Source organism: Stomoxys calcitrans, chromosome 5 (assembly GCF_963082655.1).
Source record: "Stomoxys calcitrans chromosome 5, idStoCalc2.1, whole genome shotgun sequence".
Classification (NCBI taxonomy): Eukaryota; Metazoa; Arthropoda; class Insecta; order Diptera; family Muscidae; genus Stomoxys; species Stomoxys calcitrans.
Genome location: NC_081556.1, coordinates 37,611,776 through 37,755,954, shown reverse-complemented (window position 1 = coordinate 37,755,954; position 144,179 = coordinate 37,611,776). Strand labels below are relative to the sequence as shown.

The 144,179-nt window shown below is 38.0% G+C and overlaps 4 protein-coding genes across 5 annotated transcripts; 2 read left to right on the top strand and 2 right to left on the bottom strand.

Annotated features, from left to right (window-relative positions):
• Window positions 1-57,832: 57,832 nt before the first annotated feature.
• On the bottom strand, window positions 57,833-65,953 carry LOC106082150 (dynein regulatory complex protein 1 homolog). The gene is made up of 8 exons (XM_013244497.2): window positions 65,733-65,953; window positions 65,507-65,670; window positions 64,599-65,437; window positions 61,617-61,776; window positions 60,183-60,403; window positions 59,948-60,121; window positions 58,882-59,009; window positions 57,833-58,171 (listed from the first exon to the last, which is right to left on the bottom strand). The coding sequence occupies exons 1-8, from the start codon at window positions 65,918-65,920 to the stop codon at window positions 57,934-57,936; spliced, it is 2,112 nt and encodes a 703-aa protein (XP_013099951.2). The 5' UTR covers window positions 65,921-65,953; the 3' UTR covers window positions 57,833-57,933.
• Window positions 65,954-68,437: 2,484 nt separating this feature from the next.
• LOC106082145 (enoyl-CoA hydratase, mitochondrial) lies at window positions 68,438-74,634 on the top strand. The gene is made up of 4 exons (XM_059369440.1): window positions 68,438-68,532; window positions 68,607-68,732; window positions 71,574-72,292; window positions 74,356-74,634. Exons 2-4 carry the CDS (start codon window positions 68,636-68,638, stop codon window positions 74,419-74,421), a joined length of 882 nt encoding a protein of 293 aa, XP_059225423.1. The 5' UTR covers window positions 68,438-68,532; window positions 68,607-68,635; the 3' UTR covers window positions 74,422-74,634.
• Window positions 74,635-75,048: 414 nt separating this feature from the next.
• Window positions 75,049-118,340, top strand: LOC106082147 (synaptogyrin). 2 transcript variants are annotated; one of them, XM_059369442.1, is made up of 6 exons: window positions 75,049-75,186; window positions 75,646-76,224; window positions 111,636-111,867; window positions 111,941-112,080; window positions 117,326-117,500; window positions 117,783-118,340. In XM_059369442.1, exons 2-6 carry the CDS (start codon window positions 76,096-76,098, stop codon window positions 117,824-117,826), a joined length of 720 nt encoding a protein of 239 aa, XP_059225425.1. In that variant the 5' UTR covers window positions 75,049-75,186; window positions 75,646-76,095; the 3' UTR covers window positions 117,827-118,340. The 2 variants fall into 2 exon arrangements, with proteins under 2 accessions (XP_059225425.1, XP_059225424.1); XM_059369441.1 differs by having other exon boundaries at window positions 75,049-76,224.
• An 8,581-nt stretch (window positions 118,341-126,921) lies between these two features.
• Window positions 126,922-139,178, bottom strand: LOC106082151 (procathepsin L). Its single transcript, XM_013244498.2, has 3 exons — window positions 139,111-139,178; window positions 127,715-128,071; window positions 126,922-127,645 (listed from the first exon to the last, which is right to left on the bottom strand). The coding sequence occupies exons 2-3, from the start codon at window positions 128,050-128,052 to the stop codon at window positions 126,934-126,936; spliced, it is 1,050 nt and encodes a 349-aa protein (XP_013099952.1). The 5' UTR covers window positions 128,053-128,071; window positions 139,111-139,178; the 3' UTR covers window positions 126,922-126,933.
• Window positions 139,179-144,179: the final 5,001 nt, after the last annotated feature.

Here is a 144,179-nt window from a genome sequence, read left to right as displayed (position 1 = left end):
CCTTGTTCGTTCGTGTACTTTATTATGATGAAAATGTTGAATTTACTGAATAAACTGACAGTGACATTTCGATGATTAGTGTAGAGTGCGTTCACAAATTAAATTCGAAGTTGTCAAGTCTCTATTGCAAAACCCTTAATTTTGATAGACATTGACAATTGCGATTGTCGTTGACATCATAAAAATAGGGTGCTATGCTATATTGACAGACATGGACGTCAAAATCCTACACTAGTTAATGTTCTCTTGTTAACAATTTAGGGAATTACGATCAGGCATTTTGTCTGGATGGACAATGTCAGCCATACTACATACCGGCAGTAAGTTTCTCCATAGGCCTAATGAACTTTCTTCGATTTTGGGGTTGACAGGCGTTGTTGTAAATGTGCTACAATCCTGTGTGGGGTCCTTTGGCCAATCTGCCACACATTTTTGCCGATAAAGTAAACATTTATCAAAATTAAACGTTGTTTTGAAGAAATAAATCCATGACGTGGTGCAAACATGCTATCAATGTTACCCTGTAAGACAAAGCAAACCGAAATTGTCGCTCAGAATATGTCAATGCATTTCTTATGGCAACGAAATTTGGTTTGAGGTGCATACCGCCCTTTATATAGTTCTAGGAAATTGCCTTTCATTCTTTTTTCCATAAGGTATCATTTCTGCACAACGTATTTCTAGAAATACGTTACTATGCTTTGTTGACAGGCGTTGACGTCGTCATCCAACATCGCAAAACTAGCTCAGAGTTCTCTTGTTTACATTTTAGGGAACTAAAGACGCCAGAAAATTTATTTGGATAGACATTGTCAATCACTGATGTCGCCGTTCTACATACCGGAATGCTGTATTTCCATAGCTCTTTTGAACTTTTTTCATTTTATGGTGACGGGAGTTGAAAATATAGTTGATCATCTTTTATTCAAAATACTTTGACAGTCATAGAAGTCGTCGTACCAAATACTGTTATGAAGCGTTTGTAAAGGCCTTGAGAAACTTTCTTCCCTTTATTGTTAACAGGCGTTTGCGTTGCCTTTGTATGCTCCAGAAAAAACACAGCTAGCATTAAAATGTTCACAATTTGGCCAAGTTTACAGCATTTTCAGAAATTTTTCTTTTGAAAATCGTGACGTAGATGCGTTCTGTACCAATAAAACGTAATTCTGAGAGGCCTTTTAGTTTTACCCTATTCTAAGTTGGCGGCGGCATCAAACGTTCCATTTGATATTCTCAATTTATCGAACTTTGTAGTATTTTCAGACAGACATTAAAGTGGGAGTATCTTACTTTAGGTTGGATCATAGCGGCCATCTAAATTCAGACTCACTTGAGCATTTTTTTTCCAACGATTGTGATGCCACAGTCATACCTTAATGCCGTCGAGTTTTTCTAGAAACTAAACCCCCAATATAACTTTTACCATTTTCAAGCATTTGCATATCTGTAAGCCAAATTCATTCATTCATTTCTGCAATTTTATAGTTTTTAAATGAGAATAAATCGAATCTCTTTTGATTAAGTCCACATCTGCTCACTTGCTGCCTCGCTCGATGTCAGCGTACGACGTGTAATTCTCGAGAGATTATCTTTCATTCTACTTTCCTAAAACATAGTTGTGTCATTTATTGTTCAAAAATTTTAGAGCATTTAAAAAAAATTCATTTTGACAGTCATGGACGTCGTCGTTCCATATACTGTTATGAGGCATTTATAGAGGCCTTCAGAGAATTTTTCCAAACAATATTGGCGTTCTACTTTCCAGAAAAAGCAAAGTTCGTTTTCTATTGTACTAAATTTGGACATTTATTGTTCGAAAGAGTATTTCTCACAAGTTCTATTTTGACAGTCATTGACGTTGATGTATCACATACCGTTATGACGCATTTATAAAGGCCTTGAGAGACTTTCTACCAAGAAATATTCATTTACAGGTAGTGGCAGTTGCCCATCAACAAAATATAGAGTGCACTACCTGTCAAAATCAGTGATTAGTGCAACCCTGATTTCGTGTATGGTACTAATTCGCTCCATTTTTTGTTGTTTGAGTGTGTTATGGTTCTTAGTTATAATACAACCAAAACTCGTTGGCAGATAGTGCACTTCGGGGCAAAAGAATGTAATCAGTTGTTTACGGTACACTACCTGGTAGTTATGTCATGCTTTCTACCCTAAAATATTGACAGGCGTTTGCGTTGGCTTTGTATGATCCAGAAAAAACAAAATTAGCATTCAAATGTTTGCAATTTGGCAAAGTTTAGAGCATTTTTAGAAAAGTTTTTTTTTCTTCAAAGTCATGACGAAAGATCTCTCCATACCAGTAAAACGCATTTCCTAGAAGTTTTTTTAGTTTCCCCCATTCTAAGTGGACGACAGCATCTAACGTTTCATTTGATTTTATTTATTTATCGAACTTAATGGTTTTTTTAGATATTCTATTTTGACAGACATTGAAGTAGGAGTAACCTACTTTGGGTAGGGTCATAGCGGCCATCTAAATTAAGACTCACCTAAGCATGTTTTTCCCCGATTGTGATACCACAGTCCTACTTTAATGCCGTCGAGTTCTTCTAGAAACTTAAACACCTTTGCTACAATGTAACTATCATCCACTTTCAAGCATTTGCATATCTGTAAGCCAATTTCATTCAAACATTTCTGCAATTTTATAGCTTTTAAATGAAAATAAATCGAATCTCTTTTGATTAAGTCCACACCTGCTCGCTTGCTGCCTGGCAGTCTACTTGCTTGCACAAAACAACTTATTTAGTTAGATTAAACAAAAAGATAAACTCCATGATATCCATCAATTTGATAAACGGAACGAATCTGAAGCAAATGGTTTAATTTTTTTTTTTTTTTTTTTTGAAAATTAAAAAAAACTAAAAAGCTAGCAACGACCCCAAAAATGAATGAATTGAAAAATAGAAACTGGTCAAGGCAAACACAGAAAAATAAACAAACAAAAGCAGCTAGGTGTAAAAAATATTGCCTTAGGTGAAATCAAGATTGGAATTAAAAATTAGTAGACATGAAAAATTGGGTTTTATACTATTTTTGAGTAGGAGTGGATTTTCAAGACAAACCAACTCCCTCCCCAAATAAAAGGTGGCCATAAAAAATCAAAGACAATAACATCATCATGCATATACATGTAACATAAAATTTATAGAAATTATTTTACTATAAAAATTAAGTTTATCATTGGGTTTTCAAGCTTCTCCTTGCATTAAACAAACTTGGCAACGATCTATTTAGAGTTCATTATGAAATTGTTGGTTCGGCATTAATAGAAAACAAACAAAAAAAAAAAAAAATCAACACAAAATTAAAAATCAATAGAAAACAACAGTTCAATTAAATTTATCATATAAGTACTATGGGAATTTTTTTTATATAAATAGTATATATGAATAAATATTAAAAAAAATACAAAAAACTCAAAAAAAGAAAAATTAAAAATAAAAAAATGAAAAACAATTCGCACATTAAACACCACTTCCAGTTGTTACATTTTTTATGAGATTCAAAAAAAAAGTAAACAAAATCAATTACATTATTTAACAAAATGGTATAGAATACAAAATTATTTAATCAAATCTACAAAAAAAAAATGCCAGAAACATAACGAAGAAAAAAAAACAAAACATACGGAAAAAATAGCTATCAATGTAAAAAGAAAGTAATCAAATGGATTTTTATCAAAAAACTAACGAAGCTACATTTATATAATAGAAAGAAATACCAAAATACTATAAATAGCGAGAAAAAAAAATAAAAACAAATTCCTATTAATTTGTATAATTAATTCTAAAACAAGAGAAAAAAACACAAAATACTAGATAACAAAGTAAACCAGTAGTAAACTATAAAAAAAATTAAAATTAAAGGTATTAAAAAAAACGAAAATGGAGTAGAACGCAAAGAAACAGACAGACATATACATAGCCAGTTGTATAGATATTAATTAAAAAAGAAAAAAAAAACACCAAAAGCTAAATCTATTACAACATACACAACAAACGAGCTAAACATTTTGTAATTTGTAAAAAAGAAAAATGCAAACAAATTTCCAAAATTTTCGAAAAACCAGACCCTCAAACTGAAGACATTGCAATGATAAGACATATCGATTTTGTTATCGACACACATTTCTTATGGAACGTTTACACTTACATATTTATGCTAGGTTGACAGACGTCAAAGTCGATATGCAACGCTCCAGTTGGTATTCCGTTGTTCATATATCGAAAAAGTATTGCTGTGTTTTATTTATGTTTTATCAATTGTATGTCAGATGTTCTGGATAGAATATCAGTCGAAAGTTGTACTGGTATCGATATCATGCGATAAAAGATGTTAAAAACGATTAATAGTGGTGCAAAGTACTAAAGTAAAACACAGCAATTATGTTAACAAAAAGAATGACGCTTTCAGTTTGACTTAACGCCTGTCAGAAAACCAGTTCCAGAAAACCACAGTTTGTGCTCTATTGCTCCTAACTATTCGAGAATTTCCCGTAATTCTATTTGCAGAGACTCTGACATTTGACAACCCTAGTGTGGGCTTACTCAATACCGATGCGATTTATTTTGAGAGTTCAAGTGAAACTAACTTCGGTTAAATTGACAGGCTTGAACGTCGGCCTACTACACACCCGAAAACTCAATTGGTATTCTTTTGTTCACTATTCCGCGCACTCTAATGCATTTAAGCAATTTTTGGATAAACAGGTCATCTCCATATGCATTGAAGTTAAAGCACTTAACCAAACCAACCCTCAGCAGCAGACCATGAGGTTCTAGAAGTAGGTTAGGTTGAAAAGAGGATGAAGATACAAGATATATTCATTTACGGGTAGAGGCAGTTGCACAACAACAAAATGTTGAATGAATTAGCTGTCAAAATCAGTGATTAGTGCAACTCTGAAATGAAGTATGTTACTAGTTCGCGCCATTTTTAGTTGTTTGTGTGTGCATGATTTATAACTATAATACACACACACACAAAGAAAACTCGTTAACAGATAGTGTACTTCGCAAGAAAAAATTGTACTCAGCTGTTTACGGTACACTATCTGGTAACTATGTCATGGTGCAGATATAAATCCGCCCATGCCACTTTGGACATACAACTAAGCCAATAATCGGCTTGTTGTGCGCTACTTACAAAATTCTTGTTTTCCATACCACTATCCTAAATTGGCTCATGTCTGGTATTATGTCCCCACCTAAGTACCGGTTTCTTTTAGCCGCGAAAGCCGGCCATGACATAGGAAATGCTCCAACGTCACATCATCTTCCACACATGCTATCACAGATTTTGCATAAGTAAGCTCGTGGTTCTATGTGTCTCGTTATGACACCAAAAGCTGTACTGACCTCCTTCTTACTTCCTTTGAGTAATAGCCTCGTCCTCTCACGATCCGGATGACCCTATAGGATTTTCGTCGTCCTACCGACCGTTTCGCCGTTCCATAGTGTTATATGACCGTTTGTCGCCCAAGCCCTTATATCGGGCTACGTGGACCCGAAAGGCTTCGAATTAACCAAATTTATCGACGCCAGTTCTCTGGCCTTCACTGCAAAATCGTCTGCCCTTTCATTCCCCCTTAGATTAGGTAAAGTTAAAGTGGCAGCCATCAGACTCACTCATTGTGATACCACAGGAAAAGAAGAAGGAACATGCCTTCTAGTTCCTACCGTTGAACGATCCAGATGTCTTTAAAAAGGCCAATAACTTGCGAATGCTTACATCCGCTAAATCAGACAGGTTCTCAAAGAAATGCGAACCTAAAGTGAAACTCCTTCTAATTGCTAGTGCGGGACACACACATAGAAGGTGTTCTATAGTCTCTTCTTCTTCGATGTCCTCAAAGCTTCTGCAAAAGTCGTTGCTGGCAACCTTCAGTCTGTCAGGTTGATTTCTGATTATACAGTGATCTGCGACAGTCGAGGGCGGTTTTTGTGTTCCGAAATACGTTCTCCAGGGATTTAATGGCTGCCTGGCTGTCTAAGAAGATATTTATGCCAATTGTCGTTATGACATCATATCAAAGCGATTGAACCACTTCCTTAATTGCGAGGATCTCCGCTTGATAAACACAACAGTGATTGGGTAACCTTTTCGATATGACCAGTTCTAGATCTTTAGGGTACACCCCAGAGTCCACCTGGTCGTTTAGTTTGGAACTATCCGTATAGAATTCTATGTAACTTCTGTTACCAGGGATATCATAGTTCCAATCTTTTATATCAGGAATAGTGATACATTACTTTTTTATCATTCCCCCTTACTCCGTTATGGCCGGGCACCCCAACGATGCGGATTGTTCGCTCCGTTAGTTTACTAATTCAGTCAGCTAGTTTTGTCACGCCTGTTTCCCTTTTTACTACCGATAAGTTGGCAATATTGCAGACGCATCTCTAGTTGACAATTTTCGCTCAGCTGATTGATACAACGAAGGAGCGGCGAGTAAAGTGAATAAAGTGACCAATATGTTCTTACTGAGCTGAAATGAGACAATGTGAGTTGGTGAACGAGAAAGACCGACTAATGCCAACTAATTTAGTTATTTAATTGAGCTAGTTTTTTAGCGAACTGCCAGGATGCACTTAACAAGGTTGTGCCAAGCGATCAGCTGACATATGGTGCAATCCATTATCTTGCCATAAAGCTGATCGACGTTTTGCCAATATACTCAAAGAAATTTGTGTGCGTGTGTGTATACGTGTGCCTACATGAGCAGAGAATATGCGAGAAAGAAGATAACAACAAAGAGAATGCAAAAAAATCTGACAATTTAATACCGTCAAACGTGGCCGGCTGTAAACAGCTGTTCGCGTGAGACCACCTTTATAAATCCGCCTTGATTTGTCATATTAAATTTTTCGTACTATTGCTATTTTTGATATTTCATATGACATGTCTGATCGTGTAATGGCACCTTTAACAAGATTACGCAGAGCAATCAGCCGACATTCAATTTTGTTAAATTTTCTTCATTAGCTAGTCAATCATGCTATTATTTACGTTTTTCTTAATTGTTTGTAATGTGCGTTTGTTTACATTCAATTTTAAATTGAATTAATTATAATAATGTACATACGAAATTGAACTATTTCAATTTTGTCAGAGAAAACAATTTTCACTGACATTTGTTAACATTCACAATAGGCAGATTTTGACAATCCTAATGATGTTCATGGGGCCTATTCACTTTATGTTTTGTTATACAAACTTTTTTAAAAATTACTAATTACAAATTTCGTAGGATTCACTGAATGAGGTTAAGCCAAACGATTAGGCGACGCACATTTTTTTAATTTTTGGCATTACTTGACAGGATATCAACTTATTCTCTTTTGGAATTCATTCTTTGTTTAGGTTTTCTCCTATCTGATGTCATTTTCAATTGATAGATTTGACGTCCTTAATGATGCTCATGGGGCCTATCCACTTTATGTTTTCGCAAGTGACCTAACCTTCCATTGCGGATCGGATATTAATTGCGCCCTCTAGTGGCTCAAGAAATCAAGTTGCAAGATTGGTTTATATGGCAGCTATATCAGGTTATAGACCAATTTGAGCCCTACTTGGCACAGCTGTTGGATGTCTTAAAATAACATTAAACGGAATTTTAGCTAAATAGTGCTAAAATTGCGGCTTCCAGGGGCTCAATAAGTCAAATCGGGAAATCGGTTAATATGAGAGCTATATCAGGTTATAAACCAATTTGAACCGTTACGATTTCCAACAGTTGTGCCAAGTGTTGGAAATCGCAACAAAACAATACGAGCAAAATTCCAGCCAAATCGGACAAAATTGGGCCTATCCACTTTATCGCAAATGACCTAAATTTCCATTAGTGAAACCAGCAATTTCCAAATATCTTCTTTAAAAAAAATGTTTTCCTCTTTCTTTCCTTTGAAAGCATTTAAAACGAATCATTGCAACTCAAAAGGGTTAAATTAATTAAATGACAACAACAAATTATATAGAAAAAAAAGTAAATAAAATTAGTGCCTTTCGAAGAAAACATCTTAAATGACAAATTGTATTATGTATTAATAGAAAAACAAAACCTATAACAACAACAGCAATTCGCAATGAATTACACAAAATTTAAACAAAAAAAAATACATTTATAGCAAAATAGTAAATAGTAAGAAAATATATAAAATTTTGAGAAAAAAGCCAATTAAAGTAAAGGATAAGATTTTGAAATGGCCACCAACAAAACGAAAACCCCATATAAACTATAATGGTGAAGAGTAATCCCCTTCATTTTCTCTCAGAAACCCACTAAAGGTAGGACTAGTAAAACAACAATGTGCTATTACAACTATTACCACTTACTACTACTACTACTATGACAATTATGCAGCAGTTCAAGAAGTTTAGTGATACACATACAAACAACAAAACCAGAACTCTCATGCTCCCTTTATTCTACAACTGACAACTCTCTCACTAGCATTATAAGGCAGAGAAAAAGAGAGAGTGAGAGAGAGAGAGAAAGCTAACGAAATATAAAGCTGTTATCAAGTAAGCAGAGCTGGGACTTAACACCAGCCTAGGCAGCATTTTAGATAACGGTTTCTCGATAAACAAAAAAAAAACCGATAACGATTAACAATCTTTGAATTACAAGGGTGCTTTACACTTACAGATTTACCTTTAAAGAGTTTATTTGATTTTATTTTGTTATATAAAAATAATTTACAATAATTTGAATAATTTTCAAGTAAATGTGAAAAAGCGCCCTAAAACCAAAAAACTATAACAAACAAATATATATTAAATACTAATTTTTCTTTTGTAAATTCAATTTCCTTTTTTAATATATTCTGTTAATTATGTAATTTGCTACTTACTTGAAATTTTGAAAACAAATAAACTAAAAATCCATTATCTTTATAAAACTACTTAAATGTATAATTATAATTTTTATAACTAAAGTTAAGTTTTTTTTTCTGTAGATAAATTTGCTTATGAATTATGTTTGTATGTATGTATGTATTATTATCATAACTATTATTTATTTGTTTTAGTTTTAACTTGATATAAGCCGATTCATTATAGTCTTGTGTTTAACATACTCAACGAGTATGTTTAACATGCCTACTCCCCTACTGTCCCACTTTTTTATATATGCATATAAATATGAAAAATAAATAAACAAAAAAAGAATTTATAATAAATTGTGCTTAAACAACTTTAATTTTTAATAAACATAACAAAACAATTGTATTTATTTAATTTTTTTTCTTAATGTATAGTAGCTGCGATAGATAAGCCACAACAACAACAACTACTACTTAAATAAAACTAGACTTTATGTCCTTGAATTCTCATTACCAACAAACAAAAAAAAAAAAGACTTGTTTTTTTTTGGTTCCCCAACCAATTCTGGTTTTTGTTTTTCAAGTTTCTTTTTGTTTTTGTGACAAAAAAAAACCAAAAATCTGTTATAATTATTAAAAAAAAAAAAAAAAAAATGCCTTTTGTCTCTAAAGCCTCTACTTTTCCTCTCTAACATCCTCTGGCCCAAAAATGTATTAAAAAACAAAAACTAAAAAAAAAAATAATAACCACAACTATCTATAATTAATGATTAATTACTATTTCTATTACTTATAACAAACACAACAACAACTGGTTTTGATTGAACTTTAACCTAACTATGATTATTATTATTATTATGCCAATACACACACTCTCACACACACAGTATTAAATGATTAATGAAATAAACAACAACAGAAAACAAATCTAAATATTTAACAAAAAAAAAACAAAAAACAAAAACAAAGAAAACCAACAAAAACCGACAACTTTGATTCGTTTAGGAAATTTTTGCAATTGATGATGAATAAAACAAAAACCAAACAAACAGCAATAATAACAATACTAATAATCTTAACTGAAAAAGCCAATAACAATGTATTATAAACAAATGAATGAAAACAAAAAAAAAAACCAAAAACATCAAATAAAACAAAGCGAAATAAATTAAAACTTAACATAATTAACAAAATGTAATCCTCTAAGTCCTATAATAACAATTAAAAAATAACAATAATAATAAAAAAAAAACAATAACTAAAACCAACCTACTTAAGAATGAGAATTTAAAAACAAGAAAAAACACTAAAAACAAAAAAAAAAATAATTAAATAATTTCCTATTCAAACGTCTCAAATCAAATTTAAACCGCAAACAAACAAAATGAGATTTAAAACACAAAAAAAAAAACAAAGAGAAAAACAAAACAAAATAGTTTAAAATTAATAAACTGAATGATGGATGAGAAAAGAAAAATAATCTTAAAAATTCAAAAATAAATGCAATATTTAAACAGAATATAAAAACAAAATACAAACTGGAATTATTATTAATTACTGGATGCTATAGCAAATGGTAAGGTAAGTTAAAACAAATAAAAGAGTGCTAAGTTCGGCCAGGCCGAATCTTATATCTTATATAAGAATTGCGCCCTCTAGAGGCGTAAGAAGTCAAAGTCAAAGATCGGTTTACATGGCAGCTAAATCAGGTTATGGACCGATTTGAACTATACTTAGCATAGCTATTGAAAGTCATTACAAAACATTTCATGTACAATTTCAGCCAAATCTGATCAAAAAAAAAGTGCGCCCTCTAGTGGCTCAAGAAGTCAACAGCCATGATAAGTTTATGTGGAAGCTATATCTGGTTATAGACCGATTGAAACAATACTTAGCACAGGTATTGGAAATTATAACTAAACACTTCGCGCGAAATTTCAGCCAAATCGAAAGAGAATTGCGCCCTCTAGTGGCTCAAGAAGTCAAAATTCAAGATAGGTTTATATGACAGCTATATCAGGTTATAGACCGATTGTAACCATACTAAGAACAGTTGTTGGAAGTCATAACAAAACACTTCATGCACAATTTCAGCCAAATCGGATAAGAATTGCGCCCTCTAGTGGCTCAAGAAATAAAAATCTCTGATCGGTTTATATGGCAGTTATATCTGGTTATAGACCGATTGAAACCATACATAGTAAAGTTGTTGGAAGTCATAACAAAACACGTCATGCAAAATTTCAGCCAAATCGGATAAGAATTGCGCCTCCTGTGGCTCAAGAAGTCAACATCCAAGATCGGTTTATATGGCAGCTATATCAGGTTATGGACAGATTTATACTATACTTAGCACAGTTGTTGAAAGTTATAACAAAACACGTCATGCAAAATTTCAGCCAAATCGGATAAGAATTGCGCCCTCTATTGGCTCAAGAAGTCAAAATCCAATATCGGTTTACATGGCAGCTATATCAGGCTATGGACCGATTTGAACTTTACTTGGCATAGCTATTGAAATTCAGACCTTGTCAGATATCGAAATCGTCTTATTAAGGAAACGTGGTGCGTTAAATTGGCCCATCTTCGTATTCCTCGTGAACAGGCATATTTCAGTCTTCTCTGGGTTAACATGGAGACCTCTGGGTCTAGCCCAGTCATATGCCATATGCAGGACCCTTTCGGCCCCTCTGCATAGCTAGTTCGGCTCCTTACCGCTTAGAAGTATTATAACATCTTCTGCGTAGCAGACGGTTTCAAATCCTTCCTCAGCCAGGCTTCGTAATAGGTCATTTATGGTGATCACCCATAGGAGCAGCTATAAAATGCCCCCTCCTATGGCGTGCCTTGTGCCCCTTTCTCCCATATATTAAAGCCATGGTACACACAATTTATCCACCTGTTCCTTAGCATATGGTTTATCCAGTCTCTAAGGACCCTGTATTGGTCTAAGGATTGAATCAATGTTTCGGTCCATACAATGTCAAAAGCCCTCTCGATGTCAATGCATACCACCAGGGTGTATTGAAAGGACGTAAGGCTTATAGGCTGGTAGGCCTTTGGTGTCGGCTAACTTGCCTTGCCGGGCTTGGGTATAAACATCACCCTTGCCTCCTGCCAGGCTTTCGGAGTATATGCAAGAGCTAGGCACGCTGTAAAAATATTGGCCAGATGAGGCGCCAGATAGTCGGTCTGCTTTTTGAAGCTCTTCATGGCTTCCTCGATCATAAATTCCGTTATGGTAAGTCTTCGATCAACGTCATTATTTCAAGATTCCGGTGTCTCCGTGAGACCCGTCGTATACTTCTCTACATAGAGTGCGGACAATCCAGGCGCAGATCCGCAAATCATGGTCCTTTTTACCGTTTGCGTGGGTCCATTTTTATACCCTCCACCATAGGATGGGGGGTATACTAATTTCGTCATTCTGTTTGCAACTACTCGAAATATTCGTCTGAGACACCATAAAGTACATATATTCTCGATCGTCGCGACATTTTATGTCGATCTAGCCATGTCCATCCGTCCGTCTGTCTGTCGAAAGCACGCTAACTTCCGAAAGAGTAAAGTTAGCCGCTTGAAATTTTGCACAAATACTTCTTATTAGTGTAGGTCAGTTGGTATTGTAAATGGGCCATATCGGTCCATGTTTTGATATAGCTGCCATATAAACCGATCTTGGGTCTTGACTTCTTGAGCCTCTAGAGGGCGCAATTCTTATCCGATTTGGCTGAAATTTTGCATTACTTTTTTTATTCTCACTTCCAACAACTGTGTCAAAAAAGGTTTAAATCGGTTCATAGCCTGCTATAGCTGCCATATAAACCGATCTGGGATCTTGACTTCTTGAGCCCCTAGAGGTCGCAATTATTATCCGATTTGCCTGAAATTTTGTACGACGCATCCTCTCATGACCATCAACATACGTGTTTATTATGGTCTGAATCGGTCTATAGCCCGCTATAGCTCCCATATGAATCGATCTCTCTATTTCACTTCTTGAGCCACCAAGGGGCGCAATTCTTATTCGAATTGGCTGACATTTTACACAGGTTTCCAATATATAATTAAATTGTGGTCCAAACCGGACCATCGCTATCCAAACCAGATATCGCTCTAATAGCAGAGCAAATCTTTTCTTATATCCTTTTTTGCCTACGATGAGATGCCTTGGAAGAACTCGACAAATGCGTTCCACGGTGGAGGGTATATAAGATTCGGCCCGGCCGAACTTGGCACGCTTTTACTTGTTAATATTCATTTTTTTCTCAGAGTGATTCTTATAGTTCTCCGGGGGCGAGTGTGGTTCAGCGCCCCAAGCGCATAGGTTTTGTGGGATCGCACATGTATACCTCAATGTTGCGAGCCTCTGGCTTCAAGATCCGACGCTCGCCTCCTGCCGCCCCTGACCGTGGAACAGACGCTGATGTGGCGAATGTTTAGCATCAAATAAATCAGACCAGTTCTCCAAGAAATGAGAACCTAAAGTGGAACTCCTTCTGACTGACAATGCGGTCTCTTCTTCCCCGACGTCCTCAAAGCTTCAGCAAAAGTCGTTACTTGCAACCATACTTTTTGGGGTTTTGGCTCACTTTTCCACTCCTCCATGCCACTATTCAAAGTCTTTCTATTGTTGATTATTTTCACTTTATTAACCGTGGTACATTGTAAGAATTTTGATGTTAGTATGTGAAATTTTTTCCAGAGGTGGTACACAGTACGAATTTTGACGTTAGTATGTGAAATTTTTTCCAGAGGTGGTACCCATGCAGAACAATGGTCCCTCGTCTAGTGCAGCCTAGCACTGCCACTCCATCAATTGAGGTCTCAGTATCAGACAATATGCTATGGCATCACAGCTTTTGGGCCTTTGGAGTACATTTAGAGTCTTCTCCTTAACTTTTGATCTGCAGCTCCAATGAAAATGGACGCAGACTATCAACAATTTGTCAAAATGTCCTTTCTGTGGGGGAAAAAAAATTATTCTACATTTAGGAGATTTTCTTCCGCATTTTTCACAAAACGGAAAAACAAATCTTTGGTCTTGATTTCCATTTCTTCTACAGTTATTTACTTTTCTCCAACGGCTAGAATGGCCTCAACTTACCTTGGACAAGTGTAAATGAAAGGCATCCATATATGAATATGAAGATTTGGGACCTGCAAGAATGCGTTCATAATGTGCTTTACCTAAGAACTATCAATGCCATGGCATTCCAAAATGACTCTGGGAAAGAGAATTTGCGTTGCCTGCACTGCCTTAGTCATAAGTTGGCATTTTGAGTGGTCAAAAGCGGAATTTCTTTTTTTTTTTATTTCTGTATCTTGAATGGTATGGGAAGTTCAGCCTATTATCATTTGCATGCCTCCAAGCTGAACCTCTGTCCATGTCTCGTCGTATGGTCTTGTGGACAAACGATGACAAAACATTTGGCTGGTCCTTGTTTTTGGGGACAACAAGACTTTTGTTTTCTGTTTTATTTTTATACCCACCACCGAAGGATGGGGGTATATTCATTTTGTCATTCCGTTTGGAACACATCGAAATATCCATTTCCGACCCTATAAAGTATATATATTCTTGATCAGCGTAAAAATCTAAGACGATCTAGACATGTCCGTCCGTCTGTCCGTCTGTCTGTTGAAATCACGCTACAGTCTTTAAAAATAGAGATATTGAGCTGAAATTTTGTACAGATTCTTTTTTTGTCCATAAGCAGGTTAAGTTCGAAGATGGGCTATATCGGACTATATCTTGATATAGCCCCCATATAGACCGATCCGCCGATTTAGGGCCTTAGGCCCATAAAAGCCACATTTATTATCCGATTTTGCTGAAATTTGGGGCAGTAAGTTGTGTTAGGCCCTTCAACATCCTTCGTCAATTTGGCTCAGATCGGTTCAGATTTGAATATAGCTGCCATATAGACCGATCCTCCGATTTAGGGTCTAAGGCCCATAAAAGCCACATTTACTATGCGATTAAGGCCTTTCGACTTCCTTCGTTAATTTCACCGAGATCGGTTCAGATTTGGATATAGCTGCCATATAGACCGATCCCCCGGTTTTGGGTCCTAGGCCCACAAAAGCCACATTTATTGTCCGATTTTGATGAAATTCCGGACAGTGAATTGTGTAAAGCCCATCGACATCCTTTGTCAATTTGGCTCAGATCGGTTCAGTTTTGGATATAGCTGCCATATAGACCGATCCTCCGATTTATGGTGTTAGGCCCATAAAAGCCACACTTATTGTCCAATTTTGCTGAAATTTGGGACAGTGAATTGTGTTAGGCCCTTCGACATCTTTCTTCAATTTGGTCCAGATCGGTTCAGATTTGGATATAGCTGCCATATAGACCGATTTCTTGATTTATGGTTTTGGACCCATAAAATGCTCATTTATTGTCCGATGTCGCTGAAATTTGAGACAGTGAGTTTAGTTAGGCTTTTCGACGTCCTTCTTCAACTTTGCCCAGATCGGTCCAGATTTGAATATAGCTGCCATATAGACCGATCTCTCTATTTAAGGTTTTGGGACAATAAAAGAGGCATTTATTGTCCGATTTCTCCGAAATTTGGGACATTGCTTTGTGTTAGGCTCTTCGACATTTTTATGCAACTTGGCCCAAATCGGTCCAGATTTGGATATAGCTGCCATGTAGACCGATATCTCGATTTAAAGTCTTGACCCCATAAAAGGCGTATTTATAATCCGATTTCACTGAAATTTGACACAGTAACTTATGTTAGGCTTTTCGACATCCGTGTCGTATATAGTTCAGATCGGTTTATTTTTAGATATAGCTAGTGTACTTATTAGTATATGGTCCAAATCGGAACTTATTTTGATATACAATAACTGATATGTGACATAAGGTATGAAATTTTCACCAAATTTTGATGAAAGATGGTTTACATATATACCTGAGGTGGTGGGTATCCAAAGTTCGGCCCGGCCGAACTTAACGCCTTTTTACTTGTTTTCTTTGATTTTTGCTGTTGTGGTGTTTTTAGGCGGCATATTTGAAAAGAACATCATAGCATCATCACATCCTTACATCGTGTTGCAGCCGCACTCTGATCACTTGGATGTGTGACTGACTGACTGACTGAGTGGCCCTTGAATTGAGTTCGAGACTTTGTCGGCTGTGGTCATGGCCTCGAAGAATGAGTCTGCGAATAATTATTTCCTGTTAAATCGAAGCCTGTTTCGTGGCTAAAAATAAATGTTACCACACTAATGGCACCTGCTACTTGTGAAAACAGCAGAAGCGGAATCACAAGAAAGTGAAACAAAGAAATGAAACAAAATTAATAAAAATTAAGAGCAGAAACTTACGGAGAGGGGTGTTCACTAAGTTAACATTAATGGTAAGGCCTGGAGTCTAATCAAGCATTTTGCGGAGTTCTTTCAAAGCATGAAATTTTGGTCGAAATAGAAATGAAATTTTGACAAAATTTCTTAAAGAAATGAAGATTTGACCATTTCACCGTGGTTCGAAATCGGGAACTAACAGGGACTCAACCATGGAACCATTACCAAATTTATAAAGATTCTGGAGACTAGGATAGGCAATGAACCTAATACGAAAACATCAGGCAGTGCAGTGAGAGGAAAGTCCATGCAGCCTAATGAGCAGGGAGCGGGCGATGAGATCATCCACCACCCCAAGAAGCCCATTTACTGGAGGACCAGATAAACCTTAACCGCAGCGAGGCAGCTTCACACGCTCTGAAGGAGAAAATCAGCAAGGGCAACATTGATATTGCCTTAATTCAGGGGGCATGGACGACCCGGAACAAAGTTTCTGGACTATGCCATATCAATTACCAATCATTCTATGCTAACTCTGGTACTCATCCGAGGACCCAGAGTTGTCAACGTCGGATGCAACAGTGGTGAGACAGGGAGACGGTGGAGCATACCTGGCATCACTTTATCTGCCTTTCGACTCTTCGACACCGCCACCACCGTCGGAGCTGCAACCGCTGGTGAGGAAAGCAAAACAGGCAGGAAACGAGGTGCTAATAAGGTGCAATGCGAACTCTCACCAGGGGCCAAGCCCTGGCAGAGTTCTTGAATACTAACGACCTAATAACACTTAATATTGGTAACACCGCTACCTTTGTAAATAGGATTAGGGAGGAGGTATTAGATGTGACGATATGTCACAAAAATCTGATCGATGAGGTTCAGGATTTGAGGGTCTCCATGGAACACTCTTTCTCTGACCATCGCTACATTAGGTTGAAAACAGCACGGCCAGCGCCAAATCCGATAAGCTTCCGGAATAAGTTGAAGACCAACTGGACAAAATTCGGAAGACTGCTCAGAAGAAGATATGGGCAAGATAATTTAGATTGTCCAAGCATAGAGAGATTTACGAGAATGTCATCAGGATTACAACTGCACTAGTGGAGTCTTTCGAAGATAGATGTCCCCTTCGAGAAAGGAAATCAGCCCAAGAAAAACCTTGGATGATCGGGGAGATTCGCAATATTGGGAAAGAGGTCCGTAGACTTTATAACAGAGCATGTCATAAAAAGAGGAGGTATATTGGGATACACGGCTTAAGGAATACAATAAGATAACCAGAGCGGCAAAACGTGCCTTCTGGAAGCTTTGCTGCGACCAGGTCGATAGCGTTGATAACGCCGCCGAAATAAAAAAGTTTCTCTCCAAACCCCATGTCCAAACTGAAACGTTAGTAGACGACATGGGATTGAGAGCAGAGACAATGGAGGACATGTTAAGGCTTTAGAGGAAAACGAATTTTCCGCAGGATACGACGGGACTCACGGAGACACCGGAATCTTGGAATAATGAGGTTGATCCAAGGCTTATCATAACGGAATTTTTATCAAGGAAGCCTTGAGGAGCTTCAAACCACTAAAGTCACCCGGACCTGATGGAATATTTCCGGTGTTACTACCGAAGGAGGCGGACTATCTGGCCCCCTATCTGGCCAGTATTTTCACAGCGTGCCTAGGACTTGCATATACTCCGAAAGCCTGGCAGGAGGCAAGGGTGGTGTTTATACCCAAGCCCGGCAAGGCAAGCTAGGCGACACCAAAGGCCTAAAGACCCATAAGCCTTACGTCCTTTCTACTCAAAACCATGGAACGTATTGTGGACAACATGATAAAGAGTAGGACATCCAGTGAACTGCTCAAATACAAACAGCATGCCTATGTCAAGGGAAGGAATTTATGTCAAGGAAGCCTTGATGAGGGTCAAACCATTTAAGTCACCCGGACCTGATGGAATATTTCCGGTGTTACTACCAAAGAAGGCGGACTATCTGGCGCCTCGTCTGGCCAAAATTTGCACAGCATGCCTAGGACTCGCATATACTCCGAAAGCCTGGCAGAAGGCAAGGGTGGTGTTTATACCCAAGCCCGGCAAGGCAAGCTAGGCGACACCAAAGGCCTACAGACCCATAAGCCTTACGTCCTTTCAACTCAAAACCGTGGAACGTATTGTGGACACCATGATAAAGAGTAGGACATCCAGCGAACTGCTCAAATACAAACAGCATGCCTATGTCAAGGAAAGGAATTTATGTCAAGGAAACCTTGAGGAGGGTCAAACCATTTAGGTCACCCGGACCTGATGGAATATTTCCGGTGTTACTGCCGAAGGAGGCGGACTATCTGACCCCCTATCTGGCCAGTACTTTCACAGCGTCCCTAGGGCTTGCATATAATCCGAAAGCCTGGCAGGAGGCAAGGGTGGTAAACGGGCCGTAGGCTCGAAATGGGGCCTGAAGCCTAGGATAGTCCACTGGCTCTATAGGAGCGTGATTAGACCAATACTAACTTACGCCTCAGAAGTTTGATGGACTGCTATGGAGAAAAAGTGGTACATAAGGACCATACAACAGGTTCGGAGAACATGTTGTCTTGGCAAAGGCGGAACGATGAGGACCATGCCCACTAGGGAATGGAGCCTATTCTAGATATCCGACCCATTGACATACAGATCAAGTGTGGAGCAGCCACTGCTGCTATGAGACTTAAGGTGATGGGAGCAGCTCTTACCATCCCGGTATAATCGAGGCGACGATAAGAAACCTGGAAGGAAGGGAAGAGGTTTCCGATCGGATACCTGAAATGAACCTTGAGGTCGAGTGCGAGGCACTGCTGCCAGCGGCACACTCTTGTATTGACGGAACCCTAGTATTGCCATCTCGAAGATTTTGTTACACGGATGAAACAAAGCAAGAGCGCAGAGTGGGCCTGGGAATGCGTTAAGTGGTGTGGTGCTAATGCTAGGACGTCGAGTGTGAACATCTTTACGGACAGTAAAATTGCCATAAAGGCAATAACTACCAGGACGGTAAGGTCACGAACAGTCTTGCAGTGTAAGAAGCAAATAAACGCCTTCTCTGAGAATGACAAAATCCGCATCGTTTGGGTGCCGGGCCATAACGGATTAAAGGGGAAATGAAAGGGCAAACGATTTGGCGGTGAAGGCCAGAGGACTGCCGTCATTCAAACTTGGTTAACCCGAAGCCTTTCGGGTCAACGCAGTCCGAGTTAAGGGACTGGGCGATGAATGCGCATGCAACATTGTGGAACAGCGAAACGGTCGATAGGACGGCGAAAATCCTATTGGGGGGATTCAGATCGTGAGCAGACGAGGCTATTACTGAAAGGAAGTATGAAGGAAGCCAGTATAGCTACAGGTAGCATAACGGGACACATTGGACTAAGAGCTTACTTATGTAAAATTGGCGCGGCAAGTGATAGCATGTGTAAGGCGTGCGGGGAAGATGATGAGACGTTATAGCATTTCCATTGCCATTGCCCAGCTTTCGCATCTAACAGATACCGGCACTAAGGTGGTGGGGAAACAATACCAGATATGAACCATCTTAGGAGAGGGGTATTGAAAACAATTAAGGATTTTGTAAATAGCACGGAATTGCTAACTTAAAATTTTCTTTTTCGAGGTTACTTTATAGTTTTTAGAGTGCACAACAAGCCGATTACTGGCTTAGGTGTATGTCTATAGTGGCATGGTGCGGATTAATATCTGCACCCTCTTTTCAACCTAACCTAATCGGACATCATGAGAACATCAGGCTGAAATAAAGAATGGAGCATATCTAACATCCAAACTTGAATGAACCTCCGAGCGACTTCATGGACCAAAAAAGATCATACAGATTCAGATAACGGTATTTATATTGTTCTACTGTTAGCCAAGCGATATACATATACCAAATTCGCCACAGGCATTGAGTGGCCTAAGAAGTACAAGTCGTTGTTCAATTTTATAGAACAAATATTGGTATTTTTGCTAGCTATATCCAAATAAAGACCGATCTGAACCACGACACGGGTGTCGAAAAGCCTTACATAAGTAACTGTGTGAAATTTCAGCGAAATCGGATTATAAATGCGTATTTTATGTGGCCAAGGCTTTAAATCGAGAGATCGGTCTATATGGCAGCTATATCCAAATCTTAACCGATCTGTGCCAAATTGCAGAAAGATGTCGAGGGGCCTAACACAACTCACTATCCCAAATTTGGGTGTCATTGGACAATGTATGCGCCGTTTATGGGCCCAAAACCTTCAATCGAGAGAACGGTCTATATGGCAGCTATATCCAAATCTGGACCGATCTGGGCCATATTGCAGAAGTATATCGAGGGGCTTACATAACTCACTGTCCCGAATTTCGGCGACATCGGACAATAAGTGCGTTTTTATGGACCCAAAACGATATATCGGTCTATATGGCAGCTATATCCAAATCTTAACCGATCTGAGCCAAATTGCAGAAAGATGTCGAGTGGCCTAACACAACTCACTATCCCAAATTTGGGTGACGTTGGACAATAAATGCGCCTTTTATGGGGGCAAGACCTTAAATCGAGAGCAGCTATATTCAAATCTGGACCCATTTTGGCCAAATTAAGGAGAGATATCGAAGGGCCTAACGCAACTCACTGTCCCAAATTTCAGTAAAATCGGATAATAAATGTGGCTTTTATGGGCCTAAGACGCTAAATCGGCGGATCGGTCTATAGATATAGTCTGATATAGCCCATCTTCGAACTCGACCTGCTTATGGACAAAAAAGAAGCTGTGCAAAGCTTCAGCCATAATAAACACGTTTGTTGATGGTCATGAGAGGATCCGTCGTACAAAATTTCAGGCATATCGGATAATAATTGCGACCTCTAGGGGTCAAGAAGTCAAGATCCCAGATCGGTTTATATGGCAGCTATATCAGGTTATGAACCGATTTGAACCTTATTTGACACAGTTGTTGAAAGTAAGAATAAAATACGTCATGCATTCAAATTTCAGCCAAATCGGATAGGAATTGGGACTTCTAGAAGCTCAAAAGTCAAATCCCCAGATCTGTTTATATGCCAGCTATATCAGGTTATGGACCGATACTTGGCACAGTTGTTGAATATCATAACGAAATACTTCGCGCAAAAATTCATTCAAATCGGATAAGAATTGTGCCCTCTAGAGGCTCAAGAATTCAAGACCCAAGATCGGTTTATATGACAGCTATATCAGGTTATAGACCGATTTTAACCATGCTTGGCATATTTGTTGGATGTCATAACAAAACACGTCGTGCAAAATTTCATTCCAATCGGATAAGAATTGGGCACTATACAGGCTCAAGAAGTTAAGACCCAAGATCGGTTTATATGGCAGCTATATCAGGTTATGGACCGATTTGAACCATACTTGTCACAGTTGTTGGATATCATAACAAAACATGTCGTGCAAAATTCCATTCCAATCGGATAAGAATTGCGCCCTCTAGAGGCTCAAGAATTTAAGACCCAAGATCGGTTTAAATGACAGCTGTATAAAAACATGGACGGATATGTCCCATTTACAATCCCAACCGACCTACACTAATTAGAAGTATTTGTGCAAAATTTCAAGCGGATAGCTTTACTCGTTCGAAAATAAAACGACTTAAATGTCATGACAATCAAGGATACCTTATGGGGTATTCGAGGAGTATATCGGGGAGTTACAAACAGAATGACGAAATTAGTATACCCCCATTCTATAGTGGAGGGTATAAAAACCAGATCTAGGAGATTGGTAACGAGATTCGTTCGGAATTTGTTGGGGTCGGGTGCCTCGGAGGCCGCCAAAAACCCGCCCAAAACCAGCCAAAAGGATATATAGACCAATAACGACAATATAGAGCTCAAGCGAATGGTGCTTGAGAGAAAAAAACCAATTTGATATCCAATTGCAGCAGGCCTATACCTTCTGTTTTTACTGACCATGGCAATATGGGAGGAAATTAATTGATTTTCAGGAAATTGATACTCACATTCGGAACAAAGACCTAGTGGTCCACCACACAAACATTTAACGATCATGCCAATATGGGGCTCATATAAAATGTATTTGAAAGTAGAGCATGAAGCTTAAATTGACTTTAAGCGCCAAGTGTCTGGGTGGCCACCCCACCCACGAAATACCCCCTAAATCAGAAATATTTACCAATACGGTTATATAGGACTCAAAAGAAGCATTTGGGAGTAGAGTAAAATTTTTCCCAGGTGCACACTTCTCACACATCAATGAAAGCTTTCCGATTCAAGTTTAAACTCAATTATAAGGGACCTTTTTTTATAGCCGAGTCCGAACGGCGTGCCGTAGTGCTACACCTCTTTGGGGAGAATTTTTTACACGTCCATCCATGGCAAATGTCGCCAGCATTAAAAGGGCATTCAAACGCAGGCGTTCAGCGCCATAGGCGGACATAGGCTACAGTGGCACGAATTCGATATCTACATTCAGGGCGAAGTGTCCCCACCCTAAAAAGATATTTGAGAGTTAAAGAAGGCAGCGGAACGGCCTCGGTTCGGCTAGTGTTTAATAGAAAAAAATATTTGTGAAACTTTTTATCGAAAAAAAAAATATAAAATTTATTATACAAACTATTAATATTTTTTTTTCCATAAAAAATAAATTGCTTCTAAAAAAAAATTTTAAAGAATGTTTACTAATTTTTTTATAAAAACATTATTTCAATTTTTTTTAAATACAATATAGTTTTTAAATCATTTTTTTTTTTTTTTGTAAAAAATTTTTATTTATTTTAAATTATAAAATGTCTCGTTTTTGTATAAAATAATATTTTAATTATTAAAAAAGGTCATATTATATATAATATAATATAATTTTGTATATAATTTTTTTTTATAATTTATAATTTTTTTATAATTATAATTTATTTTTTTTTTTAATGTCTGGATTTTGTATAAACTATTATTTTAATTATTATTTTATTAATTTTTTTATTATTTTATAAAATTTTTTTAATGAAGAAAATTTTCATAAATTTTTTTATTATTATACTTTTATATTATATTAAATGTTAAGTTTTGTTGTTTGACTAAATTTCCCTCAAAAAAAGAGAACAATATTTTCCATAAACGTTTGACCACATAGGCATCTTATTCTGTTTTAAGCTCAATAGAAACTCCATGCGCTAAGCACTTGAAAATTAAATCGATTTGATCAAAAACCATTTGTCCACATTTTAATACTCCATTTGTCCCCATTCAAATCCAATTAAATGCTCTGCCAATGTCAACCTTTATTATGACCATAGGAAATGTATTCAGACCTCCCCATTTGGGGACACCTAGGTAGAGCACGGCCCTATTGAAGATATGATGGTGCATAATCGAAGGCAATGCCATTTCATTTCATATTTAATTATAATAAGCAGAGAATCGAGTCCCTTGCACGTTAACTCTTTTTTATGTGATTGGGGTTTGAGTTTTTTTTTTTTTTTTGTTTTTTGCATGGCCTTCCTAATGGAGAGCAGCAGTTCTACCGTCATTTAAAGAAGATATTAACAATAATTGATAATTGACTACATTGTAGTAGGTTGGAAGGGGAAATGGGGGGAAAAGTGGATACGAGAGTGTTGAAGAGCTTACAAAGAGGCAAAGAGTTTGCTGCAATATGGAGCAAAAACAAAATATCATGACTACTGTGGTAAATGCTTAATAAAGTTCCTAGAATATGAACGATAAACACGTACGTGTCGATCTCACTGCTGGTGGCATGGCATGAATCAATGGTCACATTCCCAGAAATTTACATTAAGGTGAGTCATTAGAGGACCCTGGGCATAAGATATTCAAGATATTTTTGGCTAAAAGTTATTGTAAGTGAAAAAAATTATAAAAATAATGTTAAAACTACAATCTGCTCTTAACTACCTTTCATTGGAGTCTCATATTGTCCTGATAGGGCTACATGCCCGCCAGGGTGGGGCGCTCCCCTCTCATTGGATGCAAAAATGCAAATTTTTCCCATGAACATTCCACTAAGGAACAGGGGGCAAACTTCTCACATATCAATGTGTGCAGTCCGATTCAAGTTTAAGCTCAATGATAAGGGGCCTCCTTTTTATAGCCGAGTCCGAACGGCGTGTCGTAGTGCGCCACCTCTTGGAGAGAAGTTTTACATGGCATATTAACTCACAAATGTTGCCAGCATTAGAAGGGGAAAACCAACGCTGAAATTTGTTTTTCTGATGGTCACGCCAGGATTCGAACCCAGGCGTTCAGCATCATAGGCGGACATGCTAACCTCTGCGCTAAGGTGGCCTCTGCTCATTGGATGCTAAATAACTTATATGTGTTTCTTTTTCATCTGTTCAACTCTCTGTCCATTACTGATCTTTTCTCTGTTCAATACTGATCCTTGTTTACCCCTAATAATCCTTGAAAAAAACATTTATAAATTTTTAACAGTTAAACAGAACTTCACAGATATTAAGGTGAGCCATGAGTGTGAATTGTTTAAATTTTGGGTAAAAGCCGAAGGTAGTGAAAAAAGGTAAAAAATATTACCCTACTTGTATTTTGTTGTCATATGCCTTTCTGGAAAGTCTTATATTGTCCTGATGGGACTACATGCCCGCCAAAATGGGGCGCTCCCCTTTGACTGGCGCTCCCGCTGACTAAATACTAAAATTATTTTTCCTTTTCACCTTTAGCAATCCCTCTCTAAAGACCTCTTTTTATCTCAGTGACCCCCTCTTATGTCCACATAAACACTCAAACCTAAATGGAGCAACAGCAGCTTCATGTTGTCAGAAATGATTGTCGCCCAAGGCGTATAATACAGAAAATATGACATTAAAATACAAAATATTAAGAATTCATACATAAATGTCACAATATCGATGAACGAAAACAGGCGACAAGAGGCAAGGAGATCAGCTTGCCGTTTACCAGTAGCTCCTACAGCACTTCATACGTTGAGCATGAGTGCTGTAAGAGTATGATGATGATGCTGATGGCAGTGGTGATGGCGACTACAGCAATGAAGATGAAGTTATGGACCTCAGGTTCGACCTACTCCATAGCTATGAATGATATATGAATTCGTTTGTTCAGGTATTTTCCATTTTGCTGCTGCTGCTGCTACAAACTCTCTACCTCCTTACTGATGCAGAGCAGAAGGTTGAAGTTTTCGTATATAAAATAAATGTCCGGCATTTAAGGGCTTTTAAAAGGGCACCACCACTTAAGATAATGATTTACAGCCTTAATTCACGCAAATTGTAAAAAAAAGTGAACAGAAATTGCATTTATACCCACACCACAGGCAATGGAAAAGGGTATGAAAAGGGCTGGAGGAGGGGGCTTCGATATAACTCAACCTCGGTTATACTCTGCCGAAACCTAAAAATGTCACAAGGATGTCTTCCATCTTCTATGGACACTACTAAACGCCAGTATATAATGTCTTTTTTATGCTTCTGCAAGCCTATAGACAAAAGGTGGTCAAAAGAAAAAAAATATATATGGGGTGTTCCATAACATATTGAATTTGTGTAAAGAAAATTTTCAAACTGATAGATAGACATCGGATAAATGTATAGAGCTGGAAAAGTAATGGTTCAAAAACTGCATACAACTGACAGACGCACAAATAGGCGAGTTAACAGACAGATGGACATACAGACAGAAATACAACATACAAAGGGACATACGGATACACAGATAGAAGGATACATAGACAGACGAGCAAACAGACAGGCGGAAATAGGATAATCGGACAGATAGACGGGCATACAAACAGACGGATGTACAGGCAGCTGGACTGACGGACATACAGACAGACGAACATATTTGGCGGACGGGCGTACAGACGGACGGAGTTACAGATAAACAGACATACAATGCAAATGCAAATTTTTCCCATGAACATTCCACTAAGGAACAGGAGCAAATTCTCACATATCAATGAATGCAGTTCAATTCAAGTTTAAGCTCGAGTCCGAACGGCGTGCCGCAGTGCGACCACTCTTTTGGAGAGAATTTTTACATGGCAAAGTAACTCACAAATGTTGCCAGCATTAGGGGGGAAACCACCGCTGAAAATTTGTTCTGATGGTCTCGCTAAGATTTGAAGCCAGTCGTTCAGCGTCAAAGGCGGACATGCTTAACTCTGCGCCACGGTGGCCTGCAACGTACACACCGACAGAGGAATATTCAGATATACAGACAGGCGGCTGTACAGCCAGACGGATGTACAGACAAACGGACATATAGACAGAAGGACCTATAAAGAGGCAAAGGTATGTATGAATACATACAGACAGACGGACAGACATACTGACAGACGGACAAACAGACAGCCGGCTATGCAGAATGCGGACATACACATGGACGAACATACAGACAGAAGAAGCATATATGGCAGACGGACATACGGGCAGTAGGACAAAAACAGAGCGATATACAGATAGACAGATGTCCAGATGGACGGACATTTAGCCAGGCGAACATACAGATAGAGGTATATACAAGCCGGCGGACATACAAACAGACGAACATGCAGTCATGTAGGAAGTCGGTCCTACGGAAATAGGAAGATGCATATAGACCGACATAAAGATAAACGGGCGTGCTGATAGACGAACCAACGGATATACCGAGAGGCTGACTTATAGACAAATGGACATAAAAACAGACGATCATACAGAAAAACAATCAGACAGACAGAGGAACATATGTGGCAGACGAGCATACACCTAGACACAATTAAAGACAGTAGGAGTTACAGTCAGACGGACATACAGATAGGCGGGTATATAGACAGACGAACATACAGACATGCAGACAGGCGGACATACAGGAAAACAAATATGCAGATAGAATATCGTACAGATGGACGGTGATATAGACAGACAGACGAATATATTGGTAGACGGACATACAGACAGATGAACATATGTGGGAGCCGGATAGACAAATAGACGCACCAACAAACAGACGAAACGCCAGACAGGCGGACTAATAGATAAAACGATAGATTGGCATACAAATAGGCGGACATTCAGACGGACGGACTTATACACAGACAGACATACAGACAGACCGATGTTCATACAGACAGACGGACACACCGAAAACCGGCATTCAGATAAACAAACCGACGGAGAAACAGAAGAAGATATGCAGAAGGTCATATAAACAGACGGTCACGCAGAAACGGCAGACGGGAAGTGCAGACAAACGGATATACATATAGACGGACATACAGATAGACGGACATACAGACAGTCAAACATCTACGGTAGACGGACATACAGCCAAACAGTCAGAAAAACAGAAGGACAAGCTGACAGAGGACAGACAGATGCTCATAAAAGCAGTAGGACTCAGTTAGACAGACATACAGGGTGGCTGATGAATATTGCTACAATGATGAATATTGCTACATTTTTTTTTCGGTGTATGGAATACATTTTTCTTTTATTCATGTTAAATTAAATTATTAAATTAATTATTAAATTATTATTAATTAAATTAATTAATTAATTAATTAAATTAATTAAATTAATTATTAAATTATTATTATTAAATAGAAAAAAAGTTATTACATTTTTTTTTTGGTAGCGGCTTTCATCAGCCACCCTGTACAGGTAGACAGATATGCAGATAGAATGACATTCAGACGGGCGGACATATAGACTGGCGGGCACTTAGATAGACAGACATACAGAAAAACGGAATAGGCTGATAAACGGATAGACGGATATACAAAAAGGCGGACATACATATAGGCGAACATATAGACAGTCGAACATCTACGGCAGACGGAAATACAGCCAGTCACATAGAAATACAGACGGACAAACAGACAGAGGACAGACAGATGCTCATACAGGCAGTAGGACTCAGTTAGACGGACATACAGGTAGACAGATATGCCGATAGAATGACATTCAGACGGGCGGACATATAGACTGGCGGACACTTAGATAGACGGACATACATATAGGCGGACATACGGGCAGACGGACATACAGAAAAACGGAATAGGCTGATAAACGGACAGACGGATATACATATAGGCGAACATACAGACAATCGAACATCTATGGCAGACGGACATACAGCCGAACAGTCAGACACATAGAAAAACAGACGGACAGACAGATGCTCATACAGGCAGTAGGACTCAGTTAAATGGACATACAGGTAGACAGATCTGCAGATAGAATGACATACATACGGGCCATATAGACGGATATAGGCAGTATGACGAATACAAAGATAGACGGACATACATATAGGCAGACATAGGGGCAGACCAACATATATGGCAGACGGACATACAGAAATACGGAATAGGCGAATATACAGACAGAACGATATACAAATGACGGGCATACAAAAGACGGACATGCAGACAGACGAACATCTACGGTATACGGACATACTCATACAGGCAATAGGACTCAGTTAGACGGACATCTAGGTAGACAGACTAGGATGCAGATAGAATGACAACCAGCCGGGCGGACATATAGACTGGCGAGCACTTAGATAGATGGACATACATATAGGCGGACATACGCACAGACGAACATATATGGCAGACGGATATACAGAAATACGGAATAGGCGAATATACATACGGGCGAACATCTACGGCTGATGGACATACAGCCAAACAGTCGGACAGATAGAAAGACAGGCGAATAAACAGACAGATGCTCTTACAGGCAATACGATTCAGACGGGCATACAAGTAGACATATATCCAGATACATTGACATACAGACGAGCTGACATATAGACTGGCGGACACTAGATAGACGGACAGACGAACACATATGGCAAATGGACGTACAGCAAGACGGACATACATTACGGTCAATATACAGACAGACGAACATGTATGGACATAGACCGATAGACAGACAGAGGATAAATAGACAGACGGCCATAGACGCGGTAGGACACAAGCCGTAGTGCACAGGCTGACGGACGTACAAATAGAAAGATATGTAGAAAGAATAACATACAGACATACGGACACATAGACTGGCGGACATACAGTTATACTGACATACTAATAAGCATGCTAAAAGACATATGAATATATGTGCAGACGGACCTACAGAAAGAAGGATATATATATAGACGGACAGACGAACAGACGAACATACATGTATGGCAGGCGGACATATAGACAGACGGACATGTAGATATATGAACATACAGACAGAAGAACATAAATGTATGGCAGACGGACATATAGATAGGTGGGCATATAGACGCGGACATATGGATTAGCGGACATACAGATAGATAAAGAAACAGACGGACTGACATACAGACAGAGGAACATACATGAATGAGAGACGGATATACGGACAGATATATAGACTGGCGGACATATAAATAGACGGAGATACAGACAGGTTGGCTTACAGACATACAAAAAGACCGACGCACTAACAGGGGGATATACTGGCTGACGGATGTACAGATAGAAAGACATCCAGAAGGATATCCAGAAGGACATCCAGAAGGACGAACATAGAAAAAGACGTGCATAGAGATCCGACGAACTGATAGACAGACGGACATGTTTTATTTGTTCGTCCATCCCTCCCTGCGTCTGTCTGTCGAAAACACGCAAAGTTTTGGAGGACTAAAGCTAGGTGCTTGAAATTTTGCACAAATACTTCGTTTTAGTGTAGGTCAGTTGGTATGGTAAATGGGCCAAATCGGTCCACGTTTAGCTATAGCTGCCATATAAACCTATCTTGGGTCTTGTCTGTTTTAGCTGCTACAATATATGGCGCAATTATTATTCGATTTGGATGACATTTTGCACATAGTGTTTTGGTATTGCCTGATATAGCTGCCATATAAACCAATCTCCCGATCGATTTGGCTGAAATTTTGCACACATCGTTTTTATATGACTTCCAAGAACTGTGTCAAGTATAGTCTAAGTCGGTTGACAAATATAGCTGCCATATAAACCGATCTCTCAATTTGAGCCTCTGGAGGGAGCAATTATTACCCGATAGGCCTGAAATTTTGGAGGTGGTATTTTTTATGACTTCTAATAGCCATGACAAGTACGGTTCATATCGGTCATATATATTTCACGGATTCGGCCCCGCCGAACTTTGCACCCTTTACTTGTTTTAATTCTTTTTATAACCACCACCATAGGATGGGGGTATACTAATCCAGTCATTCCGTTTGTAACACCTCGAAATATTGATCTAGGACCCCATAAAGTATATATACTCTTGATCGTCTCGACATCCTGAGTAGATATAGCCATGTCTGTCCGTCCGTCTGTCGAAAATAGGCTAGCGGTCGAACGCGTTATGCTAGCCGCTTGAAATTTTGCATAGATACTTAATATTGATGTACGTCGTTGGGGATTGCAATTGGGTCATATCGGTTCAGATTTGGATATATTATCTCCCATATAAACCGATCTCCCGATTGGACTTCTTGAGCCCCTCGAAGCCGCAATTTTTGTCTGATTTGGCTTCAATTTGGATATAGTGTTCTGTTAGAACTCTCAACAACTGTCTTAATTGGTCAATAACCAGATATAACTCCCATATTTGAGCAGAATCTATGGTGGTGGGTTTCCAAGATTCGGCCCGACCCGGCCCGAGAGTACAGTATCCCAATTTTTTTATGCTGTCTTGAAAATAACTACGGATAATTAGCGATCTTCAATGCGGATCCACTGATTTAGTCGATTTTTAAAATTCGAGTCCATTCTTTGCAGCAAATCAATCGGTATGTGGTGTCGCGAATGTGGTTCTTGATGTGTGCTATGGTCCGTGGTCGATCGTCATAAAGCAGGGATTTCAAATAACCCTATAAAAGAAATCGCTCGGACTCAAATCTGGAGAGCGTGACAGCCATTGGAGTTCGCCGCAGAGAGAGATGAGGTGGCAACAGATTCATTGAGTCTCGTGCTGTGTGTACCGTGGCTCCATCTTGCGGAAACCACACGATTCTAACAATAATTGCTTTGAGAAAAGGAGGTTGAACAGTGGTGTCAGAATAGTGGTGTCCCATAGCAGCTGCATATTTGCCAGCCGAATGCCGGGGAGAACGCACAATTGGCTACCTCACTCTTTCGATATTTTCTGGCGTTCTGATGGTCCCTTGAAGTCCTTGTTTGGGTTAAGCGACACTTTCATTATCACGAAATGAGTTAACCCAAGACAGTATTCAGTTATGGCCAGGAACGAGTCTATGAGGAGAAATTTCAAAGCAAGCGCGGAAGATACAATGCGTAGCAACAAGTGAACAACCGTTAGAAAAGAAACTGCCGAATGCGAACGCCCGCTTCTTCCTAGACCAAAGAATGATGAAAACTGACTGGAGAGAGAAATAAACTTGGGGATTTCCCCTTCCAGATTCGCCCCCTGTAGACCCCCACCCCTCCCAACTCACCGCTCGGGAGTTTTTATAAATAAGTAAAAACTCTGTACTATAGACAGGCGGACTCGCCGATAAACGGACATACAAAAAGACGAACTACATGTATGTTCGTCTGTTTGTATGTCCATTTATTGGCGGAGCAGGAGGACATGTAGATAGACGGACATATAGACGAAGGGACATATAGACTGGCAGAAATATTGATATACGGACAAACAGACAGGCGAACATAAATATATGGCAGGCAGACATATAGACTGGCGGACATATAGATTGGCGGACATATAGACTGGCGGACATATCGATATGTCGACAAACAGACATACAGACAGGTGGACAGCAGACGAACATACATGTATGACAAAGGGATATAAGAACAGACGGACATATGGACTGGCGGGCATACAGACAGACGAACATATAAACAGACATATATAAAAACAGACGGACACACAGACAGACAGTATATACAAAAAAAAACAGACGGATATAAATAGACGGGCAGGCAGATAGGTGAACATACAGAAAAATAGACGGATACAGACGGATAAACAGATAGACGGATGTACAGACGAACATGCAGACGGGCATGCAGAGAGACGGTCTTACATAACGGAAATACGCACATACAGAAAGAAGGACGGACCTACACACATACAGACAAACGACCATACAGAGTGAAGAAAATGCAGATTTAGGGCCATACAGATAGATGGACCTACAGATAGACACACGGATAGATGGACAGCCAGACATACAGAACTCGAATCACATTTGTTATACACAAGACTTGACAGTGATATTGTTCGAAGACTGCACCTTAGGAAAAGCTGCAAACTTATATAAGGGACATTAGGAACGGTAAATGGGGTCATCAGTGTCAAATCTCATCCCACGGTTCAAGTAAAACAAAGTTTTACAATATCTTTAAAACATGTACAACAAGTTCAATCAGGTCGAATCTAAAGAACCCACTACCATGGATGGGGTCTTAAGTGAAGGGCACATAGGTACTTTACTTACAAAAGTTCTGTTAAATCAGCCAAACATTCATTCTTCTTGGGGCCGTAGAAGACTAATCAGGAGATCGGTTTATATGGGAACAATACCAGATTAAAGAGAGGTCACCGTAGCGCAGAAGTTAGCAGATCCGCCTATGACATTGAACGCTTGGATTCGAAACCAATTGAAAACATCAGAAAAAATCTTTCAACGGCAGTTAGGAGGTCCCTTATCACTGAGCTTCAACTTGAATCAGACAGCACTCATTGAAATGTGAGAAGTTTGCCCCAGTTCCTTAATGGAATCGATTAGGATCTTTCTTACCATGAATGTTGAAAGTCATAAAATAACACTACGCACAAAATTTTAGCCTAATTAGATAATATTTGTGGTTTCCAGGGGCCCACGAAGTTAAGTCGAATAACCATTTTAGATGGAAGCTATACCCAAATCTGAACCAATAGTCCCATTTGCAATCCCCGATGATTCGTGAAATCATGATTTCACAAGACGGTTGGACGGACATGGCTAGATCGACTTGAAATCGAGAATATACAGCTTATGGGTTGGCAGATCAGTATTTCGAGGTGTTATAAAGGGAATGACTAGATTATTATACCCCCATCCTATAGTGGTGGGTATAAAAATAAAAAAAATACGAAAAAATTGTAACCGTCAGAAAAACAATTTTCAGTGGTGGTTTTCCCTCCTAATGCTAGCAATATTTGTGAGGTAATATGCCATGTGACACTTCTCTCCAAAGAGGTGTCGCACTGCGGCATGCCGTTCGGACTCGGCTATAAAAAGGAGGCCCCTTATCATTGAGCTTAAAACTTGAATTGGACTGCACTCATTGATATGTGAGGAGTTTGCCCTTGTTCCTTAGTGGGATGTTCATGGGCAAAATTTGCAATATCTCATGTACCCCCCTTCGCTCACCCGCTTACACATTTTTAACATCTAGCACCCAGTTTAAGGGGGAGCGCCCCACCCTGGCGGGCATGTAGCCCTATCGGGACAATATAACACTTCAATGAAAGGTATTTAGGAGTAGATTGCGATTATGCAGTTATTTTTAAAATTTTTTATACTGAAATCTCTCATATATGCAAAATATATTCATAGCCCCTTCAGCTCACCTGCTTTCATTCTTTGCCTAGTCCTTGCGCACACACAAAAGATGTATTGTAATGAGGACTTTAATCACTTTTGTTATTGTGATTTATGTCTTGGCATTATGCAGGTAACAACAATGCGGTCAACAATGTGAAATTGGTTTAATCTCTACCCCCTCACCATCCCTCTCGCACTGCTTAAATGGCAATTCATTACAACATTTTATTATGCTGTGGTCATTTATTACCATGCCATGGTTTCGTTGAATTTCTTTCAAGAACCGTTTAGCCTATAGCACTAGTCAAAGACAGACAGACAGACAGACGTATGGGAAATTAAAAGCTTTTGGTGAATTATCAGGTGATATGTATCTTAAATGACAATGTCATTGGGCCAAGAGTTAGCGAAGGATGTCCTAAAGGATTTAAGATCATAAAAAAGAAGAAGAAGAAGACTGCAAGAAAAAATTAGCTAAATTTCTATCATTAAAATTATCTTAAAATAGACTGACAGGGAACAATAACTTTATTTTATTGATATACAATGCAAATGCAATTCGAAATTCTATAGGGAATTTAATCAAAATGTCATTTCCATATGGAATTAAACCCCATATTGCCATTGGTTTAAGGGGAATTTATGAAATGAGGCATCCCCCAATCACTTGACCCCAAAATAGGTTATGAAATTCGTTTTCTAATCTCAAATACCTCTCATTTGAGCCACATATTGCCATGGTTGGTAAATTTGTACTCTTTGGTGGTTTAAGGAAGGGATGGTGCTCCAAAAACATGGTCCCACATTTGGATATCAGATTCGTATTCTGCACTCAAATATCTTTTGTTTGAGCCCCATATTGCCATGGTCAGTAAATAAGTAATATTTGTGGGTGTTTCGGGGAAGGGATGGACCACCAGAAACTTGGTCCCACATTTGGATATCAGATTCATGTTTTACTCGCAAATACCTTTCATCTGAGTCCCATATTGTAGTCTGTATATATAAGGTAGGTGTTTAAGGTGGGGCGTCCCCCCTCAGTACCCCGTCCGAAATTCTAATATTAAATTTTTATACCCACCACCGAAGGATGATGGGTCACAACACATCGAAATATCCATTTCCGACACTACAAAGTGTATATATTCTTGATCAGCGTAAAAACCTAATCTATCTAGCCTAGGATCTAGCCATGTATGTCCGTCTGTCTGTTGAAATCATGCTACAATCTTTAGAAATAGAGATATTGAGCTGAAACTTTTCACAGATTCTTTTTTTGTCCATCGGCCGACTTAAGGTCTTAGGTCCATTATAGCCACATTTATTTTCCGATTTTGCTTTTAGATATATCTGCCATATAGACCGATCACTCGATTTAAGGTCTTGGGCCCATAAAAGTCTCATTTATTGTCCGATGTTGTCGAAATTCAAGACAATGATTTGTGTTAGGCCCTTCGATATCCTTCCACAATTTGGCCCAGATCGGTCCCGATTTGAATATAGCTGCCATATAGACCGATCTCTCGATTTAAGATTTTGGGCCCATAAAAGGCGCATTTATTTTCCGATGTCGCCAAAATTCAAGACAAGGAGTTGTGTTAGACCACTAGACATCCCTCTTCAATTTCGCCCTGATCGGTCCAGATTTGGATATAGCTGCCATATAGACCGATCTCTCGATTTAAGGTCTTAGGCCCATAAAAGGCGCATTTATTGTCCGATGTCGCCGAAATTCAAGACAATGATTTGTGTTAGGCCCTTCGATATCCTTCCTCAATTTGGGCCAGATCGGTCCGGATTTGAATATAGCTGCCATATAGACCGATCTCTCGATTTAAGATTTTGGGCCCATAAAAAGCGTATTTATTGTCCGATGTCGCCGAAATTTAGGACCACTCGACATCCTTCTTCAATTTGTGTTAGGCCACTCGACATCCTTCTGCAATTTGACCCCGATTTGGATATAGCTGCCATATAGACCGATCTCTCGATTTAGGGTCTTGGGCCCATAACAGCCAGATTTATTATCGGATTTTGTTGAAATTTAGGACAAAGAGTTGTGTTAGGCTCTTCGATATCCTTCTTTAATTTGGGTCCGATCGATCCAGATTTGGATAAAGCTGTCATATAGACCGATCTCTCGATTTAAGGTTTTGGGCCCATAAAAGGCGTATTTATTGTCCGATGTCGCCGAAATTTGGGACAGTGAGTTGTGTTAGGCTCTTTGACATCTTTCCCCAATTTGGAGTAGATCGGTCGAGATTTCGTTCAAGTGTCGGAATCACGATAGCGTTCAAAATCGTAAGGCTAGCCGCTTGAAATTTTGCACAGGTACTTCTAAATGATGTAGGTTAAATGATGTAGGTTAAATGGGCTATATCGGTTCAGATTTGGATATAGCCCCCATATAAACCGATCCCCCGATTTGACTTCTTGAACCCTTAGAAACCTTAATTTTCATCCGATTTGGCTGAAATTTGGAACAAATACTTGAGTTATGACTTCCATCATACAAGCCAAGTATGGTCCGAATCGGTCCACAAACAGATATAGCCCCCATATAAACCGGTCGCCAGATTTGACTTCTTGAGCCCTTAGAGGCCTCAATTTTCACCAGATTCGGTTGAAATTTGGCTCGAAAACCTATCTAATGACTTACAACATCGGTGCCAAGTTCTATCCGAATCTGTCAATATGCTGATAATTTCCCCCCTAAGTACCGATATCCCGATATGACTTCTTAAGACCAAAACAAGTAAAAGCGTGCTAAGTTCGGTATATATCTTTTTAGGAATACAAAGGATAAAAGAAATGAATTGCTATAATATTGGAGCTGTGTCAAGTTATGGTGCGGTCTGAACTGAATGTTCGAGACCATAGTAGAAGTCATTGTGTAAAATTTCAGCCAATCCGAGTAAGAATTGTGCCCTTTATGGTCTCAAGAAGTAATATAGAGAGTTCGGTTTATATGGGAGCTATATCAGGCTATCGACCGATTCGTACCATATTTGACACGCATGTTGAAGGTCATGGGAGAAGGCGTTGTACTAAATTTCGGCCAAATCGGATAATAATTACGCCCTCTGGAGGCTCAAGATGTCAAGATCCCAGATCGGTTTCAATGGCAGCTATATCAGGTTATGGACCAATTTGAAACATATTTGGCACAATTATTGGAAGTCATAATAAAACACCTCATGCTAAATTTCAACCAAATCGGATAAGAATTGTGCACTCTAGTGGCGCTAAAAGTCAAGACCCGATATCGGTTTATATGGCAGCTATATCAGGTTATGAACAGCACAGTTGTTGGAAGTCTTATTAAAATATCTCATGCCAAATTTCAGCCAAATCGGATAAAAATTGTGCCCTCTAGTGGCTCAAGAAGTCAAGTCCCGAGATCGGTTTATATGGCAGCTATACCAAACCATGGACCGATATAGCCCATTTACAATCCCAACCGAACTACACAAATAAGAAGTGTAAGTGCAAAATTTCAAGCAGCTGGCTTTACTCTTTCGAAAGTTAGCGTGCTTTCCTTTCTATAGGAAATTTTGTTAATACGAAATCTATGGAAAATTTTGTCAAAATTTCCCTTGGAAATGAAATTTTAGCAAAACTTCCTATGGAATTTGAACTTGGACAAAGTTTCCAAATAGAAATTAAATTTTGACAAAATTTCCCAAAGAAATGGAGTTTTGACAATATTTTCCATTTCTATGGGAAATTTAGTCAGAATTCCATTTCCATGGGAAATTTTGTCAAAATTTCATTTCTATGGGAAATTTTGTCAAAATTTCATTTCTATGGGAAATTTTGTCAAAGTTTCATTTCTTTGGGAAATTTTGTCAAAATTTCATTTCTATGGGAAATTTTGTCAAAGTTTCATTTCTTTGGGAAATTTTGTCAAAATTTTATTTCTATGGCAAATTTTGTCAAAATTTCATTTTCATGGGAAATTTTGTTAAAATTTCATTTCCATGGGAAATTTTGTCAAAATATCATTTTTATTATGTCAAAATTTCATTTCTATGGGAAATTTTGTCAAAATATCATTTCTATGGAAAATTTTGTTAAAGTTTCATTTCTGTGGGAAGTTTTGTCGAAATTTCATTTATATGGGAAATTTTGTCAATATATAATTTCTATGGGAAATTTTGTCAAAAATTCATTTCTATGGGAAATATTTCATTTCTATAGGAAATTTAGTCAAAATTCCATTTCTATACGAAACTTTTTCAAAATTTAATTTCTATACGAAATTTTGTCAAAATTTCATTTCTATGGGAAATTTTGTCAAAATTTCATTTTTAAGGAAATTTTGTCAAAATTTCATTTCTATGGGAAATTTTGTCAAAATTTAATTTCTATAGGAAATTTTGTCAAAATTTCATTTCTATAGGAAATTTTGCCAAAATTTAATTTCTATAGGAAATTTTGTCAAAATTTCATTTCTATAGGAAATTTTGCCAAAATTTAATTTCTACAGGAAATTTTGTTAAAATTTCATTTCTATGGGAAATTTTGTCAAAATTTCATTTCTATGGGAAATTTTGTCAAAATTTCATTTCTATGGGAAATTTTATCAAAATTTCATTTCTATGGGAAATTTTGTCAAAATTTCATTTCTATGGGAAATTTTGTCAAAATTTTATTTCTATAGGAAATTTTGTCACAATTTCATTTTTATAGGAAATTTTGTCAAAATTACATTTCTATACGAAATTTTGTCAAAATTTCTATGGGAAATTTTGTCAAAATTTCTATGGGAAATTTTGTCAAAATTTAATTTCTATGGGAAATTTTGTCAAAGTTTCATTTCTATGGGAAATTTTGTCAAAATTTCATTTCTATGGTACATTTTGTCAAAATTACATTTCTATGGGAAATTTGGTCAAAATTTCATTTCTATGGGAAATTTTGTTAAAATTTAAATTTGTTGGGAAATTCTTTTTTAAAAATTGCCTTTTTATGGATATTGTGTCAAAACTTCCTTTGCCTTCATTTACCACTTCCTTCTCTTTCCTATTATTTATTGCTTCTTATTCTTAAATTATATTTCCCAGAACATTTTATAAGAAAAAATAATCTTTCCTTCTTAGATCTGCCTGTATGGCATATCTCAGAGGACTATATTCAAGCTTCTTTCTACACACTCACATATGTTTCATTCATATTCCATGGGAGTATCTCTCCACCAGACGGACACTTTCCAAAGCAATTTCCCTCAAATGCCTGCCTTTATTCCTCCCTCCCTTCCATGATGCTGTCATTCCATCATAAATGCTTCTATTTACATTAAAATATGCCATACAATTTGTCGCCTGTCCGGATAATCGAATTAACCACTCTTTCCATCAACAGCCAGCCGACGCCAGTGTCGTCTGGTCGTCTAAAAAAACAAGGACATTGACATGAACAGGACTTTATCCATCACATAATTCAATTACAAACAAATTAAACCAGAAAAGCAACAGTTTAACGCCTCTCAAAACCGTATTAAGGCAAAGTGACACTGAGAGATGGCTGATTGCTGATGAAGCAGAACACATCATAATAGAAAGACGAACCATAGATGGCAGACGATGGTCCTTTGCATAGGCATCCAAAATCCAAGAATAATTCATAAAAAAAAATCCCCCTCTTATCCCAGAGGAGGAGATTGTCTAACTTCAATTTCCATGGTAATATTTATCAGGCATTAAAAGTTTAACAGAATTTCTCTGAGGAAGCAAGGTTCCTTTGGCTTGTATCCTCATATCCCCATTGAGAGTCTCTCGGGGGGTTGTGGCCCAGCACGACATTCTTTGGGGGTTTTTTAAATAGCCATTCATGTTTGAAAACAGTTAATCACTCTAAAGAAGACAGTTTAAAGTGTTTTTTAAAGACAAATCAACCAAAAAGCATCAAAAAGAGAAAAAAATTTACTTTTGGATGGGCCATTAAGAATTGAAATGAGTATACCCACATTTAATTAAGTGCGAAAAGGTATGTTTCTCAAAAAACAAAAATCCTAACAAGGCATCTTCCAAACAGCACCATAAAATATGGTTTCGCTTTCACAAGAAATGCCCAAAAGAAGACATATAAGGTCAACGAAAAAGGCACACTTTTCGCACACAAACAAACATAGACAACAATATAACAAGAAATTTGGCAACACTGAAAAAAACTCAAAAATCAGCGACGCTACTGCAGACAGAAATGGGTAAAAGAATTTTTATTAAATTTCCCACACAAGGGAAATAAAATTTCCCACAGTAATGATGTTTTTTGAAACAAAAATCCCAAAGAAATTAGATTTTGCAAAATTTCCGCTAAAAATTAAATTTTTACAAAATTTCCCAAACTAATGAAATTAAAAGAAAAAAAATCTAAAAAAAAAATTCCTATAGAAACGAAATTTTGACAAAATTTCCTTAGAATGAATTTAACAAAATTTCCTTAGAAATTATATTTTGAGAAAATTTTCCATTGAAATGATTTCCCAAAAATTTCCCATAAAAATGAAATTTTGATAAAATTTCCTATAAAAATGAAATTTTGACAAAATTTCCTATAGAAATGCATTTTTTACAAAATTTCCCATAAAAATTAAATTTTGACAAAATTTCCCATACAAATGAAATTTTTACAAAATTTCCTACAGAAATGAAATTTTGACAAAATTTCCCATGGAAATGAAATTTTGACAAAATTTCGTATAGAAATGAAATTTTGACAAAATTTCCCATAGAAATGAAATTTTGACAAAATTTCCCATAGAAATCAAATTTAGACAAAGTTTTCCATAGAAATTAAATTTTGACAAAATTTCCCATAGAAATGAAACTTTGAAAAATTTCCCCTTCAAATGGAATTTTGAAACAATTTCCCCTAGAATTGAAATTTTGACACAATCTCACCCTAAAAATAAAATTTTGACAAAATTTCCCCTAGAAATAAAATTTTGACAAAATTTCCCATAGAAATGAAATCTTGACAAAATTTCCCACAGAAATGCAATTAAATTTTGATAAAATTTCCCACAGAAATGAAATTTTGACAAAATTTCCCCTAAATAATGAAAATTTGACAACATTTCCCATAGAAATGAAGTTTTGACAAAATTTCCCACCGAAATAAAATTTTGAAAATATTTCTAAATTTTTTGAAAAAATTTCCCCTAGAAATGAAATTTCGAAACAATTTCCCAGAGAAATTAAATTGTGACAAAATTTCCTATAGAATTGAAATTTTTTCAAAATTTCCTATAGAAATAAAATCTTTTCAAAATTTCCCATAGAAATTAAATTTTGACAAAACTTGGTATAGAAATTAAATTTTGACAAAATTTCCAATAGAATTGAAATTTTGACAAAATTTCCCATAGAAATGAAATTTTGACAAAATTTCCCATAAAAAATGAAGTTTTGACAAAATTTCCCATAGAAATGAAATTTTGACAAAGTTTCCCACAGAAATGGAATTTTGACAAAATTTCCTACAGAAATGAAATTTTGACAAAATTTTCTACAGAAATGAAATTTTGACAAAATTTCCCATAGAAAGGACAAAATTTCCCATATAAATGAAATTTTGACAAAATTTCCCATAGAAATGAAATTTTGACTAAATTTCTCACACAAGTGAAATTTTGACAAAATATCCCAAAGAAATGAAATTTTGTCACAATTTCCCATTGAAATGAAATTTTGATAAAATTTTCCCATAGAAATGAAATTTTGACAGAATTTCCCATAGAAATTAAATTTTAACAAAATTTACAATACAAGTGGAATATTGACAAAATTCCCTATAGACATGAAATTTTGACAAAATTTTCCATAGAAATTAAATTTTGACAAAATTTCCCATAGAATTGAAATATTGACAAATTTTGCTATAGAAACGAAATTTTGACAAAATTTCCCATAGAAATTAAATTTTAACAGAATTTCCCATACAAATGAAATTTTGACAAAATTTCCCATAGCATTGAAATTTTGACAAAATTTCCCATAGAAATGGAATTTTGACAAAAATTTCCCACAGAAATGAAATTTTTGACAATCCTTTTAAAATCAAAATTTCACCAAAATTTCCTATGCAAAAGAAATTTTAAGGAAAATTTCCCATAGAAATAAAATTTTATCAAAATTTCCTATTGGTGTATTATTTTTAGTTCCCTTTTTGCCTTCCTTTAAATAGTTTTGAGCCCAACTCTAAACGACATCATTTGCTATGTTTGACTGCATCTGAATCAGTTCCATTGCAGTATCCATTTCATCATAACCTCCATAATGAGACAACGAAGGAGCACAAGAAAAAAGAAAAAACGGCACCACAAACAAAATGATATCGATATGCCAAACAAAAGCAACAAAAAAAACGTTAAAAGGAATCGGGCAGAAACAACAACAACAAAAATCCCATGAAGTATGCTTGGAAGATATATGGCAGCATCCTTGTTGTTAACGCCAATGATAACTTCATTTAAGTGAGAAACTTGAACATTTCATGCTCCAAAAAGCAGCAGGGGACAAATTCCAAAGCACAGCATTTTTATGCTCGTTCGTATATGTAGTGGAGCCAAGAAACGGCAGCAAAGCCATTGAAGTTGCTGAAATCGAAGCTGAGGTGATTGTGGCGGCATATAAAGACAAACTGCTCACCCGCCTTTTGGCCAGGTGGGATTTCATTTGTTATGGACTGACTGCTCATACAAGTAGAACTTTTAATGGACTCTAGTGCCATATCTCCCTCTCCACCATTGCTATTTGGTTGATTATTATTTGCTGTTGTTTTTTGTTCGCAAAGTTTTTTTTTTTTTTTGTTATTCCTTTTTAGTAACTGCTGCTCGATCATCATATTCCAGATTTGCTTTTTATGTTAATCCTGATTAACAATCGAACACCAATGGCTCCACAGATAGAATTCTCTACTTGCTGGTGCTATGGTCTATTTGTTCATGACTCTGTCAGAGCAAATGAAAGCGAAACGAAAAACATTTCGAATTTCAACTCATGACTTCTGTGAAGTTTTATTGTGCCTGCACTTTGGCGGCTGCGACACAAATAAACTTCGAAATTCCATTGGCACATTCGCTGTTATATAGGTTGGGAGGGAGGGGATGCTCTTTGGGCGTTCTTAAGCTTCATTAAACAAAACATGAAGGTTTAATTTTTATTATGCCCTATGATGGCCTTTTGGGTTTTGTATAATCTGTGGGATTTCAATTCATTTTGCATGGACCAACATATGAACAAAACAAAAAAAAGAAGCCTTCCTTACGAGGACACCAAGCTATGTAAGGCATATTTATGCACATTTTTATTTAATATTATCACCACCATCACTGGCTTTCAATCGCATGGTAATGGTGGAACGAGGGTTACTTCTGAAGTATGCGAAAACAGCATAACAAAATTTTTACTGTCGAGTCTACTAGCCATGAGCAGATTGGGAATTTGGTATATGCCGCCTAGCCCAAGTGAATTGAAGATAAAAAACACGCTCTAATGAATTATAAGGCTGTAGAAACCAATGGCCTGCACATCGGAAGACATACCTCATGTATAAGAGTTGCTATATGGCCTATCCTAGTTTTAATTTTTGTTAAATATCCTTTTTAAGGGAAATATTATTAAAATATCCTTTCTATGGGTAATTTTATTAAAATGTCCTTTCTATGGGTAATTTTATTAAAATGTCCCTTGCAGGGGAAATTTTTGTCAAAAGTTCCCTTATTTTGCGAAATTTTATCAAAATTTCTTTTCTGTGGGAAATTTTAATAAATTTTGGTTTCATATTTTTGGCCTACTTGTCAAAATTCATTTCTATGGGAAATTTTGTCAACATTTCTTTATAAGGGAAATTTAAAAAATTTTCATATCTGTAGGAAATTAGATAAAAAATTTCCTGCTATGAGAAATTTTATCAAAATTTCCCTTCTATGGGATATTTTATCAAAATTTCCCTTCTATGGGATATTTTATCAAAATTTCCCTTCTATGGGAAATTTTATAAAACCTCCCTTTCATTTGGGAAAATTGATAAAAATTTTATTAATCTTCTGTTGGTCAAAATATTGTTAATCTCATCAAAATTTCCCTTCTATGGGAAATTTTATCAAAATTTCCCTTCTGTTGGTCAAAATATTGTTAATCTCATCAAAATTTCCCTTCTATGGGAAAAATTTTTCCTTCTATGGGAAATGTTTCCCTTCAATGGGAAATTTTGTCAAAATTTCCCTTTTATGGGAAAATTTATCAAAATTTCCCGTCTATGCGAAATTTTATAAAAATTTTCTCTTCTATGCGAAACTTTATCAAAATATCCTTTCCATGCGAAATTTTATCAAAATTTTTTTTTCTATGCGAAATTTGATCAACATTTCATTTCTATGGGAAATTTTGTAAAACTTTCCTTTCTCAGGGGAAATTTTTCAAAATTTCGTTTCTATGGGAATTTTTTAAGAAGTTATTTCTAAATATAAGATTTTTTAAAAACACTTTTTTCTCAAGGGAAAATAGTCAAAATTTCCCTTCTATGGCAAATCTTAAAAAATTTCCCTTCTATTGGATTTTTTTTCAAAATTTTCCTTCAATGACAAATTTGATCAAAATTTCATTTCTATGGGAAATTTGATAAAAATTTCCTTTCTATGGGAAATTTTGTAAAGGTTTTTTTCTGTAGGAAAGTTTTTCAAAATTAATTTTTTGTGAGAAATTTTGTTAAAACTTCCTTTCTATCAGACATTTTGTAAAACTTTCTTTTCTGTAGGAAAATTTGTTAAAATTTCGTTTCTATGGTAAATTATAATAAAATTTCCCCTTCATAAGAAATTTTGTCGCAATTTCCTTTCTATGGAAATTTTGGTAATTTTTTTTTCTGTAGGGAATTTTTTAAAATTTTGTTTTTCTATAGAAAATTTTGTAAAACACTCCTTTCTGAAGAAAAAATTGTCAAAATTTCCCTCCTTTGGAAATTTTCTCAAAATTTCCCTTCTATGGGAAATTTGATCAAATTGGCATTTCTATGGCAAATTTATTAAACATTTTCTTTCTATGGAAAATTTTGTAAAATTTTGTTTCCTTTTGGAAAATTTTTTTAACCTTCCGTTTCGTTTCTAAATTTCGTTTCTATCGAAAATTTTAACAAAAATTTACGTTTTCTGAGAAATTTGTTCAATATTTACGTTCTATGGGAAATTTTGTAAAAACTTCCTTTCTATCAGAAATTTGGTAAAACTTTTCTTTCTGCAGGAAAATACGTCAAATATGATAAATTTTATTAAAATTTCCCTTTTATAAGAAATTTTATCAAAATTTCTCTTCTATGGGAAATTTTATCAAAATTTCCCGTCTATGAGAAATTTGGCTAAAAATATTGCTCTAGGGAAAATTTTACTAAAATTTCATTCCAATGCGAAATTTTATCAAAATTTCATTCCAATGGGAAATTTTGTGAAAACTTTCTTTCTATCAGAAGTATTGTAAAACTTTCATTTCTATAGGAAAAGTTTATCATAATTTCTTTTTTTTATGGGAAAAATTTTGATAAAATTTCCCTTTTTTCATTTTCAGGTTTTTTACCTGTTCAATTTTACAAATTTTGTTTCCATTTGCAAAGAAAATCTCCAATCATTGAGCTCGTCTCGAAAGAGAAATAAACAACAATTTCCCTTCTATGGTTAACTTTACCCATTTCCATTTTATTTAATGGGAAATTTTATCAAAATTTCATTCCTATGACAAGTTTTATCATAATTTCCTTCCTATGGGAAATTTTGTAAAAACTTCATTTCTATTAGAAATTTTTTAAAACTTTCTTTTCTTCAGGGAAATTTGTCAAAATTTGGTTCCTATGGCAAATTTTATTAAAATTTTCTTTCTATAAAAATTTTTATTAAAATTTCCTTGGTAAATTCTATTAAATTTTACCTTCTATGGGAAATTTTATCAAAATTTCATTTCTATTGGAAATTTGATCAATGTTTCATTTCCATGGGAAATTTTCTTAAAATTTTCTTCCGGTAGGAAAATTTTTCCAAAATTACCTTTGGTTAATTTTATTAAATTTTACCTTCTATGGGAAATTTGATCAACATTTCATTTCTCTGGGAAATTTGATCAAAGTTTCATTTCCATGGGAAATTTTCTTAAACTTTCCTTCCTGTAGGAAAATTTGCCCAAAATTTAAAAATTTTCCAAAATTTTATTACAATTTCATCATTTTGGAAAAATTTTCATTTCTATTGCTTTTCTGTTCAGAATTCATTTCTATGGGAAATTTTACCCCAAATTTCTTTAAAAGGAAAATTTTGTCGAAAAAATTTCTTGGGAAATTTTATGAAACTTTCATTTCTATAGGAAATTTAGTCAATATTTCCCTTCAATGGGTACTTTCATTTCATTAAAAAATTTCTATAGAAAAATTTGTCATAATCACCTTTCCTTTATGTCAAAATTATTTTGCCTTGGAAAGTATTGTTAAAATTTACTTTCCATGTGAAATATTTTAAAAATTTCCCTTTGATGGGAAATTTGATAAAAATTTCATTTCTATGGCCTTTCTTGTCAAAATTAATTTCTATGGGAAATTTTGTCAAAAATATCATTTCTCTAGGAAATAATTTCATGTACTGGAAATAACTTCACTTCTGTGGGAAATTTTGTATCAATTTCCTTTGTACGGAAAATTTTTTATACTTGTCTTTCTGTAGGGAAAATTGTCAAAACTTCGTTTCTAAGGTAAATTTTGTTTAAATTTCGCTTCTATTGAAAATTTTGTTAAAATTTCCCTTCAATGGGATATTTTGTTAAAATTTCCCTTCTTTGGGATATTTTGTTAAAATTTCCCTTCATTGGGATATTTTGTTAAAATTTCCCTTCATTGGGATATTTTGTTAAAATTTCCCTTCATTGGGATATTTTGTAAAAATTTTATACATACTTTTAATGAATTTTCTGCATATCAAACCCCTTAAAGTCTTTACCATTTCCTGAATCTCTACAGTCGATGCACTTGGGCACAAATGCAAAAGAAATTTTTGTTTATTTTTACTTTTGGGGGAAAAGGTGTGTTGTTGGGGCTTTTGGTCAAACGTGTTTCGAGTTCAACGCCGCATGCGATTGACTTAGATTTTGACAAAGTGACTGCTGTAATTGATCACATTTCGATGCGAGTGATAACGCCAAACGCATTTTAATTTATGTTTGGCATTTCGATTATTTCTGTTCCAACTCCAACTACAGATTGTGATCATCCAGCACCACGACAACGATGATGATGATCATGACGCTGATAATCGTTTTGAAAAATAATTTATACAAAGTGTTTCTTAATGAAAAGGTTTGTTCGCTTTATAAAAAAGAAAAAAGACGACATACATTTTGTTTGCCGTTCGGGACTTGCGGCTTAACATGAAATATGCCCATAAATGTTATTTATTGTTATTGATATCAACATGATTGAGTTGCACTTTATGAGATAGTTTATTTTGTTTTTGTTGTTGTTTGGAATTCTGCTTTTTGTCATCTGCTTATGTCGTCTTTACCATTTTTGGAATTCTTTTTGTGGTGCCCATAATATTTTGAAAATCGGAAAACAAATTTGCTTTTTGGAAGTTTTGACATTAAATTTCGTTTGCCAACCATTTGTTTGCTATTGGGTATCACACTACACAACTATAGGGTATTATAACCTTGGACAATGATTGGAAACTTCCGTGAAGAGAGTCAGGTGTGTATACTGGGGTGAGCCAGTTTGTCAAGATCAAAAACTTCGACAAATTCCAGGTTTCACTTATATTCATACTTGCAGAAATTAACAAGTAAAAGCGTGCTAAGTTCGGCCGGGCCGAATCTTATATACCCTCCACCATGGATCGCATTTGTCGAGTTCTTTTCCCGGCATCTCTTCTTAGGCAAAATAAGAAGTAAAATAGAGAGATTGATTTATATGGAACTGTATCAGGCTATAGACCGATTCAGACCATAATAACAACACATATGTTGATAGTCATGAGAGGATTTGTCGTACAAAATTTCAGGCAAATCGGATAACAATTGCGCACTCTAGAGGCTCACTAAGTCAAGACCCAAGATCGGTTTATATGGGAGCTGTATCAGCCTATAGACCGATTCAGACCATAATAAACACATATGTTGATGGTCATGAGAGGATCTGTCGTACAAAATTTCAGGCAAATCGGATACCAATTGCGCCCTCTAGAGACTCAAGAAGTCAAGACCCAAGATCGGTTTATATGGCAGCTATATCAGTTTATAAACCTATTTGAACCATACTGAACACAGTTGTTGGATATCATAATGAAACACGTCGTGCAAAATTTCCTTCCAATCGCATAAGAATTGCGCCCTCTAGAGGCTCAAGAAGTCAAGACCCAAGATCGGTTTATATGGCAGCTATATCAGGTTATGGACCGATTAGGACCATACTTCGCATAGTAGTTAGAAGTGATATCAAAACACTATGTGCAAAATTTCAGCCAAATCGGACGAGAATTGCGCCCTATAGAGGCTCAAGAAGTCAAGACCCAAGATCGGATTGTATGGCAGCTATATCAAAACATGAACCGATTTGGCCCATTTACAATCCCAACCGACCTACACTAATAAGAAGTATTTGTCCAAAATTTCAAGCGGCTAGCTCTACTTCTTCAAAAGTTAGCGTCCTTTCTACAAACAGACAGACGGACAGACGGACAGACGGCAGACGGACGGACATGGCTAGTTCGACTTAAAATGTTACTACGATTAGAAATATATATACTTTATGGGGTCTTAGACGCATATTTCGAGGTGTTACAAACAGAATGACGAAATTAGTATACCCCCATCCTATGGTGGAGGGTATAAAAAAAGAATTCGGACCATAATGGAATGAATGTTGGAGACCACAGTAGAAGTCATTGTGTCAAAATTTCAGCCAAATCGAATAAGAAGAAGAAGGAAGGAACTCTCCCTGTGGTGGGCATTAATCAAGTCTCAGTGACAAATTTGACTAAGACTAAAGGCATGGCGTACTACGGTACCGATAAGGCCGCCTTTTTCAAGATTGGGAAGAGTAGGATAGGCAAGTAGCCTCCTATTAAGCCATCAGGTGGTGTAGTGGCAGGGCACTCAATACCGCATAACGAACAGAGGGGCCGACAACGGGACAATCACCGTCTCTCTCCATATTGGGAAGACTAGGATCAGCAAATATCCTAATACTAAAAAAACAGGCAGTGCAGGGCGAGATATCTAACACAGCCTAACGAACAGGGACCCGACGACAGACCCATGACCGACTTCAATATTCAGAAGTTTAGGATAGGTGAAGATCCTTATATTAAAATATCAGGCAGCGCAGGAGTTTCAATGCAGCCTAACCAATAGGGAGCCTATGACGGAATCATCACCTACTCCCTAGAAACCCATTTACTTAAGATTTGGAAAAATAATATAGGCAAGGATCCTAGTATTGAAATATCAGGCAGCACAGGGACTGGAAACTCAATGCAGCCTAACGAACAGGGACCCGACGATGGATCCATTACCAACTTTATAAAGTTTCGGAAAACTAGGATGGACAAAGAACCAAATACGAAAATATCAGACATATCAGTGACAGAAAAGTCAATGCAGCCTAATGAGCAGAGAGCGGGATGAGATCGTCACCCATTACCAAGAAGCCCATTTACTGGAGGACCTATGATTGAGGTTATTCAGATAAACCTTTAAAGGAGCGAGACTACTACACACGCTCTGCTGGAGAAAATCAGCAAGGGAAAGATTCATATTGCCGGGAGCCAAGAGCCATGGACGAACCGGAATAAACTTTCTGGACTGAAACATATCAACTTGCTAATTTTGCCCATGAACATTCCACTAAGGAACAGGGGCAAACTTCTCACATATCAATGAGTGCAGTGCGATTCAAGTTTTAAGCTCAATGATAAGGGGCCTCCTTTTCATAGCCGAGTCCGAACGGCGTGCCGCAGTGCGATACCTCTTTGTAGAGAAGTTTTACATGGCATAGTACCTCACAAATGTTGCCAGCATTAGGAGGGGAAAACCACCGCTGAAAATGATCGTCTGATCGTCTCGCCAGGATTCGAACCCAGGCATTCAGCGTCATAGGCGGACATGCTAACCTCTGCGCTACGATGGCCTCCGAAACATATCAACTACCAATTATTATACCCTCCACCATAGGATGGGGGTATACTAATTTCTTCATTCTGTTTGTAGTATCTCGAAATATGCGTCGAAGACCCCATAAGGTATATAAATTCTTGATCGTCATGACATTTTAAGTCAATCTAGCCATGTTCGTCCATCTGTCCATCCGTCTGTCCGCCTGTCTGTCGAAAGCACGCTTACTTTCGAAAGAGTAAAACTAGCCGCTTCAAATTTTGCACAATACTTTTTATTAGTGTAAGTCGATTGGGATTGTAAATGGGCCAAATCGGTCCATGTTTTGATGTAGCTGCCATATAAGCCGATCTTGGGTCTTGACTTCTTGAGCCTCTAGAGGGCGCAATTCTCATCCGATTTTATTGAAATTTTGCACGTGGTGTTTTGGTATCACTTCCAGCAACTACGCTAAGTATGGTTTAAATCGGTCCATTTTTTGATATAGCTGCCATATAAACCGATCTTGGGTCTTGACTTCTTGAGCCTCTAGAGGGAGCAATTCTCATCCGATTTAACTAAAATTTTGCACGTATTGTTTTGGTAGCACTTTCAACAACCGCGCTAAGTATAGTTTAAATTGGTCCATGTTTTGATATAGCTGCCATTAAACCGAAAATTTTGCATAAAGTGTTTCGTTATCTCTTCTAATAGCTGTGCTAAGAACGGTTCACATCGGTCCATGTTTTGATATAGCTGCCATATAAATCGATCTTGGGTCTTAACTTCTTCAGATTTTAGAGAGCGTAATTTTTATCTGATTTGACTGAAATTTCGCACGTGGTGTTGTGGTGTCACTTCTAACCACTGTGCTAAGTACGGTTAAAATCGGTTAATAACCTGGTATAGCTGTCATATAAACCGATCTTGGGTCTTGAGCCTCTAGAGGGCGCAATTCTCATCCGATTTAACTGAAATTTTGCACGTAGTGTTTTGGTATCATTTTCAATAACTGTGCCAACTATGATTCAAATTGGTATATAATCTGTTATAGCTGTCATATCAACCGATCTTGGGTCTTGACTTCTTGAGCCTCTAGAGGGCGCAATTCTCGTCCGATTTAGCTGAAATTTTGCACGTAGTGTTTTGGTATCACTTCCAACAACAGCGCTAAGTATGGTTTAAATTGGTCCATGTTTTGATATAGCTGCCATATAAACTGATCTTGGATCTTGACTTCTTGAGCCTCTAGAGGGAGCAATTCTCATCCGATTTAACTAAAATTTTGCACGTAGTGTTTCGGTATCATTTTCAATAACAGTGCCAACTATGATTCCAATTGGTATATAATCTGGTATATCTGTCATATCAACCGATCTTGGGTCTTGACTTCTTGAGCCTCTAGAGGGCACAATACTCGTCCGATTTGACTGAAATTTTGCACGTGGTGTTTTTGTGTAACTTCCAATATTTGTGCTAAATATATCGCAAATCGGTATAGAACCTGATATAGCTGTCATATAAACCGATCTGGGATCTTGACTTCTTGAACCTCTAGAGTGCCAATTCTCATCCGAGTTGGCTGAAATTTTGTACAACGGCTTCTCCCATGACCTTCAAAATATATGTGAAATATGGTCTGAATCGATCTATAGCTTGATACAGCTTCCATATAAACCTATCTCCCGATTTTGCTTCTTGAGCCCCTACAAGGCGCAATTCTTATCCGAATGAACTGAAATATTACACAATGACTTCTACAATGTCTAGCATTCAATTCGTCTATGGTCCGAATCGTTTCATACTGCTTTGTTCGCATAGTTGCATTTTTGCAACGCGACGCTCAAAACCAAAGCTCAACGCGCTCATTCTGCTTGGACCTTATTTCTCCTAATACATTCTACTCTCGCTTTCTGTGGGGATGTTGCCACCCCTAAGAAAAGTTCAAACTGATCACTATCGGGTTATTCCGTGGTATAGGGTAACAACGCGCTTAACCTTTATGTTACTCTTTGTTTTTTTTGGCTTTCTTTCATCAGCCATATTTGAAATGGAAGCATGAAATCGAAATACCAGATCACAAACATTTTTGACATTTTATATTGATTTAATTTGTTAAATATTTCGATTTGTATGCATTGAATGTGGGAAAAGTGTGTGCGCCGTGCGACTGCGTGTGTGGCAGATGAATGCAGCAAGGTGGGTTGGCTGGCTGGCTGGTTGGTTGGTTGGTAGTTTGGTCGGTTCAGCACCATTAACTCTATGATAATGTGACAACATTCAATAATTTTGACATTTCATAACTGACAGTTATAAATAAAGTAAGTGACAGTTCGTAATGGTTGACATGTTTAACATACAAGCAATTATTTAAACGTTAATGGGGATTTTTGGTGTTGGTTTCCTCTTAAATAGTCTCTCATATATTTTAAAAAATATTTGATCAAACCCTAATAGGGACATTCTAATCGCTATCATTTATCTTGCAAACACAAGCAACACCAATTAACTGAAACTTGGCTGCAAATTTTTGTTACACAATACCCCGTGTAGGCACAGCCGGTCGTATTTTCTAATAATCAAACACAGTAATTGTGAGTGAGTTTTAAAACAAGACATAAATAGCTAACGCTATGACATTATTTTATGGCCCAGCAATGGCTAGCACCGCACCTGATTCCGGGAAAGTGCAATGCAATTGTGCTAAGATAAGCAAAGGTGATGTCTCATGCATTCCAGAGCACCCCACACCCTCAAGTTCACACATTTGGTAAAGGAATCCCCCACAATGGCCCTAGACACTTTACAAGACGGACAGACAATGGCAATACCTTACCTCGCAGCCAATAGACCGTTACCTAGTGGTTTGTAGCTTCTTCTTATTTGTTTTGGTTTTGGCTAACACGCCATTCCTTATCTGATGCAAGTGGTTCTGACCGACCCTAAATACCAACAAACAACGCAAGCGAAAAATTTCCATTTTGCAATTAACTGAGGTGACTTTATGACGCTTGCTTGGCTTTTTTTTTCAATAGGGTCACAATTGAATTAATTTTATCAGCGATTAATTATCAAAACTCATTGGGTTGGTTAATATCTGGAATTGTGCAATTAAAGATAATGTAACCCCATTTGGTCCTACAGCATTGTTGGTGGCATATTTGGTTAACATTTTCCTCATTTCAATAAAGGGACAGCTAATCAGAGATTTTTGATTCATGTATGCCAGCCAAGGCTCAATCAGCGCTCACTAATATAAGGCTACTATGTCACTTACAAACATCAAAAAGTGTACAGGCTCCATGAACATTAAGAATGTCAAAATGTGCCCATTGAACATGATAAAAATAGGAGGAAAAGTAAGCAAGTAAAAGCGTGCTAAGTTCGGCCTGGCGGAATCTTATCCTCCACCATGGATCGCATTTGCCAAGTTCTTTGAATGACTTTTTCAAAATATATATGTATGAGCTACATAAGGTTATTGGCCGATATGGGTAAAAAATCGAGAAAAATTGCGCCCTCTAGTGGCTCAGAGTGTCAATAGGCAGATCGGTTTACACGGCAGCCATAACAGGTTATGAATCGATTTAGACCATATTTGGCACAGTCCGGACACATTTTTTTCCAGTCATACCAAAACGACATATACAAAATTTCAACCAAATAAGGATAAGAATTGCGTCCTTCCTCAGCGTTATGTGCAAAATGTCAGCCAAATCGGATAAGGATTGCGCCCTCTAGAGCCTCTAGAAGTCAAGACCCACGACCGGTTTACATGGCAGCTGAATCAAAACATGGACCGATTTGGTCCATTTACAATCCCAATCGACCTACACTAATAAGAAGTAGTTGTGCAAAATTTCAAGCGTCTAGCTTTACTCCTTGGAAAGATAGCATGCTTTCGACAGACGGACGGACAGACACGGTTAGTTCGACTTAAAATGTCACGACGATCAAGAATATATATACTTTATGGGGTCTGCGACGGATATTTCGAGTAGTTACAAACAGAGTGACGAAATAAGTAAACCCCCATTCTATGGTGGAGGGTATAAAATAACTGGTTGGCATTCTTAATAGTGTCAAAAATAAAAAAAAATTTGTCAGCCTTATTTAAGCCTAGTACTAACTTCGACTTTTCGCCCGAACAACTGTCAAAACGCATTATAAAAAAACATTGAACTATACCAATGGTGATCTGACAACTACGAGATTAAAAACCAGGATTTTTGGTCTCTTACTGATCTGGGCTGGAGGTTTGCTGCCCTACCCGGGACCTTTTATGTAGACGGAAGGGTTGGCATTCTTAATAGTGTCAAAAATTAAAAAAAAAATTGTCAACCTTATTTAAGCCTAGTACTAACTTTGACTTTTCGCCCGAACAACTGTCAAAACGCATTATAAAACAAGTAAAAGCGTGCTAAGTTCGGCCGGGCCGAATCTTATATACCCTCCACCATGGATCGCATTTGTCGAGTTCTTTTCCCGGCATCTCTTCTTAGGCAAAAAAGGATATAAGAAAAGAGTTGCTCTGCTATTAAAACGATATCAAGATATGGTCCGGTTCGGACCACAATTAAATTATATGTTGGAGACATGTGTAAAATTTCAGCCAATTCGTATAAGAATTGCATCCATTGGGGCTCACGAAGTCAAATAGAGAGAACGATTTATATGGGATCTGTATCGGGCTATAGAACGATTCAGACCATTATAAACACGTTTGTTTAATGTCATGAGAGGATCCGTCGTACAAAATTTCAGGCATATCGGATAATAATTGCGACCTCTAGGGGTCAAGAAGTCAAGATCCCAGATCGGTTTATATGGCAGCTATATCGGGTTATGAACCGATTTGAACCTTATTTGACACAGTTGTTGAAAGTAAAATAAAATACGTCATGCAAAATTTCAGCCTAATCGGATAGGAATTGCGCCCTCTAAAAGCTCAAGAAGTCAAATCCCCAGATCTGTTTATATGACAGCTATATCAGGTTATCGACCGATTTCAACCATACTTGGTTGAATATCAACCATACAGTTGTTGGATATCATAACGAAATACTTCGTGCAAAAATTCATTCAAATCGGATAAGAATTGTGCCCTCTAGAGGCTCAAGAAATCAAGACCCAAGATCGGTTTATATGGCAGCTATATCAGGTTATGAACCGATTTAAACCATACTTGGCACAGTTGTTGGGTATCATAACAAAACACGTCGTGCGAAATTCCATTCCATTCGGATAAGAATTGCGCCCTCTAGAGGCTCAAGAAGTCAAGACCCAAGATCGGTTTATATGGCAGCTATATGAGGTTATGGGCCGATTTGAACCATACTTGGCACAGTTGTTGGATATCATAACAAAACACGTCGTGCACAATTTCATTCTGATCGGATAAGAATTGTGCACGCTAGAGGCTCAAGAAATCAAGACCCAAGATCGGTTTATATGGCAGCTATGTCAGGTTATGGGCCGATTTGAACCATACTTGGCACAGTTGTTGGATATAATAACAAAACACGACGTGCAAAATTTCATTTTGATCGGATAAGAATTGCGCACGCTAGAGGCTCAAGAAGTCAAGACCCAAGATCGGTTTATATGGCAGCTATATCAGGTTATGGACCGATTTGAACTATACTTAGCACAGTTGTTGGATATCATAACAAAACACGTCGTGCAAAAATTCATTCCAATTGGATAAGAATTGCGCACGCTAGAGGCTCAAGAAGTCAAGACCCAAGATCGGTTTATATGGCAGCTATATCAGGTTATAGGCCGATTTGAACCATACTTGGTACAGTTGTTGGATATCATAACAAAACACGTCGTGCAAAATTTCATTCCTATCGGATAAGAATTGCGCACTCTAGAGGCTCAAGAAGTCAAGACCCAAGATCGGTTTATATGGCAGCTATATCAGGTTATGAACCGATTTGAACCATACTTGGCACAGTTGTTGGATATAATAACAAAACACGACGTGCAAAATTTCATTCAAATCGGGTAAGAATTGCGCACGCTAGAGGCTCAAGAAGTCAAGACCCAAGATCGGTTTATATGGCAGCTATATCAGGTTATGGACCGATTTGAACTATACTTGGCACAGTTGTTGGATATCATAACAAAACACGTCGTGCAAAAATTCATTCCAATCGGATAAGAATTGCGCACGCTAGAGGCTCAAGAAGTCAAGACCCAAGATCGGTTTATATGGCAGCTATATCAGGTTATGGACCGATTTGAACTATACTTGGCGCAGTTGTTGGATATCATAACAAAACACGTCGTGCAAAATTTCATTCCAATCGGATAAGAATTGCGCACTCTAGAGGCTCAAGAAGTCAAGACCCAAGATCGGTTTATATGGCAGCTATATCAAAACATGGACCGATATGGCCCATTTACAATACCAACCGACCTACACTAATAAGAAGTATTTGTGCAAAATTTCAAGCGGCTAGCTTTACCCCTTCGGAAGTTAGCGTGCTTTCGACAGACAGACGGACGGACGGACGGACGGACGGACGGACGGACGGACGGACAGACGGACGGACATGGCTAGATCGACATAAAATGTCACGACGATCAAGAATATATATACTTTATGGGGTCTCAGACGAATATTTCGAGTAGTTACAAACAGAATGACGAAATTAGTATACCCCCCATCTTATGGTGGAGGGTATAAAAACATCGAACTATACCAATGGTAATCTGACGACTACGAGATTAAAAACCAAGATTTTTGGTTCCTTACTGATCTGGGATGGAGGTTTGCTGCCCTACCCGGGACCTTTTATGTAGACGGATGGGTGTAAATTAAATGAAGCCCTACAGGCTTCTGTAGGAATAAAGCGTCTTTCGGTCCTGGAGGCACAGAAGACGATGTCGAAAAGGTAGCGGCGGCCCAATCAAACGGTGATGATGGCTCTGACTTCGGGTCATGTGAGAACGAGACTCAGGCTCAGATGGGTTCCGGGCTATAAGAGTGTGACGGGGAATGTAGTGGCCGACGGGCAGACAAGAAATGGTTCGCGTTGATAGAGCTACGGAATCAATGAACCTTCCTATATGTGAGTCTCTTGGTAGAGTAGACGCCTTATCCGATGACAGTGAGACCTCCTATATGTGAGCTCTTTGGTAGGGTAGACGACAGCGTGCATGAAGTGTGATTAATGTCATTGGGTTTAGGCGAAGACCCTTTGGCTCAGTATTTTGCGTAACAGGACATCACTTATCCTGGACCTGAGGAAGCATTAGTTGGGACTGCTGATAGAACTCCCAACTCCAGTTCCTTGACATCACGCTGAAAGCAGACTTCTGAAGGGTAACCATGTCCTCACTTGACATTTGGACACCAGGGCTCAAATCCGGGCGAGAACATCAGCGGACGTTATCCACTCCTTGGGCTGGCGACGACCTTCTGTGTTGCCATGAAGTGTATTTTTAGGCTTCAAAGTTAAAAATTGTTTATCTTTTGCGCTTTTGCGGTATTTGTTTGCAGAGTTCCATTTTTAATGCGTTTTTAATATGTAAGTCCACGATAATAGTATGTAAGTCCACCCTTAGATAAGGTAGCAAAGGCCAATGTAGCTCAGAGGTTAGCATGTCCGCCATTGACAAATACAAGCGAAAACATCATCGAACATTATCCCCTCCTAGTGCTAGCGACACTTGCGGTATTAATACCTTAGGTAATAAGCCTTGTAAACTTCTCTACTACGTCGTGTCGCTCTGTGGTATGCCATTCGGACTCGGCAATAGAAAGGAGACTTCTTATCACTGAACTTATATCGGACAGCACTCTTTGATATAAGAAAAGTATACCCACTGCTCCCCAATGGAATGTTGGCCTTCTATGAAAAACAGCCTGGTGAAGGTAGCGATCAGCTGTCTTTGTTTTCACTTTTTTGACACTTTTCCCATACCATCTACATGGGTCCTTTCCACTTTTTGATGTTGGATTATTGAACAGATGATCATCCCCTAATTAAAATCTTTTTATTTTATTATTTTTTAACTAAAAACAAAATCTTGATATATTTATTAAAAAAGATAACATATTCCATTGATTTTATGGAATTTACAATTTTTGTAATAAATGTTTCAATTCAGCATTCTGCTTTTGCAAAAACACACATTCACTGTCCAACTCGGAACGCTTCTTCAAAACTTCCAGATAATGATTGAGACCATGTTCAACAGTCTTCCAAACATTTTGTTTATCAGTAGGCATGAAGGAGGCAAATTGTTGCCAATATTTGCGTATGTGTTCATCGTCAAAAGCCAGGAGATCCACTTCGGTATCGGTAGATAAGGTTCTAAAAAAGTTGCACGAATTAAAATTTTTGTAATAAACAAAAATTAAAAAAAAAATCTCATCCGCTTGTTTCTCTTATGCGACGAGCTCAATGATCGGAGATTTTTGCCATGGAAAAGGAAAGCCAGAGATCACAACACACATCAGCCACTATGGGACGCGTTTCGTCATTTGGTTAGAATCACTCATCGGCCATAATAGGTAAGGAGGCTTCAAGGGTCATACATTGGTAGATCGTACTTGTGTCGAATATACCGCGAAAATGTGTCTACGGTATAAGCACAACACTATCACAAGTCCGACACCTTTCACCCTTCACACCTAATATGGACACACCAACCACTATGGGACGCGTTTCGTCATTTGGTTCGAATAACTCATCGGCCATATTAAGTGTGGAGGTTTCAAGGGCGGGCCATACATTGGTACATCGTACGATAAGAACGACACTAACACAAGTCCGACACCTTTAACCCTTCACACCTAATATGGCCGATGAGTTATTCTAACCAAATTACGAAACGTGTCCCATAGTGGTTGGTGTGAGTTGTGATCTACGGCTTTTCGATTGCAAAAATCTCCGATCATTGAGTTCGCTTCGAAAGAGAAACAAACGAAATATTGTGAAATTAAATGATGTTCGTCCTAACAGGCAAAAAAAAAACTTGAAAATTAATTTTTTTGGAATTTCAATATTATACTCTGACATACTTTTTAGTTTCCACCACATGTCCTGATTTTTTATTAATTTGTTGGCGTGTAAATTCATTGAGGGCAGTCATAACCAAGGCAGGTTCCATGACCAACATATGATTGGAACAAGGTGAAGAAAGGGAACTCTGGAAAAAATCTCATAAATTAAATGTTTTCCATAGAAACCCCATAGAAAACCGGGCTGAATTGAAGGTTTCCCATAGAAAACCAGGCTGAATTAAAGGATTCCCATAGAAAACCTCATTCAGCCAGGCTGAATTGAAGGTTTCCCATAGAAAACCTTATTTAGCCACGCTGTATTGAAGGTTTCCCATAGAAAACCTTATTCAGCCAGGCTGAATTGATAGTTTCCCATAGAAAACCTTATTCAGCCAGCCTGAATTGAAGATTTGCCATAGAAAAACTTATTCAGCCAGGCTGAATTGAAGATTTCTCATAGAAAACCTTATTCAGCCAGGCTGAATTGAAGGTTTCCCATAGAAAACCTTATTCAACCAGGCTGAATTGAAGGTTTCCCATAGAAAACCTTATTTAGCCAGGCTGAATTGAAGGTTTCCCATAGAAAACCTTATTCAGCCAGGCTGAATTGAAGGTTTCCCATAGAAAACCTTATTCAGCCAGGCTGAATTGAAGGTTTCCCATAGAAAACCTTATTCAGCCAGGCTGAATTGAAGGTTTCCCATAGAAAACCTTATTCAGCCAGGCTGAATTGAAGGTTTCCCATAGAAAACCTTATTCAGCCAGGCTGAATTGAAGGTTTTCCATAGAAAACCTTATTCAGCCAGGCTGAATTGAAGGTTTCCCATAGAAAATATTATTCAAACAGACTGAATTGAAGGTTTCCCATAGAAAACCTTATTTAGCCAGGCTGAATTGAAGGTTTTACCTAGAAAAACTTATTCTGCCGGGGTGAATTGAGGGTTTCCTGTAGAAAACGTAAAGTTTTGCTGTAGAAACCTTTATTCATTCTGGCTAAATTGAAGTATTTGTCCTAAAGAAACCTTATTCAGCCAAGCAGAATTGAATGTTCCCCTATGACTGAACTCCTAATCCGTATACATACCTCAGATGAACTTTCCGTTTGATCTTCTTTCTCCTCACCATTCTCCTTTCGAAATGAATACAAAGATTTCAAAGATTTTGTTGCCAAGCCACTGGAACAATTGGGACACCAAGAGTAGGGTTCAAAATAGGTTACCAAACTGGAAACCACATCTATGTCAGTGATGTGTAAGGCCTACAATGTCGAATTATTACAACCAATAGAGTAATTCTAATATTTCAATTTTCTTACTTACCGAAAATATATTTTCTATTCTAACCAAACATTTTTCCTCATCTGTATAGGGTTTTAAAATCTGCAATAGACGTTCCTCTACCAAAAATCCAGCTTTATCGGATATTTTTTGTAAAATATCATTTAATTGTCTTTGATTTACTCTTCTGGCAAATTGTGGGTTGTCGGGAGTAAAACGATTTCTGTTGCGAGAATAGGCTGAGGCGGTTTTGGGTTTGTTTACTGAAAAAGAATAGAAAATTTTTTTATATAGCAACTAGACGCGTGATCAGTTGAGAAGTCATCGAGCTCTAGAACACGATTCTGCAATAGAATAACAGAGTAAGCGATATCATTACTAAGCTGACAACATTACAAAAAATTACATTGTTCGGGAGCGTAATGAAGGAAATTGAAAAAAATTTACCGCAGAATCCAGTATAATCCTCAGGACGCAATGGATGCTTCCACCACCTCCGAGAAAGCTGGTATGTGGATCTGATTTGCTGAGAACAGAATACACGCGGCCACCGAAAAAACCGAGCTCCCTAGCTTCAAGAATCTTATTGAGCGAAAAGAAGGCGCGCTGAAAGGCGAGCCGAGATTGTCAATGCGATAAAGATTGTGAGTGCGATAAAACTGGTCACATACAAGGCGTTAAAATTTAATATTTTTCATGTGTTTTGCCTTTGTGACATTTAATCTTTTTGTTCATTTGTTTGTAAAATTGATGTACACAGTAATGGATTCATCTGAAGAAGAGTATTTCCAAAAAATTGGAAAGTATTTTCCAAAAAATTGGATAAACATCCAATTTCACTAAAAAAGAGTAAATTTGGTGAATTTCATTATTTATGTAATGCTGGAAAAAATTTCTATTATTATTTAGTCGATATACATTTTTTTATTTTTAAAAAATGAAAAGCGCTTTGGAACTCTTTTCTCCCACTCAATCAGCTTTGCTCTCTGCTCTGCTCGGCTTTCACTGTGTTACACACAAGCTTATTTGTATTGAGTTGTATGTAACCAGTTTTATCGCACTGACAATCTTTATCGCATTGACAATCTCGACTCGGCTTTCAACGCGCACTCTGTTAGCATCCTTTTACTGGATAACCAATGATCGTTCAAATGAAACTCCATCGGAAAATGATGGCAGCATGTTAGTAGCACCATTAATCTTCAATACTATCGACCAAACCCCCCTTAGTAGACGTTGCACGATCTACCTTTGTTTACGGGTTTAGGGAAGAAGTTCTGGACTGATCAAAAAGCTCTTTAATGAGTGCAGGAATGAAGAGTCTCTAAGAAACTCCTGACAATATCCGAAAGACTTATCAGGGAGATACTTAGATTTGCCCGTACAATCCATTGGCGCCAATACCAGTGGGATTAAGGTTGCAATAGTTGGATCTTTCAAAGATAGTCTTCTTGAAGGCAAATTTTTGGTACTTACCATTTCTGTTACTTTTCGTATAGTCCAATTTATCCAAATCTACCTGGGGCTTTTCCCAACGCCGCGCCAACTGTTGCTCATACAATATACGATCGATTTCCCAAACTTTGGTAAGCATATCTTTGATTTCCTTAAAATGCATGCTCCAGACTTTGGTGAACTAGAAACAGAGAGTGGGAAATGTATCATTAACGTGAAGACTAAACATTGCCATAGAAACAAAAGAAATGGAGAAAGAGACAGACAGACAAAATGACAGATAGTTGGAGGGAAGTGAGGACCTACGATATTATATATTGCCGACAGGATAGCCTAATGGGACTAGAGAGTGGTAGAAGGGAAGACAGAAAAAATGATAGACAGGCGAATAAATAGGCCAATGGAAGGACAGAAAATAAGGAAGAACAGAGAGGCTGATGGAGAATTTTTTAAGGAATTCCATACAGTGGATTTGACTTGCACTTCATAGAATTCCAATGTTGTACTGAGTAGTAATCGATAAGCGATAAGCGATAACCGATAAGAATGACCGATAAATCGTAACCAATCATTTACACAGCAACCGCGTGATTTATGCCAGCGGTTAAAATACCTCAGTTAAAGCATGCGAAAGCAGCGGATCTCTAATGGTCTGATGGGATTGGTGGTCCCAATAATTTTTTCAGTAGAACTGAAGAGGATCTAGAAACTAACGATTATATGAGGGGGCCATCGTAGCGCAGAGGTTACCATGTCCACCTATGACGCTGAACACCTGGGTTCGAATCCTGGCGAGACCATCAGAAAAAATTTTCAACGGTGGTTTTCCCCTCCTTATGCTGGCAACATTTGTGAGGAACTATGCCATGTAAAACTTCTCTCCAAATAGGTGTCGCACTGCGGTTTTTATAAAGGAGGCCCCTTATCATTGAACTTGAATCGAACTGCACTCATTGATATGTGAGAAGTTTGCCAGGCATTTGCATGAGGATCTCATGATTTGAACACTCGAAGTACTTCAACCTAGGCGGCAGTATTGCTATGTTGCACTGTTTTGCCAAGTCCCTCTCGATATCTGAATGGAGCGATAATCATATAAGCGAGATGGAGAACTATTCGTCGCATCCGTGGTTTACAGGCCGGACGAAGTTATAAACGTCAACGCAGACCCACTCTTCCAAGGCGCTGGGACCAGACGGACTTTCTACATCGATGTTGAAGAACCTAGGTATACCGAAATATACCAAGATCCTTAAGCAATCTCTGGACACTTATGGTACCCGATGTCTGGAAAATCTGCTGAGTGGTTCAGCTACAGACATGCTATGATGCTAAACACTTGGGTTCGGATCCTGGCGAGAATATCAGACAAGTTGTTCAGCTGTGGTTTGACATTTATGAGGTATACAACCATATAAAAGTTCTCCAGTATGTAGTGTCGCTCTGCGGATCGCCGTTTGAACTCTGCAATGAGCTCAAAACTTGAATCGGACAACAGTTATTGATGTGATAGAAAAATCCCCGCTGTTCCTGAATGGAACGTTCATCACAAATTGGCAATTTTGATACCGCTACTTGAATCGGACAATAAAACTTGAATGAGACAAGTCATTGATATGAGAGAAGTATCCCCGCTGTTCCTTAAGACCAGGGGTGTTTGTTGAATTCCTGGAATTTAGGGAGTCACATAGATTTCTAAACGGGTGTAGTGTCTTTCAGGCGGAGATCTTTGCCATCCTCATGGTTTTGGATGTGATCCTGGGTTGGAAGTGGCGGTTCTGTAAGACGGCTCACAAGGCCTTGGCTGCGGGTCATGTGAAGCCGAGGCTTATCGAGAGCTGCAAGGAACTGTTGGCTGTGTAAGAAGGGGAAGATTTGGCGTGGGCTGGCCATGCAGGTTGACAAAAACCCTGTGGCTGATGTTTTGGAGGACCAAGTCACAGATTGTGCTGGGGCTCAGGAAGCGCGATGTTTAGTCGCTGACATCGCAATGGGCAAAGGGATAACAAGAATTTCTGTAAGGTGTGTACGGATGAGGAGGAATTGGAGACAGCATCTGCCTTTCCATTGCTCATGTTGGTGGGGAAAAGTCGTAGTAGAAACACCTCCTCCCCACCATGCTCGCTTTGGTGGGGAGTAGGTGTAAAGAAACGCCTCTTTTCTTCTCTAAGCTCTATACAGACATTCGAACCTCGTGTCATTCTAGACTTCTGATAATTTCGTATTCTTTGTATATAAATCTGACCTTCTGATATCATAAAATCGAAATTTAGTTATATAGCCGCTATATAGACCGATCTCCAGACTTCAAGTCTTGAGGCAATAAATTGGTAATTTTTCATCAGATTTCAATGAAAATTGGCACAGTGAGTTCTGGTAGACCCCTACCCATTCCTGTCAAATGTGGTCCAGATCGGAAAATATCTGGATATAGCTGTTATATAAACCGATCTCCCGATATAGAGAATTGAGTCCATAAAAGGAGCATTTTTCATCCGATTTTGATGAAATTTGAAACCGTGAGCTTTGGTACCCCTATACGCCTTTTTGATGAATATCGTCCAGATCGGATCATATTTGGAAGTAGCTGCCATATACACCGATCTCCCGATATAGAGTATTGAGTCCATAAAAGGAGCATTTTTCATCCGATTTTGATGAAATTTAAAACAGTGAGCTTTGGTACCATTTGGTACCAATTACCAGATCTCCCGATATAGAGTACTGAACCTGGTTGGTATTTTGAGTTTCGATTTGTTTGAGGTTTATCGTTGACATGGAAAGTTCAGGTTGCATGTAGTGAAATACTCCGTAATTTAGCAGATAATCAGAGGTTACGAGTGGGGGTCTCAATAAGAGGCAGGCCTCTTACATAAATAATGAGAGCTATTCCATTCCTTCCTATAGGTAGAAAACTTCCCAGAAATTAATTTACCCCAGCCACGGTAGAGGATTTCAAATATTCTACAAAGGCTTCATCCTTTCCCCCTTTCACTCACTCACCTTATTTCTATTGCTTTTGCAAAAATGTTCCGATTTCAATTGCAAATCATTGATGCTGCCATGCAATTTCTGTATGTCATTGGTCAAACGTTCCATAGTCTGGCGATTATTTTGCTTTAAGGTTTCCAGTTTTTTCCTCAATATCACAATGGATTCATTGAATTTGGCCACTCTACGCTTTTGCTGATTATTAATGATGATATTTTCCTCATTACGTTTCTGCAGCACCTGGTAGTTGTAGTCAATCTTTTCCGAATTCATTAAAATATTGGCACGAGTTTTGCGTATTTCCAGCTCCAACATTTCAGCATCCTTTTCCAAACGTATGCGAGTGGCCCTTGTTATCTCCTCCTGCTTGTGGCGTATTTTCTCCAGCTCATCGGCATAAAGTTCCTGCTTCTCTTTGACTATCAACATTTTCACCGTCTCCTTAAGGGACAAATGCTCATAGATGGTATACCATTTGTCCATTGAGGCCTTGTGTAGTTTTTTCTTTTCATTATCTATGGTCTCCTGGAGTTCATAGAGATTCTCCTTATAGGATTTCTTTAAAAGTTCTATCTGGTCATCAATTCGTTCCACTAGGAAACAAACATCCTGTGATTGTTTATCCTGATCGGCATAATATTTGGCATTAATGCGCTTCAGCTCCATTTGGCACTTGGCAATCAATTGATCCTTGCTTTCGATCATTTGGGCTATGCTTTCACGTTGCTTTTGCATTTCATCGAATATGGCCATGGGTTCACGCATATCATTCATTTCCAACCACTTGGCATTGATTTGATCGAAGAGTTTTAGGGTTTCGGAAGCCTCAAGCTCCAAATCATTTTGAAGATCTGAAAAGCAAAAAAGAAAAATTGAACCCTTTTACTTTGCTTGGAGTGGGTAAAGAAAAAAACCCCTACCTGCTTCCCTTTGTTTCTTGTGGCGGCATTGCAGCAGCTCTTGCTGTTCATTGGCCGCCTTGATATTGTTAACCAATTCATTGCCAAAATTCAATAACTCCTCCAAATTTCTGTCACTCTTTTCTAATTGCAATTCTATGCCACTTTTGTCCTTGCCCTGGGGACTACAAAAAAGAAGATTGAATATTGGTCTGCTAGCACTTTGAGTTGCTTTTTCTATACTCACAGCTCCTGTAACTTTTCCTGCAAATTTTGCCACATCATTTTACTACGGCCATCCAGTTGATTGGGCATGTTATCTTTGCTATTTCTTTTCGACCCCACATAGGGAACAAATCCGGTCTGCAGGCTATCTTCGGACAGTTCCCCAACCAAAGCATTTTGCACTTCATCTGTCTCAGAACATTTATCCATATTTAATACAATAAAGAAATTTAAAAATAATAGGAATATTTTTGCAATATTTTTACAAATACAATAAGTCGTCAACAAAAAAATTTGTTTTATGATATAACCATAGTAACCGTCGTTTATTTTGAATGGCAAACCAAACCAAAGATGGCAATGCCAGCCATTGGCTAAGCAGAGTTGTCATATTAAAACTCTTATCGTAGCCATAAACCAGTTAGCTAGAATTATAAGTGGATTGTAAGTCGTTCTAAGTAGTCAACAAAAGTAATTGTTTTATGATATAACCATAGTAACCGTTGTTTATTTTGAAAATGAATCAATTACCCACAGATGGCAGTGCCAGCCAGTGGCTAAGCAAAGTTGCCATTTTCAAACAATATCTTACTTTTATCCTAGCCATAAACCCTTTAGCTAGAATTACAACTGTGGACTGTATGTGGCTCCATTCGTTGTCAATAGATGGCACTATGATGGCAGCAACCTTATTTACTTTAATACTTATGGGTTATTTACACCTACAGATTTATGTTCCAAAATGCAAATGAATATCCCCGTTTATATTGCTCTTTAAATCCGGATTTAAAGGCTCAATCATCTGTTTTTTCTTTATAAAATCAACGTGAGAGGGCTTTAAATGCAGATTTAATGAGCAGTATAAGACCACATTTCCACTAGGAGCAAATCTAGATATGGGACGAGATTTCAGAAATCTCGTGTTTTGCACACATTTGAAATGTGGGCAAATCTACTTATTTGAGGAGATTTGCAGCAAATCTCCTTCCAAATTAAAATGCAACACTGCGTTTGCATTGAATATCGGTTATTATAGGGATTTTCTTATTGAAATTTTAAAATTTAGTAGTAATTTAATAAAATCGTTTCACAAACTTAATTGCTGACCGCATTGTATATGCTGAACACAATAAAAATGCTAATCGCAATAAAAACGCTGTCAAAAACGTCACTGTTGACAAATAAAACCCGCATAAATCGTAGTGGAGATTATCTCAAATCAAGTTGCTTTGGGCTCTAGTGGAAACATGGTTTAAAAGGAGTTTATGATACATCGGGTTTTTTCCAGTCCAGACGCTGAACCCAATTTTCGACGGTTTTCAAGCATAAATCGGCCGATACTGCTGCAGTTTCGTGTTCGATATTCGAACGAAATCGTCTCTGACTTGTTGACATAGACCAAATTATTTCCTTTTACAGGTAGTGACAGTTGCCCAACAACAATATATTGAGTACACTATCTGTCAAAATCAGTGATTAGTGCAACTCTGATTTTGTGTATGTTACTAGTTCGCTCCATTTTTCGTTGTTTGTGTGTATGGGATGGTTCTTAACTACAATACACACACACAACCAGAACTCGTTGACAGATAGTGCACTTCGTAAGAAAAAATTGTACTCAGTTGCTGGTACACTACTTAGTAATTGTGCCATTGCATAGACGAAGATATATTAATTTAGAGGTAGTGGCAGTTGCCCAACAACAAAATATTGAGTGCACTTTCTGTCAAAATCAGTATTTAATGCAAATTGAGTATGTTACTAGTTGGCGCCATAATACACACACACAACCAAAACTCGTTGACAGATAGTGCACTTTGCGAGAAGAAAATGTATTCAGCTGTTTATGGTACACTACCTGGTAAATATGTCATTATAACACGTTCTCGAAACTTGGTTTCCAATAAATTGATTGTGACATTCGCTGTGCAGCTTGTGGCACCGTTCTGTTGGAACTACAAGTCCTCCAATTCCATATCATCCAATTGGGGCCAAAAATACTCTGTTATCATAGAACTGTAGCGATTCCTATTCACAGTTACATGTCCGTCTTGATCATCACAAAAGAAGTACGGCCCAATGACTGCACCAAACCGTTATTTTTTGGTACACTGATAGAAAAATGACGTTATTCGCCAACTTTGCCATTGGCAGATTTTTAATACCATTTGGTATTAATACAAAAGCAGACAAAGGCGGCTATTATGAAATGATGGCGTCACATTTGTATTCTTTTCATCGCACCAGAAGTGTTGTTGAGCTTGTACTTAAAATTGCCGAAAATTTTAAATGTCACGGCGAATCTAATTTTCTTCGCCCTGTTTACAAATGTTGACATATCAAGTTCACAAAAAAATGCTTTGTTTTAGCAATTCGCCGATGCGGCCAACTTATAAATACGCCTTGGCTGGTATCTTGAGATTTGTTGTACGATATTCACCAATCAACTGCAAACAAAGTATTTCAAAATAACGGTTGTAATTCTGGTTGGATAATTACGACTACAGCAATTACCGGCTAACTATCCGGTTTTCGTCATAAAGTTTTCACGGAGAACAACAAAAAGCTTTATACCATTTTTCCATTGGAAAGCAGCACTATTTTGCTTATATTTTCTTGTTTGTATATTGTGTATTGAATATCCCTTCGATTGTCAATGTACTTTTATTGATAAAAAAAGTACCAAAGTATAAATGTACTATCACTATTTGTCGTTAACCATTACCCAGTACCCACCAGCTAATTGATTAATTGATATTTCGCCAAGATCCGATCCGATCATTCGTTCTCCAATTCTCCAAGTATCCAAGTCTTCGGGTGGAGTAAGTTTACGCAGAAACCTAAGGACACAGGCGATTAAGTAATAATTCTTTGCATTTTTTGTACATTTCCACAGAGCGTTCAGCAATCAAATCAATTCGAAACATGGCTCACATTGCAAAAATCTTCGCCGGTCGTGCACAACAAGTGCTTCAGGTAGCTGCCAAGCAACCCCAATTGGCCCCACGTTTCTACAGTGCCGGTAAGTGAACTAAAATCTATGTTAGAGGCAGGCAAAAGTGAAAATTTGCCACCGGTCAATATCAGGGTTCTTGGTGTGACCTTGTGCGTACACAACGATTAAGTGCGTTAAAAATGTAAATGCGCTGCAGTGCTGTTGTTTTGGATGTCATCCAAATGCCGGTTGTTGTGATTAATTATAGCCAATAGACAAAATGATTTTTATTCTCCGTAGCTTGAAATTATTGCACTGCCTCTTACGTAACTTTAAAAAGCAAAACACAGATTGTTGTTTTTTTTCCACCTTGCTTTTGCTACAATGTTTTTTTCTTTATCAGGGATGGAAAAATGGAATGTGGTATCGTAAAGGTACTTTTTAACTGGGATTTCTATGTTTATTATAATATATAAGACTATTTGAGTAGGATTTTGCCACGAAGCCGTAAAAGCATTCTTTTACATTTCATGGGTCAAAGGGCATAATTAGAGATCTGTACTTAAAGGTACCTCGCAGTTTATAGGTCGATTATAAACCAGGCAAATGGTATTTAAAGAAAACTTAGAGGCTAGGTTAGGTAAGAGTGGCAGTCCTTTACAGACTTACGTAGACAATTTTAGGTCCATTGTGATACCAAAGTAGCGACAGACCAAGGCTTCTGGCGGGAACCCACGACCCCTGCACTGGTATTCCAAGCCAACTCGGCTAACGGGGCTCACCAAAGGCTAGGTTATGAATATCAAAAATCAAAACAAGATTGCTAAAATCGGCTTATATACCCTCATACATGCTGTAAGGTACGGTCGATAACATAATAAGCACATATTTCAATTTAATTTTAATAGACGTTAAAAACCGTAACAGAACACCCCTTGCAAAATGTATGCTAAATTGTTTAATATTGTGCCCTCCAGTTCCTTAAAAATATGCAAATTTGCCCATAAGCATTCAATTGAGTGACAGCGGGGATATTTCTCTCATTTTAATTAGTGCTGTTGTTATTATAGCAGTTTGTTGTATTCTATTTTTCGTCTGCTTGATTCTGCTGAGTGTCAAGCCCATGTGGTGCTCATAGTTATCACGGCACGGGTGCAGGACTTTGTTATGGTCAAGCTGCCGGAAGCAAAATTCGTCTTTGGGTACCCAATGTAAACCTCCCCAAGCATGTTATCGCCTCTAGCTTTAAGCCATATGTGTCAGAGTTCAGTCAAACCATGTTTGCGCTGCTGCCACAAGTGTCTCGCACACGACCTATAGTTCTCTGTTAGGCATTCGATCCGAAATCTCTTCAACCTGTCTACGCCTAGATTATGCCGCGATGCTATGAACTGCTTCCATTTTCTATCCAATCTTCTATCGCCTTAAGTCTCAAAGTCTCAGTGGCTGCCTTATACTTAATCGAAATGTCTATTGGTCGGACATCAATTGTCTCTAATGGCCAATTAGGCGTGGTTCCCTCCTGTGGAGCCAATGGACAATCGCGGTCGGGCCCTATTTGGAGCATACGTCCCGCCCACATAGTGCCCAACGTCTGTAAGCCTTTTTAGTACTGTCCTGTATGTGAAACTTCCATTTCAGTTTACTATCTAAGAGAACTTCCAAGTGTTTGGCCTTGTCGAAAATGGAAATCTTTTTGTTGAGCAAATGTGGCACCAAAAATCGGGTCTTCTTGGTTGGCAGATATTAGTCTTCTCTGGATTGTAGTTCAGACCTCTACGTGTACGCCAGTCGTATGCTAGACTTTTAGCATTTCTGCTTAGCTGACTCGGATTCCTGCCCTTTGGAAGTAATATAACACGTAGCCGATAGATCCATATTCAATTAGGATCCACAGTAGGCCATTAATGGTAGAAAACCAAAGAAGTGGCGATAAAAAGCTCTAGTATGGCGTGCCACTCTTTCCTTATCTGTATGTCACAGTACCCACAATTTATTCACCTTTTTCTTTAAATATGGCTTGTCCAGTATCTAAGGACACGACCCTCTCAGTACTGGTCTAAGAAATGTGTCAGTGGGTTGGTTCCCACACTGTTAAAAGCTACCGCTATGTCATTACACACCGTCAGCCTGGCACGCGATAACTACGAGCATCACACAGGCTGGAACTTTGCGCTCCAATCTGTGTGGTATTCTTTTTTGTCACGAGAAGGATTGCTCCATATGACGTAGCTGCAAAGGCAGTTGTGGACAGTCTGCGGTATTGAGTGGAGAGTCTTAGTCTAAGGACGGGTGGCATCGGCACTTGCTTAAATACTGCGTGCCTATGATGCTCGATACGACAAGGCGAGATATTGGCGCCTTTAAATAACCAATGGCCGTCATGTTCCCACGGCGATCGGTCGTATAGACCGGAACAAGCTTGTTCGCCTATAAGAGCTTGGCGAGGATCGCCGCCTCCACATGCAAATGTGGCTACTACAAAAACAACAGCGTCAGTGTATACATACAATCCTTTGATTAACTTTTGAACCTCAAGAGGGCTCTACTTAACGTCCATATACAGAAAATGCATTTTGCAAAAAGTACAAAAATATGTACAGTGAACTTTAAATTGCCATCCCTATGTTTGTTTGTTTGTTTGTGAATATTTACAGCAGTATGTGGTGCAGTGACGTATGGGGTGCAGCAACAATTTGTTTATAACAAATTTAAGAATATTTAGCTTAGCGACAACTATTCGCGTTTGATTCTTAGTATGTTTTTATGTTGGTCATACGTTAATAGGCAGCATATAAATGATGTCAATAAAGCAAATAATGTGAGATTTGATTAACGTCTACCATTCCTAACAGAATTTTTTGAATTTTTTTATACGAAATTTTGTTTCTTGATTAATTTTTGTATATTTTTCTTATCTTCTTTTAGCCGCCAACTTGGAATTCATCAAAACCGAAGTGACTGGTGAGAATAAGAATGTGGCCGTCATCACTCTGAATCGCCCCAAGGCTTTGAATGCCTTGTGCAATGGTTTGATGAAAGAATTGAGCGCCAGCCTTGATGAATTCGAGAGGGATAGAAGCATTGCCGCCATTGTCATCACTGGCAGTGAGAAGGCTTTTGCTGCCGGTGCCGACATTAAGGAAATGCAACCCAATACCTACTCCAAATGTATCATGGGTAATTTCTTGAATGACTGGACCCGTGTTGCCAAATGTCAAAAGCCCATTATTGCTGCTGTCAATGGTTATGCCTTGGGCGGTGGCTGCGAATTGGCCATGATGTGTGACATCATCTATGCCGGTGACAAGGCCAAATTTGGTCAGCCTGAAATTGCTTTGGGCACCATTCCCGGTGCTGGTGGTACTCAACGTTTGACCCGTGTCGTTGGCAAATCAAAGGCCATGGAAATGTGCTTGACTGGTAATATGATTAGTGCTGCTGAAGCCGAGAAGTCGGGTTTGGTCAGCAAGGTGGTGCCTGCTGATCAATTGGTTGCTGAAGCTGTCAAATTGGGCGAAAAGATTGGCACTCACTCACAATTGATTGTGCAATTGTGCAAGGAAGCCGTGAATACAGCCTATGAATCCACTTTGCAGGAGGGTTTGAAATTCGAAAGAAGGACTTTCCATGCTACCTTCTCTACGGTGAGTTTGAAAAACAAAGAAAAACTTGAAATGTACAGAAATCGTTGTAGGATTAAAGATTTTTATCACGTTGGCATGAATTTTAGCCTAGTATAAGTAGCGGTTGTATCTGTGGCAACGTAATTGAGCCAGATCTAGTCTGGCGTCGGGTGCTATTGGCGAGTTATGGTTTTTAAAAACGGCATTCAATCGGCAGCTGATTCGTCGCTTTCGTAATCATGAATGCTATTAAGACCCTTCTGATACTCCGCTTGATCTAGATGATTTGCTTGTAGCTCCCAATCATGAAGATCCAACTTGAAATCTTTAGGGGGTGGATGCATATCCACAAGAAGGTGATTTAGATGGGTGCCGTGATAACAGCCAAGTAGATATTGCATAGACAAAATATAATTTTACTATCGGATCACTTCCTTCAGAAGACAAAAATCATCCCATCTTCTGAAGGAAATGATCCGATAGACGCGGTACTTGATTAGTATTCTAGTAGGTCTCAATCTTATTCCACTGTGTGCGGCTCAGATGACGAGCCACAACCAAGTACGGTCCAAATAGGTCTATAATCTGATATAGCTCCCATATAAACCGATCTCCCGAGTTGACTTCTTGACTCCTTGGAAGCCGCAATTTTTTTCCGCTTTAGCTAAAATTTCGCACACAGTGGTCTGTTACCGATCCACAACCTGATAAAGCTACCATATAAACCGATCCCCCGATTTTACTTCTTAAGCCTCTGAAAGCCGCAATTTTTGTCCGATTTGGGTAAAATTTTGCACATAGTCTTCTGTTATGACATCCAACAAGTGTACCAAGTACGGTCCAAATCGGTCCATAACCTGATATAGATTCCATATAAACCGAAACCACGATTTGACTTCTTGAGCCCCTGAAAGCTGCAATTTTTGTCCGATTTAGCTGAAATTTTGCATATGATCTTCTGCTTTGACTTTCAACATCTGTATCAGGTACGGTCCAAATCGGTCCATAACCTGATATAGCTCCCATATAAACCGAAACCACGATTTGACTTCTTGAACTCTGAAAGCTGCAATTTTTGTCCGATTTAGCTGAAATTTGGCACATAGTCGTCTGTTATGACTTCCAACAACTGTGCCAAGGGCGATCCAAATCGGTGTATAACCTGATAGAGCTCCCATATAAACCGATCTCCCGATTTGACTTCTTGAGCCCCAGGAAGCCGCACTTTTTGTCCGATTTAGCTGAAATATTGCACATAGTCTTCTGTTATGACTTCCAACAACTGTAACAAGTACGGACAAAATCGGTCTATAACCTGATATAGGTCCCATATAAACCGAAACCCCGATTTGACTTGTTGAGTCCCTGAAAGCCACAATTTTTGTCCGATTTAGCTGAAATTTGGCACATAGTCATCAATTATGACTTCCAACAACTGTGCCAAGTGTGATCTAAATCGGTGTATAACCTGATAGAGCTCCCATATAAACCGATCTCCCGATTTGACTTCTTGAGACCCAGAAAGTCGCACTTTTTGTCTTATTTAGCTGAAATATTGCACATAGTCTTCTGTTATGACATCCAACAAGTGTACCAAGTACGGTCCAAATCGGTCCATAACCTGATATAGGTTCCATATAAACCGAAACCCCGATTTGACATCTTTAGCTCTTGGAAGCCCCAATTTTGATCCTGTTTGGCTGAAATTTCACACATAGTGTTTTGTTGTGACTTCCAACAACTGTACCAAGAACGGTCCAATCGGTCTATAAGGTGGTATAGCTCCCATATGAACCGGTCTCTCGATTATTCTAGTTCGGTTCCTAGAAACTATGTTTTGCGGGTTTAACAGAAGTTTGTTATGAAGAATAAAATTATGCCCTTTAACTCAATTTATTTTATATAAATTTATAGCAGAATTCGTGGTGGTGGCTTCCCAAGATTCCGCCCGGCCGAACTTAGCAACTTTTTTTTTAGATATTTTACGGAAGTAAGATTTTGCCAAAATTTTCTTGAAAATAAAAAATTGTGTTTTTTTTTTTTTATTAATTTTTTCTTACTTTGTTCTCTCTTCAATCTTTCAGGAGGATCGCAAGGAAGGCATGACCGCTTTCGTTGAAAAACGCCCAGCCAAATTCAACAATAACTAAGAAGTGGTGAACAACCAAAGGGGTCTTGGAGCAACACATTGTGTTGCATACGGAAGAGAAGGAAAGGAATTAGCAGTGTAACGCTTTACCAGTAATGCATTTATGTAGTGGGAAAGAAAACCAAGTTTTCTTTCTATATCATTGGGAAATTGTAAAAAAATAAGACTATTTTAAAAGAAAAAATATAAAACAAGTGTCATAGAATCCAGAAAATTACAACAAAAATGTTTAAAATTTTGACATTTTTGCTAAGGTTTGTATGATAAGTTCCTGATTTTCAAAGAAAATATAAAACAAAGTGTCATAGAATCCAAAAAAAAACATACAACAGAAAAGCTTTACATTTTGACATTTTTGCTATGATAAGTTCCTGTTTCCTGTTTCCGGTTTGTGGTTGTCACTGTGGTAGTGCGGAAAAGCTATTGTATCCATTCTATAAGGGTTGTTTTGTGATGGAGCTTTTTGCTTATATCTGTTGCCAAAGCTTTTCTGTTTTACCTTTTGGTGTCTCCTTTGCAAACATCTGGGTTGATATCAAGAGAATAGAAAAAAACAAAACTCAGTTCGATTTAGGGTTTGTTACGAAAACACGCGCGCTTTACAAGTATTAAACGCAGAGGTAGAGCACATTCCTTCACATACGTAAAAAAAAAATATTAAAAAAGCAAAATAAAGTTGAGAAAATCTGAAAGAAAGAAAATTCTAAGGAAAACAAAAGCAAAATCTCAGATTTGCTAATAAAACAAATTTACACATCATTTAAAAGTATACGCCATAGAGTTTTGAAAGTTGGAGCTATATAAAAACCCTCTTCTATACACTGGCAAAACTATTAAGAAACGCTTAAAAACGGACTAGTATACCAACACATATATAAAGCCATACACATACACATATTTTTCTTTAACCAACCGCCCACCCCCCAAACCCCCAACAAAAATTTACTGTTTACACACTACTTGCTACATACATACAAAATCCATTAGGCGACGACAGGCTGCTAAAGTAGCGAGAGAATCCAAAATAAAAAAAACGCCCCCTCTAGCAGCAGCAGCAGAGAAGGCAAAATTTCCTTTTATCCATAGCTTCACAACTAACATTCGAACAGAAAAACACCTAGTGGACGGGGGCACAAAAAGGATACAAAGAACAAAAAAGTAGGAAACAAAAAACGGGGAAAACAAGAGAAACAATACACACAGGACATTTTGTTTTGTCATTTAGAGAAATTAAAGTGTACTAAACCAAGGATTTTGCACAAACAACAAATTACATAAACAAGCCAAAGTGAAACAGTAAAAGGCCAAAGAAATCTGAGAGCAGTGCAGCGCAGAGAAAATATTAAAAAAAAAGATACAAAACTTAGAATTCCCAAGAAAAAGAAAAAAACCACAAACAACACATCCGTAGTCATCGCAGTCGTTGTCATTGTTGTCAGTTGAGAATACTAAAAAAAACACAACCATTTTAACCGCCCACGGTCTTACAAAATCGATATAAGTTTCAATTTATATATACCCTAGACGACGACCACGACCACGACCCCTACTACAAGATACCAGAAGAGGAAAAAGGAATAGCAATAACCAAGCAAGCAGTCAAGCAACCATCTAAGCAACTAACATTGGACATCACCATCTAAACAAACAAAAAATCACCACACTCTAACAAATCATGGATATGTTAAATCAAATATTAAATATGAATGCGGGCGGTGCCTATGGCGGAGGCAAGGCGGGAGGTGCCTTCGATCCTCTTTCATTTGCCATGAAACCACAAGTAGTGATACGAGCCTTGTGTTGGGTAAGCATTGAAAAAAGAAAAAAAACAACAACTTACGATTACGTTAAACCAAAAATCATCATAAATGAAAAACTACAGTGGAAGAAGAAGAGGAAGCTGAACTCAATGCCAAAGTTATAAGGGAATAGTAAAAATTCCTTTATTTTATTCCTTTTATGAAAAGAAAAGAAATGGACTTTCATTAGGTTTGGCCCATTCCGTTTGCAAAACATTCAATTTATTCATGTCCAGCGGTCTTTCCGTCAACCAATAACGGTCGAACGAATGAAGCTAGCCACTTGAGCTACTTCTTGTTGATGGAAGCTGTTGTATTTTGCAAAAGGGCTATATATATCGGTTAGATTTGGATGTAGCCCCATATAAACTTATCTATCGATAGGACTTCTTGAGCCCCTAGAAGGCGCAATTCCTATAAATTTGGTTGAAATTTGTATACCCTACACCACTACTGCGGTACAGGGTATTATAACTTAATGCATTTGTTTGTAATACCCAAAAGGAAGAGAGATAGACCCATTGATAAGTATACCGATCGACTCAGAATTACTTTCTAAATTCGATTTAGCTATGTCCGTCCGTCTGTCTGTCCATGTTAATTTGTGTAGAAACTACAGGTTGCAATTTTCATTCGATCGTTTTCAAATTTGGTATGGGCATGTGCTTCGGCCTAGAGACGAAGCCTATTGAAATTGGAAAAAATCGGTTCAGATTTGGATATAGCTTCCATATATATGTTCGTCCGATTTGCAGTAATAATGCAATAAAATGGTCATTTGTTAACCAATTCTCTCAAAATTCGGCAGGAAGGATTTTCTTTTGACTCCTAATATAACTGGTAAATTTCATAGAAATCGTTTCAGATTTGGATATAGCTCCCATATATATGTTCGTCCGATTTGCAGTAATACAGCAATAAAATGGTCATTTGTTAACCAATTCTCTCAAAATTTGGCAGGAAGGATTTTCTTATAACTCTCAATATTGCTGGCGAATTTCATAAAAATCGTTTCTGATTTGGATATAGCTCCCATATATATGTTCGTCCGATTTTCAGTAATACAGCAATAAAATGGTCATTTGTTAACCAATTCTCTCAAAATTCAGCAGGAAGGATTTTCTTATGACTCCCGATATAACTGGTAAATTTCATAGAAATCGTTTCATATTTGGATATAGCCACCATATATATGTTCGTCCGACTTGCAGTAATACATCAATAAAATGGCCATTTGTTGACCGATTCTCTTGAAATTTGGCAAGAAGGATTTTCTTATGACTCTCGATGTTATTGATGAATTTCATAGAATTCGGTTCAGATTTGGATATAGCTCCCATATATACGATCGTCTGATTTCCAGTAATACATCAATAAAATGGCCATTTGTTGACCGATTCTCTTGAAATTTGGCAAGAAGGATTTTCTTATGACTCTCGATGTTATTGATGAATTTCATAGAATTCGGTTCAGATTTGGATATAGCTCCCATATATACGATCGTCTGATTTCCAGTAATACAACAATAAAATGACCATTTGTTGACCGATTCTCTTGAAATTTGACAGGAAGGATTTTCTTATGACTTCCGATATAACTGGTAAATTTCATAGAAATCGTTTCAGATTTGGATATAGCTCCCATATATATGTTCGTCCGATTTGCAGTAATACAGCAATAAAATGGTCATTTGTTAACCAATTCTCTCAAAATTCGGCAGGAAGGATTTTCTTATGACTCTCTATATTAATTGTGAATTTCATAAAAATCGGTTCGGATTTGGTAATAGCTCCCATATATATGTTCGTCCGATTTGCAGTAATACAGCAATAAAATGGTTATTTGTTAACCGATTCTCTCAAAATTTGGCAGGAAGGATTTTCTTATGACACTCGATGTTATTGGTGAATTTCATAGAATTCGGTTCAGATTTGGATATAGCTCCCATTTATACGATCGTCTGATTTCCAGTAATACAACAATAAAATGGCCATTTGTTGACCGATTCTCTTGAAATTTGGCAAGAAGGATTTTCTTATGACTCTCAATATTACTGGTGAATTTCATAAAAATAGGTTCAGATTTGGATATAGCTCCCATATATATGTTCGTCCGACTTGCAGTAATACATCAATAAAATGGTCATTTGTTAACCGATTCTCTCGAAATTCGACAGGAAGGATTTTCTTATGACTCTCAATGTTACTAGTGAATTTCATAGAATTCGATTCTGATTTGGATATAGCTACCATATTTTCGTCCGATTTGCAGTAATACCTCGATCCTCGATCTTCTGCGCTTATACTAAATTCTCTGACTCCAAGTTTCGAGGTGTCTACCCACCACTTGATCTTTCCATCGGACTTTTGGTCTTCCCGGTTTGCGTGTACCACCGTGTTTGCCTTCAAAAGACTTCTTTGCAGGAGTTTCTTCATCCATTCTGATAACATGATCTAGCCAACGCAGCCGTTGTATTTTGATGCGTGTAACTAAGCCATCGTCGTCATAAAGCTCATAAAGCTCGTGGTTCTTACGTCACCTATTTTCTTCATTAACGCCAACTGGTCCATACATTTTACGAATAATCTTTCTCTCAAACACTCCAAGCACTGTCTCGTCTGATTTCACAAGTACCTATGCCTCAGAACCATATAACAACACGGGTAGCATCAGTGTCTTGTATAGTGTAATCTTCGTGTGTTGAGAGGTGGCCTTGTTTCTATACTGCTTACTTAGTCCAAAGTAGCATCGGTTTGCCAGTATTGTTCTTCGCTTTATCTCAAAACTGGTGTCATTCGTTTCGGTTACGGCGGTGCCGACGTAGATAAAGTTACTGACTATCTCAGAGTGGTGGCTCCCAACTTTCTCCATTTTCTTTATCTGCTCGGTTGTACAAGGCGTTTCATCTCAATTTACTGCCAGACCCATTTTCACTGACTCTTTCGATTCTTTCAAAGCCTGCAGTTACTGTTTCCGGTGACCGACCTATGATGTCGATGTCGTCGACATAGGCGAGAAGCATGTGTCCTCTTCTGATTAGTGTGCCATATTTATTCACATCTTCATCTCTTGTAATCTTCTCCAGCAGGGTGTTAAAAATATTAATAAGCCGTCTCCTTGTCTGAAACCTCGTTTGGTATTGAATGGTCCGGAGAAATTGTTTCCTATTCTTACTTAGGAACGCGTATCAGCAAGTGCCATCCTGCAGAGTCTTATTAATATCGTAGGAATACCAAACTCAGACATGGCTTGAAATACCTTTGAACGTAAAGGAGTATCGAAAGCGGTTTTGTATTCAACAAAGAGATGGTAGGTGTTGATTTGTCCTTCTTGGGTCTTTTCCAGAATTTGGACCTCATTCTGACTAGGAGGTAAACATTCTATACCGTCATCATTGATTAGTTCTGCGGTATCCTCTTCGCCACCAACGGCGGACACAGGCAGTTGGGTAAAATGTTCTTTCCATATTCTCAGCATGTTATCTGTGTCAGTTACCAGATTTCCTTGTTTGTATGTGCAGGAGGATGTGCCTGCACCAAAGTCATCGATTTGATGTTTAATTATTTGATAGAATTTCTGGGCTTCATTCTGACTCCTGTACATCTCAATTCGCTGACACTGACTTATTTCCATTTCCTTTTTCTTTCTGCGGAATAGACGTTTCTCCTCTCTTCTTTTCTCCCGATATCACTGCTTCATCTGGCGCGTTGCTACTGATTGCAGGGTTGCTCTATATGCCTCATTTTTGTAAATTACGATAGAAAATAAATTAAGCTCTAAAAGAAATGATAATTTATTTGTTTGCCTTTCATTTGATATTGCCCATATTTCCTGGGTTAAAAATTCTCAACACGCCTTTGGTCCTTTCCGGGTCCAATTTTTATACATGTTTTTGCATATTCGTAGTCTACTCGACAATGGCTTTCATTTGATAGGAAGGGGGCGTTTTTGACTTCAAGAGGAGCCCAGGATGGTGCAATTCTTATCCAATATGTCTAAAATTGTGTATGATGATGAATTCCACTTTGACATTCAACATCCATGACATATATGGTCTGAATCGGTCTAAATCGTTGAATGGTCTGAAATAAATCCCATATAAATCGTTCCCAGATGTTACTTCTTATTCAACATCCATACCAAGTATGACCCCAATCGGTCTATAGCCTGATATAGCTCCCATACATACCTTTCTCTTGATTTGACATATTCTTGATCGTCTCGACGTTCCGAGTTGAAATCGCGATAGCGTTAAGTAGCTGCTTGAAATTTTGTACAGATACTTAATAATGATGTAGGTCGTTGGGGATTGCAAATGGGCCATATAGATTCAGATTTAGATATAGCTCACATATAAACCTATCTCCCGATTTGACTTCTTGCATGCGGTGTTCTGTTATGACATCCAACAACTGTGTCAAATACAGTCCAAATCAGTCTATAACCTGATAAAGCTCCCATGTTAACCGGTCTCTCGATCACGCTTGTTCGGTTCCTAAATGCTTTAATTTTTGCTGGTTTGACAGCAGTTTGGTATGTAGAATAAAATTATGCCGTTCAACTGAATTTATTTTGTATACATTTTTAGCAGAATCCATTGCGGTGGGTTTCCAAGAATCGACCCGGACGAACTAAGCACGCTTTTACTTGTTTTTTTTTTAAGGAAAAGTTTCTCTCAAAAACTCATGTCCAAACTGAAACTTTATGGGAGTGAAAGGAAACACAACGGGGGACATGTTGAGGCTTTTGATGAAAACTCATTTTCCACAGGATATGACGGGACTCACAGAGATACCGGAATCTTGGTATAATGACGTTGATCGAAGGCTTATCATTACAGAATTTATAATAAAAGAAGCCTTGAGGAATTTCCAATCACTGGACCTGATGGAATATTTCCGGCGTTACTACAAAAGGATGCCGACTATCTGGCGCCCCAACTGGCCACTATTTTCGCAGCGTGCCTAGGACTTGTAAAAAACTTCGAAAACTTGTCGGGAGGCAAGGTTAGTATTTATACCCAAGTCCGGCAAGGCAAGTTATGGGACACTAAAGTTCTACAGACCTATAAACCTTAGGTCTTTCTACTCTTACCATGATAAAGTGGAGGATATCCAGCGAACTGCTCGGTGGAGACTGCCCTTCACAAGATGGTGCATAAAAGAATAATCCTTCGATGCCAAGACGTATACATTGGCGATATGCATTGGCAATGAGGGGTCTTTTAGCAATATGCAGACCGACACACTGATCCAATCCTTAGACCAGTACCTGGTAGACCAGGTCCTTACAGACTGGATAAAGCATATGCTAAGGACCAAGTGGGATCCAGAGGTGTCAATGTTAAGCCAGAGAAGACTGAAATATGCCAGTTCACGAGGAAGACGAAGGTGGGCAAATCTAACGCACCACGTTTACTCAATAAGACGATTTCGATATCTGACAAGGTCAAATACTTAGGAGGGATCTTGGACAGGAAACTGAAATGGTACTGTCACATTCAGGAGCGTACTGAGAAGGCTCACAGATGTTGGGCACTATGTAAACGGACCGTAGGCTCGAAATGGGGCTTGAATCCGAGGATAGTCCACTGCCTCTACATAAGCGTGATTAGACCAATACTTACTTACCCCTCAGTAGATTTGTGGACTGCTATGGAGAAAAGGTGTAACGTAAGGACCATACAAAAGGTTCAGAGAACCTGTTGTCTTGGCATAGGCGGAGCGATGAGGACTACGCCCACTAGAGCACTGGATACTATTCTAGATATCCGACCCATTGGCATACAGATTAAGTATGAGGCAGCCACTGCGGCTATGAGACTTAGGTTAGGTAAGAGTGGCAGTCCTTTACAGACTCACTTAGACAATTTTAGGTCCATTGTGATCCCACAGTAGCGACAGACCAAGGCTTTTGGTGGGTATCGAACCCACGACCCCTGCACTGGTAATCCAGGCACGCTACCAACTCAGCTACCGGGTCGCCCGCTATGAGACTTAAGGCGATAGGAGAATGGATTGAGGATGAGAACAGCTTATACCATCGCGGTATAATCGAGGCGACAATAGGAAACCTGGAAGGAAGGAAAAAGAGGTTTCCGATCGGATACCTAAGATGAGTGCGAGGCGCTGCCAGCGGCACAGTCTTGGATTGACGGAACCCTAGTATTGCCATCTGAAAGATCATGTTACACGGATAGATCAAAGCTAGAGGAGAGTGGGCCTGGGGGTGTACATTAAGAAGCCAGGGACTGAGATTTGTTTTAGACTGCCTGACCATAAAACGGTCCTGCAGGCGGAGATTCGGGCGATCACGGATTGCGTGAGGTGGTGTAGTGCCAACGCGAGGCCGTAGAGTGTGAACATCTTTAAGGACAGTAAAATTGCCATAAGGGCAATAACAACCAGGACGGTAAAGTCACGAACAGACTTGCAGAGTAAGAAGGAGATTAACGCCTTTTCAGAGGATGGCAAACTCCGCATCGTTTGGGTGCCATAACAGAGTAAGGGGTAATGAAAGGGCCGTCAATAAACTTGGTTAACCCGAAGCCTTTCGGGTCGACGCAGTCCGAGTTAAGGGCGTGGGCGACGAACGCGCATACAGCCCTGTGGAACAGAGAAACGGTTGGTAGGACGGCAAAAATAATATGGGGTATCCAGATCGTGAGAAGACGAGGCTATTACTGAAAGGAAGTAAGAAGGAGGTCAGTAGGGCTATTGGTATCATGACGCGACACATGGGACTACGAACTCACTTATGTAAAATCGGTGCGGCAAGTGATAGCATGTGTAGGGCATGCGAGGAAGATGATGAGACGTTGGAGCATTGCCTTTCTCATTGCCCGGCTTTCGCGTCTAACAGATGCCGGCACTTAGTTGGGGACACAATACCAGACATGAACCGACTTAGGGGAGTGGCATGGAAAACAATTAAGGATTTTGTATGTAGCACGGAATTCCTAACTTAGATTTTCTTTTTCGATGTTTTTTTTTGTATTTAGAGCGCACAATAAGCCGGTTACTGGCTTAGGTGTTTGTCCATAGTGGCATGGGACGGATTAATATATGCACCCTCTTTTCAACCTAACCTAACCGTAAGACGAGATTGACCTGAAGGCAGGGTTTGTTATGGGTTTCCCACCTCTGGTATGACCTGCCATCTAGCGGATATTTACCATAGTATAGTTCTAGGAACATTCTGTAGCAGAGCATGTTATAAGTCATAGGAACTGGTCGACTTGTAGGGCTCCAATAAAATCATCGTCCAAAGAATTCTCCCTCAGTTATCATGAGCTCAACCATAAAGAGTTACTCCGCACTTTGTTGTTGTTGGTGTAGTAGCAGTGTGTGGTACACTGAGGCGGCAGCCCTTGCCGATGAAGGAATTCATCGGGTCAATCCGCTACATACAACCGGCAGCCTCAGCACTTTGTTGTGTGAGGCTGCATCTGAACACCCAGCAAAGTGCATTGCATTTCAGTCTATGATCTCTCAGAATGTTTCCAAGGATATTCGTATCTTAAGAGAAAAGAGTGTGGTGTAAAAAACAAAAAAGACTGGGCCTTGTAAACGATTGGAACTAGAAGGCATCTTTCTTCCTCTGTTCCTGAGGTATCATTATGAACGAATATGTCCAAATGAGTCTAATTACAGACTGTCTATTAAACTCAATCTAACCTAGCAACGAAATTACGAAATTGGTTGGAAGGTTGGAAAATCAATCGTCATCGCAGGTTGTCTTAAGTGCTTTCATTGTCATTTTTGCATTTTTCATATACGTATTTTTGTTATGACCACATACCATTCTTTCTAGCCACTTAAAAATACTGTAACCGCCGGTCTGCCTCTCAAGGGCCACTTGTTCATATGCATATCTAATATTATGCAAATTCATTCTATTGATTTTCAATATTCATTCAAAATCCATTTTTAAATCCTCATATCCTTCAAACCCCCCAAAGAGTTTAAGCAATGTGTTTGTGTACTTTTTCTCATGTGATATCCCTTCTTTTACCTTTTTTTGTTTATGGAAAAACATGAAAAGTCCTTCACTCATGCCTACCTACATACAAACAGAAAAATATTTTTTTTCATGTTCAACTCGTTCGTTCACAATGCCATTTTGCAGCATTGTTGCCCCAAGCAAACCATTTTTTCGATATAAATCTAAGCGAAAACACGAAAAATGTTGAAATGTTCACTGAAATAGACTTTAAGGAGATTAAAGACTGGCTTGGAGTTATGGGGGTAATCATGGGCGACAAATGCTGAAATCTTTGTTGGAACAACCCCACCGGAGGGCAAATTTTAGGGTTTTTCAAAAACTTGCCAATATTTTCGAAGCTTTTGAGAAATTTTTGATGAAAATGTTGCAAATCTCCAGTCAAACTGAGTATTCCCCATATCCATCTGCCAATATTTTATTTCTACAAAAACTTTATTAAAATCACATTTCTAAGGAACATTTTGTCAATTTCTCTCTCTACTCTACTCTAATACCTACCTCTACTCGCAAATACCTTTAATTTAAGCTCAAAATTGCCATGGTCGATAAATATGTACGGATTGGATTGCGTTTTGGGGCTGGGGCTAGCACTCCGCCACTATGTCCTTAAAATAGGTATCAAATCGTTTTTTACTCCCTTTTATTTGAGGCCCATATTGATATGTTCGTTAAATAAGTGCTTTGTGAGCCTACCACAAAACACTGGGCCCCAAAACTGGTTTTCTTTTATACTCTCAAATAACTTTCATTTGAGTCCCTATTGCCATGATGGGTCAAATAACCTAAGAAGGTTATGCGCCACCTAAATACCTTAACACAAATTTTAATGTAATTTTCCTAACTTACTCCCGAATACCTTTCATTCGAGTCTCATATTGACATGCAAACTTCTCACATATCAATGAGTGCTGTCCTATTCAAGTTTTAAGCTCAATTATAAGGGGCCTCCTTTTTATAGCCGAGTCCGAACGGCGTGCCGCAATACGACAGAAGTTTTTTCATGGCTGCTGTACCAAATGGTACAGTACATCCCAAATATCGCCAGCATTAGGAGGGGATAACCACCGCTGAAAATTTTAATGATGTTCTCGTCAGGATTCGAACCCAGGCGTTCAGCGTCATAGGCGGACATGCTAAGCTCTGCGCTGCGGTGGCCTCCGACATATTGACATGAACGTCCAATATGTCTTTTTGGAAGAGTTTTGGGGTTGAGGCGGCCCGCTGGGTACTTAGACTTAAATTTTAATACCATATTCGTTTGCTACTCTCCAATACCTTTTATTTGATACCTATATTGTTCCGATCGATCAACTTTTGATTTTCGGTGGTGTTTTAGGGGTAACGGGGGAGGGTGTGCCCCCCTTCCGATACCAAAAAATTATAAAGCCTATGTTTCTTTCCAGCCCAACCTACACAATCTGTCAAAATTTCGAAAAAATCGGTTCTGTCGTTTTTTGAGTCCATACGGAACAAACAAACAAACCTAGATATTCGCGATTGGCTTGTATGCCCATATGGGCGTTTATGGGGTATAATGGGGTGACCCCCTATACTTCTATCTGATTTTGCATGTCAGATTCGTAATCTACTCCCGAATACCTTTCATTTGAGACCCATATTGATATGGAGTTTAATTTGTTTGCTTGAAGGAGTTTTGGGGTAAGGGCGACTTCCTGGATATTTGGACCCAATATTTAATACCATATACGTATTGTACTCTTCAATACCTTCCATTCGATACCCATATTGTCCTTATCGTTTCACTTTTGATTTTGGGTGGTGTTTTATGGGTAACGGGGGAGGGTCCGCCCCCTTCAAATATCAATAAATTATAACGTCTATTCCTCCTTCTGAACCATATTCCTAATCTACTCCCGAATACCTTTTATTTGAGCCCCATATTGTCATGATCGTTCAATAAACCTATTTTAGATGGCTTAGGGAGGCCCCCCAGTTACTTGGGGCGGCCCCAGTTACAAATCTTTTATATGAAATCCGTTCTCTACTGAATGCATTTCATTTGAGACTCCAACCTACACAATCTGTGAACATTTCAAGGTAATTGGTTTAACCATTTTTGAGTCTATACGGAACAAGCAAAAAAACAGACAAACAAACACAAATTCATTTTTATACCCTCCTCCATAGGATGGAGGTATACTAATTTTCTAAGACCCGATATATTCTTGATCCTTATGACATTTTAAGTCGAACAAGTGCAATTCTCATCCGACTTGGCAGAAATATTGTACCAAGGCTTCTTCCACGACCTTCAATATACGTGTCCAATATGGTTTGAATCAATCTATAGCTTGATACGGCTCCCATATAAACCGATCTCCCGATTTTGCTTCTTAAGCCCCTACAAGGCGCATTTCTTATCCAAATGGGCTGAAATATTACACAATGACTTCTACTATGGTCTTCAATATTCAATTCACTTATGGTCCAAATCGAACTATATCTATATATCTCCATTAGCATAACAATTCTTATCCATTATTCTTTGTTTGCCTTTCAAAAAGATACCGCGCAAAGAACTTGACAAATGCGATCCATGGTGGAGGGTATAAAACTTCTAGTTGGCCGATATATACTGTCAAGGTGCAACTGTATCGCAATTTTGAGATCTTTAGCTCAATCAGTAAAAAAGTACCATTTTGTACGTTTTAGTACCGAAATTACATATTTCAAAAAAATCTTCTATTCGCCCGGTACATAATGCCTAGATGTAGCTGTATTCCAAATTTTAGAGCTGTAGCTTAGTCCAATTCGTACGTTTTGGTACCAAAGTGCCATTTCGTACGTTTTAGTACCAAAATGTACGAATATCAAAAAAATCTTCTAGTCGCCCTGTATCCCAAATTTCCGAGCTGTAGCTCAATCTATAAAGAAAGTACCAAATACAGCGCTTAAGTACGTTTTCTTCCACTACTGGGACGATTTCAGCATTTCGTATTTGGTACAACTTATCATATTTTTGTCAAGACTTAGATCATTTTTTACCAAATTATTTAATTTTACCCGTCTCCGTTCACTGTAAAAGCAAATAAACTATTTCGTACTTTTTAGTACTTTTTGGTACCAAAATGTACGATTTGTGAAAAAATCACATAGTCAGCCCAAATATTTTTCCTAGTTGAAACTACATTTGAAATTTCAGAGCTCTAGTTCAATCCGTAAAGATAGTATGAAATGGTACCAAATAGGGTGCTAAACGTTTGTCCCGTCTCTAGCACTATTTTGCATGTTTTTCTATCTACCCCCTTTATTTCGCAACAACAATCATTTAAGCCAAATTTCGAAGTTCTAGCTCTACCTTTTTACCCTATGCAAATTACAACTAGTACCTAAGTAAGATTTAGTTTTAGTTTTTTAGTACCTAAGTAAGATTTAGAACTGGTCATATCGAAGAGGTTACCCAACCACTGCAGTGGAATGGCCACCACCTCTGCCACCACGGCAGTGTGGTGGAATGGCTAAGATATAATGTCATTATGACGATTGACATAAATATATTCTCAGACAGCCATAAATCCCTGGAGAACGTATTTCCGAACACAAAAACCGCCCTCGACTGTCGCAGATCTCTCAACGAGATGAGTGAACAGTTCAATATTCACCTGTTCTGGAAGCCGGGCCACTGTCTAATCGGAAAATCAGAAAACATGCTGACAAACTGAAGGATGCCAGCAACAACTTTTGCAGAAGCTGTGGGGACATCGAAGAAGAAAAGACTATAGAACACCTTCTGTGTGTGTCCCGCACTAGCAGTTAGAAGGAGTTCCACTTAAGGTTCTCATTTCTTTGAGAACCTGTCTGGTTTAGCGGATGTGAACATTTGAAAGTTGTTGGGCATTTTAGAGCGATCTGGATGGTTCAACTGTGGTATCACAAAGGACGAAAACGTCTAAGTGATTCTGATGGCAGACAGCCATTTAAACCTAACCTAACCTAATACCTACATGTCCAAAAATCCAGCAAATCATTTGGCCTTCCAATTTAGTTTGCCATAGTGTACCTAAGTATCAAAACTCAAAGCTCTAGCTCAACTAACAAAAAAATGTACTAAAAAGTACCATTTGCGGTACTAAACGTACTATTTCTCCCACTTCCGGTATGATTTTGGGAGATTTTTGTCACCAAATCTTAGTTTTTCGAGACGCATTTATTTCTCCCACTTCCGGTATGATTTTGGGAGATTTTTGTGACCAAATCTTAGTTTTTCGAGACGCTCTTATTTGAGCCCAATAACATTCTCCTAGCTCTACCCGTTCGCCCTAGGCAAATAGTACCCATTTTCGTACTTTTGGATACTTTTTAGTACCTAAGCGTAGGAATATCGCCAAATCCAGCCTTATCTTGCGCCTACGACCCAACATTGGTGCAAAATTTCATGACTCTAGTTTCACCCGTTTGGGCTAGGGCAGTGATCAGTTAGGCAATCACGCGTCTCTTTTAATTATAGAGATTTTTCTGAAATAAAGATTTTCTTACATTTGCTCCCATTTGATTCTAAAAAAAAGCCAAATGGCAATCCTGGAGCAGCTAAAATATTGAACTAGAGAGTAAGTGGGAACATAACGGAAAGAGAAAGAGAGCTAAAAACCTCTTCACAGTTACGCTTACGCATATCCTTCAAGTGTTTACTTTAGTACTTAAGTACCCTGAAGTGAAAAGTTGAGTGCTGCCGAAGAGGCATAAAGGATTGAAAATGTTTTTCTTTATGTTCTTCTCAAGTAGTTCTCCCACATCAAAGCCTGGGTAAAACTATGACACAACACTAAAATAAAACTCATCCATTGCTTTATTCATGCCATTTCAACTTTTCGTTGTATAATTGAAGTTCTTGTGCTCTATTTACGTTCTTCATTTTTTGCCTTCAATCGTTGCCAGTCTGGTTGATGGCTCCCTAAGGACTTTTATAATGTAACCGCTTATATGACATGCGTGTGGCTAAGGGGTGTTGAGACCAAACAACCAAACAACCAACCAACCAACCAACCAAACAGGCAGTCAACCATGCTGCCATCTAAAACCAACCAACAAGTAGCATTAATTTGCTTTTGATTACTAGCATGCATGCTTGGGGAACATAACCATTGATCATGGGGAATTCACTGAACTTAAGAAGAGTGCCCAAGTCACTGCTTGAGTGAGTGAATGTTGTGTAAACAAGTGAACCTCCAGAGTATTTATCAGCAATCACTTGATTTTGTTCTGGTATTTGTCTTTACAATGAATGCGCAATTTGATTTAATTTTCGAAGAAGATTAAATAAAGGGAATATAGGAATAGCACTAAAACAAAATTTGATGTAAAATGTAAAGTAAAGAAATTTTAGAATTTAACTTTAAAAAAATCCCAAAAAAATCCTACAGAAAAAAATCTTAAAAATTTGCCTTGGCTATGCATTTGGACAAAATTGCCTTTGCAAAAAAAAATTTCAATAATTTACCATAACAAAGAAATTTTCAAAAATTTCCCATGACAACGAAATTTTGACAAAAGTTCCATAACCAAAGAGGTTATTGATGAAAATTTGGCATTCCAAAGAAATTTTCTCATATTTTAATCAAATTTCACATGGCAAAGAAATTTTAAACAACATTACATAACAAAAAATCTTGTTATCAAAAAATAAATTTCCCATATCACAACAATTTTTGACAAAATTTCCCACAGTAAGTAGATAAGGTTAGGTTAGGTTGAGTGCAAATGCAAATTTGCCCATGAACATTTCATTAAGGAACAGGGGCAAACTTCTCACATATCAATGAGTGCTGTCCGATTCAAGTTTAAGCTCAATTATAAGGGGCCTTCTTTTTATAGCCGAGTCCGAATGGCGTGCCGTTGAGGGACACCTCTTTGCCAGTATTGCAAATTGCAAATTTTGCCCATGAACATTCCACTAAGAAACAGGGGCAAACCAGCAAAGCCAGTATCGGGAGGGGATAACAACCGCTGACATTTTTTTTGATGTTCTCGCCAGGATTCGAACGCATGCGTTTAGCCTCGTATGCATATATGCTAACCTCTGCGCTACGGTGGCCTCCAAGGTTAGATAGAGTGGGTTGCTCACCAAATGTGAGTCAACTCGGAGGCCAGTTTGGCCCATTGTGGTACCCTAGAAAGAAAGGGAAGAAAAAGACGATGTGAGACCTCTGACTAGAGTTTATACAAGAATAAAAGAAAAACAGGAGGGGTGAAAATACGCCCATCCCCACACACAAGCACGGAATTTATGCTACCCTCCGTCGGAACCATCCCGTTTCGTCAACAAATCTCAGAAGACCTACCAAAGGTACGTTCGCAAATTCATCTAGATCGCAGGAGAATCGGCTCCCCAGAAAGGAGAACCTACATATACCTGCAGACCCGGATATGAGGAAGGAAGGGCTCGATAGTCTCCTCCTCAACCTCATCAAGGCAGCTCCTGCAGAAGTCAGGAGGCCGCATGGCGGCGGCCTATGGCACTGTGCCCAGTTATGACCCCTGTTAAATTACTCATCGACCGCTTATCCAACAACAGTACAGTAAAAAATGTTATTAAAATATTCCACACCAAAAAAGTGTTGAAAACATTTTGAAAAAAAGTTTTACTAAGAGAACTTTTTAAAAAATTTTGACAAAATTTCCCATAACAAAAAAAATTTTAAAAACATTTCACTACATAAAAAATGTTACAAAATATCCCACAGCATAGAAATTTCAACAAAATTTTTTATAGAAAAAAATTATGACCTAATAACCTTTGAAAAAGAATTTTGATAAAATTTCCCATAAAAAAGGAATGTTGGCAAAATTTCCCATATATATTTTTTTTTAGCAAATATTCCTTTTTTGAGAAAAAGTTCCTTTTTGCAAAGGGATTTTTATAAATTGCCACAAGGAAGGGGATTTTAACAAAATTTCCTATTGAGAAGAATTTTGAAAAATTTCCCATTCACTTGCTATGATAACATTTCCCATAACAAGGAAATTTTACCGAAATTTCCCATAACAAAAAAATTAAAAAAAAAAATCCCATTGCAACGAATTTGAAAATAAATTTTCCATAACAAAGGAATTTTAAATAAAATTTTTTTTGGACAAAATTTATTGATATGGGATATTTTGGACAAAATTTGTTGATATGGGAAATTTTGGACTAAATATTTTGATATGGGAAATTTGCAAAAAAATTGTTAGTTGTGTGAATTTTATTTAAAATTCCTTTGTTATGGGAAATTTATTTTTAAATTCGTTACTATGGGATTTTTTTTTAATTTTTTTGTTATAGCTCATATCAAAAAGCTTTTGGCAAAATATCCCACAATAATGAAATTTTTTTAAAAATTCCCATAGCTAAATAGTTTTGGCAAAATTTCCTACAGCAAATGAAAAATTCCCCATAGAAAAGACATTTTAGCAAAATTTCGTATAATAAATTTTTTGGCAAAAATTTCCCATTCCAAAAAATTTTTGGCAAAATTTCCCACTTAAGGAAATTCCTATGGCAAAGAAATTTTGAAAACATTTCCCATAGCAATGAAATTTTGACAGAATTTCACACAGCAAGTAAATGATAATAAAATTTCCCATTACAAGGGAATTCTAACAAAATTTCCCATTGCAAAGAAATCTTATCAAAATTTCCCATAGCAAAGAAGTTTTGGCAAAATTTCCTGCAGCATTGACGTTTTGACAGAATTTCCCAGAAGCAAAGAAGTTATGATAAAATTTCCAATACAAGGGAATTTTATCAAAATTTCCCGCAGCTAAGAAATTTTGAAATAATTTGCAAGGAATTTTTTACTAAAATTTCCTAAAACAAATAAATTATTATAATGAAATTTTTAATAAAAAGGGAATTTTAACAAAATTTCCCGAGGTAATTTAATAAAAAAACGAACATTTGTCCAAATTTCCTTTCGTAAAGAAATTTCGATAAAATTTCCCATAACAAAAAAATTTTGCCAAAATTTCCCATATAAAAAATTGTTAGTAACATTTTCCACAAAAAGGGATTTTTGTTTTTAATCCCATAGGGAAGGGAATTTTTTAAAAAAGCAAAGAAGTTTCGACAAAATTTCCCGCAGCAATGAAATTTTGACAGAATTTTTTAAAAGCAAAAAAATTATGATAAAATTTCCCATAATAAGGAAATTTTACCAAAATTTCCCATAACAAGGAAATTTTACCAAAATTTCCCAAAACAAGGAAATTTTACCAACATTTCCCTCAGCTAAGAAAGTTTTACATAATTTGCAAAGAATTTTTAGCAAAATTTCCCACAACAAAAAAATTATAAGGAAATTTTTTATAAAAATGGAATTTTATAAAATTTCCCTTGGCAAAGCAATTGGAAAAATTGGAAAAATTTTCTTTTGCGAAGAATTTTTGAAAAAATTTCGGATGGCAATAAAGTTTTGACAAAATTTTTGGCAAAATTTCCCACTTAAGGCAAATTTCCCTAGCAAGGATACTTTGACAATATTTTCCAATAAACAATAAATTGGAAAAAATTTCCCATAACAGGGAAACTTTAACAAAATTTCCCATTGCGAAGAAATTTTGACGAAATTTTCCCTCAGCAAAGAAATTTTAACAGAATTTCCCATAACAAGGAACTTTAAACAAAATTTTCCATAACAGGGAAATTTTAACAAAATTTCCCAAAACAGGGAAATTTTAACAAAATTTCCATAACAGGGAAATTTTAACAAAATTTCCCATAACATTAAAATGATTATCATAAATTTCTCATTACAAGGGAATTGCAACAAAATTTCCCTTAGCAATAAATTATTGACAACATTTTTTATGGTAAAGAAATGTCGACAAAAAACAAGGAAGAAGGAAATTTTAACAAAATTTCCCATTACAAAAAATATTAACAGAATTTCCAATAGCAAGGAAATTTTGACAAAATTTCCCAAACACAAAAACGAATTATAATGAAATTTCTGTTAAAAGGGGAATTTTAACAACATTTCCTTTAGAAAAATCTTGTTAAAATTCCCTTATTAAGGGAAATTTATTTTCTAACCGAAATTTTATTAAGATTCCCTTGTTATGGGAAATTTTATTATAATTTTTTTGTTGTGGTAAATTTTGTTGAATTTCTTTTTTATGGAAAATTTTGTTAAAATTTCCTCTCTATGGGAAATTTTATTAAAATTTCCTATCTATGGGAAGTTTTGTTAAAATTTCCTCTCTATGGGAAATTTTGCAAAAAATTTCTTTGCTGTGGGAAATTTCGTTAAAATTTCATTGCTTTGGGAAATTTAGTCTATTTTCTTTTTTGAACAATTTTTTTTTTCTTTGGGAAACTTTGTCCAAGTTTCTTTTTTAAAGGAAATTTCTTTTTATGGGAAATTTTATTATGTCAAAGAAATTATGCTAAAATTTCCCATAGTAAGAACACAGAATAAAACATATCCCTTAGGGCCACGGAAAAATGATTTCCCCCTCTTATGCCCCTTAAAACTACCCACAAGAGTACACATGTCTTTAAGCCTATGACTTCTCATCATAGATGTCTTACAATTGAAATTTAATAGACCCATTCCACACCGCCTCTGTGTTGGCCTTAAGCAAAAGTGTGAGAGTGTGTGTGTGTTGTGTGTATTTTTATGTCCTCCATGCGTTGATGACGTACCAAACTTGCCATATTCATTTGCTTTCCGCTTTGGTGGCATTTCCTGATTCTTGCTCTATTACAATGTTTATGTTATTGATGAAATTTAATAGATTCCTTGTTCTCCTCCTCCACCGCCACCACCCTCCTGCATGAAAAGAAAATGAAAGATTTTCATGGGTAATGTTAAACAAAGAGCCTCATACTTATCTTTCCAGGCTTTCTACTTGTTTGTTTTGGTTTTTTTTCTTGGCCATGACCAATCATAATGCACAGGGACATAAATGGATATGGACATGAATGATAAATCATGATTAGGATGAAATGTTTACGCGTTGGATCAATGTGGCATTGAGCATTCGCCATAAAAAGTAAAAAACTTAGGAAAAATGCTATAAATTTTCGATATGCAATTTTCTTGTCTACAGTTTTTTTTTAGCAGCAGAGTGTTTTATGAGTTGTACCAGGCAATATATCATTCAAAAGGATTAACCGCAGATCCTTTGGAATGGGCAACATGGCTGCTATGCTTATTTTGATGATATTTGTTTTTCTTTTTTTTTTGATATTTTTAGAAACTAAAGTCGTCTGTTCGCTGGTTACCCACCAAAAAAGGTGGAATGGAATTTCAAAATTTAATTTCTCAGGGAAATTTTACACCCTACGAAATACAACTTTCTTATCAATTACAATTCTTTGCATTCGTTCTTTACTCCCAAAAAACCATTCATTTGAGCCCCATCATGATATGTTTGGGAAATACTTTCAGTTGGGGGGCTTTAGGGTTTGCCCGCAAAGAGTTGGCCCCAAAACTGTATTCCTTTTCTACTCCCAAACTACCTTTCATTTGAGTCCCATATTATGATGATGTGTCATATAACCTATTTTCGTGTAAATTTTCCTAATAATCTACTCCCAAATTCTCATAAAACAGGTTCAGAGAACATGTTGTCTTGCCGTAGGCGGAACGATGAGGACCACGCCCACTAGAGCACTGGAGACTATTCTAGATACCCTACCCATTGACATACAGATTAAGTGTGAGGCAGCCACTGCGGCTATGAGACTTAAGGTGATGGGAGAATGGATTGAGAATGGATGGGATGGAAGAGATTTCCGATCGGATACCTGAGATGAAGCTTGAGGTCGAGTGCGTGGCACTGCTGCCAAAGGCACAGTCTTGTATTAACGAAACCCTAGTACTACCATCTGGAAGATCATGTTACACGGATGGATCCAAACTCGAGGACAGAGTGGGCCTGGGGTTTATATTAAGAACCCAGCGACTGATATCTGTTTTAGACTGCCTGACCATAATACGGTCCTGCAGGCGGAGATCCGGGCGATCACGGAATGCGTCAGGTGGTGTGGTGCTGACGCGAGGACGTCCAGTGTGAACATCTATAAGGACAGTAGACTGGCCATAAGGGCAATAACAACCAGGACGGTAAGATTACGAACAGTCTTGGAGTGCAAGAAGGAGATCTTTTGGGTCGACGCAGTCTGAGTTAAGAGCGTGGGTGATGAATGCGAATGTAACCTTGTGGAATAGCGAAACGGTCAGTAGGACGGCGAAATGCTATGGGGGGATCCAGATCGTGAAAAGACGAGGCTATTACTGAAAGGAAGTAAGAAGGAAGCCAGTATGGCTATTGGTATCATAACGGCAGGCCACCGTAGCGCAAAGGTTAACATGTCCGCCTATGTTGCTGAACGCCTGGGTTCGAGTCCTGGCGAGAACATCAGAAAAAATTTTCAACGGTGGTTTTCCCCTCCTAATGCTGGCAACATTTGTGAGGTACTATGCCATGTAAAAATTTCTCTCTAGCTCCTACCTCTACCACCGCCCCGCCCCACCCATAACCCCAAAAACACAACCCAAAATCAAAAGTAGGCCGATCGGAACAATATGGGTATCAAAAAAAAGGTATTGAAGAGCAGAATAACGCTATGTTTCCCTCCTTCTTACATCCTTTAAATAATAGCCTTGTCCTCTCACGATCCGGATCACCCCATAGGATTTTCGCCGTCCTACCGACTGTTTCGCTGTTCTACAGTGTTACATGCATGTTCGTCGCTCGGACTGTGTCGACCCGAAAGGCTTCGGGTTAATCAATTTCATTGATGGCAATCCTCTGGCAAATGGCACTCCTCTGCCACATCGTCTGCCCTTTCATTCCTCCTTACTCTGTTATGGCCCGGCATCCAAACGATGGGGATTGAAGGCTTTAATCTCCTTCTTACACTGCAAGATTGTTCGTGACCTTACTCTCCCGGTTGTTATTGCCCGTATGGCCATTTCACTGTCTGTAAAGAAGTTCACGTTCGACGCCGCACCACCTCACCTCAGCACCGCACCACCTCACGCATTCCGTGATGGCTCGGATCTTCGCCTGCAGGATCGTATTACGGTCAGGCAGTCTAAAACTTATCCTTGGGTTCTCGAAGTAGACCCCCAGCCCCACTCTGTCCTCTAGCTATGATCCATCCGTGTAACATGATCTGCCAGATGGGTATATTGGGGTTCCGTCAATCCAAGACTGTGCCGATGGCAGCAGTGCCTCGCCCTCGACTTCAAGGTTCATCTCAGGTATCCGATCGGAAACATCTTCCCTTCCTTCCAGGTTTCCTATTGTCGCCTCGATTATACTGCGATGGTATGAGCTACTCCCATCCCTAAACCATTCTTCCATAGCCTTAAGTCTCATAGCCGCAGTGGCTGCCTCACTTAATCTGTATGTTAATGGGTCGAATATCTAGAACAATTTCCAGTGTCCTTGTGGACGTGGCACTCATCCACCTATGTCAAGACAATACATTTTCTGAATCTGTTGTATGGTCTTTATTTTGCACTTTTTCCTCAAAGTCCACTAAACTACTTAGGCATAAGTAAGTGTTGGTCTTATTATGCTCCTGTATAGCCAGTGGACTACCCTCGGATTCAGGCCCCATTTAGAGCCTACGCCCCGTCTACATAGTGCCCAAGAACTGTGAGCCTTCTCAGTACACTCCTGAATGTGACACTTCCAATTAAGTATCCTGTCCAAAATCACTCCTAAGTATTTGACCTTGCCAGATATCGAAATCGTTTTGTTGAGAAAATGTGGTGCGTCAAATTGGCCCACCGTAGTCTTCCTCGTGAACAGGCATATTTCAGTCTTCTCTGGGTTAACATTGAGACTCCTTGCTCTAACCCAGTCATATACCATATGCAAAACATTTTCGGCCCGTTTGCATAGCTGGTTCGAATCCTTACCCCTAAGAAGTATTATAACATTCCTCAGTTAGCATCCATAATAGGTCATTTATGGTGGTCAACCATAGGAGTGGTGATAAAATGCCCCCCTGTGGCGTGCCTTGTCCCACTTTCTCTCTTATATTTATGCCATGGGACCCACAATTTATCAACCTATTCCTTAGCATATGGTTAATGCAGTCACTAAGAACGCCAGGGTGTACGTTTTGGCATCGAAGGATTTTTGCCGCTCTGGTAATCTTATTGTAATCTTATTCTCCTCCCCTCCCCCCATCCCCCCCAGTTACTTGAATCCAATTTTTAATATGAAATTCGTACTCTACTCCTGAATACCTTTTATTTGTATACTTTTATTTTTGGGTAGTACTTTTGGGTAAGGAGGAGCGTCCACCCCGTCCACGTATATAGCCTTTTTATCCTTCCAGACCATCCTTCACAATCTGTGAAAATTTCAAGATAATCTGTTCAGCCGTTTTTGAGTCATTCATTTCTTCAAGATTTTGCTTAAATTTCATTTCTTTGTAAAATTTTGTTGAAATTTAATTTTTTGACGAAATTTTGTAAAAATATCATTTCTTGTGAATGTTTGTCAAAATTTTATTTCTCTAGGAAAATTTTTTCCAAATTTCATATCTTAGGGAAATTTTTACCTAATTTCAGTTCTTAAAGTTTTTTTTTTAATTTTTAAGTTACGAAATTTTGTCAAAATATCATGTCTAGGAAAATTTTGGTGAAATACTCTCCTCTGTGCAAATTTGTGTCAATATTTGATTTCTGTAGAAAATTTGGTCATAAATTCATTCAATAAGGAGATTTTCTCACAAATTTCATTTCTTTGTAAAATGTTGCTAAAATTCCATTTCCCCTATCTATTGTGAGTTTTCATCATTGCAAATGTCATGTTTAGCCTAATGGGATTTCCCCAATGTGTGACAACCATGTACTCAAGTTACATTTCATACATATATACAAGTATAAATGTACATATGTAAGACTGTGTGTGAGGCCATGTGCTATTTATGACAAATTCATGCAATAATTCGAGCAATACGACATTATCCATATTCAGCCAACCATACGTATGAGTAATACTCGTACATACAAGTGAAATGTGCATTATACGCATTGGTGACCTTTAAACAAGAAAATCACTTCAAAATGGGTTTTTTGCTTGATGAACACAACAACTATGCCGCACTATTACAACAACTCAGAAGAGTTGCCAAAGCCAAAGTCCAATGCATTTTACATGAAATTGTATGCACAAGCAGCTGAAGTAGTGTGGCGACAGCAACGTCACTGTGTGCTATATAGTTTTCTTGCAAGCAGAAACACACACTAACACACATCACTTAATCTAAACTTGAGTGTGGATAAGTGTGTGTGTGTGTGTGTGTGTGAGTTTAGATAAAAATGTACTAAAGAATAACATCATCAACCTTGAGAGTTTTTACTCAACCATGCCCCATATATGTATAGAGTATTTGTGTGACATACAATATTTATGTAGCTTCATGCCATAGCCACACCATGCGCTCACTTACTCACTCACTTACTCGCTCTCAATGACACGAAGGAAACATAGGCAGCAAAAAATATAACGACAAAATGGGTCAAATCATAAATTTTTCATTAGCAAGCGAGGTCATTGATGACCTTCAAGTTTGTTCTTCACACCTGTTAGTAAGAGTTGTCGTTGTGGTTGTTTGCTACTGTTTGTTGTTACGTCTGTTTGTAGTTGTTGTTGTGTTTTGTTGGGGTATGAATGAATAATGCAACAAACACAGTTACATGGCTCAAAAACAAAAAAACCACAACAAACTGCATGTTGTGGTGGAAAGAAAACTTTTCGCATACCTCTCATTCTCCTTACACCCATTGAGAAGTAAGCCAGAAAACTTTCATTTGCAAATATCATAGCAAATGGGGAATTTCAAGCAAATGTTAGGCAAGATTGTGTTAAGCAACAACATTTTTAGGGATTATTTTATAGAAATGAAATTTTGACAACATTTCCTAAAGTAACTAAATACTAAAAAAGGAGGCCACCGTAGCGCAGAGGTTAGCATTTCCGCATATGACGCTGAACGCCTGGGTTCGAATACTGCCGAGACCATCAGAAGAAATTTTCAGCGGTGGTTTTCCCCGCCTAATGCTGGCAACATTTGTGAGGTACTATGCCATGTAAAACTTCTCTCCAAAGAGGTGTGGCACTGGGCCACGCCGTTTATACTCGGCTAAAGAAAGGAGGCCCCTACTGTTGAGCTTAAACTTGAATCGGACTGCACTCATTGATATGTGAGAACTTCGCTCCTGTTCCTTAGTGGCAAATAATGACAAAGTTTCCTAAAGAAAGAAAATTTTGACAAAATCTATAGAAGTGAATTTTTGATAAAATTTTCTATAGAAATGAAATTTTGACAAAATTCCTAAAAGAAATAAAATTCAATAAAATTTGTTATAAAAATTTAATATTGACAAAATTTTCAATAGAAATGAATGTTTGACAAAATTTCCTATAGAAATGAAATTGTGACAAAATTTCCTATTGAAATGAAATTTTGATAAAATTTCCTATAGAAATGAAATTTTGACAAAATTTCCTATAGAAATGAAATTTTGACAAAATTTCCTATAGAAATGAAATTTTGACAAAATTTCCTATAGAAATGAAATTTTGACAAAATTTCCTATAGAAATGAAATTTTGACAAAATTTCCTATAGAAATGAAATTTTGACAAAATTTCCTATAGAAATAAAATTTTGACAAAATTTCCTAGAGAAATGAAATTTTGACAAAATTTCCTATAAAAATGAAATTTTTAAAAAATTTTCTATAAAAATGAAATTTTGACAAAATTTCCTATAAAAATGAAATTTTTACAAAATTTTCTATAGAAATGAAATTTTGACAAAATTTCCTGTAGAAATGAAATTTTGACAAAGTTTCCCATAGAAATAAATTTTGACAAAATTTCCTACAGAAATGAAATTTTGACTAAATTTCTTATGGAAATAAAATTTTGAAAAAATTGAAATTTTGACAAAATTTCCTATAGAATTGAAATTTTGACAAAATTTCCTATAGAATTGAAATTTAGAAAAATTTCCTATAGAAATGAAATTTTTGACAACATTTCATACAGAAATAAAAGTTTGACAAAAATTCTTATAAAAATAAATTTTTGACAAAATTTTCTACAGAAATGAAATTTTGACAAAGAGGCACATACGGAATTTTACTTGCCCTATGTCCTTGTGGCTATAAACCGTAGCGAGCAATGGGATTGCAGGAGCTTCTAGGGGTCGTAGAAGACTAGTCTGGAGATCGGTTCACACGGGAGCTATATCAGGTTATAGACCAATTGAACATCACCTGTGAAATTTTCGGTAAATCGGATCACAGTTGCGGCTTCCAGGGGCTCAATATGTAAAATCGGGAGCTGGTCAGGTTATAGGAGCTATATCAGGTTATAGACCGATTTGGACTGCATTTGACACGCTTATTGGAAGTTATAACCAAACACTTCGTGCAAAATTTGAGACCAATCGGATAATAATTTCGACTTCCAGGGGCTCAAGATGTCAAATCGGATATCTTGGGAGCTATATCAGGTTCTTGACCAATATGACTCGTACTTGACACAGTTGTTGGAAGTTATAACAAAACACCACGTACAGTATTTCAGCCAAATCGGATAACGATTTCGACTTTCAGGGACTCAAGATGTCAAATCGGGAGATCGGTTTTTATGGGAGCTATATCAGGTAATAGATCGATTTAAACCGAACTTGGCACGCTTTTTGGTAGTCATACCGAAACAGTTCGTTAAAAATTTTAGCCCAATCGGCTTTCAGGGGCTGAGGTTGGAGACCGAATTTGACCATGGTTAGGTTAGGTTTAAGTGGCAGTCTGCCATCAGACTCACTTAGACGTTTTCGTTCATTGTGATACCACAGGAACAGAAGAAGGAAGATGCTTACCGCTGAACCATCCAGATCGCTTTAAAAACCCCAATAACTTGCGAATGTTCACATCCGTTAAATCAGACAGGTTCTCAAAGAAATGAGAACCTAAAGTGGAACTCCTTCTGACTGCTAGTCTCTTCTTCTTCGATGTGGGGACAGCTTCTGCAAAATGCGTTGCTGGCAACCTTCAGTCTGTCAGCATGACGGACACAATGACCATACTCGGCATGATTGTTGGAAGTTGTAACAGAACACTCCGTGCAAAATTTTCTGCCAAATCGGATTACAACTGCGGCTTCTAGGGCCTCAAGATGTCCAATCAGGAGATTGGTTTATATGGGATCTGTATCCAAATCTGAACCGATATGACTCTTTCGCAGTCCTCAACGACCTACATTAATAAGAAATATCTGTGCAAAATTTTAAGGGGATATCTTCATTCGTTCGAGCGCTTTATTGATTTTAAAAGACGGACAGAAGGACGGACAGCCCTAAATTTCTAGATCGATTTATAATGTCAAGTACATACCATTGTTGTTGTTGTTGTGCCCACATTTTCGTGTGGAGGTGGCGATCCTGGTCAAGTTCCTGTCGGAGAGCGAGCTTGCTCTCCGGTCCAGATCCGGACAGATCGCCGCGGGATCAGGGTTACCATTGGTTATATAAAAGCGCCAATAAATCGCCTTGTCATATCGAGCATCATAGGCCAACCTCTCACTGAGACTTTCCGCTCGATACCGCTGATTCTCCGTAACTGCCGTTGCAGCTACCTCGTATGGAGAATTCCACTAACCGCAACCTGTGGACGCGCCCGGTAGCTCATAGCTAAACTTCTCGTGACAGCAATAAACACCACACAGATCGGACCTCAATGTTTCAGCCTGTGTGGTGTTCACAGCTATTTCGTGTCGGGGGATAAACATTTTTTCAAACGAAATGAATGATGAGTATACCCCCCATTCTATGGTGGTAGGTATAAAAAGAGTCTTCTAATAGCCTATGTTAGGAATTCAGTGCTTTTTACGTATTCCATAAACTTCTAGCATTCTATGACCTTTAGATTATTCAAATCTGGTATCAAATCTGATCGCTAGTGATGGGACCTTTCCTAGTATTATGTCGGCATTGATATAGGAAGTGCTTAAAAGTCTCTACGTCCTCTCCACATTTCCTGGTCACAGCCTCGCAAGCCATAGTTGTCTTGTGTAGGTGCACCTGTAAACCTAAAAGACCCCTGTAGACGCCGAAGGCCGTGATGGTCTCCTTTCTATTGTATTAGACTTCTTTCTATTGTATCTAACACGTTTTGTCCTGCTTTGGATTCTCCATAGGATGTTTGTATTCTCTCGACAACCCTTTGATTCATCAATCACTCGAATTGCTTTGCCAATAACGGTTTTGCAGTTTTCCAGTTTATTCTTGGCAAACCTTTGGCCCTTACTGTTAGTTTGTCCACTCTTTCTTTTTCTCTTTTCCACAGTGGTCGGGAAACTTAATAAAGCGGATTGTGGCATATGTTAATGGCTTTTTTTGCTATACAGCAGATGGTAAGACTTCACCGACTTAGATTTTTTCGCCCAAATATCTATATGGGCAAGTTCACAAAAACAGCTCTCGTCTTTAAACTACACCAGTTCACGCATTACGCGATAGTTTGGAACTTTTCTTGAGAGAAAGTGTTACAATCAGTCAGGCAATGGATGAGCTCAGTCGTTGTTTACTATATAGACACCAATACCCGTTCACTTCTCTCACACTCGTCCTGAATTGTTGTCTCAGGTATTCGGTCCGAAACATTTGTCGTGCCATCACCCTTTTAGCTTATATCGATTTGTCAGGATTAACATTGAGACCCCTTGGTCTGACCTTCTTACATGGAGCATTTGGATCCCTTTCCCTCGCAAGCCTGGCGAGTCTCCTTAGCAGATTATTTATGAAAGTCACCCACTGTAGAGGCGATGACTTTGACTTTACAGTCATCGCTTTTATTGTGCCAATTGGTTTTTGCGTTTACAATCACAGATTTGTGTTAGCTATATGGCTTTGTTCGTAACTCCGAGGATATGACGGGAACCTCTGACACAACACCAACCATTTCTTAATTAAATTTATTGGACATTGGTGCGTATGTTTACTTTTCGATAATTATATACCATACGTCATACGCCACCTTGTTCACTAATTTTCATAAATCAAATTGCATATAAAATGTAGAGCCAACGGCTTATATGGATGATGTAATTGTATTTTAAAGTACTGCTAATACATAATGGGACTAAGTCCGATATAGATTTTCTATATTTTCAAAATCATATTCACCACATACATAGCAACAACTGTGGATCAAGCACACAACATCTTGTTTACGAATTTACGGATGCCGATTGAGGAGGGACTTGAACCGGTCTGATACGCAGACGATGTTATGGTACGCTTCAATAGTTTAGTGGGCTGCGATGGTGTAAAAGGGCAACGTTAGGATATACAACAGGTTCAGAAAACATGTTGTCTTGGCATGGACGGAGCAATAAGGACCACGTCCACTAGGGCACGTTAGAGGCAGCAACTGCGGTTATGAGACTTAGGTTAGGTTAGGTAAGAGTGGTAGTCCTTTACAGACTCACTTAGACAATTTTAAGTCTATGTGATACCACAGTAGCGACAGACCAAGGATTCTGGCGGGAATCGAACCCACGACCCCTGCACTGGTAATCTAAGCACGCTACCAAATCGGCTACCGGGGTACCCTGGTTTATGAGGTTATAAGGCGATGGGAAAATGAATAAAGAATAGAAGCAGGTCATACCACCACAAAAAAATCGAGGGGACGATTGGAAAGGAATACTAGAGGTTTCCGACTGGATACCTGAGACGACACTTGAGGACTAGTGCGAGGCACTGCTGCCAGAGGCACAGTTGTGCTTTGAGGAATGTCTGGTATCGCCAACAGGAAGTTCATGCTATACAAATGGATCAAAGCTAAAGGACAGAGTGAGGCTGGGGAATCTACATTGAGAACCCAGGGACTGAGATCTGTTTTCGATTGCCTGACCATGATACGGTCTTGCAGGCGGAGATCCGGGTGATTACGGTGTGACATTAACGCGAGGACGAGTGTGAACATTTTCACGGACAGTAAACTGGTCATTATGGCAATAACAACCAGTATGGAATGGTCACGAACAGTCTTGGAGTGTAAGGAGGAGATTAAAGCCTTCTCTGAGGATGACAAAATCCGCATCGTTGGGGTGCCGGGCCATAACGGAGTAAGTGGAAATGAAACGGCAGACGATTTGGCGGTGAAGGCCAAATCGTCTGGGGAGATCCAGATCGTGAGAAGACGAGGTTACTACTGAAAGGAAGTACGAAGGTGGTAATAATAGCTTTCGGTATCATAATGGGGCACATAGGACTACGAGTTCACTTATACAAAATCGATACGGCAAGTGATAGCATGTGTAGGGCATGCGGGGATGATGAAGAGACGATTGAGCATTTCCTTTGTCATTGCCCGGCTTTCGCGTCTGACAGATACCGGAACTAGGTGGGGACACTATACCAGACAAAAACCAATTTAGGGGAGTGGCATGTAAAACGATTAAGGACTTTGTAAGTAGCACGGAATTCCTAATTTAAATTTTTCTTTTTAGAGGTTACTTTTTTGTATTTAGAGCACACAACAAGCCGATTACTGGCTTAGGTGTATGTCCGCAGTGGCATGGGGCGGATTAATATCTGCACCCTCTTTTCAACCTAATCTAACGGTCCAATGATGCATCCAGCCCATAAATCGTACCAAACTGTGATTTTTTCTTGAAAAATTGATAGCTCTTGCAATGCTTCTGGCTGATCTTTACTCCAAAATCGACGATACTGCTCAGTAGCATTGAGCCGAAAATGAGCTTCGTCGCTGAAGAAGAAAAAGCGCGCGCTATGAACTTTCTTAACAGATCACTCATTCTGAAGACAAAATTCAATAATTTGCAAGAGTTGTTCGTTTGTAAGAGTATTCACGGTTAAATTATAGACCAAACTGAAGATGTTTGGCAGTGAAATAAAACACGAAACATGCATGAGCTGTTTTAACCAGTGTTGCCAAAAAGATAATAGCTAAAAAATCACCTTTTAGTATAACAGGCCTTATAAAATGACTGACGTCTTGCCCCCATTGCACTGTGTCTACTATCTCCTAAAGCGCTGGTAGTATTGATTTTCTGAGTCGATATCCATACTGTCTGCTGACAAGACCAAAACAGATTGTTTATCGAAAGCCTCATCATCCGTTCATTCGCTCTGTTACCCATTTCGTCTACCAATCTCTCGGTTGAGATATGAGTTTTCGAGGGAAACTTTTTTATTATGGAATCAACTTTCTATAGATGTGAAATTTTGATAAAATTTGTTATGCAAAGGAATCTTTAACTAACTTAGGCAAATTATTGTTGCCAAATTTTTTTCGAGCGGTGCCGACTTTACAATACCCAGATACCCTTTAGATATTGAGTAATTTACAATAATGTTGTCAAAAAAAAGTCTAAGCTCAAAACATTGATGATTGACTGGATAATTCGTTGAAGAACACCGCTGATGAAGGGATGGCATCCTAGAAACTGCAGTCCGGTTAACCGTCCGGCCAAATTTTTGGAATATATTTGATTTAATACCAAATGGTGCTTTTGTTATACCCACTACCATAGAATGGGGGTTTACTAATCTAGTCATTCCGTTTGTAACATCTCAAAATTTTGATCTGTGACCCCACAAAATATATAGAGACTGGATCTAGCCATGTCCGTCCGTCCGTCTGTCGAAATCACGATAACGAATAAAGATATCCGTTTGGAATTTTGCACAAATACTTCTTATTGATGTAGGTGCAATGGGCTATATCGGTTCAGATTTGGATATAGCCCTAATATAAACCGATTCCCCGATTTGACTTTTTGAGCCCCTAGAAGCCTCAATTTTCATCCGATTTTGCTCAAATTTGAAACAAAGACACTTGTGATAGGACTTTCAGCATCGATGCCAAGTGTGATCCTAATCGGTCTATAAACAGATATAGCCCTCGTATAAACCGATCCCCGTATTTGACTTCTTGAGCCCTTAAAAGCCACAATTGACTGAAATTTTAGACCAAAACCCTATCTTATGTGGCAAGTTTTATCCGAATCGGTCAATATGGTGATATAGGCCCCCCTAAGTACCGATATCGCGATATGACTTCTTGAGACCAAAATAATTCAACGCAGTTATTAAGGGTAAATTTTTAGCGGAATCCATGGCGGTGGGTAACCAAGATTCAGCCCGCCGAACTTAGCACGCTTTTCACCCAACTAATAAATAAGTTGGACAACCTTGGGTTTGGTAGTTACCCATGTGGTAAATGCCAGCCAAAAATAACTGAACTAACTGAAACAACTATTAAAAAAATCTAAAAACAAATACTAAAAATTTTGCAAAATTTCTTTTAACATTTTTATTATAGAATTTTTTCATACCCACCTCCATACGATAGGGGATAACCTAGTAATTCCGTTTGTAACACCTCAAAATTTTGATCTGCTTCCCCATAGAGTATATATATTCTGGATCGTCTTAACATTTTAAGTTGATATAGCTATGCCTAAATAAAATAGAGATATGTCTTCAACTGAGTTGGAACTTGTTTGCAGAATTCATTCTGGTGGGTTCCCAAGATTCGGCTCGGCCGAATTTGCACATTCTTACTTGTTTCCTTTGACAAACGTTTTTTGCGTCTTACTTTGCTTGTAACCCACATTCATTACTTTTTACATTTTTTCTGTTGTTTTATATTGAGTTAAGTAGACTTTGCTTCTAATTTCCCTTATCCTTATCCTCAATTGCCTCTACTGGCTTCCTAGGTATTCTTTTACTTCTCAACCTCTTGATAATTGAAGATATCCCCCACTTCAATGTAAATCACACCAACAGCCCCTTTCGTTTAATGAAATCGAAAGCTTTCTGCTCTTCTTCTCTTTGTTGCTGCTACTGCTGCTGCTGCTTAAAGCAAGTCTGTTTTAACCAACAACTATCATCCTTGCATTACTCACACACTCAGCCTACTCATTGTCATACTCTCAATAGCTGTGAATGTTTGAGCACACTTGCACACATTCATACACACATATGCATAGAGGCAGGCATATGCCTCTTCAGCAAGAGATATGAAATAACTAAAAACAAAACAAAAACAACAACCAGAAATGTGACTACCGAAATAGAACTGCTTTCGTTTATGGGTGTGCGTGTATATGTGTGTGTGTAGTTAACAGTTTTGTCCTAGTTTTTGTTTTATTTTTGACATTTCGCTTTAATGACAAATGCACAAAGCATTAAAACAACAACAACAAAAAGAAACCTTCTCTTGAGAATGTTGACAATGTTTTACAAATGGTGGAATATGAAGGAAGATGGTTATGAATGAATGATTTAGGGCAGAATGTATCGTTAAGTATATTTAGAGGAATAAAAGAAATTAGGCCATTCTTTAAGAGGGAGTGAGTGAATTATTTTTCAATATTGGAATGATTTATTCCTGCTTAAAGAAATTCAAGAGATGATAGAAATATAAAGTTTAACTTATTAAACGACATTTTGAATATTGAAAAACTCAATTGCATTGTTTTTAATGTTGCTTTAATATCTATTTTTCTGAAAAACAAAAAAAAAAAATCTAAAAACAAGTAAAAGCGTGTGCTAGGTTCGGCCGGGCAGAATCTTGGGAACCCACCACCATGGATACTGCTGAAATATGGGAGTTATATCTGGTTATAGATCGATTTGGACCGTACTTCTTGGCACAGTTGTTGAAAACCATAACAGAACACTATAAGCAAATATTCAGCCAAATCAGATAAAAATCGCAGATTGTAAGGGCTCAAGATGTCAAACCGGGAGATCGGTTTATATGGGGGCAATATCTTGTTCTAGACCGATTTGGACCGTACTTGGCACAGTTTTTGGAAGTCATAACAGCTCATCTCATAACAGAAGTAAAAACATGAAGAGTGGTTTATATGGGGTTTGGCTCAAGAAGCCAAATCGGACAAAAATTGCGGCTTTCAGGGGCTCAAGAAGTAAAATCGGGAGATCGGTTATTATGGGAGCTATATCAGGTTAAAGACCGATTTGGCACAGTTGTTGGAAGTCATAACAGAACACTACGTGCAAAATTTCAGTCAAATCGAACAAATATCGCGGCTTGTAAGGGCTCAAGAAATCAAATCGGGAGATCGGTTTATATGGGAGATATATAATGTTCTCGACCGATTTGGACCGTAATTGGCACAGTTATTGCAAGTCGTAATAGAATACTACGTGTAACATTTCAGCCAAATAGGATGAAAATTATGACATCTAGTCTCCCATGAACTAAAATTGGGAAATCGGTTTATATGGGAGCTATATCCGAATCTGAACCGATATGGCCCATTTGCAATCCCCAATAACGTACATCGATATTAAGTATCTGTGTAAAATTTCAAGCGGCTAGTTTTATGCGTTCGACCGCTATCGTGATTTCGACAGACGGACGGACATGGCTAGTTCGACTCAGAATGGAGAGACGATCAAGAATATATACACTTTATGTAGTCCTAGATCAATATTTTGGAATGACTAGATAAGTATACACCCATCCTATGGTGGTGGGTATAAAAAGTAACCTCGAAAAAAAAATAAGTTGGGAATTTCGTTCTACTTACAAATCCTTAATTGTCTTCCACACCACTCCCCTATGTTGATTCATCTCTGGTATTGTATCCCCAACTAATTACCGGTGTCTTTTAGCTGCGAAAGCCGTGCAATGACATAGAAAATGCTCCAACGTCTCATCATTTCTCCACACGCTATCACTTGCCGCACCGAATTTGCATAAGCTAAACTGACCTCCTTCTTACTTCCTTTCAGTAATAGCCTCGTCCTCTTACGATCCGGATTACCCCATAGGATTTTCGCCGTCCTACCGACTGTTTAGCTGTTCTACGGCATTACATTTGCGTGTTTGTCGCCCACAACCTTAACTCGGACTGTGTCGATCTGAAAGGCTTCGAGTTAACCAAGTTTATTGACAGTAAGACAGTCCTCGAGCCTTTACTGCCAAATCGTCTGCCCTTTCATTCCCCCTTACTCCGTTATGGCCCGGCACCCAAATGATGCGGATTGTGCAATCTTCAGAGAAGGCTTTAATCTCCTTCTTACACTGCAAGACTGTTAGTGACCTTACTGACCTGGTTGTTATTGCCTGTTTGGCCATTTTACTGTCCATAAAGAAGTTCACACTCGACGTCCTCGCATTAGCACCTCATCACCTCACGCATTCCGTTATCGCCCAAATCTTCGCCTGCAGTTCCGTATTATGGTCAGGCAGTCTTAAACAGATCTCAGTCCCTGGGTTCTCAATGTAGACCCCCAGGCCCACTCTGTCCTCTAGCTTTGATCCATTTGTGTAACATGATCTGTATACGAGGGTTCCGATCTGCAATACTAGGGTTCCGTCAATCTAAGACTGTGTCGCTGGCAGCAGTGCCTTGCACTCGACCTTAAGACTGTGCCGCTGGCAGCAGTGCCTTGCACTCGACCTCAAGAGTCGTCTCAGTTATCCGATCGGAAACCTCTTCCATTCCTTCCAGATTTCCTATCGTAGCCTCGATTATACCGCGATGGTATGAGCTGCTTCCATCCTCAATACATTCGCCCATCGCCTTAAGTTTCATAGCTGCAGTGGTTGCCTCACATTTAATCTGTATGTTTATGGGTCGGATACCTAGAATAGTCAACAGTGCTCTAGTGCGCGTGGTCCTAATCGCTCCGCCTATGCCAAGACAACATGTTCTCTGAACTTGTTGTATGGTCCTTATATTGCACTTTTTCTCCATAGCAGTCCACTAAACTACTGAGGCGTAAGGAAGTATAGGTCTAATCACGGATTCAGGCCCCATTTCGAGCCTAAGGCCCGTCTACATAGAGCCCAACACCTGTGGGCCTTCTCAGTACGCTCCTGAATGTGACAAAATGCAAATGCAAATTTTGCCCATGAACATTCCATTAAGGAACAGGGGCAAACTTCTCACATATCAATGAGTACAGTCCGATTCAAGTTTAAGCTCAATGATAAGGGGCCTTCTTTGTATAGCCGAGTCCGAACGGCGTGACACAGTGTGACACCTCTTTGGAGAGAAGTTTTACATGGCATAGTACCTCACAAATATTGCCAGCCACCACCGCTGAAAATTTTTCTGATGGTCTCGCCAGGATTACAACCTAGGCGTTCAGCGTCATATGCGGACATGCCTCTGCGCTACGGTGGGCTCCTGTATGTGACACTTCCAATTAAGTATCCGGTCCCAAATCACTCATAAGTATTTGACCTTGTCGATATCTCGATATCGATTTGTTGAGAAAAAGTGGTGCGTCAAATTGGCCCACAGTCTTCTCTACCCTTAGGTCTAGCCTAGATATATGCCATATTCTCTTTCAGTCCTTCTGCATAGCTGGTTCGGATCCTTACCCCTAAGAAGTAGTATAACAACGTTTGCATAGCAGACGGGAACAAATCCCTCCTCAGTCAGCATCCGTAATAGGTTATTTAGGGTGGTCGCCCAAAGAAGTGGCGATAAAATGCACCGTGTGACGTGCCCCGTGCCACTTTCTCTCTTATATTTATGTCTTGGGACCCGCAATTTATCCATCTGTTCTTAGCGTACGGTTAATCCAGTCTTTAAGGACCCGCTTCACCCGGTACAAGTCTAAGGATTGGATCAATGTGTCGCTCCGCACGTTGTTAAACGCACCCTCGATATCAATACATACCGCCAATGTGTATGTCTTGGCATCGAAGGATTCTTCTATTCTACGCACAACCTCGTGCAGGGCAGTTTCCGTCGACCTTCCCTTGACATAGGCATGCTGTTTGTATTTGAGCAGTTCGCTGGATGTCCTACTCTTTATCATGGTATCCACAATACGTTCTATGGTTTTGAGTAGAAAGGACGTAAGGTTTACAGATTTGCAGGCCTTCGATGTCGCATAACTTGCCTTGTTGGGCTTGGGTATAAACACGACCCTTGCCTCCTGCCAGCCTTTCGGAGTATATGCAAGTCCTAGGCACGCTGTGAAAATATTGGCCAGATGGGGCGCTAGATAGTCGACCTCCTTTGGTAGTAACACCGAAAAAACTCCATCAGGTCCGGGTGACTTAAATGGTTTGAATGGTTATGATAAGCCTTCGATCAACCTCACTATTCCAAGATTCCGGTGTTTCCATGAGTCCCGTCGTATCCTGAGGAAAATGCGTTTTCATCAAAAGCCTCAACGTGTCCTCCGTTGTCTCTGCTCGTTATATTAAGATTCACACACACACAGAAACTTATGAATCTTAATACAACGAATATTAGTAATAATCGATTAAATTCATAATCGATTACAGTGTTATCGAATGAATAGTTGTGTTACTCGAATTTAAACAAATAATCGATTATGCTCTTTTCTACCAACAAAACCCTTTAAAATTTCTTTTATTTCACTTATTCTTCCTTTCCAGCTCTTCTCCATTGTGGTCTTTGGCTGTATATCCTCGGAGGGCTATCGCGAAGAAGATGGCAAAGAAGTCTGCCTATTTAACAAAGACAATATGGCGTGCAAATATGGCAACACTGTGGGCGTGTTTGGTTTTATTGCATCGATCGCTTTCATTGTTGGCGAATATCTGTTTGAAAGAATGTCATCGGTGAAAAGTCGAAAACGTTTTGTATTAGCCGATATGGGATTCTCAGGTTGGTAGAAAAAGGAAACAACAACAAACACCATTGAATTTTGTCTATATTATTGTTGTTGTATAATTTTTAGCATTTTGGGCATTTATGTATTTCGTTGCCTTCATTTATTTGTGGTCTCAATGGAGTTCGGCCGAAATGCCTCCAGGCGGCATTGGAGCGGGTAACATGCAAGCTGCCATTGTGTTTTCATTGTTCTCTATATTGACATGGGTAAGTCTAAGGAAGCATTTAATTAATGGTATTAAATTTATGGTATTTTTAAAACCTCTCCCAAAAGGAAATCATTTTTCATTCCGTTTGTAACTCATCCAAATATGGATCTGAAACTCTGGAACGGTCTTAATCTTATCGTCTTGACGTTCTTGAAGTTAATTTTTGCCACTCAAGGCCTATGGTGGAATCGAAACCCACGACTCCCGCACTGGTAATAATTTGGCTACCGGCAAAGAAAGGGGTAGGTTGGGGGATAACCACAGCTGAAACTCTTTTCTCGCTAGAATTCTTACCCAAGCGTTCAGCGTCATAACCTCTGAGTCGGACCAGTGGCCTCCCCCTGATATAGCTCCTCTATAAACCGATGTCCCAATTTGACTTATTGAATTCCTAGAGCGTACAATTATTAGTCGATGAAACTTTGTACGAGTCGTTTGTTGAAAAAGTACCCACATGAATCAATCTTCAAATCTATTTTGTACTAAGACTTATGTTGCGACTTCGAATATCTGTGCCAAATGTGATCTTGTGATTTTAATCGATCTATAACCTTTTATAAGTTTTTCGAATATAAACCGATCTCCCGACATGAGGTTCTAGTAAAGGGTACCTACCTACAACGTCTGTGCCCAGTTTAGGCTGAATCGGTCAACAACTGATATCACGATTTCAATTATTGGGGCCCTAGAAGGTACCCAGTTTGGTCTGAATCGGCCAATAACATGATATAGGTCCGACATCAACAGAAAATCAGATACCAAACGTGCTCTTTTTAGTACACTAAAGTAAAGTTGGCCCAAAATTAAAGATTTTCCTTATTTCTAGAATTTTATTGGGTTGCCCAAAAAGTAATTGCGGATTTTTTAAAAGAAAGTAAATGCATTTTTAATAAAACTTAGAATAAACTTTAATCAAATATACTTTTTTTCTAAAGCGAGCTAAAAGTAACAGCTGATAACTGACAGAAGAAAGAATGCAATTACAGAGTCACAAGCTGTGAAAAAATTTGTCAATGCCGACTATATGAAAAATCCGCAATTACTTTTTGGGCAACCCAATAGTAACGAAAACGAGTCAAAGAACCAAATTTTAAATTTTGAACTGTTCAGCCATCTAATTGAGAGATCTGCGAAATTCGAGGATGGTTTTTGTGTTCAGAAATACGTTCTCTAGGAATTTAATGGCTGCCTGGCTGTCTGAGAGGATGTTAATGCCAATCGTCGTAATGACATTATATCTAAGCCATTCCACCACTTCCTTAATTGCAAGGATCTCAGCTTGATACACAGTGCAGTGGTCGGGTAATCTTTTCGATATGGTCGTTTAGTTAGGAACCATCCATATAGAAGTCTGTGTAACTTCTGTTGCCAGGGGCGGCGTAGTTCCAATCGGTTCTATCAGGAATAGTGGTACTGTACTTTTATCAAAAAGCGGCTCAGGTTGGGTGTAATCCACACTGCCTGGAACATCGGATATTGTATCTAGGATAACACTGTGTCCGTAGCCGCCACATGACCAATGAAAAAGCTCCCTTCACCTCACGGCAGTGGTCGCTGTAATTTGGGTTACCACAATGTCCAGAGGCATAAGATGTAGCATTAAATTCAGTGCATCAGATGGTGTCGTCCTTAGTGCGGCTGTAATGCACAAAGAAGCCATCCTTTGGATCCGGTTAAGTATTAGCAGTAGGTGGATCTTTGAAGCCCCGTCCACCAGACCACAACACCATATACCATTATAGGTCTGACAACTGCAGTATACACTCAATGCATGACAGGCGGTCTAAATCCCCAACTTTTGCCAATGGCTCTCTTGCAGGTGTATAGGGCAAGAGTGGCCTTTCTTGCCCTTTCCAAAATGTTAGATTTGAAGTTAAATTTCTTGTCCAGCAAAACATCCAGGTATTCTGCGCTTTGTGTGAATGGAACATTCTCTCCACCCAAGGAGACAGGTTCCACTATAGGCAACTTGTATCTCCTGCTGAAAAGAACTACTTCTGTCTTGCAAGGATTTATAGCCAGACCATTTTCTGTAGCCCACTTTGCTGTTGCACTAAGAGCTTCCTGAAGTATATCTCTTAGAGTGCTGGGAAACTTTTCGCGAACCGCAATTGCTACGTCATCAGCATACGCGACCACTTTTACACTTTTTTCTTCCAGAGACAATAATAAATTGTTAATGGCTATATTCCAAAGTAGAGGAGACAATACACCTCCCTGAGGTGTTGCTCTGCTGATCCATCTTTTTAGATCCACAGATCGCATCTTTTAGTAAGTAAGCTATTAATAAACTTTTCGATATATAGCCATGACTTTTATTCAAAATAGTATATTCCGATCTTATGACGGAATACGTTACAAAGTCCATTTTTATACCCTCCACCATAGGAAAGGGGGTATACTAATTTCGTCATTCTTTTGGTAACACCTTGATCGTCGTGACATTTTAAGTCGAACTAGCCATGTCCATCCGTCCGTCCGCCTGTCTGTCTGTCGAAACCACGCTAACTTCTGAAGCAGTAGAGCTAGCCGCTTGAAATTTTACACAAATACTTCTTCTTGGTGTAGGTCGATTGGGATTGTAAATGGGCTAAATCGGTCCATGTTTTGATATAGCTGCCATATAAACCGATCTTGGGTATTGACTTCTTGAGCTGCTAGAGGGCGCAATTTTTATCCGATTTGACTGAAATTTTGCATGAAATGTTTTGTTTTGACTTCCAACAACTGTGCTAGGTATGGTTTTAATTGGTTAATAGTCTGACATAGCTGCCATATAAACCGATCTTTGACCTTGACTTCTTGAGGCACTAGAGGGCGCAATTCTTATCCGATTTGGCTGAAATTTTACATGAAGTGTATTGTTATGACTTCCAACAACTGTTCTAAGTATGGTTTTAGACGGTCCATAACCTGATATAGCTGCCATATAAACCGATTTCGGATCTTGATTTCTTCGGTCTCTAGAGGGCGCAGTTCTTATCCGATTTGGCTGAAATTTTGCATGAGGCGTTTTGTTTTGACTTTCAACGACTATGCTAGGTATGGTTTAAATTGGTCCATAACCTGACATAGCTGCCATATAAACCAATCTTTGATCTTGACTTCTTAAGCCACTAGAGGGCGTAATTTTTATCCGATTTGGTTGAAATGTTGCATGAAGTGTTTTGTTATAATTTCAAACACCTGTGCTAAGTATGGCTTCAATCGGTCTATAACCAGATATAGCTTCCATATAAACCTATCATGTATATTGACTTTTTGAGCCACTAGAGGGCGCACTTTTTTTCCGGTTTTGGCTGAAATTGTGCATGAAATGTTTTGCAATGACTTTCAATAGCCCTGCTTAATATGGTTAAAATCGGTCCATAACCTGATATAGCTGCCATATAAACCGATCTTGGCTTTAGACTTCTTGAGCCTCTAGAGTGCGCAATTCTTATCCGATTGGAATGAAATTTTGCACGACGTGTTTTGTTATGATATTCAACAACTGTGCCAAGTATGGTTCAAATCGGTCCATAACCTGATATAGCTGCCATATAAACCGATCTTGGGTCTTGACTTCTTGAGCTTTTAGAAGGCGCAATTCCTATCCGATTTGGCGGAAATTTGTCCATACCCTTATATAGCTGCCGTGTAAACCGATCTGGGATCTTGAGTTCTTGAACCTCTAGAGGGCGCAATTCTCATCCGATTTGGCACGGATTTTGTACAACGGCTTCTCCCATGGTCTGAATCGATCTATAGCTTGATACAACTCCCATATAAACCGATCTCCCGATTTTGTTTCTTGAGCCCCGAATCGGACTATAAATTGATATAGCTCCACCTCCTCCTCCGTCCATATGCATTATTCTTTGTTTGCCTAAAAAGAGATACTGCGCAAAGAACTCGACAGATGCGATCCATGGTGGAGGGTATATAAGATTCGGCCCGGCAGAACTTTGCACGCTCTTACTTGTTTTTTTTAATCTTTTATAAAGCTCACTTAGAATTCCATGGGGGACCAGTATTCCTAGAGATAGTTTTTTTCGGAACACCTTTAGATATTCCAATTTTCAAATTAGAGTAAAACATTTCGATCATCTCATTTAATGACTCCAAAGATTGAAGGGTAGTCCAATCGATCGAACCTTAAAATTAATTCTATTGGTTGTGTTCAGTTTTAGAGAAACAATAGCTAATTTCATCCAAATAAGAGTTAGCAGAAACATTAGTAGAGGATACTAAGGAAAATTTAACCTATATTGTGGGCGGACTAAAGGATCGCATGGAAAACCAAAATATCGCGAGTGTACCAAAGAAGTTGTAAATATTATTAATTTGTGTAAAGCCGAAACTAAATATTGGACCAATACATTGGTTAGTTGCATACATTGGTCATTAGAGTCTGGACTACAACTCCATTTTATGTTTGTTTCTCTTTCGCGACGAGCTGAATGATCGAAGATGCAAATGGAAAAGGAAAGCCAAAGGTAGCAACACACACCAACCACTATGGGACGCGTTTCGTCTGTGGTTAGAAGACTTTTCAACCATATTTGGTGTGATGGCTTCAAAGGCCGTGCGTTGGTATGTTGTATTTAAATCGTATTTAATTGCGAAAACGCATCTATGATATAATTACCACATTAACGAAGCTCGACAACCCTGCTTGTTAGCCGTACCTTTTCCAATGCATTTATTTTTGTGTAATGGCAGACATTCTGTCTGTGGTAAATTACACTTTCTTCCGTACCACACATGATTCTGTGCATCTGTTGGAAGTTGTATTGATGGCTTCGAACGCTAAGCCAACGGCAATGGCTCTCGCCGTTGCTCCGTGGTCCCAGGCTCGAATCCTGGCCGGGCTATGCCGAATTTTCCATTTTATGTTTGACCATTCGAAATCTTCGAGAGCTACTAAGATATCGTTAGATTTTGCTGATTCAAATGCACAAAGAATAGACGACGTATGCTTGACATTTATATCAACACTCGAGCTAGGTGGAATATAGGAGCATGTGATGTAAAGTGTTTAACAGTGACAATTTCAATATCAATCGACAAGGAAATAGAAATTTCTTCTGCCATAACTCGAGAAGACACAGCTATAAGCACCCCGCCTCCTCTGTTGACATAAAATTTCCCTATCATATACATTATCTTGAAGCCAGGTCCTAGTGAATCGTGATTTAAATCAAAACTATTAACCAATAAATTTTTGTTCTAATATTTTAATTTTTGATTTTTATTTCTAGGCGTTGTGTGCTTTTCTGGCGTACAAACGTTTCTTAATTGGTGCGGGTGATGAATTCACTTCGGCCTTTGAAAATGATCCAGCTAATGTGGTGCATCAGCAGGCCTACACCAGCTATTCCATGGACAATGATAATGACCAATATAGTGCTTCGCCATTTTCAGGCCAGCAGCAAGGTAAGATAATAGAAGTAGGGATTCTGAACGAACCAGAACGGGAGCGGAGCGGGTTGGAGAATTAAGAGGTGCTTGGTAGTTTTGGTCGTAGCAGGACCTGTATTTTTAATATGTATTGAAAAAGGGGTTTCAATCTCATTTCTGATACGGTCACTATGGTTCCCCTTCACGCTCCGGCCACTCCGCCCCCTCTGCTCCGTATCCCTTGATAAAAGTTATTTCTTATAATAAAAATGTGAATAAATGTGAATACATGTGATTTTTTCTAAAATTTTTTGCCAGGCATGGAACAACAAAACATGGAATATCAACAACCCACCTATTAGATATCATTTAAATAAAAACAAAACAACTAAAAAAAACTATATAAGCAGATTTAATATTTATAAATATATTGTAATTCTCGTTTTGTAGACAAGTTTAACCTAAAAAAAATCTAAAAACAAACAAAAAAATAGATACAAACTACAAATGATTTCATAAAGTATATATATACAATACATATACACACACACTGAGAAAAATAAAATTAAACTATATCAAAATTAAAAAAAATATATATATATATATATATATATATATTTAAAAACAATTGGCGCTCAAATTGGAAAATGAAAAGAAGAACTAACAGCAACTAAACTTTGTAAACTTGAACAATACAGAAAATACACCGAAATGATACATATTTAACAAAACCAAAAACAGCAACAACAAAGCCCCTCTAACAAAACACAACTGAAGACAACAACAACAACAAATGAGAAACACAATAAAACTGTAATAAACAATACATATTATATATAAATATTTAATAATAATAAATATATATATAAAAATATATACACTTGCATATATACACTGAAAAAAACAAAAACAAAAACAATATAAACTATGGTCTAGGTTTAAAAACACGCCCATATAAGAAAAAACCAAAACAAGAATGTTTAAAAGTTTCCTTATTTTCAATGGAATCTCTCAAACGCTTCAGCTTTAGATGACAAACAAGACAACAAATAAGTTAAAACAACAAAATATATTGAAAAACATCAACAAACAACAATAATAATATTAATAATATTTTGTATTTTAATAAAGATCATTATAGAAATTACAAAAAAAAAACAAAAAAAAAAATTTATATATATATATGTATCACAAATCCATTCTATACTAGATGTACTCTTGTATTGCATTGAGATGATTTAGACACCAGACACTCAAATCATTTTTTGTGAAGAAAAATGTTAAATGGCTTCATGAAATACTTAAAGAAAAAAAACGCAATTGTGTTTAAGCCAACTTGTTTTTTGATTTTAAAGGTTTTTATAAAACTTTGTAGTAGAAGAAGCAGAAAACACAAACAATATGTGAATTAGTAACTTCTGATGTTTGGAGATCGTTTCGTTTTGAAAACGTTTAATGGCAAAGAGTTTTTGTAATTGATATGAAATTGATGGCTTGTATTTAAATGTATGGCTTGAATAGTTATTTGTTGATTGGATATTGTATATTAAAAAAAAAAAATTATAATAAAAAAAAAACCTAAACCTACACAAGTATGAAGAAAAAAAACACAACCATTATTTATAAAACTATTTAATAACTCAGGTTATATTTAGTGAAAATATTAGTGATTATTTTTTAAGAATTTTATTGTTAAATTAAATAATTTAAATATTATTAAAAATTTGATTTTATTTAAAAATTATTTTTTTATTGTAATATGGCAACCCTTAAAATTCCTTTAAGAAGTCTTTAGTCTTTCATTAGGAAGACTTTTTTTTAGGAAGACAAATTTTTAATCTATTTTCATCTTTATGTCGATGAAATGTATGATGAGAAAGTTTGTAATTATATTTTAAGAATTCCGTTGTTAAATAATAATTAAAATTCTAAGATTTCTTTTATTTAAAAAAAAAATATTATATGGCAACCCTAAATTTTCAGTTGATTAAAGAGAAGAGAAATTTTTAGTCTATCTTAAGGAAGACTTTTAGTCTTTAGAAGATGATGTTAAGTCTACTTTCAACGTAATTTTGATGTTTTTTACAATATGGCAACCCTAAATTTTTTATACTCAATGAGAAAGGCAATATTAACACCGGTATTAACAAAACTTAATGTAGATTTGAAATAAGTTTTTTTGACAGATTTCCCTTATAAAACTGTCAAATAAACCTATTATAGGACTCCATTAAGTTTTGTGAATACGGCCGTAAGTCTCTCTTTAGAAAAAATTGTTCTTTATATGACAATTTGAAGTCTATTTATGTTTATTTAAGAAGAAGAAAATTTTTTGAAAAAAAATTTTTAAAGAAAATTTTTTGAAGAAAACTTTTTGAAACTGGGCAACTCGAAATTTTCGTTTACGCAAAAAAAAATTTCTCTTTTTTTTACTCAATGAGAAGGCCAATAGTAAATCTCTCTTTAGAAAAATTACTTCCTTATATGACAATTTGAAGTCTATTTGTCTATTTATGTTCATTTAAGAAGAAGAAACATTTGTTTTGAAATATGGAAACTCGAAATTTTCGATTACGCAAAAAGAAATTTCTCAATTAATGAAAAAAATCTGTATTTTCATTAAAAAAATATTTTTGCAATTTGGCAACCCTAAATTTTCTATCAACCAGGAAAAAATAAAGCTTTAGTCTCTTTAAAGATTATAATTCTCATTCTTAATCTAATTTTACCTTGATTAATATGGCAACCCTAAACTTTCCGTTACGCAAAAGAATAGCAACCTCTTGTACCTATTTGTCTTAAGGCAAAAATTTTAAAGAATTGTAGAATTTAAATTTTTTTTGTGATATGGCAACCCTAAAACTTTTGTCAACCAAGAAAAAGATAAGTCTTTCGTTTATAAAGACCCTTTTCTGTGTCTTATGTTATCTTGTGTGTCTAACTCTAGGCCACTTGGCATCCATCTTCAATTTGACTTAGATCGGTCCAGTTTTGGATATAGCTGCCATATAAACCGATCCCTCGATTTAAGGTATTGGGCCCCATAAATGGAGCATTTATTGTCTGATGTCGGCGAAATTTGGGACAGTGAGTTGCCCTAGAACCTTCGACATTTTTCTGCAATTTGGTCCAATTCGGTTCAGATTTGGATATAGCTGCCATATAGACCGATCTCTCGATTTAAGGTTTTGGGCGCATAAAAGGCGCATTTATTGTCCGATTTCGTTGAAATTTTGAACAGTGAGTTGTGTTAGGCTCTTCGACAAATTTTGGTCCAGATCGGTCGAGATTTGGATATAGCTGTCATATAGACCGATCTCTCGATTTAAGGCTTAGGGCCCATGAAAGCGCATTTATTGTCCAATGTCACCGAAATTTGGGACAGTGAGTTGTGTTAGGCTCTTCGACATGTTTCTGTAATTTTGTCCAGATCGGTTCAGATTTGGATATAGCTCCCATATAGGCCGATCTCTCGATTTAAGGTTTTGGGCCCATAAAAAGCTCCTTTTATTGTCCGATGTCGCCGAAATTTGCCACAGTGAGTTGTGTTAGGATCTTCGACAAATTTTGGCCCAGAACAGTCCAGATTTGGATATAGCTCCCATATAGACCGATCTCTCGATTTAAGGTTTTGGGCCCATAAAAAGCTCCTTTTATTGTCCGATGTCGCCAAAATTTGCCACAGTGAGTTGTGTTAGGCTTTTCGACAAATTTTTGGCCCAGATCGTTCCAGATTTGGATATAGCTGCCATATAGATCGATCTCTCGATTTAAGGTTTTGGGCGCATAAAAGGCGCATTTATTGTTCGATTTCGTTGAAATTTTGAACAGTGAGTTGTGGTAGGTTTTTCGAAATTTTTCTGTAATTTGGCCCAGATCGGTTCAGATTTGGGTATAGCTGCCATATAGGCCCATATCTCGACTTAAAGTCTTGGCCCCATAAAAGGCACATTTATAATCCGAGAGATTGAAAAGGTTGCGTAATGGACAAGCGAGCGTTGAAGAACACTTGCGTAAGACAAGTGTTGATATGCCATCCGGGTCCGGGGATTTATTTACGTCTAGATTTTCAAGAACCCCTTTAACTCCACGAGTTTGAAAAAATATTTGGGGCATGATGCCAGATACATTTTCGATTGAGGGGAGTGGTTGATTGCTATCCGGCAGGGAAGAGTTCCCTGCAAATATATCAGCCAACAGGTTAGCATTGTCAACCGGGTCAGTGAACGTTTGATTGTCCTTAACAAGAGTTGGCATAGATGAAGAATTCTCTTTTCACGAAAGACCAAAAGCTTTTACTTCCTCGTGTAGAAGCAAAAACCTTAGTACGCAGATGCTGTTCGCAAAGAGATTTTTCGCGCCTAAGCACATGGGCACACGAAGATCTTGCCTGTTTGCGCAGCAGTTCAGTATTGGCATTTAAATCCAAGCTCCAGTTCCTGAATGCCACCTCTTTCGATCTGTCGTCTGATTTAGCCGTTATAGTCTTAACTGGAATAAATGTCCTCATTCCATTTAAAATTATCTTCTCAATCATTTCAGCAGTAACATTTATATCGTCATCTAGAAAACTTAGTTTCCAATTGAAATGCTGAAAGAATCCATTGAGCTCAGCCCAACGTGCTTTTTCGTATAAAAATATGGACCGCTTCGGGACTGGGGAGCAAGCAGTACGAAGAGCAGAATACGAAATACAGAATACTGATATAGCTCTTATATAAACCGATTTCGGATCTTGACTTCTTAAGCCGCTTTGGGGCGCAATTCTTATCCGTTATGGCTGAAATTTTCCAAGAGGGGTTTTTATGACTTCCAACAACTGCGCTAAGTATAGTTCAAATCGGTTTATAAGTAGATATAGCTGTCATATAAACCGATCTCGGATCTTGACTCCTTGAGCCTGTAGAGGGCGCAATTATTATCCGATTTAGCTAAAATTTTGCACCAGCTATTTCATTTTTATTTTCAACATTTGTATTATGTATGGTTTAAATCGGTTCATAACCTTATATAGCTCCCATATAAACCGATCTGGGGTCTTTACTTCTTGAGCCGCTAGGTGGGCGCAATTATTATCCGATTTAGCTAAAATTTTGCACCAGGTATTTCATTTTTATTTTCAACATTTGTATTATGTATGGTTTAAATCAGTTCATAACCTTATATAGCTCCCATATAAACCGATCTGGGGTCTTTACTTCTTGAGCCGCTAGGTGGGCGCAATCATTATCTGATATGGCTGAAATTTTGCATGAAGTGTTTTGATTTGACCATCAATAACTATGCCAAGTATAATTCGAATCGGATCATAACCTTACATAGTTCCCATATAAACCGATCTGGAGTCTTTACTTCTTGAGCCGCTAGAGGGCGCAATCATTATCTGATATGGCTGAAATTTTGCATGAAGTGTTTTGATTTGACCATCAATGACTATGCCAAGTATAATTCGAATCGGATCATAACCTTATATAGTTCCCATATAAACCGATTTCTGATCTTGATTTCGAGAGCCGCTAGAGGGCGCAATTATTAACCGATTTGACTGGAATTTTGTATGACGTGTTTTGGTTTGACCACCAATTACTGTGTTTAGTATGGTTCTAATCATTTCATAAACTCATAGAGCAGAATACGAAAAAGATGCCGAAACAATGCAGTGATCGGAGTGATTAGTGCAACTCTGGTTTTTGAGTATGTTTAGTTGGCGATATTTGTCATTGTTTATAATGTACACACACAATCAAACATCGTTGATAGATAGTGCACTTCGCGAGAAAAAATTTTATTTAGCTGTTTGCTGTACACTACCTTGTTTAATATGTCTTGAGATATACTATCAATTCTTCGCAGCAAGAGAACCTCTGTATAGCCAACTAAGTTATAAAGGTCTCTTTCAAAGTAGGGGCAATCAAAGGCTATTACATGAAGACTTATCACATCTGTATCGATGCTATTTGATGTGTTTTGTAGTTTTGGTTCAATTTGTAGATGGTATTGCATGTAATCGCATAGAGGGCGCTGGAGGTTTGAGCCTCTTGTTGTTGAAGACTGATATGGCTTCAACAATCAGTTTAACGTTCTTTAATGTTGCTAAACGAATTGATGTTATAAAGCTGCAATTTAATGCGATTAGTCTTCAAATATTTAAGTTGCTTATGTACGAAAAGAAATTTGTTAGCTTTTCTAGTTTAATTATGTTATTTAATAAAGTTTTAGATTATTGTTAAGTTTTTTTTTATATTTAAATTATCAATATAGCTCAATAGTTGAATATTAAAATTTAATTTACACTAAAAAATACATAAATATATATATATATATTAATTTATATAACCAGCATTTGAACAAGGCTTTATGAACACATATAGGAATTTAATAAAAACAAAAACAAAACAAGGAACAAGAGAAAAACCCATAGTAGTATTACTCAAAGATTTTATAAATAAATTTCAAAAGAGAATTGTACACTCATTAAACAAACACACCCATTAAAAACAAAATTCTCAAAACTCTCACTCCATCCATGCCAGACAAAAAAATACCTATCTACAATCCATACATATATCACCAATAAGGAAATGTAAGAAATCAAATACAGTAAATACATCAAAAAAAAGAACAAGTATGAAGAACAAAACTCAGCCCTTGATCTACCATTTGAACAAAAAATGCCAAAAAATAGAATGAAATTCAAAGAACATAATTATATCGTTTAGCCAAAAATTGGCATTCCCCAGATATCACAAAAGAGAAAAAATCATGTTAACCCTATGCTAAAACTAAAGCTACAAATCCTAAACAGTGTGAAAAATCTCTGTTACATTAAGGCCTACATAACAAACTTCATACATGTTATCAACAAAAATACTTCAATACAAGAACATAACACTTATACATACAAAGAGAAGAAATATTGAAGTCTATATAAAAACACCCCAGACAAACACACACACACACACAAAGCCCATATTAACATATATATATTTATATAATTGTCTATTTAAGTAGTAAATGTGCGCGTTTTTTTTTTAGAGAGAAAAAAATTATAAGAAAAACAAAATGAAAACTATATGAAATACCTAAAAACAATAATAAAATACAAAAGTAATAAATGAAATGTAATGTTATTCATAAAAAAGGAAGAAATAAATAATACACTATAATAAAATAATATTATAAAAATTTAAAAAAAAAAACAAAGAATTGAAAGAATAAATACAAAAAGCAAAGAACAAGACAACAAGTATAACTTTAAATTTACAAACGAAAAAAATGAGAGTAATACATAATAGCGTATAAAAAAGCATAAGAAAATACATACTACATATGTTTGGTTGATTAATTATTTGAAAATAAATAAAAGATAACAATAACAACAAAAAAACACATTTGAAAAAATCATTAAATCAAAAAAAAGTCATTGTTTTTTTAAGGGTTTTTCGTAAGGTTTGAACTGTTGAGTGGAGACGATGTTTTGTTATTTCGCTTCGCAAGAATATTCTATAACTCGTAATACGAGGGTTGCCTTTTATATAACCGAATTGGACAATCCTTGTGTTGCAATCTGCAAACTGACAGCTCTATCCATTCCAACATTCCATTAACTTCTCTCCGATTCAATTTTAAGCTCAATGATAAGGGACCTCCTCTTTAAAGCCATGCCCGAACGGCATACCACAGAGCGACACCTCTTTGGGAAGAAGTTTTTACATGGCAAAGTATCTCAAAAATGTCGCCAACATCGCTGAAAAAATTTTTTGATGTTCTCGCCAGGATTCGAACCCAGGCGTTCAGCATCATAGGCTGTCAGCATGTCAGCCTAACAAGTAAAAAGGCTTTAAGTTCGGCTGGGCGGAACTTTGGATACCCACCACCTCGGGTATATATGTAAACCACTTTTCGTCAAATTCCGATATAGCTGACTTATAGCAGCTATATCGAAATATGTCTCGATTTAGGCGACATCCGACAATAAATGCGCCTTTTATGGGTCCAAAACCACCATAAATCAAGAGATCGGTCTATATGGCAGCTATATCCAAATATGGACCAATCTGTGCTATATTGCAGAAGTATGCCGAGGGGCTTAACTTAACTCACTGTCCCAAGTTTCGGCGACATCGGACAATAAATGCGTTTTTTATGTGCCCAAAACCTTAAATCGAGAGATCGGTCAATATGGCAGCTATATCCAAATCTGAACCGATCTGGGCCAAATTGAACGAGGATGTCGAAGGGCCTAACACAACTCACTGTCCAAAATTTTAGAAAAATCGGATAATAAATGTGGCTTTTATGAGCCTAAGACTCTAAATCGGCGGATCGGTCTTAATGGGGGCTATATCAAGATGTAGTCCGATATAGCCGATCTTCGAACTTAACCTGCTTGTGGACAAAAAAGAAATCTGTGCAAAAGTTTCAGCTCAATATCTCTATTTTTAAAGACTGTAGTGTGATTTCAACAGACGGACGAACGGATGAACAGACGGACAAACAGACCGACGGAAATGGCTAGATCGTATTAGATTTTTACGCTGATCAATAATATATATACTTTATAGAGTCGGAAATGGATATTTCGATGTGTTGCAAACGGAATGACAAAAAGAATATACCCCACCCTTCGATGGAGGATATAAAAAATGGTTAGCAATTTTTCAAAAAATTGCGCAGCATGTTCGTAATCTACTCTCTTATACCTTTTATTTGATACCCATATTGCTTATGTTAACAGGGTTCAAAATTCTCAAGATGCCGTGGGTCCTTCCCGGGTCCAATTTTTTGACATTTTGATTGTTTTGATTGTTCTCGCTTATACCTTGCCTTTGATACCTATATTGCCCAGGTTAGAGCACTTCCGGCCCCCTGGAGGGTCCAGGGTCCTTTGCCCCAAAAACGGACATCAGATTCGAGTTCCTGGGTTCAAATCACGTCTGCATAACAAATTTCAGCGAAATTGGAAGAGCGCCCCATAAAGTACAGTTTTGCCTCAGTTTCCGTCATAACTGGCTACTGAACTGATACTCTCAAGAAGAAGCAACTGAATATTAGATCACATCGAACCGGTTACCTGAAATGTCATTTATGATGATCCCACTAAACAGAGATGCCAGACGGAAGCTGTCTCATAGGTTATAGAGACGACATTTTCAAATGTCATGACTTTTAGCCTACGTGTGCTGTATATGAAAATAAGTAAAAGACTTTCGCCGGTATTCATAAAACCTAATGCAGATTTGAAATAGGCTTATTTGACAGATTTTTTTTATAGAACTATCAAATAAACCTATTTTAAGGCTTCATTAGGTTTTGCGAATAAGGCCGTTCGGCTTTATTAGACTTTTTAGCCTCACTTTTATTTAAAGTAAAAAAATATAATTCAATAAATTTAAAAATCATCACATCACAAATTTTCTAACTAAAACTAAATTTCTTATTACAAAAATAAAACAACAACAAAAATCTCCTATAGAATGGGGAAACTGCATTCAGTGGCAATGCCACAACTATTTTTATAACGTGGCAACTTGAAGAAACCATTCTCTCCCCAATTGGCAGAATAGGAATTCTTCACAATCCAATAGTCACGGCCATATTTGCTACCATAGCCCACAACCAGCACTGAGTGATTGACTTCACCCTCATTGCAGGCATCATCATCATAAATGCCACCAATATACTGCTCAAACGAGGAAGTATCGGCATTAATGGAACAGGCCACCGGACCCAGGGTGGCTATAACTTCACGCATTTTCTCCTCATCGCCAGGCTTGATGCGGGCATAATCACGTATGTAGACACCTTTATCTGTGGTTTCATTACGTCCGCACTCAGGATTTTCGGATTGGATATAAGGATAACGATTGGCCACCGAAATGCCATGGTCGCGTATATACTCGAAGGCATACTCCTGAAAACCACCATCACAACCGGTGGTGCCATAATCCTCGGCACAATCTACCAGATTTTGAGCTGACAGGGGCACCAAGAGTCCGGTGCGGCGAAATAGATGGCCCTCCAGGGCACCCACGGTGGCAAAGGACCAACAGGCACCACATTGGAAACCTTGGAAATCGGGAGGCGTAACACCACCCAATTCACGCCAATCGAAATGTTCGGGTAAATTCAGATTTTTCGATTTCGAGGTAACAAAGTTTACATGAGTGGAGGTTAGGTTTCTAGAGGAAAATCGAAAAATGTGGTTAATTGTGTTTATTTATTTTTTTAGTATATTTTGTAGGACTTACTCTCCAGAAAAGCTAATTTTGGATCCATACAACTTGCTAACCTCATCATGGGTCAAATCTGCCAAGGTATTTAGGTTCATGGTAAAGGAGGCTTTATTATCTGCCGCATTTTTATTGCCCAAGTCCACATAGGCTTTTTTGGCTATGAACAGAGATTCACGCAATTGACGTTCCTTGGGATCAATGTAGACTTTGCCAGTCTGCCTCAAGAAGTCATCAAAGTCTTTGACATTACTGAGCTTGGGGAAAATTTGTGACTGGGCCATAGACAAGGGGCAGGCTATTAGCACAATTAGCACGCATGATACACTCAAAGCTTTAAAGGGCGTTGTTAACATTTTGTTGAAGTGGCTCAATCTATGGAAGAACATACCATACAAAAAAGGTGTTAAAAATCTGTATAGGTCTCTTCGCAATGCTCCAATAACGTTCAATCATAATCATTAGTTAAACGTTGTAACATTTTGAATGGCTTTTGTTAATCATCCCCTACCCCTTTCGACTAGTATATCCGGTTATTGTGTTGTGACACTTATGTTGTAAAACATTCGAATGTCTTCTCTTGGGATTAATTAGTTTTTTTTTGTGGCATTTGGTTGAAATTTGTAGGCAATATAATGAGGTCTACTTAAAAAATTTATGTTAAACCAATTAGCATGTGGTTTATGTCATTTTCAATGACACCAATCAGCATAACAATTTCTCTTATGGCTCTGAATAAATTATGCTCTTACCATATGATGGCTTACACTGAGAAGATTTTTGCTAACAGCAATAAAACGCAAGTAAAAAGGCGTTAAGTTCGGCCGGGCCGAACTTTGGATACCCATCACCTCAGGTATATATATGCCACTTTCATCACAATCCGGTGAAAAATGCATATTTTATGCCCCCATAGCAGCTTTATTGAAATATGGTCCGATTCGACAAGGATATTGAGTAGTCTCATAACAAGTCATTGTATAGTTTTGTAGATCAAATATTGTTCTTTTTGGTAGCCATATCTAAATATAGATCGATCTGAATTATATACGACACGGATGTCGGAAAGTCAAACATAAGTCACTGTGTCAAATTTCGGCGAAATCGGATTATAAATATGTCTTCTATGGAACCAAGACTTTAAAACGAGAGATCGGTCTATATGGCAGCTATATCCAAATCTGAACCGATCTGGGCCATATAGAAAGGGTTGTCGAAGAGCCTAACACAACTCACTGTTCCAAAATTTCGGCGAAATCGGAAAAATAAATGCGCCTTTTATGGGCCCAAGACCCTAAATCGAGAGATCGGTCTATATGGCAGCTATATCCAAATCGGGACCGATCTGGGGCAAATAAAAGTAGAATGTTTCAGGGCCTAACTTAAATTACTTTTCCAAATTTCGGCAAAATCGAACAATAAATGCGCCTTTTATGGGCCCAAGACCCTAAATCGAGAGATCGGTCTATATGGCAGCTATATCCAAATCTGGACCGATCTGGGACAAATTAAAGTAGAATGTTTCAGGGCCTAACTTAAATTACTGTTCCAAATTTCGGCAAAATCGAACAATAAATGCGCCTTTTATGGGCCCAAGACCCTTAATCGAGAGATCAGTCTATATGGCAGCTATAGACCGATCTGGACCATATAGGACACGGATTTCGAGTGGCTTAATACAACTCGCTGTCCCAAATTTCGGCGAAATCGGACAATAAATGCTCCTTTTATGGGCCCAAGACCCTTAACCGAGAGATCGTTCTATATGGCAGCTATATCCAAATCTGAACCGATCTGAGCCATATAGAAGAGGATTGTCGAGGGGCCTAACACAACCCACTGTCCCAAATTTCGGCAAAATCGGACAATAAATGCGCCTTTTATGGGTCCAAGACCCTAAATCGAGAGATCGGTCTATATGGCAGCTATATCCGAATCTGGACCGATCTGAGACAAATTAAAGAAGAATGTTTCAGGGCCTAACTTAAATCACTGTTCCAAAATTTCGGCGAAATCGGTCAATAAATGCGCCTTTTATGGGCCCAAGACCCTTAATCGAGAGATCGGTCTATATGGTAGCTATATCCAAATCTGGACCGATCTGGGCCAAATTGAAGAAGGATGTCGGGTGACCAAACATTACTGACTCTCCCAAATTTCAGCAAAATCGGATAACAAATGTGGTTTTTGTTGGCCTAAGACCCTAAATCGGCGGATCGGTCTATATGGGGGCTATATCAAGATATAGTCCGATATAGCCCATATTCGAACTTAATATACCCCCATTCTTCGGTGGTGGGTATAAAAACACTTTTTTTTAGAAAATTCAATGTTATACAGCCCATATCGACTTGGCGCCCGATCCCAAAGCTTATAAACTTTCATGGGCTCAAGAAGTCAAATTGGGGAATTGGTTTATAGGGGAGCAGTATCAGATAATAGACCGATTTGGACCGTACTTGGCACAGTTATTGGAAGCCATTAGAGAACACCATATGCAAAATTTTAGCCACATCGGATAAAAATTGCGTCTTCCAGGGGCTCAAGGAATCAGAACGGCAGATCGGTTTATATGGGAGCTATATCCAAATCTGAACCGTTATGGCCCATTTGCAATCCCCAACGACCTACATCAATATTAAATATCTGTGCAAAATTTCAAAAGGCTAGCTTTACATGTTCGACCGTTATCATGATTTCGACAGACGAACGGACGGATATGGCTGGATAGAGTCAGGATGTCGAGACGATCGAGAATATATGTACCTTATGGGGTCCTAGATCAATATTTCGAGGTGTTTCAAACGGTATGACTAGATTAGTAAACCCCCATTTTATGGCGGTGGGTTTTAAAAAAGCTTTTGAACGTCTATCTGAAGCAATATACCCACATATATGGAAACATCAAAGGTAAATTTTGATCAGCAAGAGGAAAGCTAGTCCAGAATCGCCATCGTCATACTGACCACTAAACAAAAAAATATTTTTCAGTGGCTGTTATCCCTTTACTAATGCTGGCTATATTTTTGAGGTATCTTGCCATGTTAAAACTTCTTTAGCAAGTGATGTCGCTATGCAGCACACCGTGCGGACTCAGCTTAAATAAGGAGGCGCCTTAATATTGGGCTTAAACTTTAATCGGACTACACTAATTGACATGAGAGAAGTATCCCTTATTCCTTAATGGAATATTCATGGGAAATTTAATAGTAATAGTAAAATCGAGGAAGCAATAGGCGGAGGAGGAATACTCACAAAGCGGCAGAAGGCATATCGGCCCGTGGAAGTGAAAAAATGGCGCCTAAAGGACATAGTTGATGTAGTGTAGTCAACCAACGGCTATACATAACAGCAGATATAGGGTTGCCTGTAAAGTGATTGCGGATTTTTCATATAGTCGGCGTTGACAAATTTTTTCACAGCTTGTGACTCTGTAATTGCATTCCTTCTTCTGTCAGTTATCAGCTGTTACTTTTAGCTTGCTTTAGAAAAAAAGTGTAAAAAAAAGTATATTTGATTAAAGTTCATTCTAAGTTTTATTAAAAATGCATTTACTTTATTTTAAAAAATCCGCAATTACTTTTTGGGCAAACCAATATCATCCTGTTTGCAACGTTAAACTTCAAGAACGCTTTCTATAACCTCAAAAGACTTTATACAGGCAACGAAGATGAACTTCGAAGTGCCGTAGTGTCTTATGAGGACCATGACAAGCTGTTGGAGAGAGAGTGCAAACTCTTCTATACACACACCGTGGGTATGGGAACCTCCGGGTTCCTCAAGGTTCCACATTTAACCGGAACTATGAAACATCAGCTATGATAGGATACTTGGGAAGGAGATATCAGCAAATACATTTCGACTTGGTATGTCTCGAAACACTACGCGGCAATAAAGTCCGAAAAGATAAATATTCAATCGGGAGATTATTGACAAACATCAAAAGACTGCTACCACATAGGCGCAAGTTCATAATGGTAAATGCAAATTTTGCCCATGAGCATTCCACTAAGGAACAGGGGCAAACTTCTCACATATCAATGAGTGCAGTCCGATTCAAGTTTAAGCTTAATGATAAGGGGCCTCCTTTTTATAGCTGAGAAGTTTTACATGGCAAAGTACCTCACAAATGTTGCCAGCATTAGGAGGCGAAAACCACAGCTGAAAATTTTTTCTGATGGTCTTGCCAGGATTCGAACCCAGGCGTTCAGCGTCATAGGCGGACATGCTAACCTCTGCGCTACGGTGGCCTCCAAAGCTCATAATGGTAGACTTCAAAATTATCCTCCTATATGGAAGCGAGAAATGGAGGAAATTTTTGCAGGTTAGGAAGGGGTCTCCCTACACAAAAACAACAAAAAACAATTTCAGCGGTGATTATCCCTTCCTAATGATGGTGACATTTGTAAGGTACCATGCCATGTAAAAACTTCTCCCAGAAGAGGTGTAGCATTGCGGCACGCTGTTTGGACTCGCCTATTAAGAAGAGGCCCCTTATCACCGATCTTAAAACTTGCACTCATTAATATTTGAGAAGTTTGCCCTGGTTCCTCAATAGAATGTTCTGAACAAATTTGCAGGAAAAAGCAGCTTTCGGTACGAAGACCGGCTTTCTAAGATCTTCTGCCATGGAAATCGATAAAAGTGGCCCTAACGGACAAAGTCGATGCGCTGAAAGCAGGCTAATGACCAAACTACCATAGTAGACCTATCATGCTGCTGATTAGGATGGACGTCATGAATGCCTTCAAAAGTATTGAAAACTACCTTTTTCCAGAGGATAGAGTACTTAAACTACCCATTCCCAGAGGATAGGGTACCAAAACTTCCCTTTACTTGAGATAAGGATACTAAAACTACGCTTTCCTAGAGGACATGGTTCTAAGCCTACCTTTTCTCAGAGGAAATATTGGGTTGCCCAAAAAGTAATTGCGGATTTTTCATAAAGTCGGCGTTGACAAATTTTTTCACAGCTTGTAACTCTGTAATTGCATTTTTCTTCTGCCAGTTATCAGCTGTGACTTTTAGTTTGCTTTAGAAAAAAAGTGTAAAAAAAAGTATATTTGATTAAAGTTCATTCTAAGTTTTATTAAAAATGCATTTACTTTATTTTAAAAAATCCGCAATTACTTTTTGGGCAACCCAATAGTACTAAACCTTCCCTTCCCAGAGAAAAGGGTACTAAACTTATCCTTTCCCACAGGAAAGGGGACTGAAACTACCCTTTTCCAGAAAATGTATACCAATACTACCCTTTCGAAGAAGAAAGGGTATTAAATCTGCCCTTTCATAGAAGAAACACTACTAAAACCCTACTAAAACCCCTTGCCCAGAGGAAAGGCTACTAAAACTAGCCTTTCCCAGTGGAAATGGTAGTAAGCCTTCCTTTTCCCAGAGGAAAGGGTACTAAAACTACCCTTTCCCTAAAAATGGATACCAAAACTACCCTTTCCCTGAAAAATGGATACCAAAACTACCTTTTCCCATAGTAAAGTATACCAAAGTACCCTTTCTAGAGAAAAGGGTATTAAAACTAGCCTTTCCCAGTGGAAATGGTACTAAGCCTTACTTTTCCCAGAGGAAAGGGTACTGAAACTACCCTTTTCCAGAAGAAAGGGTACTAAAACTACCCTTTCCCTGAAAAATGGATACCAAAACTACCCTTTCCCAGAGGAAAGTATACCAAAACTACCCTTTCCCAGAGGAGAAGGTACTAAAACTACTGATTCCCTGAGGAATGGGTACTAAAACTACCCCTTCCCAGAGAAAAGGGTACTAATACTTCATTGAGTTCGAGTCAGGCTTAAAATTCCTAAAGTTGTTTTGATATCGTGTTTTTTTTTTTTTTTTGCATATTTAAGGGAAATCCGTTGTGGAATTTTTCCTATCAAATATTTCAACAATTTGTGAATGATAATAGCTTTGGCTAAGGTGTACGCTACCCACATTATGAATATTCGAAAGTCTTAAATGCAGTTATGCCAGTTAACTAACTTATTTTCATCACATTATTTATTCTTTGGTAGCATAATGTTAATCAATATTTTATTTTGAAACGTTTTTATGCAAATTTCCTGTTTTATATCCATTGGACCACATTTCATTGAATATTATGTTAATCTTCCTTAGTAGGTGACGTTTTAGCCATAATTGGAAATTGTTAATTGGTTATCACCAACACGTGTTTATTAATCGAACTAATTATACTAATAATAAGTAAACGTTTTTCTTCTTTTTAGTGATTGCCATTAACGGAAGGAAGGCTTCCTTCCAGCGAGTTAGATGTAGGATCGATCGGAGTAGAGAACATTGAAACTGTAGTATACTTAGTAGTATGTAAGTGTGGCTTAAGCTACGTTACATTTTTAATCATAGGGTCTTCTACGTCTATTCCCCAGAAAGAAGAGGAAACTGGAAAGAATTGTGTGTGAGCAAATCGAGATCTCGTACATCTGTTAACAGATACAGATACGAGTAGTGAGCTTAGTTTATGGAAAGAAGTTTTTTTTTCCCAGCTGCTGGTATCCGATTGTGGCGGCGATGAGGATACCACAGAACTTATACCTGATGATAGAGGTATAGAATGAATAATGCCTAATCAGAGAATGTGGTTAGGCTTACCAGCAGAACTATCTAAAACCGAAGGCGATTCGCTGGCAAGACGTTTGCTGAACAGTAAAACGGCAAACTAATGATTGAAATCTCAACATAGTATCTGCAGAACAAAAGAAAGACGGCAGGCAATATGCTGATAGAGTGAAGGTTTGAAGTAACGATTTTTGCAGAAGCTGTGAGGACGTCGAGGAAGAAGAGACAACAGAACATCTGCTGTGTGTGTCTGTCCTGCTCTGCCAGTCAGAAAGAGTTCCCCTTTAGGTTCTCGTTTTTCTGAGAGCTTGTCCGATTCCCAGAAGAAAGGATACTAATTCCACCCTTTCCAAGAAGAGAAGTAATTAAGCTACACTTTCCCAGAGGAAAGGGTAAAAAAGATACCCTGTAACTGAGGAAAGGGTACTTATGCCACGCTCTTCCGAAAGAAAGGTAATTAAGCTACCCTTTCCCAGAGGAAAGGGTACTAAAACTACCCTTTTCCAGAGAAACGGGTATTAAAACTGCCCTTTCCTAGGGGAAAGGGTATTTAAACTACCATTTCCCAGAGGAAGGGGTAATAAAACTACTCTTTCCAAGAGGAAAACATGCTAAAACTACCGTTTCCGAGAGGAAACTTTCCCTTCCCAGAAGAAACTACCCTTTCCCAGAGGAAAGAACCATTGCCAGAGGAAAGTACCTCTTCCCAGAGGAAACTACCCTTTCCCAGGGGAAACTACCATTTCCCAGGGGAGACTACCGTTACCCATAGGAAATGGTTCTAAGACTAACCTTTCCCAGAGGAAATAGTACTAAAACTACACTTTCAAAAAATTACCGTTTCCCGGCGAATACTACACATTCCAGAGGAAACTACCCCTTTCCAGAGGAAACTACCCCTTTCCAGAGGTAACTGCTCCTTTCCAGAGGAAACTACCCTTTCCCAGAGGATAGGGTTCCAAAACTACTCTTTCGCAGAGGAAAGAGTACTAAAACTACCCTTTCCCAGAGGACAGGGTACCAAAACTACCCCTTCCCAGAGGAAAGGGTGCTAAAAATGCCCTTTGGCAGAGGAAAGGGTACAAAAGCTACCCTTTCGCAAAAGGAACGGGTAGCAAACTACCCTTTCCTAGAGGAAAGGGAACTAAAACTTTTCTTTCCCAGCAGAAAGAGTACTGAAACTAGTCTTTCCCAGAAAAAAGGGTACTAAAACTACCTTTTATCATAGGAAATGGTTCTAAAACTACTCTTTCTCATAGGAAAACGTACTAAGACAACCCTTATCCAGAGGAGAGTGTACTAACACTACCCTTTCCCAGAGGATATGGTACCACAACTGCCCTTTTCCCGAGGAAAGGTTACTAAAACTACCCTTTACCAGAGGTAAGTTTTCTAAAACTACCATTTCCTAGAGGTAAAGGTACTAAAACTACCCTCACCTAGAGGAGAGGGTACTTAAACTACCGTTTCCCAGAGAAAAGGGTACAAAAACTACCGTTTCCCAGAGAAAAGGGTACAAAAACTACCCTTTCCCATAGAAAAGGGTATTACAACTACCCTTACCCAAAAGAAGGGGTATTAAAACTACCCTTTATCATAGGACAGGTAACCAAAGCTACCCTTTCCCAGAGGACGGGGTACTAAAACTACCCTTTCTCAGAGGTAAAGGTACTAAAACTATCTAAAACTAGAGAAAAAACGTACAAAAACTACCCTTTCCCTGAGGAAGGGGTAATAAAACAAAAACTACCATTTCCAAGAGGTAAAGGTACTAAAACTACACTTTCCCCTAGAAAAGGGTACTAAAACTACCCTTACCCAGAGGAAAGGGTATCGAAACTACCCTTTCCCAGAGGACAGAGTACCAAAACTACCCTTTCCCAAAAGAAAGTGTGCTAAAACTACCCTTTTTCAGAGGAAAGGGTACTAAATTTAATCTTTCATAGAGGAAAGGATACGAAAATTATCCTTTCCCAGAGGAAAATGTACTAAGATTACCCTTAGCCCGAGGAAATAAAACTACCTTTTCCCAGAAGTAAGGATACTAAAACTACACTTTCCCAGCGGAAAGGGATCTTAAACTGCCCTTTCCCAAGGGTTAGGGTACTTAAACTATCCTCTCCCAAGGGTAAGGGTACTAAAACTACACCTTTCCCAAAGTGTAAGGGTACTAAAACTACCCTTTTCCAGAGGAAACGGTACTAAAACTACCATTTGCCAGAGGAATGGGTACTAAAACTACCCTATAGAATATAGAACATCGGTTGTGCGTCTGTCCCGCTCTGCTTGTCAAAATAGATCCAATTTAGGTTCTCATTTCATTGAGCACTTTTTTGATTTAGCGGATGTGAATATTTGCAAGTTGTTGGGGTTTTTAAAGAGGTCTGGATGGTTCAACGGTAGGAACTAGAAGACGTCTTCCTTCTCTTGTTCCTGGGGTATCACAGTGGTCTAAGTGAGTCTGTCAGTCTCTGAGACTTCCATTTAACCCTAACCTAACCTAACCTTATGAACCTACACGCCAGTTCTTGTCCCTTCTCCAACTTCTTGGCACCTTTCCCTACTTTCTACAGCTTTCCACCATGTTAGTGACGAATATGCCAGCACTAGTTTTACAATTGTCATGCACATTAGGGTGGGTTTGGACCAAAAAACTCACCAATTAGTTATCAATATCGAAATCTATGATGGATACCTAAATCTAAAATTAAAATAAAGCTTCTGTTTTTTTTCCACAGAAACATTCTATTTATCACTTTTTAGACTAAAGGTGGGTTTTAAGTTCGTTTTTTACAGTTTTACCTCAAACTACTTGGCCACAAAATTGGATATTCGTTTTCTACTCACCACAAATACCTCTCATTTGAGTCCCATATTGGGTCAAATAACCCATTTCACGTATCTTTAGGAGGAAAACCGTCACCTAGACTTGAACGCAAATTTTAATGTCATATTCGTAATCTACTGCCAAATAACTTTCATTTGATTCCCATATAGCCATGGTCGGCTAATATGCCCATTTGGGGGTATTTGGAGGTGGGTGACCTCCCATTTCTTGGACCTAATGTTTTATGCCATATTTGTAATCTACTGCCTAATACTTTTCATTTGAGTCCCACATTGACGTGAACTTCGAATATATCTGTTTAGAAGAGTTTTGGGGTTAGGGAGGCCAGCTGGGTACTTGGACCCAAATTTTAATACCATATTCGTTTTCTGGTCTCCAATACCTTTCATTTGATACCCTTGTTGTGCCCATCGGACCATTTTCGGATATGGGTGGCGTTTTTGGGGTAAGGTGAAGGATCCGCCTCCACCCGATATCTAAAAATTATGTAGCCTATTTTTGCCTTCCAGATCATTCTACACAATCTATGCAAATCGGTTCAGCCAAGTATCATATAGTCATAATGGGTCTAATGGCGGTTTGAGTGGTAGCGTGACCCTCTGCACTTCGATCTGATTTTGTATGCCATATTCGAAATCTACTCCCGAATACCTTTCATTTGAGCCCTATATTGACATGAACTTCGAATATATCTGTTTATAGGAGTTTTGGGGTTGGGGCGGCCCGATGGGTACTTAGACTCAAATTTTAATACCATATTCGTATTCTACTCTCCAATACCGTTCATTTGATACCTATATTGTCCCGATCGGTTCACTTTTGATTTTGGTTTGTGTTTTTGGCATAAGTGGGAGGGTACGTCCCCCTACCGATACCGAAAAATTATATAGCCTATGTTTCCGTCCAGACCAACCTACACAATATGCGAAAATTTCGAGAAAATCGCTTCTGCCGTTTTTCAGTCTACACAAACCGAGTCTCATATATGCGTGATTGGCTAAAGTGCCCATTTTGGTCGTTTTTGTGGGGGTTGGGGTGACCCTATATATACTTCGATCTGATTTTGTATGCCAAATTCGTAATCTACTCCCGAATACCTTTCATTTGAGCCCCATATTGTTAAGGACGTCCAATTTGTCTGCTTTAAGGAGTTTTGGGGTTAGGGCGACTTTCTGGGTACTTGGATCCAATTTTAATACCATATTCGTATTCTACTCTTCAATACCTTTCAATTGATATCCATATTGTCTTTATCGGTCCACTTTTGATTTTGGGTGGTGTTTTTGGGGTTATGGTGGAGGGTCCGCCCCCTTCCGTTATCAAATTATAAAGCCTATTCCAAATTTTTGACCATATTCGTAATCTACTCCCGAATACCTTTCATTTGAGTCCCATATTGTCATGATCGTCAAATAAACCTATTTTAAGGGGTTTTGGGGCTGGGGCGGCCCTCCAAGTACTTGGACCCAACTTTTATTATGAAATTCGTACTCTACTCTTGAATACCTTTCATTTTAATCCCATATTGTCCCGATCGGTTCACTTTTATTTTTGGATAGTACTTTTGGGGTAAGGGGGAGGGTCCGCCCCCCCTCCCGATATCAAAAAATTATATGGCCTATGTGTCCTTCTAGACCAACTTACACAATTTGTGAAAATTTCAAGGTAATTGGTTCAGACATTTTTGAGTCTATACGGAACAAACAAACACAAATTGAATTTTATATGTAAGACAAGGAAACACTTTTAAAAATTTTCAATAACCATTAAAACACCGTCTTCAAACTTAATAACCCAATTTAAAGAGTTTGCCATTTGTGTTCCTTTTTTTTTTGTAATTAATTGATAAATTTCCATTTTCTCGTTTGGCCTTTAATCTATGCCATCTTGACTAACTCTCATGAATGTATAAACTTCATGATTGTCATAATGTTTTCAAAAAATTCATATTTCAAATTTCAACTCTTGCACAACACACCTTCTCTTTGTATAAAAAATTTCAAATTGTAGCAAAAATAACCACAACTATAGACAAACACCAATGATCATAAAAATCCAAAATTTAATCCAATAAGACGACTACCCATGGGCAGGGTTAAAGCGCGACTAAACTCGACTTAAGTGGTAGGGGAGATTTTTATAGAAATTTTCTCAAATGGAATAAAATTTTTTTGAAGATTTTTTTAAATATTAACTATAGTCAGTCCGTCCATAGCGCTTTTAGTGTTTAACATCTTTCCAATTATGATGCCGTTCTCTTTGTGGTTCGCTGTTTTTTGTAATCAATGTAAATTTTTTTGTTTTTGGGATTTCGTATCACATCCGCTGCCTGTTAAGCAGATGCAGATGTCATAGACTTGTTTTCAGTTTTCATTTCGCGTTGATTTTATTGTGGATGCGCCCCGAATCTATGCAGCATCTGTTACGTCGCCAAAGGTCATCATGGTCTTTGTTGGATGGGTTGGTTGCGTTTTTTTTTTTTTTTTGGCTTTGATTTTTGAGAAAATTAAAACAAAAACAAGAAAACCTCCTATCGTGATACCCAACCACTCAGCCAGCCGTGCGTACGTAGTATATCGACATGTGTGTGCACATAATTATGTATGTTAATGGCTTTATACGAGACATTTATCAACCGTTGAAATATTTTGAATGAATCTGAAATAGATATGGACATAGACATAGACACACAACTGAACGTTGATGGTTACTATTGGCTATTAATGGGCCAGTAAATCATTCGTTTGCGAAAAAATGATTTGAATGTTAAATGTTTATTGTCAACCTATCAATAGCATCGATAGTTTTTGGAGTTTGGGTAGGGGAGGGGAGGGAGTAAAGTTAAGGGAATAAGGCGAGGAGATTAACAAATCAACAAAATGTAAAACAAAATTGAAATTAAGTAAGGAAGATACTAAATTTTAATCAAATTTTCCTTAAAGAAAAAAATCCAATGAAATATTTCCTAATGATACAATTTCAACAAAAATTTTTAATTTAATATTCAATAAAAGCTGAATTTTGATGACATCTCTTGATTTGAATTTTAACAAAATTTTCCTTTAAGAAAAAATTTCCATGAAATATTTCCTAATGATACAATTTCAGTAAAAATTTTTAATTTAATTTTCAATAAAAGCTAAATTTTGATGACATCTTCCGATTTGACTTCTAGAGCTCTAGCGGCGAAAATATTATCCCATCGGGCGAAAAATTTTGGACGCCATGTTTTGTTTTGGCTACTAACTTTCAAACCAAATATGGTCAAAATCGTTCTAAACAAAAAACTTAAATTTTTGTTTGTTTCTCTTTCGAGACGAGCTGAATGATCGAAGATGCAAATGGAAAAGGAAAGCCAAAGGTAGCAACACACACCAACCACTATGTGACGCGTTTCGTCTTTGGTTAGAAGACTTTTTCAACCATATTAGGTGTGATGGCTTCATTGCGAAAACGCATCTATTATACAATTTTCGCAATTAAATACGATTTAAATACAACATACCAACGCACGGCCCTTGAAGCCATCATCACTAATATGGTTGAAAAGTCTTCTAACCAAAGACGAAACGCGTCCCATAGTAGTTGGTGGTTGTGTGTTGCTACCTTTGGCTTTCCTTTTCCATTTGAATCTTCGATCATTCAGCTCGTCTCGAAAGAGAAACAAACAAAAATTGTAAAATTTAATGATCTCGCCCTAACAGGCAAAAAAAAAACTTGAAAAAAAAATAAAATGTTTGAGAAATTTTTACGACAAACAAAACACTTTTATCTCGAAGTTTAGCTTTTATTCTAACCGTGTAACGTTTCACTTCAAAATATCAAACGATAGCCATTAAAGGAGTATTATTGAACGTAACTAACTTTGTTTAACGTAAACCCTTTAGCAGCTTCGTCTACGTTAAAAGGACTTTTCTTTTGCTGTAAAAGGAAAAACACTTTAATTGCAAAAGTGTTTCGGTAGCCGCAAATGATTATTCGTGTACTGGACCAATACTTATTCTCTTGTGTCTCTCCTACTGAGCGTACACAAGTGGTTGGCAAAATACACACTCTACTGCTCATTACTTTATACGTACACAAGGAAATAATTCCAAGCAGACCCATGGGCATGCAAATAATTGCAATTGTGTGCTCGTCACTGGTCACATTCACATTCGCACACACAACATATTTTCCTGTTTTGTTTTGACTGAGCAAAGAACAGTCAGTATATTGAGCAGCTCGGTCGACTGCAGGGGGTAAAATTTTTCTGTACAAAAATTCTGGTATTTCCAATGACAAAATTCATTAAAGCAACATACAAATATCTGCGAGGTACAAGAAAACACAACGGAAATTTCTAAGGCACATACATTGTTTGTTAAAATTTACTCGATGAATAAATATCCATCACAAAGTAGTTATTTAAATGTGCGAAAACAACAACAATCATTTTTTCTATTTATTGCATAACGAATGTAGCAGATTATAATACAAAACCATAATGGAGTTGTGCGAAAATGGAGGGCTTATAATATATTTGTGTATCATTACATCGAAATAAATCCAATTAAACTGATAATAAATGCGCCTTTTATGGGCCCAAGATCGGTCTAAATTGCAGCTATATCCAAATATGGATCGATGTGGGCCAAATTGAAGAAGGATATCCACGGGTCTAATGCAACTCACTATACCAAATTTTGGCTAAATCGGACAATAAATGATTCTTTTATGGGCCCAAGACCATAAATCGAGAGATTGTTCTATATGGCAGCTATATCCAAATCTGAACCAATCGGGGCCAAATTGAACAAGTAAAAAGGCATTAAGTTCGGCCGGGCCGAACTTTAGATACCCACCACCTCGGACATATATATGTAAACCCCCTTTCGTCACAATCCGATGAAAATTGAATAATTTAGGCACCCAAATTCGACACGGCCATTGAGTGGTCTTATAAATATAAGTCACTGTTGAATTTTGTTTTTCAAATTTCAACAAAATTGGGGAATAAATAAAGCTTTTATGAGCTTCAGACCCTTAACCAACATATCGATCTATATGACAGCTATATCTAAAAACAGTCCTACTTTTACCATATTTGGGTCGGATGGCGTGTGGCCTAAAACTACTCACTGTTTCAAATTTCAACAAAATCGGGGAATAAATAAAGCTTTTATGGGCTTCAGACCCTTTATCTGTATGGAGCCTATATCTAAACATAGTCCAATCTGAACCATATTTAGGACAGTTTTCGGGAGGCTTAAAATAAACAACAGTTTCAAATTTCTGCGAAATCGGTTAAAAAATAAAGCTTTTATGGGCTTCAGACCCTTTATCGGGAGATCGGTCTATATGGCAGCTATATCTAAATATAGTCCGATCTGAACCATACTTAGGTCAGATGTCGGGAGGCTTAAAGCTACTCAGTGTCTCAAATTTCAGCAAAATAGGATATACAATAAAGCATTTATGGGCTTCAGATCCATAATCGGCAGCTCGGTCTATATAGCAGCTATATCCAAATCTGGACCGATCTGTGTCATATTGATGACAGATGTCCAGGGGCCCAATCTAACCCACAGTTCCAAAGTTTGGTGACATCGGACAATAAATGCGCCTTTTATGGGTCCAGAGATCAGAGATCGGTCTATATGGCAGCTATATCCAAATCTGGGCCGATATGAGCCAAATTGAAGAAGAATGTTGAAGGGCCTAACGCAACTCACCGTCCCAAAATTTTGGCGAAATCGGACAATAAATGCGCCTTTTATGGGCCCAAAACCTTAAATCAAGAGATCCGAATTTTTTGCAGCTATATCCAAATCTGGGCCGATTTGGGCAAAGTTGCAGAAATATGTCGAAGGCCCTTTTACCACTCACTGTCCCAAATTTCGTCGAATTTGGACAATAAATGCGCCTTTTATGGGCCCAAGACCTTAAACTGAGAGATCGGTCTATATGGCAGCTATGTCCAAATCTGGACCGATCTGGGCCAAGTTGCAGAATGATGTCAAGGGGCCTTCCACAACTCAACGTCCCAAATTTCGGAAAAATCACACAATAAATGCGCCTTTTATGGCCCCAAGGCCTAAAACCGAGAGATCGGTCTATATGGCAGCTATATCCAAATCTGGACCGATCTGTGTCATAATGATGACAGATGTCGGGGGGCCAAATCTAACTCACTGTTCCAAATTTTGGCGACATCGGACAACAAATGCGCCTTTTATGGCCCCAAGACCTTTAATGGAGAGATCGCTCTATATGGCAGCTACATCCAAATCTAGACTGATCTGGGCCAAATTGCAGAAGAATGTCGAGAGGCTTTACGCAGCAACTCACAGATCCACATTTTGGCGAAATCGGACAATAAATGCGCCTTTTATGGGTCCAAAATATTATATCGAGATATCGGTCTATATAGCAGCTATATCCAAATCTGGACCGATCTGAGCCAAATTGCAGAAGAATGTCGACAGGCCTTTCACCACTTACTGTCTCAAATTTCAGCAAAATCCGATAATAAATGCGGCTTTTATGGCCCTAAGACCTTAAATCGAGAGATCGGTCTATATGGCAGCTATATTCAAATCTGAACCGACCTGGACCAAATTGAGAAAAACGTGTCGATTGGCCTAACACAGCTCACTGTCCCAAATTTCAGCAAAATTGAATAAGAAATGTGGCTTTTATGGACCTAAGACCTTGAAACGACGGGCCGATGTACATGGGAGCTATATCAAGATATAGTCCGATATAGCCCATCTTCAAACTTAACCTGCCTATGGACAAAAACAGAATCTGTGCAAAGTTTCACTCTATATCTCTATTTTTATACGTCCGTCCGTCTATCGAAATCACGATAGAGGTCGAACGCGTAAAGCTAGAAGCTTGAAATTTGTTTCAGATACTTAATATCGATGTAGGTCATTGGGGATTGCAAATGGGCCATATCGGTTCAGACTTAGATATAGCTCCCATATAAACCGATCTAACGATTTGACTTCTTGAGCACCTAGAAGTCGCATTTTTTGTCCGATTTGGCTGAAATTTTGCATG

What these genes read in the sequence shown, in the direction of transcription:
- LOC106082150 (XM_013244497.2), bottom strand. Translation starts at nt 65,920, where the DNA reads ATGGATAAATGTTCTGAGACAGATGAAGTGCAAAATGCTTTGGTTGGG. An exon ending in GCAAAAGCAATAGAAATAAG is followed by an intron (nt 61,777 to 64,598) that starts GTGAGTGAGTGA and finishes CTCTGTTTCTAG; the next exon opens with TTCACCAAAGTCTGGAGCAT. An exon ending in TACGAAAAGTAACAGAAATG is followed by an intron (nt 60,404 to 61,616) that starts GTAAGTACCAAA and finishes ATTCTTTTTCAG; the next exon opens with TAAACAAACCCAAAACCGCC.
- LOC106082145 (XM_059369440.1), top strand. Translation starts at nt 68,636, where the DNA reads ATGGCTCACATTGCAAAAATCTTCGCCGGTCGTGCACAACAAGTGCTT. An exon ending in CCCACGTTTCTACAGTGCCG is followed by an intron (nt 68,733 to 71,573) that starts GTAAGTGAACTA and finishes ATCTTCTTTTAG; the next exon opens with CCGCCAACTTGGAATTCATC. An exon ending in TCCATGCTACCTTCTCTACG is followed by an intron (nt 72,293 to 74,355) that starts GTGAGTTTGAAA and finishes TCAATCTTTCAG; the next exon opens with GAGGATCGCAAGGAAGGCAT.
- LOC106082147 (XM_059369442.1), top strand. Translation starts at nt 76,096, where the DNA reads ATGGATATGTTAAATCAAATATTAAATATGAATGCGGGCGGTGCCTAT. An exon ending in TGATACGAGCCTTGTGTTGG is followed by an intron (nt 76,225 to 111,635) that starts GTAAGCATTGAA and finishes CTTCCTTTCCAG; the next exon opens with CTCTTCTCCATTGTGGTCTT. An exon ending in AGCCGATATGGGATTCTCAG is followed by an intron (nt 111,868 to 111,940) that starts GTTGGTAGAAAA and finishes TATAATTTTTAG; the next exon opens with CATTTTGGGCATTTATGTAT.
- LOC106082151 (XM_013244498.2), bottom strand. Translation starts at nt 128,052, where the DNA reads ATGTTAACAACGCCCTTTAAAGCTTTGAGTGTATCATGCGTGCTAATT. An exon ending in AAAATTAGCTTTTCTGGAGA is followed by an intron (nt 127,646 to 127,714) that starts GTAAGTCCTACA and finishes ATTTTCCTCTAG; the next exon opens with AAACCTAACCTCCACTCATG.